The sequence below is a fragment of the Amphiprion ocellaris genome, chromosome 22, assembly GCF_022539595.1.
Source record: "Amphiprion ocellaris isolate individual 3 ecotype Okinawa chromosome 22, ASM2253959v1, whole genome shotgun sequence".
In the NCBI taxonomy this organism is placed as follows: domain Eukaryota; kingdom Metazoa; phylum Chordata; class Actinopteri; family Pomacentridae; genus Amphiprion; species Amphiprion ocellaris.
The window spans coordinates 27,636,175-27,780,353 of record NC_072787.1 but is presented as its reverse complement, the minus strand read 5'-3'; the positions used below and the strand labels follow the sequence as shown (position 1 = coordinate 27,780,353).

The 144,179-nt window shown below is 40.3% G+C and overlaps 1 protein-coding gene and 1 long non-coding RNA gene across 6 annotated transcripts; both read right to left on the bottom strand.

Moving 5' to 3' along the window:
• Window positions 1-56,915: 56,915 nt before the first annotated feature.
• On the bottom strand, window positions 56,916-124,357 carry sugct (succinyl-CoA:glutarate-CoA transferase). 4 transcript variants are annotated; one of them, XM_055007042.1, is made up of 14 exons: window positions 124,180-124,357; window positions 121,414-121,462; window positions 121,258-121,352; window positions 121,089-121,174; window positions 120,062-120,112; window positions 119,021-119,141; window positions 107,749-107,840; window positions 107,192-107,335; window positions 95,111-95,206; window positions 88,394-88,465; window positions 88,157-88,254; window positions 86,147-86,249; window positions 62,631-62,694; window positions 56,916-58,839 (listed from the first exon to the last, which is right to left on the bottom strand). In XM_055007042.1, the coding sequence occupies exons 1-14, from the start codon at window positions 124,310-124,312 to the stop codon at window positions 58,676-58,678; spliced, it is 1,368 nt and encodes a 455-aa protein (XP_054863017.1). In that variant the 5' UTR covers window positions 124,313-124,357; the 3' UTR covers window positions 56,916-58,675. The 4 variants fall into 4 exon arrangements, with proteins under 4 accessions (XP_054863017.1, XP_023155595.2, XP_054863020.1 ...); XM_023299827.3 differs by having other exon boundaries at window positions 121,258-121,331; window positions 124,180-124,355; XM_055007045.1 differs by having other exon boundaries at window positions 123,951-124,335.
• A 5,564-nt stretch (window positions 124,358-129,921) lies between these two features.
• Window positions 129,922-142,081, bottom strand: LOC118471009 (uncharacterized). 2 transcript variants are annotated; one of them, XR_008600307.1, is made up of 8 exons: window positions 141,582-142,079; window positions 140,903-141,029; window positions 140,095-140,173; window positions 139,249-139,551; window positions 131,439-134,763; window positions 130,809-130,972; window positions 130,608-130,694; window positions 129,922-130,512 (listed from the first exon to the last, which is right to left on the bottom strand). It is a non-coding gene; the product is annotated as an uncharacterized LOC118471009 (long non-coding RNA). The 2 variants fall into 2 exon arrangements; XR_008600306.1 differs by having other exon boundaries at window positions 130,809-134,763; window positions 141,582-142,081.
• Window positions 142,082-144,179: the final 2,098 nt, after the last annotated feature.

Below are 144,179 nucleotides of genomic sequence, written 5' to 3'. Positions count from 1 at the left end.
TTGAGTGAACTTCACAGTTGTTGTTTTAAACAGTATGACTATGATTTTTTAAAAAATCTACAGAAAATAAACCTTAAAAAGTCAATACTTTGCACGTTTTAAGGCTCTGCAGGTTAATCTGTGAAGGAGATCAGCGTTAAACTAATGATCAGCATTAAAAGCTGTAAACTCTGTGAAACCAGCGGCATCTCTTTAAACGTCCCTGAAGCTCAGACCTTCAGCTTCTGTCGTCATTTATACAAAGTATTGTTGTGTGTTCTTTCTGCTGATACAAACCAACGTCAGAGCAGCAGCTTGTTGAGACAAAGTTACAGAGGAGAAGTTTCCTTCATTCAGCTCGTTTTGTTCCTGCTGTACTTCCTCTGCACAGTTGTGACTCTGTGGCTGATGTTTCATGTTGTCATTTCCTGAACAGACATTCTGTAGCGTCCAGAGAAAGTCACAAAGTAACCTGATGAGGATCGAGGTCAGACGTCTGTACCAGGAAATATGACAAGTCTTGTCACTGGACCTTAACCCGGTACTGATACTACAGTTTTAGTCAACAGACTCAGGATCAGGGCAGTTCTGTTCTGTATAATACTTTAATACTTTGTCCCAGTTTATCTTTAACACCTGAGCTGTGATTAGAGGTCCTTAACCTCCACATTAGTCTTTGTCATGGTGCCCGCTGCTGCTAAACTCATCCAGGTCCTGGTGATCATAAACCGACTTCTCAGCCGACTTCTCTGGAAGACGTTTCTAGAAACGTCTTCCAGAGAAGTCCGGCTGGTTTCTGCTGAACTGTGGTGTAGAACATCAGTCTTTGTCATGGTGCCCGTTGCTGCTAAACTCCCACAATGCTCTCTGCTTTAACCTCCTCTGGTCTCTACAGGATTAAACAGGAAGAGGCTCCACCTGCTGGAACAACCAAGAACTACAGCTGATCCACAACATGTCACAGAACTGTTTTTTGCAGATGATGTGGTTCTGTTGCCTTCATCCAGTCATGACCTTCAGTGCAGATTATAGTTTGCAGCTGTGATCAGGTCCAACACCTCCGTAGTTCTGGTTTGTTGACCCAAATATTTCCTGTAAACGTTGAGTTGATGGTCTTCACTGGATCTCTGAGGGTCTAAGTGGAGGAGTCCAAACTCTACTTTGACTTCTACGTTTTACAGCAGGTTTTGCAGATATCAGGTGGTAAGCTGAAGGCATCAATCTACATTCAGGAGCAGAAACTGGGAGATCCAAGCAGCTGATCTCAGTTTTCTGTGGAGGGTTGTTGGTCGCTAGTATGAAAGGGAGACCTGGTTCTATATCTCATCTGGCCCAGGAATGCCTCGGTAGATCCCAGGAGAAAAGGGAAACTCTGAAAAGGAAAGTCTGCTGATTCTGCTGCCGGATGTTTTTTTTTAAATGTCCACAGAAGCATGAGTGTGTATTTCTACAGGAAATGACCTCTTTCAAACCTGCAGAATCAGAAAAACATCCTGAAGCTTTCCAGACCATAATGTTCTGATCGGCTAATTAGCGGTGGCTACTCAGATATGGAGGATGCGTAATCGTCGGTGCAGATAAATAAACCACGGTTCAGGTCAAATACATCACTAAGAACCACCAATCAGCAGCCACCATCTTTGACCAGCAGGGGGCGGGGCTTAACGTCTGCATGATTTCTGTTTCTTTTTTTATCTTCTCCTCACCAAACATTATGTGAATTGTTAGTCTGGTCACATAAAATATGGGATTAAATTCATCTTTTTGGCACATAACAATAACAACTACATTCTGGCCAGGGTATTTAAAAAGACAACTGTTCAAACGTCTGTTTTAATAAAATCTAAAAATTCTACACTTAACTGATGATTTTGTCTTAATTAGAAATACCGAGGAGGTCATGTTAGCTTCTTGAACAGAACATTATTTTAAATGTGACTCTTCAAAATGTCACAAAAACGTCATAGTTTAGTATGTCTCTTAGAAAACATCATAGTATAGCCTTTGGTATGAAAAAACACCATCATATACATCGTATATTGTACAAATAACAAGTCAAAGGAAAGAGACATACATTGTAGAATTGTAGTAATTGTGGGCTGACTGATTTACTGATTAGCAGTATTTTATTTTTTACTGATTTACGGTAATAAATACATTTAAAAATGGCGCTACTTTGGCTCTGAACCTTTATCTACCTGTGGTCGCTCTGTCTTCTGGAGTGATTTGATTGGTTATACGTCACGAATAAAACTCCTTTAACTTAACATCTGTAAACAAAACAAAAACGTATCAAAGTTTTCTGTTAAAGTTTGTGTTCTTCTAAGTTTAACTCCAAGATTTTAAATACTTTCATTTAGTGCAAATGAATATCTACTCCAAATGTCTCACTAATAATCATTATCAGCCTTAAAAACCCACAAAACACCCCTCTATACTGGACCACACTTAGTACAGTCCGGTTCCCCCTTCTATAAATCTGCTTGGAATCTTCCACTTCCTGTTTGTCAAAGTGGCCTTCTACCTGGACAGGTTTTGTTGGAGCTCATGCAACAAACATTTTGGGTAACTGCACTTTAATATGGATGGATGACACTGAATTAGAGTCTGTTTTAATGAGACTGAGTTAAGATGTGTAGCTCTGTCATTAAATAGGAAATTATTTCTCAGAATTCACAGAGAAAAGTCTGAAATGTTTGCTAGGTTAGCGTCCCACATGTTCTTTGGCTCAGCTAAAGCTAGCTCTGGTGGTGGGTGGTGGGGGGAGGTGGGGGAGTAGAGGGGGGAGGCCGCCACCCACCTCCCTGCCTATTCTCCGCCCTGACTCCACCCAGACTCCGCCTTGGCTCCACCCATGTGATCACTTGAGGAACTACGATGCCAAATGGACAACGGATTTATTTCTTTTTATCTGATCTGTAGCTCAGTGAGTTAAGAATTTGCCTATGAAGCTGCAGGTTGCTGGTTCAAGACCAGACCCTTCTTAAATTTTTCTCAAAATCCTGACAAAGACAAAGAAAGAAAAGTGCCAATGGCGGGTCTTGAACCTGCAACCTTCCACTTGGTAGTCTGTCTTCTTTTGCCCTGAGGTATAAGAGACTCAGATACTAATTCTTCTTTTCTGTTGCGCATTTATCATCTATTTTTTGTGCTGCCACCTGCCAGATGAAGTAGCCTTTTGAGAGGCAGCTGGCATCGTGATTGGACTGTACTTTGGTCTGTTCCAATCCAGCTTCAGCTCCAGAGACGGCAGGCGGGACGAGTCAACGGAGGCCTGGTGGACGAAGGCATGCAGCTGAGTCGAAAAAAAAAAAATCATTATGAATTTTGGCGCAAAAAAACGCCATAGTATACTGTCGAAAAATGTCATTTTTCAACATGTTGTAAAAACGTGCCAAATGATGAAATAATGTAAAGGAGGGGGTGAAAAACACTCCAGAAAGGTTTTCTTTGAAAAAAAAAATCATCATGAATTTTGCCGCAAAAAAAACGCCTTACTGTACTATGTCAAAAAAAAATGCGATTTTTCAAACGTGGTAAAAACATGCCATATAATGAAATAATGTAAAGGAGGGAGTGAAAAACACTCCAGAAAGGTTTTCTTTGAAAAAAAAATCATCATGAATTTTGGCGCAAAAAAACGCCTTACTATACTATGTCGAAAAAAAATGCGATTTTTCAAACATGTTGTCAAAACGTGCCATATGATGAAATAATGTAAAGGAGGTCGTGAAAAACACTCCAGAAAGGTTTTCTTTGAAAAAAAAAATCATGAATTTTGGCGCAAAAAAAAGCCTTACTATACTATGTCGAAGAAAAATGCGATTTTTCAAACGTTGTCAAAACGTGCCATATGATGAAATAATGTAAAGGAGGCCGTGAAAAACACTCCAGAAAGGTTTTCTTTGAAAAAAAAATCATCATGAATTTTGGCGCAAAAAAAAACGCCTTACTATACTATGTCGAAAAAAAATGCGATTTTTCAAACATGTTGTAAAAACGTGCCAAATGATGAAATAATGTAAAGGAAGGTGTGAAAAACACTCCAGAAAGGTTTTCTTTGAAAAAAAAATTCATCACGAATTTTGCCGCAAAAAAACACCATAGTATACTATGTCGAAAAATGTCATTTTTCAACATGTTGTAAAAACGTGCCATATGATGAAATAATGTAAAGCAGGGCGTGAAAAACACTCCAGAAAGGTTTTCTTTAAAAAAAACATCATCATGAATTTTGGCGCAAAAAATGCCAAAAAATGCATACTATGTCGAAAAATGTCATTTTTCAACACTAAATCTTATTGAAAAATATGTTTTACTTAAGTCCACCTGTTGCAACCATCTCTACCCCTCATTAGCTACCTCTCTAAGGTCCATTATACAACAAAAAGTCCAGCAGATGTCACTGTGTTTTGAAATAGCATGCAGAGCAAGTTAGTCTGCTCACAGGAAGTTAGCACGAGCAAAATCACTCCTCACATGAGGCCTCTGTTTGCTGTGATTTTCAAAAGTAAGGTAATACTTTTGACATATTATGGTGCCAAAGGAGTTGCTGAACACAAATATGTCATTTGAAATGTAAAAAAAAAGATTTAAAAGGGTAAAATAATTTTTCTCAAGCATTTGGTAGAGGTCAATATTTTAAAAATCGCTGGGTTTCTTCATAAAAAAAAATTGATTGTTGTTATTAGTGCCCCAAAGAGATAAGAAATATAAAGAAATAATTTTTTCATTGCCTTTTTCTTGGTGAGGATGTTAAAGGGTTAACTTAACATCTGTAAACAAAACAAAAACGTATCAACAAAGTTTTCTGTTAAAGTTTGTGTTCTTCTAAGTTTAACTCCAAGATTTTAAATACTTTCATTTACTGCAAATGAATATCTACTCCAAATGTCTCACTAATAATCATTATCAGCCTTAAAAACCCACAAAACACCCCTCTATACTGGACCACACTTAGTACAGTCCGGTTCCCCCTTCTATAAATCTGCTTGGAATCTTCCACTTCCTGTTTGTCAAAGTGGCCTTCTACCTGGACAGGTTTTGTTGGAGCTCATGCAACAAACATTTTGGGTAACTGCACTTTAATATGGATGGATGACACTGAATTAGAGTCTGTTTTAATGAGACTGAGTTAAGATGTGTAGCTCTGTCATTAAATAGGAAATTATTTCTCAGAATTCACAGAGAAAAGTCTGAAATGTTTGCTAGGTTAGCGTCCCACATGTTCTTTGGCTCAGCTAAAGCTAACTCTCTCCAACTTGTGGATCTCTTGAGTTGCTTGTTAAAATATCTTGCTAGAGGTGCTGAAGCTCAGAAAGTCTGAGGTGTTTGTTCAGAATAAGCTCATTCTCACGTCTTATCTGAACTGTCCTCTTTTGTTTGAACTTTCCCTAAACTTAGGAGTTAATGACAGAGCAGCACATCCAGACTCAGTCTCATTTATGTAGAGATTAAACTTCAGTGTCATTCATTGATGTTAAAGTGCAGTTTTTCAAATGTTTGTTGCACATGCTCCCGACCAAACCAGTCCAGGTGGAAGACGATGTGAAGAGAAAGCTCCAGAGGATGAATATCACACATTTACGTTGGAAATAAATGTCCTTTAATTAGACATTGTCTTGCAAAAGTTGGATTTCCCTTTAATGATGTTCAAATCTTTGTTGAGTGTTTTGTTGATGTTGTTTCTAAATGTTTCCTGACACTCGGCCCCAAAGATTAAAACCTTTTACAGCTCACAAGCTGCAACAATTCACACATTATCAACTATCTTTCTGACTAAAATAAATAGTGGAAAACTGTCTGATCCCTGCATCATGAATGTAAATCTTTTTGGTTTTTATGACAGTAAACTGAATATATTTGGGTTTGACATTTTATAAACCAAAACAAGAAATGAATTAGTGGAGAAAACAATCAACAGATTAATGGACAAAGAAAATGTGTTTTCCAACATATATGGCTGAATTACTCCAACATTACAAGATACATACAATTTTAATTCAATTTTATTTATATAACACCAATTACAGGTCAAATTGTCTCAAGACGCTTTATTTTTGTATTTTTTTGTTTTATTAAAAATATGACAAAGTAAGAAATTTAAAGCTCTTGACTAATCCAATTGATTATTTGGTTTTTAAGAGACTAATGGACAATTAAAATAAGTTTCTCCACTAAAACATGAGGTCAAATAGAAGGAAGAGTTTTAAATACTGCAGTCCCACGACGACAAGAATAAAGTTTGTCAACAAAAGGTAAATCTGCTGGTGGATTCCATTAAAGTCCTAATAAAGGATAATAAAGTGTGATATTAAAGATTTGTGGTGCTAAAAATGTCCAAGTAAAGATATGAAGTTGAACATGTGGATGGAGGTTGATAAAAGTTGACCTTCTTTCATTTCTCTGGAGCGACTCCATGGATTTTATGGATGGTGGTATAAGACCTGCTCTTCTAGTGGTCTTCCTTCTAGTCGCTGTAAAAAGTCAGTCCATCCTGACCGACTTCAACACCTCTTCATGACAAGTCGTTCTGCCTCCGACCTGGTGGAAACTCCAGAAACTGGGGAAAACCTGTGGAGACTCGAGGAACTCATCGAGACTCGAAGAACTCGACGGGCGGGGGAAGGTGTGGTGGGTGGTGGAGGGCGGTGGGGGAGTAGAGGGGGGAGGCCGCCACCCACCTCCCCGCCTACTCTCCGCCCTGACTCCACCTTGGCTCCACCCATGTGGTCACTTCAGGAACTACGATGTCAAAGGGACGACGAATTTATGTCTTTGTATCTGATCTGTAGCTCAGTGAGTTAAGGATTTGCCTATGGAGCTGCAGGTCGCTGGTTCAAGACCAGACACTTCTTAAATTTTCTCAAAATCCTGACAAAGACAAAGAAAGAAAACTGCCGCTGGCGGGTCTTGAACCTGCGACCCTCCACTCTGTAGTCCTCTTCTTATCCCCCTGAGCTACTCGCTCAGATACTAATTCTTCTTTTTTTTGCGCATTTGTCATCTATTTTTTGTCATTTTCGAGTTTTTTTTTAACTCGTGTCTCGACTCGACCGTTTTTCTCAGGAGGTTGGACTTCAGCCTTTGTGCTGGAGGGTGGAACCCTCCGTTCCAAGACTTTCCAAAGCCTCCACACCTCCCGAGTCCTCAGGACCTGAGCTTTCACACAGTCTGAGGGCTGAAATTTTCTAAGTCCCACAGTAGTTCTCTGTTAGATTGAACCTTCAGACAGTCCAAGGACTGATATCTTCTAAGTTCCTGAGTAGTTCTCTGATAGTTTGAACCTTCAGACAGTCTAACGGCTGAAGTTTTAAAAGTTTCTCAGTACTTCTCTGTTAGTTTGAACTTTCTGGTTAACAGAAGCCTTAAAACTTGTGACCATGAGTCTTGATTTCACATTTAGATCATCCATCTGAGTTCTTCTCAGACCTTCACCTGTGGGTTTTTTAGAAATCCTCAACAAATTTTGATTCTCTTCACTGAACAGTAAAGTTTGTGGAGATCAGAAGGTAACATTAGTTTGATCGATGCCTTCAACTACTAGTAGACTTTATCTGGAAAGCAGTTTTCTGAAATGAGTTCTTAGTAAATCTGTCCACAATCAAACCAAGAACATAGAAAGAGGAAATGTTTGAAGAAACAACTTGATGTTTTCATTTCAGACTAGAAAACGCTTGAAGACCTTTATCTGTTTTTGCTCTTTTGATCATTTTATTGTTTCTTCTGTTTAATTTGATCTTCTAAAGTTTAACTGGTGTCTTTTCAAATGTTTTGTCTTTAGTTTGATTCTTCTTAAATGTTTTGTTTTGCTCTTTTCTCACCTTTTATTCTTTTCTAATGTCTGATTTGATTTCCAAATGTTTTGTCTTTTTAATGTTTAATTGTTGTTTTTTCAAATGTTTTATCGGCTTGTTTGAAAAATTTCCTTTCTTTCCCAATGTTTAATTTTTCGATTAAATCTTTAAAGTTTTTCTTTTTAAATGTTTTGCCACCTTTTAATGTTTAATTTTCTTTTTAAATGCTTCATTGTATTTTCTGTTTAATTCCTATTTAAAGTTTTATTGTCTTTAAGATATAATTTTCTAATTAAACATTAAATTTTTTTAATTAAATGTTTCGTCTTTTTAAAGGTTTAATAAACTAATTAAATGTTTTGTATTTTTTTAAATGTTTAATATTCTACTTGTTTAATTGTATTTTTAAATATTTAATTATGTAAAATATTTCATCTTTAATGTTTAATATTTTTCTTTAAAAATTTTGTTAAATTTCATAATTACGTTTTGTATCTTCTGTTTAATTATCTAATTAAATATTTTGTCTGTTTGTTATAATTTAATTGTGTTTAATGTTTAATTTTCTTTTTAAAAGTTTTGTGTTAAATGTTTTTTTCCTTTGATTTAATTGCTTTTTAAAATCTTTTTTCTGTCAAGATTTTAACCCCAACCTTGAAAATGAAACAAACCCTTAAATCACAATGAAAATACTTCTGTTGTCACAATCATGAGTTAGTCAATTATTCACTTTATCAATTCAACTTTATTTGTTTAACACCTTTCACACAGACGATAAAACTAAACAAGCAAAGAGAAAAAACTATGATTAAAACTATGATTAAAACTGATTAAAAAGATGTAACATGGTAATAAAATGTGTTGTGTTCAGGGGATGGAGGGAGTTTATTGAAGTCTTCTTGGGCTCACATGGGAAATCATTTAACATATAAACTTGATATTCAGTCTAAGGAACCTGGAAACTGCAGAGCGACAGAAGAAGCAACAATATCTCCTGTTTTCTCCTTTAATGAGTCGACTCTTCTTGTGCTTTCAGACCAAAGAACTACAGACTCTTCACAACCTGCTCAAACTCTTGGTACAGGACCTCACCACACGGGTCAAGAAGGTTTCCATCTCATTTCTACTCTGAAGCTCACCTTCTCCTGCTCAAACTGCTGACAAATGTTTCTGCTGCTCTAAAGTCTGGTCTCCAGAACTTCCTAAAAACTCTCAAAGTCTGTTCTGCTGCAGGTTGCTTTGTAGAACTGTTCCAGAAAACCTCACTAAACCACATGGAGGGTCCTCAAGATAGTCGTCCAAATGAAACCGTACAAAAACCAAACTAGCACAACCCAAACGCTAAAGTCTCCTGCAGCCTACCAGAGAACCTCTGAGAACAGAGGATCAGGACAGGAACTCTTACCTTCTGGACAACCAACGCTGGTTCACAAACAAGAATACAGAATGTGTCTGAGCAAAAACCTCTGAAGACTCACTACAGCCAAGATAAAGACACAACTCAGCTGCACCAAATCCACTAATCACTGCACACATTAGCACCATGTGCTAACTGTGGCTAAAGAACCACATTTACCAAGACAACTATCCAGTACAAAGCCCTAAAACACACCAAGAAACACATTAAAGATGATTTTACTGCTGGAAGCTGCAAGCCAACGCCTAAAGAACAAACTACAGCAACAGAACCAAACCCGGTTCACTGGTGAAGAGAAACAGAGGAAATGTTTGTCTGCAGCCACATGAAGCAGGAAGACACTGAGCTGCTCAGGTGTTCCTGATAACACCAAGCAGCCACCTGGACAGCCAATAGGAACACAGCTTCCTTGAAGTCCAGAGGGCGGGGTTAGTCAAGGAAATTTAGTTTAAAGTTGAAGCAGAAAGTTAACAAAGAAAGTTGAAAACCACCTTCTGATACCTGAAATCTCTGAGTTTTCACACAAAGAACACCTGAACATGTCAAACTGGTTCCATAGTAGAACCATCATTGTAAAAACATCATAGTATGGTGTGTTGCTCAAAAAACATTAGGACCCGGCTGTCTAGGGTCGCAGAGGAGCAACACAAAAACTGGACAAATGCTGGTTTCCAGGGAGTTAGGAGGATATTTATTTGAAAGAGGAAGTTTACAACAACACATGTGAGGGGGTTAAAAGCAAATGGGTGTTAGTAAAATAAAAATAAATAAACAGAACTAAAAGTGAACTTCATGTTGACATTGATGGGCATTCCAACCAGGAACAAAGTAAAAGATCATCAATAGGAAAAAAACTCTTCCTGTTCACCTCTTAAAACCCCAAAACACACTGCAGTAGCATCCTAAACTCAAACTACCAATGGGTTCCCTGTTTTCCTTTGTGAACAATTCAAAGGTCCCTCTCTATCTCCCTACACATCCACCAACCACTGGAACACATCTCCAAAGTTCTGCTGGGCCAGCTCAGCTTCCCCTCAGAAGAAGTGCTGCCACCTGCCAGATGAAGGAGCCTTTTGAGAGGCAGCTGGCATCGTGATTGGACTGTACTTTGGTCTGTTCCAATCCAGCTTCAGCTCCAGAGACGGCAGGCGGGACGAGTCAACGGAGGCCGGGTGGACGAAGGCATGCAAGTGGGTAAAAACAAACAAAATAAAATCATCATGAATTTCGCCGCAAAAAAACACCATAGTATACTATGTCGAAAAATGTCATTTTTCAACATGTTGTAAAAATGTGCCATATGATGAAATAATGTAAAAGAGGGCGTGAAAAACACTCCAGAAAGGTTTTCTTTAAAAAAAAAAAACCTTCATGAATTTTGCCGCAAAAAAAAACGGCCTTACTATACTATGTCGAAAAAAAATGCGATTTTTCAAACATGTTGTCAAAACGTGCCATATGATGAAATAATGTAAAGGAGGCCGTGAAAAACACTCCAGAAAGGTTTTCTTTGAAAAAAAAAATCATCATGAATTTTGACGCAAAAAAAACACCTTACTATACTATGTCGAAAAAAATTGCAATTTTTCAAACATGATGTAAAAACGTGCCATATGATGAAATAATGTAAAGGAGGCCGTGAAAAACACTCCAGAAAGGTTTTCATTGAAAAAAAAAATCATCATGAATTTTGGCGCAAAAAAACGCCTTACTATACTATGTCGAAAAAAAATGCGATTTTTCAAACATGTTGTAAAAACATGCCATATGATGAAAAAATGTAAAGGAGGTCGTGAAAAACACTCCAGAAAGGTTTTCTTTGAAAAAAAATCATCATGAATTTTGGCGCAAAAAAACACCTTACTATACTATGTCGAAAAAAAAATGCGATTTTTCAAACATGTTGTCAAAACGTGCCATATGATGAAATAATGTAAAGGAGGGCATGAAAAACACTCCAGAAAGGTTTTCTTTGAAAAAAAAATCATCATCAATTTTGGCGCAAAAATAACGCCTTACTATACTATGTCGAAAAAAAGTGCGATTTTTCAAACATGTTGTAAAAACGTGCCGTATGATGAAATAATGTAAAGGAGGGCATGAAAAACACTCCAGAAAGGTTTTCTTTGAAAAAAAATCATCATCAATTTTGGCGCAAAAATAACGCCTTACTATACTATGTCGAAAAAAAATGCGATTTTTCAAACATGTTGTCAAAACGTGCCATATGATGAAATAATGTAAAGGAGGGCGTGAAAAACACTCCAGAAAGGTTTTCTTTGAAAAAAAAATCATCATGAATTTTGACGCAAAAAAACGCCTTACTATACTATGTCGAAAAAAGTGCGATTTTTCAAACATGTTGTCAAAACGTGCCATATGATGAAATAATGTAAAGGAGGGCATGAAAAACACTCCAGAAAGGTTTTCTTTGAAAAAAAATCATCATGAATTTTGGCGCAAAAAAAACGCCTTACTATACTATGTTTAAAAAAAAATGCGATTTTTCAAGCATGTTGTCAAAACGTGCCATATGATGAAATAATGTAAAGCAGGGCGTGAAAAACACTCCAGAAAGGTTTTCTTTGAAAAAAAAATCATCATGAATTTTGGCGCAAAAAAACGCCTTACTATACTATGTCGAAAAAAAATGCGATTTTTCAAACATATTGTCAAAACGTGCCATATGATGAAATAATGTAAAGGAGGCCGTGAAAAACACTCCAGAAAGGTTTTCTTTGAAAAAAAAATCATCATGAATTTTGGCGCAAAAAAACGCCTTACTATACTATGTCGAAAAAAAATGCGATTTTTCAAACATATTGTCAAAACGTGCCATATGATGAAATAATGTAAAGGAGGCCGTGAAAAACACTCCAGAAAGGTTTTCTTTAAAAAAAACATCATCATGAATTTTGGCGCAAAAAATGCCAAAAAATGCATACTATGTCGAAAAATGTCATTTTTCAACACTAAATCTTATTGAAAAATATGTTTTACTTAAGTCCACCTGTTGCAACCATCTCTACACCTCATTAGCTACCTCTCTAAGGTCCATTATACAACAAAAAGTCCAGTAGATGTCACTGTGTTTTGAAATAGCATGCAGAGCAAGTTAGTCTGCTCACAGGAAGTTAGCACGAGCAAAATCACTCCTCACATGAGGCCTCTGTTTGCTGTGATTTTCAAAAGTAAGGTAATACTTTTGACATATTATGGTGCCTAAGGAGTTGCTGAACACAAATATGTCATTTGAAATGTAAAAAAAAAGATTTAAAAGGGTAAAATAATTTTTCTCAAGCATTTGGTAGAGGTCAATATTTTAAAAATCGCTGGGTTTCTTCATAAAAAAAAATTGATTGCTGTTATTAGTGCCCCAAAGAGATAAGAAATATAAAGAAATAATTTTTTCATTGCCTTTTTCTTGGTGAGGATGTTAAAGGGTTAACTTAACATCTGTAAACAAAACAAAAACGTATCAACAAAGTTTTCTGTTAAAGTTTGTGTTCTTCTAAGTTTAACTCCAAGATTTTAAATACTTTCATTTACTGCAAATGAATATCTACTCCAAATGTCTCACTAATAATCATTATCAGCCTTAAAAACCCACAAAACACCCCTCTATACTGGACCACACTTAGTACAGTCCGGTTCCCCCTTCTATAAATCTGCTTGGAATCTTCCACTTCCTGTTTGTCAAAGTGGCCTTCTACCTGGACAGGTTTTGTTGGAGCTCATGCAACAAACATTTTGGGTAAGTGCACTTTAATATGGATGGATGACACTGAAGTCTGTTTTCATGAGACTGAGTTAAGATGTGTAGCTCTGTCATTAAATAGGAAATTATTTCTCAGAATTCACAGAGAAAAGTCTGAAATGTTTGCTAGGTTAGCGTCCCACATGTTCTTTGGCTCAGCTAAAGCTAACTCTCTCCAACTTGTGGATCTCTTGAGTTGCTTGTTAAAATATCTTGCTAGAGGTGCTGAAGCTCAGAAAGTCTGAGGTGTTTGTTCAGAATAAGCTCATTCTCACGTCTTATCTGAACTGTCCTCTTTTGTTTGAACTTTCCCTAAACTTAGGAGTTAATGACAGAGCAGCACATCCAGACTCGGTCTCATTTATGTAGAGATTAAACTTCAGTGTCATTCATTGATGTTAAAGTGCAGTTTTTCAAATGTTTGTTGCACATGCTCCCGACTGAACCAGTCCAGGTGGAAGACGATGTGAAGAGAAAGCTCCAGAGGATGAATATCACACATTTACGTTGGAAATAAATGTCCTTTAATTAGACATTGTCTTGCAAAAGTTGGATTTCCCTTTAATGATGTTCAAATCTTTGTTGAGTGTTTTGTTGATGTTGTTTCTAAATGTTTTCTGACACTCGGCCCCAAAGATTAAAACCTTTTACGGCTCACAAGCTGCAACAATTCACACATTATCAACTATCTTTCTGACTAAACTAAGATAAAAAGTGAAAAACTGCCTGATTCCTCCATCATGAATGTAAATCTTTTTGGTTTTTATGACAGTAAACTGAATATATTTGGGTTTGACATTTTATAAACCAAAACAAGAAATGAATTAGTGGAGAAAACAATCAACAGATTAATGGACAAAGAAAATGTGTTTTCCAACATATATGGCTGAATTACTCCAACATTACAAGATACATACAATTTTAATTCAATTTTATTTATATAACACCAATTACAGGTCAAATTGTCTCAAGACGCTTTATTTTTGTATTTTTTTGTTTTATTAAAAATATGACAAAGTAAGAAATTTAAAGCTCTTGACTAATCCAATTGATTATTTGGTTTTTAAGAGACTAATGGACAATTAAAATAAGTTTCTCCACTAAAACTTATAAACATGAGGTCAAATAGAAGGAAGAGTTTTAAATACTGCAGTCCCACGACGACAAGAATAAAGTTTGTCAACAAAAGGTAAATCTGCTGGTGGATTCCATTAAAGTCCTAATAAAGGATAATAAAGTGTGATACTAAAGGTTTGTGGTGCTAAAAATGTCCAAGTAAAGATATGAAGTTGAACATGTGGATGGAGGTTGATAAAAGTTGACCTTCTTTCATTTCTCTGGAGCGACTCCATGGATTTTATGGATGGTGGTATAAGACCTGCTCTTCTAGTGGTCTTCCTTCTAGTCGCTGTAAAAAGTCAGTCCATCCTGACCGACTTCAACACCTCTTCATGACAAGTCGTTCTGCCTCCGACCTGGTGGAAACTCCAGAAACTGGGGAAAACCTGTGGAGACTCGAGGAACTCATCGAGACTCGAAGAACTCGACGGGCGGGGGAAGGTGTGGTGGGTGGTGGAGGGCGGTGGGGGAGTAGAGGGGGGAGGCCGCCACCCACCTCCCCGCCTACTCTCCGCCCTGACTCCACCTTGGCTCCACCCATGTGGTCACTTCAGGAACTACGATGTCAAAGGGACGACGAATTTATGTCTTTGTATCTGATCTGTAGCTCAGTGAGTTAAGGATTTGCCTATGGAGCTGCAGGTCGCTGGTTCAAGACCAGACACTTCTTAAATTTTCTCAAAATCCTGACAAAGACAAAGAAAGAAAACTGCCGCTGGCGGGTCTTGAACCTGCGACCCTCCACTCTGTAGTCCTCTTCTTAACCCCCTGAGCTACTTGCTCAGATACTAATTTTTCTTTTTTTTGCGCATTTGTCATCTATTTTTTGTCATTTTCGAGTTTTTTTTTAACTCGTGTCTCGACTCGACCGTTTTTCTCAGGAGGTTGGACTTCAGCCTTTGTGCTGGAGGGTGGAACCCTCCGTTCCAAGACTTTCCAAAGCCTCCACACCTCCCGAGTCCTCAGGACCTGAGCTTTCACACAGTCTGAGGGCTGAAATTTTCTAAGTCCCACAGTAGTTCTCTGTTAGATTGAACCTTCAGACAGTCCAAGGACTGATATCTTCTAAGTTCCTGAGTAGTTCTCTGATAGTTTGAACCTTCAGACAGTCTAACGGCTGAAGTTTTAAAAGTTTCTCAGTACTTCTCTGTTAGTTTGAACTTTCTGGTTAACAGAAGCCTTAAAACTTGTGACCATGAGTCTTGATTTCACATTTAGATCATCCATCTGAGTTCTTCTCAGACCTTCACCTGTGGGTTTTTTAGAAATCCTGAACAAACTTTGATTCTCTTCACTGAACAGTAAAGTTTGTGGAGATCAGAAGGTAACATTAGTTTGATCGATGCCTTCAACTACTAGTAGACTTTATCTGGAAAGCAGTTTTCTGAAATGAGTTCTTAGTAAATCTGTCCACAATCAAACCAAGAACATAGAAAGAGGAAATGTTTGAAGAAACAACTTGATGTTTTCATTTCAGACTAGAAAACGCTTGAAGACCTTTATCTGTTTTTGCTCTTTTGATCATTTTATTGTTTCTTCTGTTTAATTTGATCTTCTAAAGTTTAACTGGTGTCTTTTCAAATGTTTTGTCTTTAGTTTGATTCTTCTTAAATGTTTAGTTTTGCTCTTTTCTCACCTTTTATTCTTTTCTAATGTCTGATTTGACTTCTAAATGTTTTGTCTTTTTAATGTTTAATTGTTGTTTTTTCAAATGTTTTATCGGCTTGTTTGAAAAATTTCCTTTCTTTCCCAATGTTTAATTTTTCGATTAAATCTTTAAAGTTTTTCTTTTTAAATGTTTTGCCACCTTTTAATGTTTAATTTTCTTTTTAAATGCTTCATTGTATTTTCTGTTTAATTCCTATTTAAAGTTTTATTGTCTTTAAGATTTAATTTTCTAATTAAACATTAAATTTGTTTAATTAAATGTTTCGTCTTTTTAAAGGTTTAATAAACTAATTAAATGTTTTGTATTTTTTTAAATGTTTAATATTCTACTTGTTTAATTGTATTTTTAAATGTTTAATTATCTAAAATATATCATCTTTAATGTTTAATATTTTTCTTTAAAAATTTTGTTAAATTTCATAATTACATGTTTTGTGTCTTCTGTTTAATTATGTAATTAAATATTTTGTCTGTTTGTTATAATTTAATTGTGTTTAATGTTTAATTTTCTTTTTAAAAGTTTTATTGTGTTAAATGTTTTTTCCTTTGATTTAATTGCTTTTTAAAATCTTTTTTCTGTCAAGATTTTAACCCCAACCTTGAAAATGAAACAAACCCTTAAATCACAATGAAAATACTTCTGTTGTCACAATCATGAGTTAGTCAATTATTCACTTTATCAATTCAACTTTATTTGTTTAACACCTTTCACACAGACGATAAAACTAAACAAGCAAAAAGAAAAAACTATGATTAAAACTATGATTAAAACTGATTAAAAAGATGTAACATGGTAATAAAATGTGTTGTGTTCAGGGGATGGAGGGAGTTTATTGAAGTCTTCTTGGGCTCACATGGGAAATCATTTAACATATAAACTTGATATTCAGTCTAAGGAACCTGGAAACTGCAGAGCGACAGAAGAAGCAACAATATCTCCCGTTTTCTCCTTTAATGAGTCGACTCTTCTTGTGCTTTCAGACCAAAGAACTACAGACTCTTCACAACCTGCTCAAACTCTTGGTACAGGACCTCACCACACGGGTCAAGAAGGTTTCCATCTCATTTCTACTCTGAAGCTCACCTTCTCCTGCTCAAACTGCTGACAAATGTTTCTGCTGCTCTAAAGTCTGGTCTCCAGAACTTCCTAAAAACTCTCAAAGTCTGTTCTGCTGCAGGTTGCTTTGTAGAACTGTTCCAGAAAACCTCACTAAACCACATGGAGGGGCCTCAAGATAGTCGTCCAAATGAAACCATACAAAAACCAAACTAGCACAACCCAAACGCTAAAGTCTCCTGCAGCCTACCAGAGAACCTCTGAGAACAGAGAATCAAGACAGAAACTCTTACCTTCTGGACAACCAACGCTGGTTCTCAAACAAGAATACAGAATGTGTCGGACCAAAAACCTCTGAAGACTCACTACAGCCAAGATAAAGACACAACTCAGCTGCACCAAATCCACTAATCACTGCACACATTAGCACCATGTGCTAACTGTGGCTAAAGAACCACATTTACCAAGACAACTATCCAGTACAAAGCCCTAAAACACACCAAGAAACACATTAAAGATGATTTTACTGCTGGAAGCTGCAAGCCAACGCCTAAAGAACAAACTACAGCAACAGAACCAAACCCAGTTCACTGGTGAAGAGAAACAGAGGAAATGTTTGTCTGCAGCTAAATAAAGCAGGAAGACAGTGAGCTGCTCAGGTGTTCCTGATAACACCAAGCAGCCACCTGGACAGCCAATAGGAACACAGCTTCCTGGAAGTCCAGAGGGCGGGGTTAGTCAAGGAAATTTAGTTTAAAGTTGAGGCAGAAAGTTAACAAAGAAAGTTGAAAACCACCTTCTGATCCCTGAAATCTCTGAGTTTTCACACAAAGAACACCTGAACATGTCAAACTGGTTCCATAGTAGAACCATCATTGTAAAAACATCATAGTATGGTGTGTTGCTCAAAAAACATTAGGACCCGGCTGTCTAGGGTCGCAGAGGAGCAACACAAAAACAGGACAAATGCTGGTTTCCAGGGGGTTAGGAGGATATTTATTTGAAAGAGGAAGTTTACAACAACACAACATGTGAGCAGAAAAATCACAGTCTGTCTGTAGTTCAGCTGAAAATATTAGTTTGTGTCTTTGTGGACCAGAATACCTGCTGAGAGGTGCAGAAGTCTCACTGACAGTTACACAAATGGTTTGATTGCAGTGATTGCCTCAAAAGGTTGTGCAATAAAATATTAAGTTAAGGGTAGCATCATTATTGTCCAGGCCTGTTTCATGAGTTTATTTTTTAAAAATAATTCTTTTGAACCACAGTTCAAAAGCAATGTCTGATTTTCATTGGTTAATTTTCATGGAATTTTCATTAATATTTTTGTCAGATTCAAATTATTTCTGTCACCATTGTGGGCTTTTCTTTCATTAACTGAGGGGTACCAACAATTTTGTCCACATATGTATACCAGTAAAACTTCACTGATTTTTCTGTGAATGGTCTTAAAGAATATTTTACAGATGAATGATGACAGATGAGGAGACATCCTGTCCTGAAGATGTCAAAAATTGGACTGAAACGTCATAGTTTAGTATGTCGTCCAAAATATGAGAAAAACGTCGTAGTTTAGTATGTCGTCCAAAATGTCACCAAAACATCATAGTTTAGTATGTCGTCCAAAATGTGTATAAAAGCATTGTTTCGCATCATTTTTGGTTATTTTGGGACTTTTTGTGATCCTGTTCCATCACTTTTCTATTAATTTGTATCTTTTGTAGTCATTTTGCATCACATTTTGGTAACACTACATCTTTTTTGGAAGAAAGTCTGTGCATCAAACTCCAAGTCTTTGGTAAAAGCCATCCTGAGCTGCAGGTGATTTCTAAAGGATCATCCTCAGAAGACAATCCCCAGATGATGATCCCCAGAAGATGATCTCCAGATGATGATCCCCAGAAGACAATCCCCAGATGATGATCCCCAGAAGATGATCCCCAGATGATGATCCCCAGAAGATGATCCTCAGAAGATGATCCTCAGATGATGATCCCCAGATGATGATCCCCAGAAGATGATCTCCAGATGATGATCCCCAGAAGATGATCCCCAGAGGATGATCCCCAGGAGATGATCCCCAGAAGATGATCCTCAGAAGATGATCCTCAGATGATGATCCCCAGAAGATGACCCTCAGAAGATGATCCTCAGATGATGATCCCCAGATGATGATCCCCAGAAGATGATCCCTGCAGTCGGGGGCTTCCAGCTCCAGGTTCGCTGGGTGTCTCCTGTCTGAGCAGCAGCTGCTCAGTGTCCGGTCGTTTCCTTTCCAGAGATTCCGGCTGTCATGGCCTCATATTTTCAGCTTCTCCTCCCTAACTAAACTAACTAAAACTCATCTGAGCGTCTTTAAATCACGTCTCCGTCCAACTAGACTGGTCCTGGGAGGAAGTAGAGGTTCAAACGGAACAAATAAACTCAGATTAAAGTGTGCATTCTGGGATGTCCTGATCACATACGTCACTTTTATTCCAAGGTTTGTTTTTGCCTCATTTTAAATCAGTAACTGTAACGACAGATAAAGTCAAAACTACGAGTTCTAAATGAATCAGATCTGAGATTAATGGTTTATTATTGTATTGTTTTATGTTGTTAAACGATAAATAAATGAATAAATAAATCCTCAGAAATATCTGTCAAATAATAATCTTTTTGCCAATTTAAATATTTTTCATTTTTTGTGTTATTTTGTGCCATTTTTGTATCTTTTTGTGTTGTTTTTGTGATTTTTGTGTCTTTTTTAACATCTTTTTGTGTCGTTTTTATGTAATTTTTGCCTGTTTTTGTCATTTTTCTGTCATTTTTGAACATTCTTTACTTTGTTTTGGTTCTATTTGTGTCTTTGCACTTTTATTTTGTCAGTTTCAGTACTTTTTGTGACATTTTTGTGTGTTTTTGTGTAATTTGTGCCTCCTAATGTGCTATTTCTGTGTCTTTGTGTTGCTCTCTGGTTCTTCTGAACTTTTTATTCCAGTTCAGATTCCCTCTGGCAGAGTTTTGATAACAGAACCGTATGAAATGCAGCCTGAAGGAATGAAGGATGACGCAGGAGGTTTTCTGCTGTCAAGGCTTCAGGACGTCACGCTGGAATCTCTGTCCTTGTGGGGACAGACTGAGCGCGCTCAGACGGACTCTGGTCCTCACTGGATGAGGAAGACGAGGAAACACACACTCGGCCTCCACGGCGACGCTGAGACTCAACACCCTGATAACCGCTGACGGCCCTGACGGAGTTCAGCCCACAAAACAACAGTCTGACAACCTTTTAAAAACACAGTTTTTAGGTGAAATAAACATGAAATAAACTGTAAACAACATCGAGATCAACAATATGCATTTTTATTAACAGTGATTTGATGATAAAAATTTAATTCTGGACATTAAGGATTAAATCTGTTATTTTACAGTTTTTTCCTTTTTGTTAAAAATAAAGACAACAAATCACAGAAAAAAGAATAATTTGCATGTTGACTGTAAAACAACAACAGAAGACAACAAATAAAACAACAAAAAACAACAAACAAAACAACAAAACTGTAGCTCACACTAATTTGTTTTTATTTCTTATGTTTCTTCTTTTTTCTATGTCATTTCTGTTGATTTTTGTGGATTTTTAGGAAACTTTTGGACAATTTTGGCTCCGTGCTCATTTTCTGTTTCATTTTTCTGGTCTTCTGGTTTGGTGGGGTTTTTCTTTGGTTTTTAGTGGGTTTTTTTTCATTTTCTGTTTAATTTTTCTTGTTGAGTTGTTTTTGTTTTTCAAATTTTTCATTTTTTTTCCAAAATTGTTTTGCTTTTCTCATTTTGTGTTTTTTGTTTTTCTTGTTAGCAGTCTCGTTTTTCTTGTTTTGTTTTTTTTCTCATTTTCCATTTCATTTTTCTAGTTTTGTGTTCTTTTAGTTTTTCCCGTTTTTCTTGTTTTTCTCATTTTTTGTTTTTCAATTTTTTTACGTTTTTCTCATTTTCTGTCATTTTTCTTGTTTTTCCAATTTTTTCCATTTTTCAATTTTTTTGCAATATTCTCATTTTTTGTTTTTCTCATTTTCTATTTTGTGTTTTTTCCCCATTTCTCTAATTTTTCGCGTTTTCCTAATTTTTCTCATTTTCAGTTTTTTTCTCATTTTCCGTTTCATTTTTCTCAATTTTATGTCTTCAAGTCATTTTGTGTGACTCTGTCAAAGTTTTGTCTCTTTGTGATCATCTTGCATTTTGTTTTTGCTGTTTTCTGTCTTGTTTGTGTCATTTTGTGTTTCTCTCCTCATCCTGTAGATGTTTTTCTGTCTCCATGTTTCCTCTCTACTCTGCTCATCCATAGAAAGATTTTCTTTATTAGAGAAATCAGCTTCTGATGACTTTTTAAGTGCAGTTTAAAGTGTTTTTAATTAAATTATCACAACTTAGGCTCAGTTCTTCCAGATGAGTAAATCTTCACTTTACTTTTCTTTCCGTCATTTAGGAGATTTTCTTTAAAGGAAATGTGACTTTAAAACCTGCCAGTGGATTCAGAGCCACACGAGTTTCATTATTAACCCTGGTGTCGTCCTGCAGGTCAAAATTGACCCGTTTTAAAGTTTGAAAATGTGGAAAAAAAAAGTTATTTTCACAGTGAAACTTCTGATGTCCACAAACACACACAAACACACACAAACATACACAAACACACAACATGCAGTAAAATAAACAACTAAAATCTATTCTGGACCTTTTCTCTCCACCAGTCGACGCCTCAGACAGGATTTTCTTGAATCACCTCCAGCTGCTATTAAATGAAACCATGTGAGCAGTTTGATGGAGCCGATAAAGACCTGAAGCCCACTGAGGTTCTCCTCTTCTACCAGACAGACCGCAGTCACAGAGTAATCAGAGTAAATGTACTCAGTTACTGAACACCGCCAATGATCAGAGACAGAAGGTTGGTGGAAGCAATTCATCATCCTGCTGCTGAAAGGACGCGCACAATAACACACACAATAACACTCACAGACACAATAACACACAATAACCCTCAAGAAATCATACAACTACAAATGTATACAAAATGACCATAACAGATGCAAAAACAACACAAAGAATGATAAACTGACCACAAAAATCAGCAAATGACAAAAAATTGATGCAAAATTACTAAAAAAGGTGCAAAACAAGAGAAACAAAAAAATAGACTCCAAACAACCACAAAATGACTAAAACAGAGGCAAAAACACAACAAAGTGATGTGAAACCAACACAAAGAACGACAAATGGACCACAACAAGACACAAAATGGCTAAAACTGGACTCAAAAGGACCACAAAAGAATCCAAAACCAACTTAAAGAGACACAAAAGTCAAAATTAAATAGAAAACAGCTTCAAAAATACACAAGACACCCAAAAATAGACACAACATGACTAAAGATTGACGTAAAATGACAAAAAAAATGCAAAACAATTAAACACGGAGGAAAAAGGGCTACAAAAATACACAAAATTAATATAGATATAAAAGCATAAAAATAAATGAAATACAATCTCTCCCAAAAACACAAAACAACTAAAAATGTACACAAAATGACTATAAATTGATAGAAAATTACAAGAAATGTGCAGAACAATGAAACATAGATGCTAAGCAGCTACAAAAAGGCCCAAAACCAACATTAAAAGACAAAAAAAGCATAAAAACAAATGAAATACAACATCAGTAAGACACAAAATGACTAAAAATTGACACAAACTGACAAAAAATTGATACAAAACAACTACAAACAGAGAAAATATTAAATATAGTGTTTGCATCGTTATGTGGTTGTCTTACAGCTTGTTTTGGTTGATTTGTTTTTGTCCTTTTACATCCATTTTTAGTCAGTTTGTGTCTTTTTTTGTGTCTCTGCGGTTGCACTTCATTCCTGTTCAGTTATTTGCATCAGTTTATGTTGATTTTGTGTCTTTTTTGTGGTCATGTTCTGTCTTTTCGGTTCCTTTGAGGTCAGTTTGTTTTACGTCTAGTTTTAGCCGTTCTTTGTCTTCTAGTTGTTTCTTGTTTCTACGTCTGAAGTCGTTTTGTCTCTTTTTGTGGTCAGTTTTCTGCTCTGTGTTGGCTTTGCAGGTCTCTTTTGTCATTTTTTTTTAGAGACTCTATGTTTCTGAAATGAATGAAAATGTTGCTGTGACCCACCGGCTGAAGGAATACTGTAATCTGAGAGGTGCTTCAGTATCGTACAAATCAGTGACAAGTTCTGTAATTTCCTCAAAGTCCTGGCTGACATCCTGCTGTCAGAGGAAGAATCAAAGCCTCGGTGAGCTCCACGTAATAATGACCACCTTTAAAGAGCTGAAGGAGGCAATCAGGAGCGTTTCAGTCCCCTCACAGTGTGCAGTAGGAATAATTACCACACAGCATTTAAATAACAATGACAGCAGCATTAACACTGTCACCTCCACTGCTTCCTGTCTTCTTCTCTACCTCACTCTGGTTCTGGCCTCAGTGGGCTTTAAAAAAGGGAAGTGATGGAACATTCAAGTCCAACTGAAAGGACTGATATTTAATGGACAAAAATGTGTGTTTGGGGGTTGAAGCCCAATGTCTGATGGTACATCAGTGGTCAGTGGAGGGTTTGATGACCTTAAACTGAGGATTTAATCAACTAAACTGGACTTTAAATGGTCTAAACTCTGCATTCCATGGTGTAAGGTGGTAACTAGATGGTTTAAATGGATGTTTAATGATCTATGTTTAAGTTTCTTTGGTCCAAGATGAAAATTTATGGGTCCAAACTGGTGTTTATTGGACTAAAATGTGTGTTTCGAGGAGTTTACCTGTCATCTAAGGTTAGTGTGGTGTTTGATGACCTGAGGGTGATTCATAGGTCTAAAGTGGACTTTATATATCTAAACTCTGCATATGATGATCTAAGGTGGAAACTGAATGGTTTAAATGGGTATTTAGTGGTCTAAACTCAGGTTACTTTGGTACAAGATGAAAATTCATGGGTCCAGACGGGTATTTATTGAACTGAAATTTGTGTTTGGTGGCCCAAGTGCACCATCTGATGGAACATCACTGGTCAGTGAAGGATTTGATGACCTTAAACTGCGGATTTGATGGACTGAACTGGACTTTAAATGGTCTAAACTCTGCATTTGATGGACTAAGGTGGTAACTGGATGGTTTAAATGGGTGCTAAATGGTCTATGTTCATGTTTCTTTGGTCCAAGATGAAAATTCATGGGTCCAAATTGGTGTTTATTGGACCCAGATGTGTGTCTGGTGGCCCAAGCCCAACATCTGATGGAACATCAGTGGCCAATGAGATATTTGATGGAAGGAGGATGTAGTGAATCTTAACTGGAGGTTCAACAAACCAAAGTGGATGTTAAATAGTCTGAATTGAATTTTATGTTGTCTAAACTCTCCATTTGATGGTCTAAGGTAGCGCAAGTGTGTGTTTCATGGTCTAAATGTAGTAGTTTTGGGGGAGTGTAGGATTAATATTTACACATCCAGACTGTTTAATGACCTAAAATGTGTATTTGGAGGTTGAAGCCCAAAATGTGATGGAATGTCAGTGGTCAGTGGAGGGTTTGATGACCTTAAACTGAGGATTTAATGGACTAAACTGGACTTTAAATGGTCTAAACTCTGCATTTGATGGACTAAGGTGGTAACTGGATGGTTTAAATGGATGTTTAATGGTCTATATTTAAGTTTCTTTGGTCCAAGATGAAAATTCATGGGTCCAAACTGGTGTTTATTGCACCCAGATGTGTGTCTGGTGGCCCAAGCCCAACATCTGATGGAACATTAGTGCCCAGTGGACAGTTTTATGACTAAACTGGGGATTTGATGGACTAAACTGGACTTTAAATGGTCTAAACTGTGCATTTGATGGTAATTGGATGGTTTAAATGGGTGTTTAATGGTCTAAACTCGGATTAGTTTTTAGAGAGTGGAAGGCTCTGCCTGGTTGGACCAAATGCCTGCAGAACCGAAGACATTCCCGTCATCTCATCCATCCTGGAGACACCTGAGGCTCCTCCAGAGGGACATCTGGAGAAGACAACAGATGGTTAGTCTCCATCGGTGTGACGTTTGGTTCATTGATGTCATCGGGTGGTTTCCAGGTAAAAGTCGGCGCTGATCTCCAGGTGGAACGTGAAGCTCTGAGCTGAGAGTGGATGAACTCAGTCACCCTCTTTGACTGGGATGTTATAAAAGAACGGTGGATCTCCGTGTTTCCTCCGTCCTCGTTGAAGCTGTCACCTCCACACTGCTCAGAGCTGATGAGTCACAGAGCGTCCCGTCATTAGCACTGAAGATGAAGATAATGATTGTTTCACACCACGAACACATTATTATTGCGGCGATGAGACAGGAAGTGGGGCTGCAGCGCTTGATTGACATGATCCCAAGATAACTAGCGATGCGTGAGTGCATATTGAACATTTTCTTGCAGGAAAACTGACGTCAAACAAGCTTCATTTAATGAGCTTCCATTGTGGTGGGTGTTTTTTGGAGTCACAGAGTTCACGTCCAGCCTTCGTTCATTCACTTTTTATCTCTCCGCTGACTGAACTCGCTCTCCTCCTGCTCTCCAACGCTTTCATTTCTGCTTTTTTGTAATTTCCGGTGTCCTCTGCTGCTCCTCTAAATTGCTCCACTGTGCTGCTCATCCGTTGACTCTGTTTATCAACCGCTTTGATTTCTATTATTTTACTGTTTCTTATCGGTCTTTGTCTGTGCTGTCATTAAATATAAAAGTACAAGTTACTGCCCTCATCATTTCCGTCCTTGTTGGGGATTCTAAACTCAGAGAACAGGACATTCCTGCAGATTTAGAATAATATTAGTGCTACTGAGTGACAATACATTTCTCAGACACAAACTCCAGGACTACACTGTAAGAAATCACTTAGAAAACAACAAAAAAAAAAAGTTGAAAATCTATCAGCAAGGATGCAGTAAAAATACGTTGGAAACAAAAAGAACACAGCAAATATTAAAACAAGAAAAGCAGTCAGAGAGCTCTGTCCTCCTCCACGGCTGCTCATTCCCCCTTATTGTCAGAAATGCAGCATTTGTTTATTAGTTATTGATGATCAGAAATCACAGCACCATAGAATGTGTCCATTTAATATAGATGTACCCACAAACAAAATGACCTTACACTGAGCACAGGCGTGTGTTCTGCATGTGTACGTTATGTACGAATACTGAATTGACATTTAACAGATCCGTGGATCCAGGCTATAAGCTGCATCACTGCCAAAATCTAACCACTTGGTCATTGTGTCATTTCTGACCTTCCCTGAAAATTTCATCCAAATCCGTTAGTCTGTTTTTGAGTAATGTTGCTAAAAGACAGACAGACAGACAGACAGACACAAACGTACGGCGATCGTCACATAACTCTGTCGCATTCCTTGGCGGAGTAAAAATATTATTTGCAGATATAAGTAAATACAGTAAAACGGTGTAATTTTACCATCAAACTTTATAAAAGAGCAAATAACGTTTTATAAAAGGTCACGTTATTTACACTTTCTGCCGTTTCTTCCCATTTTCACTCCGCCAAGGAGGCGGAGCCTCAGCGGAGTCATATGATGATCAGCATGTCTGTCTGTCTGTCTGTCTATTAGCAACATTACTCAAAAACGGACTCACGAATTTGGAGGAAACTTTCAGGGAAAGTCAGGAATGACACAATGACCAAGTGATTAGATTTTGGCAGTGATGCAGCTTATAGTCTGGATCCACTTATTGGTTAAAGATTTCTGTTTCGTTTTTGACATCTTGTGTCTTGTGTCGTTTTGTGTCTCGTTTTTGTCGTTTGTGTCTCGTTTTTGTCAACTTGTGCCTTGTTTTTGTCATTCTGGGTCTCGTTTTTTTCATTTTGTGTCTCATTTTTGTCAGCTTGTGTCTCGTTTTTGTCGTCTTGTGTCTCATTTTTTCGTTTTGTGTCTCATTTTCGTCGTTCTGGGTCTCGTTTTTTTTGTCTCGTGTCTTGTTTTTGTCATCTCGTTTTTGTCGTTATAGTCTGAATCCACGGATTTCTGTATCATTGCCAGATAGCGTACAACGTCACTGTAACCTTGACAACACTACGTCAGCTGATTGTGATCCTAATACAAATCCACCGCTGAGGACTTCTCAGGACTTATCTGTCAGAAATGATCCAAGGAACAACTGATTAAATTGTGGGGGTGTTTCTGAGTCCCATCAATTCCCACCGTGTGCTACATCTTTAGGTCACGTGATCCGGTATCCATACATAACGTACACATGCATAACACACACCTGTACTCAGAACAAGGTCATTTAGTTTGTCGGTGTCGTGATTTCTGACACAATTTTTTCAAGATTTCATCCATCAGAAATGATCCAACGACTGAGCGGCCTTGGAGGAGGACTACGCTCTCTGAAGGCTATTCTTATTAACATAGTAGTGAATATTTTTTCTGTACCACTTTTTATCTATGATCGAACAGAACAATGAACATTTTCTTTGTTTTAAACCAACAAAGGAAAAAAAAGCAAATGGGCCTATACTTAGTTTTTGTTGTTGTTTTAAACCAACAAAAACAAAAGTAAATAAATGAATGAGAAAACAATTCGTGTATGGTTCGCTCATTTGTTTTTCCGTTTCAAAATAAAATCTAAAAAACCAATGAACCACGATGTTTTTTTGTTTTTCAGTTTTTAAAACCTAAATGTAGAAATGTATTATTTAACTCATTAAAAAAACCACAGTGTTGTTTTTTTGCTCGAGCTTTTTAAACCCGAAATACAAAATACGGCTGTTGTTTTATTTTGTAGCAACACCGGAAGTCACCGAGGAAGAACAGTTTAGAGCTGGTCTGGACCGTGAACACATCTAGAATGGCTGTCCTCGAGCCCTTTTCCTATTTTATTCTGTTTTTGAGAGTGAAAAACCCACACAGAAATCATGGAGCTCCACATTGTTCTATAATGAGAGTCAGGAGGTTCTGCTGGAGAACAGTTTAAGAAGATCAATCATGTGTCTGATGCTGATTTGGAGAGAGCTGGAATTTGTTCTGTTAACCACAGATGTTACTTTCAGTTCCATACTTTATTAACTATAGAATGTTACAATTCAGCTGATGTTCTGCTGCGTGTTGTTCTGATGGGAGGCTGCTGAGGCTCTGAGTGTTTCTGAGAACAAACCAGAGTTAAACCTGAAGTTCTGCTCTGGATCTGACACCTGATGACAAAGATCTATGTGGATGAAGCGGGATGTTTATCAGACTGATTGGTGACATGATGATTCAGACTGTGGTCTCTGATTTTATTTCTGGATTCCATCGTTTCCTCTCAGCGTTCAAAAAAATACATGTTTTTTGGTTTTTTTTACCAGCACATTTCTTTTTACTGTCTACAGATGTTATTTACATGGACATAGACTTTATTAAGTAGTGATGCTGACGTTTTTCTGCAGATTTTCTTTATCTAGTATCTTTATTTCACACACAGGTGTGGTCTGGATGAATCTGAGGACGAAACATCTGGAGACAGAAAGTATCAACAATTAACCTGATTAAACTGGAACAGGTCGGAATTGCCAGAGTTCTTCACATTTTAATACTTAAAAATACTTACTTAGAATATTAAAGCAGTTTTGTTTTGAGGATTAATGGCCACCAACTGAAACACCACAGATAAAGGTCAGAAGTCACACTCACAAAAACTGTGTCCAGCTACAGTAGACCGAATTTAGGGGAGGAAAACATTTATTTTTTTGGGGGGGGGAAGCATAATAATTACATGAATAAAAAGTCCTCATGTTTATGTTTTACATTACGGTGGGTTTCCCTCCACTGCAGGGGTTCAGTGGTTCAGTCTGAGAGCAGAAAACACCGTAAATTTCACCTGAATTTCCTACAAAGATGCACAGAAGACCTTGACCCCACAAGCCCCTGGAGCCTTATAGAAGGATTAACTGGCTGAAGAAGTGTGTGTGTGTGCCTGGTGTGTTCGTACGGTGGTGCAGATGTTTTACGGCTCTTTGCGTTGACATTTAAAAGTAGGAAGACACTGAAAAACGTCTCTGCAGGACAGACGGATGAGGAACGAGGGAGGAAGAGAAGGAGGCGGCGGCGGGGAGGGAAGCGTTCCCACCGTAAATCAAAAACGCAGATGGTTCAGCTATGTTCGTCCTCCGCCGAAGGCCCGAGGCGAGCGGCAGACTGTAGAGAAACAAGATTACAAGTAAAACGAATCCTCAGAATAGATGCAGCGAGTAAAACTTAATGTGTTTCAGATGTGAAGATCAGGACAGTCCGACTGAAAACGATTCAGGGAAACTCAACGGGCCAAACCTGGAGACAGAACTGTGATCCATATGGTGATGTTGGGGTGTTATGGTGATGTTGGGGTGTTATCATGTTGGGGTGTTAGGGTGATGTTGGGGTGTTATCATGTTGGGGTGTTATGGTGATGTTGGGGTGTTATCATGTTGGGGTGTTATGGTGATGTTGGGGTGTTATCATGTTGGGGTGTTATGGTGATGTTGGGGTGTTATCATGTTGGGGTGTTAGGGTGATGTTGGGGTGTTTTCATGTTGGGGTGTTAGGGTGATGTTGGGGTGTTATGGTGATGTTGGGGTGTTATGGTGATGGGGTGTTAGGGTGATGTTGGGGTGTTATGGTGATGTTGGGGTGTTAGAGTGATGTTGGGGTGTTATGGTGATGTTGGGATGTTATGTTGGGGTGTTATGGTGATGGGGTGTTATGGTGATGTTGGGGTGTTATCATGTTGGGGTGTTATGGTGATGGGGTGTTATGGTGATGTTGGGGTGTTATGGTGATTTTGGGGTGTTATGGTGATGTTGGGGTGTTATGGTGATGTTGGGGTGTTAGGGTGATGTTGGGGTGTTAGGGTGATGTTGGGGTGTTATGGTGATGTTGGGGTGTTATCATGTTGGGGTGTTAGGGTGATGTTGGGGTGTTAGGGTGATGTTGGGGTGTTATGGTGATGTTGGGGTGTTATGGTGATGTTGGGGTGTTTTCATGTTGGGGTGTTAGGGTGATGTTGGGGTGTTATGGTGATGTTGGGGTGTTAGGGTGATGTTGGGGTGTTATGGTGATGTTGGGGTGTTAGGGTGATGTTGGGGTGTTATGGTGATGTTGGGGTGTTATGGTGATGTTGGGGTGTTATGGTGATGTTGGGGTGTTTTCATGTTGGGGTGTTATGGTGATGTTGGGGTGTTATGGTGATGGGGTGTTATGGTGATGTTGGGGTGTTATGGTGATGTTGGGGTGTTTTCATGTTGGGGTGTTATGGTGATGTTGGGGTGTTATGGTGATGTTGGGGTGTTATCATGTTGGGGTGTTATGGTGATGTTGGGGTGTTATGGTGATTGGAGTTCATTAAGTAGAACGTTAGTCTTTGTCATGGTGCCCGTTGCTGCTAAACTCCCACAATGCTCTCTGCTTTAACCTCCTCTCATCTCTACAGGATTAAACAGGAAGAGGCTCCACCTGCTGGAACAACCAGGAACTACAGCTGATCTACATTTACTGATGTGAAACTAAATAAAATTAGTTTTTTATACATTTGAAACAATCCAGAATCAACAGTTTATTCTGGGAATTATAATCAGAAATACTTAAACATGTTTTATCTTGACATCAAATATCGGTCAAATGTAGATTTGTTTGAAAAGCTACAGGTAAAAGTTCATGCTACAGTAATTTATGACAGAAGTTTTTTTTTTAAAGAAGTGCGTCAGAACTTCATTAAATTTGCTCTGAACACGAAGGAACCTGAGAGCTTCTCTACATTCAGGACAGGTCCGGATGAAGGCGTCTAACTCTAGTTGGGGTCAGACAGTTTCTCACTCATGTCAGATACCATCAGTCTGAGCGGCGACCGTCACATTTCCCATGAGGCCTTGTGGCCGGCGGTGACCCCAGACAGAGGAAAGGTAGATTATCAGCTCATGACAGCTGCAGCAGGAATTCACTGTGAGGATCGAATAGACTGAAGAGCTGATAGAAAAACATGGTCCTACACTTTACTGCTCGATTCTAAGGAAAGTCAGTCAGAAAATATTTAATAAGGACGAGTGGAATCATTCGGATACAGTTTGTCATCTGATATTTTAAACTAAGTTCATTCAGGGTTTGTTTCCCCCAAATTATGACCTGCAGGGACAATAATGAGCCAATCAGACATTTTGAAACTTAAATTATGTGACCTTGACAGGGGTTTTAATTTATTATATTTGAAGATAAAAACGTTTTCATTGCCTCAAAACTCCAAAATGCCCCAAAAGTTGCCCAGCATAACAAGAAATTGTCCAAAATGCCCATAAACTTGTTCAAAATAAGAAAAATGTGTCCAACAAGCATTAAAAAGTTGTCCAAAATAAGAAAGATCTGTCCATGCTTATTATAAGGGACCAGCATGTGATTTTCCATCACAGGTTTAAAAATTATCCAGAATTTATTTTAATAAGAAATTAAAAATGACTTGTCCAAAATGCCTCATAACCTCTTGTAAATAATGAAACATTCTCTAAAATGCCCCCAAATTTGTCCAGAATGGCCCAAAGCTTCTCTAAAATAATGAAAACCTTGTCCAAAATGCATCAATACTTCTTCAAAATGCCTCAAAACTTCACTAAAACTATGAACATGGTCCAAACGTTGTATAAAATGATAACAATTGTGTCCAAAATGCCTCAAAACTTCGTTAAGATAATGAAAACTAGTCCAAAATACGCTCAAACTTCTCTAAAATAATACAAATGTGCCCGAAATGCCCCCACACATTTTCTAAATAACACAACCTTGTCCAAATCTTCTCAAAACCTCACTAATATAATACAAAATTTGTCCAAACCATCTCAAAATCTCTCTAAAATAATGAAAATGTGTCCAAAATGCCCCCAAAATGTTTTAATAATAACAAAAATGTGTCCAAAATGCCTCAAAGCCTCTCTAAAATGATAAAAATCTGCCCAAAATGGCCGAAAACTTGTCCAAAATATCTCAAAATCTCTCTAAATAACAAAAACCTTTCCAAAATGCCCCAAAACTTCTCTAAAATAATACAAACTTGTCCAAAATACCTTAAAACTTAACTAAAACTAGGAAAATCTCGTCCAAAATGCCCCAAAACGTCTGTGAAATAATAAAAACCTCACCTAAAATGGTCCAAAAAATTCTCCAAAATAACACAAACTTGGCCGAAATGCCCCAAAACGTTTTCTAAATAACAATAGTAACAAAAACCTGTCCAAAATTTCTTTAAATTTCTCTAGAATAATGAAAATGTCTGAAAACTTGCCTGAAATGCCCTAAAAACTTTGTCTAAATGACAGAACCTCGTCCAGAATGGCCCAGACATTGTCTAAATTAATAAAAAGTTGCTCTGCTGAACAGGTTGAAAGTTCCTCTGGATGATCTGTGAGTCATTTTTTACAAGTTTCTGTATTTTTGGACAAGTTTTGCTTGTTTGGACAAATTTCAAGACATTCCTGGCAGCGTTTTGGTATTTTATACATGTTCTGGGACGTTTACAGAAAAAACACGAAGTCGTTTAAAAACTGAAAAAAAAAACAGAAAATACCTGGAATCAAGTCATTCATATTTAAAACAGGTGAAATCTGTAAAGTTAAACACACAGAAACACACACAGTGATGTCGACCCGCCCACACATCCCATCATCACGCACAAACACACAGACGGCACACACTCAGTTTGACCTGGAACACACACACACACACACACACACACACACACACACACACACACACGTGTGAGCTGTGAGTAATCGTCTGAATCACGCTGAGAAAGTCAGAGAAATTCTCTGTGATGTTTATAACTCAGTGTTCAGACTCACAAACTCCAATGAGGAGAGAAAACTGAAGTCTGTGAGCTGCTGCTGTTGTTGTTGTTGTTGTTGTTTGTCGGTCGGGCCACTACACAACCACAAAAACACCTTTTCAGAGACGTTTACATGGCGCAGAACTAAAAGAGATGCAAAACAACTACAAAGACACACAAAACAACCACAAAGAGACATAAAACGGCTCCAGAGAGGTTCTGCAGTGGGAGGTTTGGTTTTCTGCTCACCTGTCTGGCTGCTGCAGGTGTGGAGGAAGACGGTGATGAAGCCGCGGCTGCAGTGATGCATCATGGTCTGGCCACGCCTCCAGATGGGCAGAGGGGGATCCCGGTGACGCAGCAGACTCAGTCTGACTAAACAAACCCGACGTCCAATCAGAGCAGACGTGCTGCTACCTGTAGGTACAACCGGGACACACCTGTGTTCCTCTCACCTGTCCACACAACACTCCAGCTCACTCTGCTCAGGTTAAAGACGCTGCAGTGCTTATAGACCACCAGAGGGCAGAAGAAATACAGCAACACCTTCAGATGTGGAACAAAGAAGCAACAAAGACTAAAGGAACTAGACTGTATGTGTTGGCATTGTAGACCACATTACTGCAAGAAAAAGACATAAAACAACCACAAAGAGACACAAAAAAGACACACAAAACAACCACAAGAGACACAAAACTGGTAGGTTCCTGATTAGTTCCTAGATGGTTCCTGGTAGGTTCCTAGATGTTCCTTGTAAGCTCCTGGGTAGTTCCTAGATGGTTCCTGGTAGGCTCCCAGATGGTTCCTTGTAGGTTCCTCGGCAGTTCCAAGATGGTTCCTTGTAAGCTCCTGGGTAGTTCCTAGATGGTTCCTTGTAGGTTCCTGGTAGGTTCCTGGGTAGTTCCGAGATGGTTCCTTGTAGGTTCCTGGGTAGTTCCTACATGGTTCCTTGTAGGTTCCTGGGTAGTTCCTAGATGGTTCCTTGTAAGCTCCTGGGTAGTTCCTAGATGGTTCCTTGTAGGTTCCTGGGTAGTTCCTACATGGTTCCTTGTAGATACCTAGATGGTTCCTTGTAGGTTCCTGGGTAGTTCCTACATGATTCCTTGTAGGTTCCTGGGTAGTTCCTACATGGTTCCTTGTAGGTACCTAGATGGTTCCTTGTAAGCTCCTGGGTAGTTCCTAGACGGTTCCTTGTAGGTTCCTAGATGGTTCCTTGTAGGTTCCTGGGTCGTTCCTAGACGATTCCTTGTAGGTTCCTGGGTAGTTCCTAGATGGTTCCTTGTAAGCTCCTGGGTAGTTCCTAGATGGTTCCTTGTAGGTTCCTGGGTAGTTCCTACATGGTTCCTTGTAGATACCTAGATGGTTCCTTGTAGGTTCCTGGGTAGTTCCTACATGGTTCCTTGTAGGTTCCTGGGTAGTTCCTACATGGTTCCTTGTAGGTTCCTGGGTAGTTCCTAGATGGTTCCTTGTAAGCTCCTGGGTAGTTCCTAGATGGTTCCTTGTAGGTTCCTGGGTAGTTCCTACATGGTTCCTTGTAGATACCTAGATGGTTCCTTGTAGGTTCCTGGGTAGTTCCTACATGGTTCCTTGTAGGTTCCTGGGTAGTTCCTACATGGTTCCTTGTAGGTACCTAGATGGTTCCTTGTAAGCTCCTGGGTAGTTCCTAGACGGTTCCTTGTAGGTTCCTAGATGGTTCCTTGTAGGTTCCTGGGTCGTTCCTAGACGATTCCTTGTAGGTTCCTGGGTAGTTCCTAGATGGTTCCTTGTAGGTTCCTGGGTCGTTCTGGGAACTACCTTCCTTGAGGATTCATTCAAAGTTCTTGAAATTTTCCGGGCTGGCTGACCTTCGGTTCTTAAAGTAATGATGGACTGTCGGTTCTCTGAGCTGATTGGTTCTTCCATCATATGGATTCTAACAGTTGTCCAATAGGGCTGTCAGCTGTGGACCAACCTGACTTCTGATGGTCCCAACCCCATTAAGAAGGAAGAAACTCCACTAATGAACCCTGACAAGGAACACCTGTGAAGTGGAACCATTTCAGGTTCGACCTCATGAAGCTCATCCAGAATATAACAAGAGAGTTCAAAGCAGGAATCAAAGCATCTAAAATATAAAACATGTTCTGACTAATTTCACACTTTTTTGTTCTCTACATAGTTCCAGATGTGTTCATTCATCATTTTGATGCCTTCAGTGAGAACCTACAATGAAAATAAAGAAGAGCCATTAAATGAGGAGATGGGTCCAGACTAAAGACTGCTGGTGTGTTTCCTGGAAAGCTAAACGTCGGAGGGTCCTTGAATGCACCGGCCAAACACATTTCCACAACCTTGGAGAACCTGAACGTTTGGTCCTTTGAGGCCCAGAAATCAACAACCTTAGACCAATGGACGATCCTGGAGAGGGTCAGCTGACCTCTGGCTGTGATGTCATCCAACTCGATGATGTCATCACCCGGGCTGCTTTTGCTGTACAGGATTTATTTATTTCTCTTTTTCCAGTTAGAATTGAAAGTTCTGGTGCAGGTGAAACGAGGTGAGACACAGACACACAAACACACAAACACACACAGACAGACACACACACACACACACACACACACACACACACACACACACACACAGACACACACACACAGACACACACACACACACACACACACACACACACACACACACAGACATACTCTGTTTCCTGTGTTTCCTGGATGCGTCCAGCTCGGGTTCTTGTGTTTTTTCTGGTTCTGGGGGTTCCTGCTGCTGCTGATGGAAACTGTTTCCAGGATGAGCTCAGTCTGAACTGTCGGTTCTCCGGTGAGTCCAGTTAAAACTCCTCAGCTGATCAGAACATCGCCACACCTGGCTCTCCTGCTTGGAGAACCAGGTGAGGTTCTGCCAGAGAATCCAGGTTTCCACAATGTTTCCTTCAGTGCCCAGAACGTTCTTCTGGAAGATGTTCTGAAGATGTTTGGTGAGAACGCCGTTTAGGATTAGACTCAAAACTTAATGTAACATCCAGAACGTTTTATAGGTTCTATGATTCTGTGTCCTTTCTCCGAGTGTCCCTGGTCCCAGAGCTGGATGCTGGATGCTTCAGATGTGTGGCTGTGTTTTATGGTCCTTGTGTCCCACCCCCCACCTCTCTATCTCTACCCCTCTATCTGTATCCCTCTATCTCTACCTCTACCCCTCTATCTCTACCCCTCTATCTGTATCCCTCTATCTCTACCTCTACCTCTACCTCTCTACCTCTTCTGTCCCTCTCAACCCGCCCGGCCAGCAGGCAGATGGGTCCCCCCACATTAGAGCCGGGTTCTGCTCGAGGTTTTTTTTCCCTGTTAAAAGGGTGTTTTCCTTGCCACTGTCGCCTTTTGGCTTGCTCTGGGGGTCAGGCATATGGGTTCTGTAAAGCGTCTCGAGACAATTTGACTGTAATTGGCGCTATATAAATAAAATTGAATTGAATTGAATTACGATCTGTTCCCTCAGGAACATCCCCAAAACATCCTCAGAAAGCTGCAGCAGAAGGTTCCACCTTTGTTAGAACGTTCTGTCATCTGACACCAGGAGAACGTCTTGAAAATGTTTTCACATGGAGAACATGAAGAACAGTTGTCCTTAATGATGACAGTGGAGGAGTGTCACAGAAGAACGTTCTACGATGTTCCACCTTCAATACATCACGTTACAGGAACGTTCTAAAGCGTTCATCTGAGATCATCTGAGGCCTCGACAACATCTGGAAAACATTTTCTGTGTTTTTTTTGTCTCTTTGTGGTTGTTTTGTGTCTGTTTTTATTAGTTTTCTGTCTTTTTTTTAGTTTTTTCCTGTGTTTTAGTAGTTTTGTCAATTTTTGTTGTTTGTTGTGTGTTTTTAGTTGTTTTTTGTCTGTTTTTAGTAGTTTTGTGTCTATTTTAGTTGTTTTTTTCCTGCTTTTGGTTGTTTTGTGTCTGTTTTTAATAGTTTTTGTGTGTTTTTTTAGTATTTTGTGTCTATTTTCAGTGTTTTGTGTCTGTTTTTATTAATTTTGTGTCTATTTGTAGTAGTTTTGTGTCTATTTGTAGTAGCTTTGTGTCTGTTTTCAGTGGTTTTTTGCCTGTTTTCAATATTTTGCGTCTGTTCTTTGTTTTGTGTTTGTTCTTTGTTGTTTTGTGTGTGTGTTTTTAGTAGTTTTGTGTGTATTTTAGTTGTTTTTGCCTGTTTTTAGCAGTTTTGTGTCTATTTTAAGCTTTGTTACATCTGTTTGTGCTTAGTTTGTGTTTTGACAGACTGAGTTGTGTGCAGATGGAGCAGCAGTGAAAGTAAGAAGATATGTAAACTCCTCCAGTTGTATTTAGACTACAGGTGCCTGGAGAGGACAAACAGAGCTTTGCTTTAATCCGTCTCCTCAGACCGACTCAGTTTGTTAGGATTTCATTTCACTAAACCAAAGAAACTCAGAAGTACATTTAAAGACGACACACTCACGTCTCTCTGCTGCTTTTCTCTTCATTCCTAGACTTTTATTCATCCTTTAGCAGTTATTAGACGTCTTTTTGCATCTTCTTCTTAGTTTGTGTTTCTCCATTGTTTTGCATCTGTTTTCTGTTTCATGTCTCTTTGTGGTTGTTTTGTCTCTTTGTGGTTGTTTTGTGTGTCCTTGTGGTTGTTTTGTGTCTCTTTGTTACTGTTTTGTGTCTTTGTGGTTGTTTTGTGTCTTTGTGGTGGTTTTGTGTTTCTTTGTGGTTGCTTTGTGTCTCTTTGTGGTTGTTTTGTCTCTTTGTGGTTGTTTTGTGTGTCCTTGTGGTTGTTTTGTGTCTCTTTGTTACTGTTTTGTGTCTTTGTGGTTGTTTTGTGTCTTTGTGGTGGTTTTGTGTTTCTTTGTGGTTGCTTTGTGTCTCTTTGTTGTTGTTTTGTGTCTTTGTGGTTGTTTTGTGTCTTTGTGGTTGCTTTTTGTCTCTTCATGTCTCTCTGTGGTCAGTGTGTGTCTCTTTGTGGTTGTTTTGTGTCTCTTTGTGTCTCTCTGTGGTCAGTGTGTGTCTCTGTGGTTGTTTTGTGTCTCTTTGTGGTTGTTTTGTGTCTCTCTGTGGTCAGTGTGTGTCTCTGTGGTTGTTTTGTGTCTCTGTGGTTGTTTTGTGTCTCTTCATGTCTCTCTGTGGTTGTTTTGTGTCTCTTTGTGTCTCTCTGTGGTCAGTGTGTGTCTCTTTGTGGTTGTTTTGTGTTTCTTTGTCTCTCTGTGGTCAGTGTGTGTCTCTCTGTGGTCAGTGTGTCTCTCTGTGGTCAGTGTGTGTCTCTGTGGTTGTTTTGTGTCTCTTTGTGTCTCTCTGTGGTCAGTGTGTGTCTCTCTGTGGTTGTTTTGTGTCTCTTTGTGTCTCTCTGTGGTCAGTGTGTGTCTCTTTGTGGTTGTTTTGTGTCTCTTTGTGTCTCTCTGTGGTCAGTGTGTGTCTCTCTGTGGTCAGTGTGTGTCTCTCTGTGGTCAGTGTGTGTCTCTCTGTGGTCAGTGTGTGTGTCTCTGTGGTCAGTGTGTGTGTCTCTCTGTGGTCAGTGTGTGTCTCTCTGTGGTCAGTGTGTGTGTGTCTCTCTGTGGTCAGTGTGTGTGTGTCTCTCTGTGGTCAGTGTGTGTCTCTCTGTGGTCAGTGTGTGTGTCTCTCTGTGGTCAGTGTGTGTCTCTCTGTGGTCAGTGTGTGTCTCTCTGTGGTCAGTGTGTGTCTCTCTGTGGTCAGTGTGTGTGTGTCTCTCTGTGGTCAGTGTGTGTGTGTCTCTCTGTGGTCAGTGTGTGTCTCTCTGTGGTCAGTGTGTGTGTGTGTCTCTCTGTGGTCAGTGTGTGTGTGTCTCTCTGTGGTCAGTGTGTGTGTGTCTCTCTGTGGTCAGTGTGTGTGTGTCTCTCTGTGGTCAGTGTGTGTGTGTGTCTCTGTGGTCAGTGTGTGTGTGTCTCTCTGTGGTCAGTGTGTGTGTGTGTCTCTCTGTGGTCAGTGTGTGTGTGTCTCTCTGTGGTGTCCCTAGAAGCAGGACGTGGACAGAAGGCCGTCCTGGTTGTGTAGCAGGTAACACTGAGTCACTGTGGTTTCTGGCTGACTGCTGGTTGCACTGCAGCTCTGGGAAACACATCAGAACTGAGATGAGGCTGGTTCCCATCGCTGCATCCAGACCTGAACCCCAGGAAGGACAGACAGGGACGTTTGTTTCTGTCTCTTTATAGTGGTTTTGTTTGTATTTTGTGTTGTTTTTTGACTATATGTTTGAAGTTTTTTTTTTTTATCTACTTTTTGTTATCTTTTGTTGGAGTCTATTTTAAGTTGTTTTCAATCTTTTTTTAGTTGATGTGTCTCTTTTGTTGTTTTCTATTTTAGTTGATTTGTGTCTATTTTAGTTGTTTTGTGTCTATTTTGTGTTGTTTTTGATTTTTTTTACTTATCATTTTGTATGTATTTTTGTTATGTGTATATTTTTAGTTATTTTGTGAGTATTTTTAATTGTTTTGTGTTTATTTTGTTGTTTTTAATCTTTTTTAGCTGTTTTGTGTCTTTGTTTTGTGTCTGCTTTCCGATATCTTGCGTCTTCTTGTGATTGTTTTGTCTTTCGATGTTTTTTTCTCTTTGTTGTTGTTTTTTGTGTCTTTGTGATGAACAACGTGTCCCGACTACTAAACCATTATTCTAATGTCCAGTAATCATAATAATATCTGTGATTTCTGTGTCTAATCCTGTGAAATATTGTGATCTTTCCTCGTTCATCTCCTCCACTGACCTCTCCTTTCTGGCTGGACGTCTTTGTTGTGTTTTCTTGGCAGTCTTGTTGTGGGGATTCCCTCCTTGGTTCCAGAAAACATCTGTCTGACTCACATCTGGCTCCGATGATGTGCAGTAATGCCGAATATACAGCGTTTCTCTGAAGTCCTTCTCTCTGTTTACGTCCCTAAAAAACACAACTTCAGTCTTTAGTTGATTATTTCCATTTAGAGCAGTGGAGGTGAGGACACACAACCCGACACACTCCTGGTTCTCAGAAGGTTCTCAGGAGGTTCTCGGCCTTTTAGATGCTGTTCTGGGTTTTTGTTTTATGTGTCTCATAGGTGTTTCACAATTATTTTAGGTTGTTTTGTATCGTTGGGTTTGTTTTATGTTCCTTTTAGGCTGTTTTGAGTCTCTTTTAAGGAACTTTGTGTCTGATTGAAGCAGTTTTGTGTTTATTTTATGGTCTTCTGTGTCTGTGAGGCTGCTTTGAGTCTCTTTGAAGCTGTTTGTGCCTTTTTGAGGCCGTTTTGTGTCTAACATTGTTTTGTCTTTTCTCTTCTGATTGCTTGTCAAACAGGACACACAAAACAATGAAAATAAACACAAAACAACTTAAAGTTGACACAAAACAACTAAAAATCCACAAAAAACACCTAAAAGTTGACACAAAAACAACAAAAAGTAGACACAAAACAACTAAGACGAACACAAAACAAAAAATAGACACAAAGCAACTAAAAATACAAACAAAACAGCTAAAAATACACAAAACAACTATAAATACACACAAAACAACAAAAAGTAGACACAAAACAACACAAAATAGACACAAAGCAACTAAAAATACTCACAAAACAACTAAAAATACACACAAAAGAAGTAAAAATACACACAAAGCAACTAAAAATACACACAAAACAACCAAAAACAATAGCTTTCCAACAAAGACATTCCTCCTGTGGATGTTGTGATGCTGCCTCCTCGTCACCCAGTCGACCAATCAGAATCCAGGCGTTGCCCGGCGACCGTCTGTCCTGAAGGAGACCCCGGAGAGAGGACAACAAAGTGAGGACAAGCTGGAGGACCACACCCTGGACGGACATCCTGCTCATCCACAGCTGCCGACCCAGCCCAGAGGTTCCCATGGAGGAAAAGGACACACCCAACAGACACGCAACACACACACACACACACACACACACACACACACACACACACACACAGCTGAGGCGGGTCCAGACGCTGCTTCCTGAACAGAGCCTCCTGGGAGGCTTTCTGAGCGTGTGCAGTGTGACCTGGAAGGACCAGGAGGACCGCTAGTCGTTAGCATCCAGCTAACAGACACACAACTCCAATGACTCACACTGGCCCAGATGTGCATCACAACAGCCTCTTCATGACCACACAACCCAGAGCCTCACGGCATTGTGGAACACTGTGGTCATGTTGTGTGTGTCTTTGTCATCTTTCTGAGCCCGTTTCACGTCTCTTTGTGGTTGTTTTGTGTTTTTGTTGTTGTTTTGTGTCTCTGTGTGGTTGTTTTGTGTTTTTGTTGTTGTTTTGTGTCTCTTTTTACATGATTTGTGTCTCTTTGTGGTTGTTTTGTGTCTCTCTTTATTTGTTTTGTGTCTCTTGGTCGTATTGTTGTGTTTCTTTCCTGTCATAACTGCCAGTGATAGTTGTGTGTACGTTAGTGACACACTGCAGTCTCTCCATAAAGTGACAGCAGATTTTATGACTGAGCTGGAGTCAGGAGTTAAATCGTGGAATGAAGACCTCTGAGACGCTGAGAGTCGTGTGAACTCAGTCGACTCTGGGAAAGGAAACAATGGAGGCTATAAGGTTTAATATTTAGCAGCTGTGAGTCAGATGGAGCAGCCTGTCAGACCATGCTGAGGGCAGCAGAGAACGGCATCGGCAGCCTGTTAGACCATGCTGAGGGCAGCTGAGGGCAGCAGAGAACGGCATCGGCAGCCTGTCAGACCATGCTGAGGGCAGCAGAGAACGGCATCGGCAGCCTGTCAGACCATGCTGAGGGCAGCAGAGAACGGCATCGGCAGCCTGTCAGACCATGCTCAGGGCAGCAGAGAATGGCTTCGGCAGCCTGTCAGACCATGCTGAGGGCAGCAGAGAATGGCATCGGCAGCCTGTCAGACCACGCTGAGGGCGGCAGAGACCGCCTGGACCAGATCCACTAGAAGACCAGTTCCTGGTCCAGACCCACAGTGCTGTCAATACCTGAACAGCAGGGCTGTGTCTCTTTGTGTTATTGTTGTGATGTGATCACATAGAGGTCACCTGGAGGTCACCTGGAGGTCACCAGGAGAACACCTGGAGAACACCAGGAGAACACCTGGACAACACCTGGAGGTCACCTGGAGGTCACCAGGAGAACACCTGGAGAACACCAGGAGAACACCTGGACAACACCTGGAGGTCACCTGGAGGTCACCAGGAGAACACCTGGAGAACACCAGGAGAACACCTGGACAACACCTGGAGGTCACCAGGAGAACACCTGGAGAACACCTGAAGAACACCTGGACAACACCTGGAGGTCACCAGGAGAACACCTGGAGAACACCAGGAGAACACCTGGACAACACCTGGAGGTCACCTGGAGGTCACCTGGAGAACACCTGGAGAACACCAGGAGAACACCTGGAGGTCACCAGGAGAACACCTGGAGAACACCAGGAGAACACCTGGACAACACCTGGAGGTCACCAGGAGAACACCTGGAGAACACCTGGAGAACACCTGAAGAACACCTGGACAACACCTGGAGGTCACCAGGAGAACACCTGGACAACACCAGGAGAACACCTGGACAACACCTGGAGGTCACCAGGAGAACACCTGGAGAACACCTGGAGAACACCTGAAGAACACCTGGAGGTCACCTGGAGGTCACCTGGAGGTCACCAGGAGAACACCTGGAGAACACCAGGAGAACACCTGGAGGTCACCAGGAGAACACCTGGAGAACACCAGGAGAACACCTGGACAACACCTGGAGGTCACCTGGAGGTCACCAGGAGAACACCTGGACAACACCAGGAGAACACCTGGACAACACCTGGAGGTCACCTGGAGGTCACCAGGAGAACACCTGGACAACACCAGGAGAACACCTGGACAACACCTGGAGGTCACCAGGAGAACACCTGGAGAACACCTGGAGAACACCAGGAGAACACCTGGACAACACCTGGAGGTGGCTGCCTGGCTCCAGGACTCCTCCCTGACAGAGAAGAGAATAATTTGCCAGAGAAGGTCAGGAGACGGTAAAATAAAATCCAGAGCTGCTTTAAAGTGTAATTTCTCCAGAGAGAGCTCCACCCTGCACTCACACAGACACACACAGACACACACTCTCACAATCACTCAGCTGTTTGGATTCTCTCTGATCAGAACTTCAGCTGGAGAAGAAACTTTTCACCTTCAGTCAGAAGACCAACAGAGAAAACCTCCTCTCTGACTGTAGCTGTGTGGTGGTTTTCTGTCTGTGTGGTTGTTTTGTGTCTCTTTGTGGTTGTTTTGTGTCTCTTTGCTGTCATTTTGTGTGTCTTTGTTGTCATTTTGTGTGTCTTTGTTGTCATTTTGTGTGTCTTTGTTGTCATTTTGTGTGTCTTTGTTCTTGAAACTCAGACTAACTGAACAGGTGAATTTTCAGCATCATCAGCATTAAAGCGTCTTCAAAGCAATTCTGAACCATCAAACAGCCGATGATGAGCCACAATGTCACAAAAGACACATGCACGCACACACACACACACACACACACACACACACACACACACACACGCACGCACGCACACACACACACACACACACACACACACACACCAGTGCAGCCGTCTATAAAAGCAGTGGAAATGGAGCAGGACAGTTTCCATCCGACTCATGCTGACCTCTGGCCTCACAGCTGGATGTCTGTGTGTGTGTGTGTGTGTGTGTGTGTGTGTGTGTGTGTGTCTGCTGCAGCTGCACAGCTCACACCCGGCACACATGGACTCCATTTACACACAGACACACACAGACACACACAGCAGGGCAGATGGAGGACATTTGCACACTGTGTAAGTGATATTGTAAATACCTTGATCATGTTACGTTATATAAGAGAACATGTTCCCCTCAGGTCACTGCTGGTGTGTGTGTGTGTGTGTGTGTGTGCGTGTGTGTGTGTGCACTTGATATGTTTGTGTACATGTTTACACTCAGCAGAGGATGCTGGTGTAGTAAAAGTACTGCAAATACACAACTTCAGCACAAATATAATCAGGAAGCAAGAAAATCAGTCGTTCCTCCTCAGAACATCTGATTCTTCATCTGCAGTAACTTTATCAGTGATCGGAGTTCTACCTTCATACTGGGAATATTTCCAGAGTTCCAGGTCCTTAAAGTCCATAGAGGACAACTCTAAAAAATGAGACACAAAATGGCAAAAATGAGAGAAAAAATGACAAAAATAAGACAAAAATGAGAAAAAATTGAAAGAAACAACAAAAAATACACAAAAAAACAACAAAAAATTTGAGAAACCATAAAAATGAGACAAAAAAATGACAGAAATGAGACACAAAACGATAAAAGCAAGGCAAAAAAAAATTAGACAAAAAAATGTCACACAAACAAGATAAAAATAGGTGAATATATCTCAAAAAGAGATGCAAAACCAGCACCAAAAAAAGCAAAATTTCCACAAAAAGACACCAAATTACCACAAAAAGAATCAAAATTACCCCAAAGAACCATCTGCTTCTTCATCTACATGAACTTTACTCAAGATCAGAGTTCTACCTTCAGACTGAGAATATTTCCAGAGTTCCAGGTCCTTGAAGTCCTGGTTCTGGACTTCTGCAGGGTTCAGGTGGTTCCTGGTTCTGGACTTCTGCAGGGTTCAGGTGGTTCCTGGTTCTGGACCGCTGCAGGGTAAACACCAGCACACAGAAGATCCGACCCAACCGAGACCCGGCGGAGCTTTAATGAACCTCCGGCCGAGTCAGACGTTAAATCTGAGGAGTGTTTACTGTCAACGCCACAGAGCTCCTCTGCTGCTAGACATTCCTGAAAGCTCTGCATCGTTCCTCTGATGGACCCACGTTCTCCAGGACGATGTGGTCAGGACCGGGTTCTTCACTGTGGATCTGTTTTTCTTCACTGTGGACTCATTCTCTCTGGGAGCCACGAGAAGCTAAAAGCAGCTAACAGGAGCTAAATGGAAAAAAAAGGCACCAGGAGCCAAAAGGAGCTAATGGTAGGGATAAGGAGCTAGCATAAGCTAAAAGGCGCTAACAAGAGCCATGAAGAGCTAGCAGGAGCTACCTGTAGCTTACAGGAGCAACCAGGAGCTAGCAGTAGCCACTAGGAGATAACTGGAGCCACCAGCAGCTAAGTGTAGCTACCTGTAGCTAACAGGAGCCACCAGGAGCTAGCACGAGCCATGCAGAGCTTTCTGTAGTTAACGGGAGCCATGTGGAGCTAAATAGAGCTAATAGGAGTTACTTGTAGCCACGAGGAGCTAGCTGTAACTACCTGTAGCTAACAGGATTTACCTGTAGCTACCTGTAGCTAACAGAATCTACCTGTAGCAAACAGTAGCTCTCTGTAGCTAACAGTAGCTAACTGTAGCTAACAGTAGCTACCTGTAGCTAACAGAATCTACCTGTAGCTAACAGAAGCTCTCTGTAGCTAACAGTAGCTAGCTGTAGGTAACAGTAGCTAGCTGTAGCTACCAGTAGCTAGCTGAAGCTAACAGTAGCTAGCTGAAGCTACCAGTAGCTAACATTAGCTAACAGTAGCTAGCTGAAGCTACCAGTAGCTAACATTAGCTAACAGTAGCTAGCTGAAGCTACCAGTAGCTAACATTAGCTAACAGTAGCTAGCAGGATGATCTTTTATAACCAGTAGAAATAATTTTACAGACTTTGAACAGAGACGTTTGGATCAGCTGATCTCTGGTCAGATGTCTGACCCACTGAATGAGGACAGCAGAGTCCCAGTTTGGTCCCAGTTTGGTCTCAGTGTGAGCTGGTGGAGGACGGGCAGAAACGTGACCGTCCTGGTCTCTGAGGTCAGTGGTCCTCTTTGTCCTCTGGTCCAGCAGGAGGTCAGAACCGGGTCGGGGGGTTCGGGTTTCTAATTGGACGGTTCTGAAAGAGCTGCAGGACTTGATGTGAACTGAACCCGAACCGTGAGGAGAACACAGAGGAAGAACAGATCAGCGCACAAAAAGCAACTAACTCTAGTTCACAACTCTACCGGGAAAAAGTAAAAAATGCTGATCTGAAAGCAACAGATATAAGTTTTAGAGTTTTAGTTTCAGCTGAGGCTGAAAAATGCTTAAAAATCACATAAACTGGAACATTAGAAAACGTTTAAAAAAACTAAACATGAAATAAAAGCAAACTTCTGTAAAAGACATTTAATCTGATTTAAATTCAGTGAATCTATAGAATTAGAATTAAACCAAACATGGTGACAGAACACATGGCTGCTTGTTCAAATACTGATTTATGATGAGACATTAAAGTAAAGCATTTATTATTTATAGTCAACATGTACATTTATATGGGGCTGCACAGTGGTGTAGTGGTTAGCACCGTCGCCTTGCAGCTAGAAGATCCCTGGTTCGCGTCCCGGCTTTCCCGGGATCTTTCTGCATGGAGTTTGCATGTTCTCCCTGTGCATGCGTGGGTTTTCTCCGGGTACTCCGGCTTCCTCCCACAGTCCAAAAATATGCTGAGGTTAATTGATTACTCTAAAATTGCCCGTAGGTGTGAATGTGTGAGTGATTGTTTGTCTATATATGTAGCCCTGCGACAGACTGGCGACCTGTCCAGGGTGTCCCCTGCCTTCGCCCGAGTCAGCTGGGATAGACTCCAGCCCCCCCCATGACCCTAGTGAGGAATAAGCGGTGTATAGATAATGGATGGATGGATAGATAATGGATGGATGGATGGATGTACATTTATATATATTTATTTCTGTGATTTTGACTACATATTACTGTAATTTAACAAAACAGGGAAAATCTGTCAAATAAAATCTACAACAGTTAAAATAATAAATAATGACGGAGAAATAAAATGTAAATTAATATTTTTTTAACCGATTTAAAGAAAATAAAAACTATGAAATTACATTCAAATGCCTGTTTTTCTTTTCTTTATTCCAATCAGCATGTAATTTTTTCTTTTTTCTTTTAATCAACGTTAACTGGATTTTAACAAATCATAGGAAATAAAACAATAAAAATAAATATAAATAATAAAACAACGGCCCTTTTAAAAGTGATCCAGAAATATAGTTTCTGTTTGCAACAGATTCTGTTAGAACCTAAAACCTTTAAAATTAGTCAAATGCAGCAAAAAATGTACTTGACATGAGCTGAAAATTGCCCAAAATGATTTAGAATTTGTCAAAAATAACTCAAATGGATTTGATATGAGCTAAATGTCCAACATTTGTTAAAATTTGTCCAAAATAACTCAAATTTGTCTGATATGAGCTAAAAATGGTCCAAAATAATTTCAAATTTGTTCAAAATGACTCAAAAGTTTTCCAAAAATAATTTAAAGAAATTGTACAAAAATGTATCTGATATGAGCTGAAAATTGTCCAAAAATGATTTAAAATGTTTGTGGAGGTGTTTCTGAGTCCCATCAATTCCCGCTGCCTGCTGTATATTTAGGTCACGTGATTCGGTATCCGTACATAGCATACACATGCAGAACACACACCTGTGCTCAGAACAAGGTCATCTAGTTTGTGGGTTCATCTGTACTAAATGTTGCTGGGATTTCTGCCAAGAATTTTTTCAAGATTTCATCTGTCTGAAATGATACAACGGCTGAGCGGCCTTGGAGGAGGACTGAGTACTCTTGGAGGGGGACTGGGTAGTCTTGGGGGAGGACTGAGTAGTCTTGGAGGAGGACTGAGCAGTCTTGGAGGAGGACTGAGTACTCTTGGAGGGGGACTGGGTAGTCTTGGAGGAAGACTGAGCAGTCTTGGAGGAGGACTGGGCAGTCTTGGGGGAGGACTGAGTAGTCTTGGAGGAGGACTGAGCAGTCTTGGAGGAGGACTGGGCAGTCTTGGAGGAAGACTGAATAGTCTTGGAGGAGGACTGAGTAGTCTTGGAGGAAGACTGAGCAGTCATGGAGGAGGACTGAGCAGTCTTGGAGGAGGACTGAGTAGTCTTGGAGGAGGACTGAATAGTCTTGGAGGAGGACTGAATAGTCTTGGAGGAGGACTGAATAGTCTTGGAGGAGGACTGAGCGGCATTGGAAAAGGACTGAGGGGCCTTGGAGGAGGACTGATTGTGACCCGCCCACCAAGCAGCGTTATTCAGATGCGTTTCCATGCAAGAAGACACGTCCCTGTGGACACGTAGCTTTAGCTCTGGTGCTAACAGCTACATGTTTAGCTTTGAGGTGAGGCTTTTATCCAAGCTGTCGTCTGGACGATTTTTAAAAGAAAATTTTCCTCCCAACGAGCTCAACGTGTCTCTTCTTCTAAACTTTCTGACGTCACTCAGTGCATCCTGTGCATCTTCTTCACGGCTGGAAAACAGACTTTAGGTCCATTAGTGCCCCCTACTGGGCTGGAGTGTTCATCAGGGCAACTGGTGGGACAGAAATTAGGGAACCGAGAGAGGTGCAAATAAATGAGCTATTTTTTTAATGTGTTATTTTTTTCTGTAATTAATTAATTGAAATTAACATAGCATAAACTTTTGGCCATTCTGGAACTTTTCATGGTTGTTTTGCAATTTTTGCATCCCATTTTGGTCATTTTATAGATTTTGTGGTTGTTTTGCAACTGTTTTTTTGAGGTTTCCATATTTTGGTGTTCATTTTTCATCACTTTATGGCTGTTTGTGGCATCGTTTTGCATCTTTTTTTGCTCAGTCGCAATTTTTTTTTGGTCATTTTGCAGTTTTTTTTTATCATTTTGCAACTTTTTGTACAAATTTTGTGCCACTTTTTGGCTGTTTTGGAACTTTCGTGTGGCTGTCTTCCAAATTTTTGTGGTCATTTTCTCACTTTTTGTGCTCATTGTGTGCAAACTTTTGGCCATTTTGGAACTTGTCATGGTTGTTTTGCAGCTTTCTGCATTTATTCTGTGTCACATTTCAGTCATTTTATGCTTTTTGTGTTTGCTTTTCCTCACAGTTTGGTCACTTTGTAGCGTTTTGTCGCCACGTTGAATCTTTTTCTGGTTATTTTGCTTATTTTGGTGGTGGTCTTACAACGCTGTTCCTTTATTTTCCACGTAAATTAATGCGTTAATGTCCCAGCTCTAGTTTTCATCTTCCTGGCTGATAAATGGTGTCAGGTTGTCTTTTAAACCTCCTCGATCAGGGTCCACCATCTTCATCCGTCCACCTCCTGCAGAGCGACTCGGACCTGAAGCCGAGTCCTCAGTCTGTCCTGGAAAGCTACAGAGTGTGTGAGGTGTTTACGGTGGAAACACACACACACACACACACACACACACACACACACACACACACACACACACACACACACACACACACATGCAGAAAACACAGATGTGCACACGCTCGGGTTTCCCTTGTATGACGTCCGGAGGGAGCTTCCCTGGAAACCACTTCCTGATGAGAGCCGGATGGAAACAGAGATGAAGATGGAGGCGTGATGGAGGCAGCTGCAGCAGCTGGAATGAACATTAAAGCAGCCGACACACACACACACACACACACACACACACACACACACACACACACACACACACACACACACACACACACACACACACACACACACACAGTAACACACACACACACACACACACACAGTAACACACACACACACACACACACACACACACACACACACACACACACACATAGTAACACACACACCTGTCTCCTCCAGTCTGGACAGGATGTGTACTCCCGGTTGCCATGGCAGCGCCGCCTGTTTCCTCTTCCTCTCGTTCCATCGTCGTTTGGAGGAAACGATCCAGCAGAAACTTCAACCCGACAAAATAATTTATCTTCTAAGTCTCTCCAGAATGAAACTCGTAAAAACACCCAAAAAATGTTTCTTCCCGACGGTCCTTGAACTAACCATCTGTAAGGGAGAAACACGTCTGAGCTTAAAGACTTCATGTTCAGGAAATAATCTCCAGAATAAAGCATTTACAGCTCATGAGGAGCTAAAAAGTGTTTCTTCCTGGTTCCAAATGGTTCTCCACTGGTGTTCTCCAACAGAGAACATCCAGAGAGTTTCAGGTTGAACTGCAGTAAGTGTTTCCTCAGAGAGACTGAAATAAATGCAAAAGTTGTTTGAGATCCATCCAGCATGGTGAAACATCTTGTACAGATGATGAGCAGAGTAGAGAGGAAACATGGAGATAGAAAAACATCTACAGGATGAGGAGATGGCAGGAGCTCCAGGAGAAACCAACTCTGACCCAGCTGGGTTCTCCTGGAGCTCCTACGACTACCAGGACCTGGATGACTGAGAACCTCCACAGAAGTGTGAGGAGACAACATTAGTTCAGAGTTAAACACCTGAGGAGACATGGAGATAGAAGAACGTCTACAGGATGAAGAGATAAAACCACCACAAAGACACAAAATGACACAAAATGATGCAAATCAAGCACAAAGCAACAGAACCAAGACACAAGTTGGACACAAATCAACAAAAATGAGGAATAAAGAAACTGAAATGAGACACAAAACAACAGAAAGAAGACAAAACTGTCCAAAGACACACAACCCGACACAAAAGACACAAGATGACACAAATGATACACAAAACTACAAAAACGAGACATAAAATTACAAAAACAAGACAAAACAAAACAAAGGAGATGCAAAACAACAGAAAAGAGACACAAATGAGACACTGAATGACAAAACCGAGATACAAAACTACAAAAACAAGACGTAAAACTACAAAACCGAAACACAAAATGACCAAAACAAGACAAAACACAACAAGAGACACAAATCAGACACAAAACTACAAAAAAAACGAGACAAAATTACAAAAATGAGACATAAAACTACAGAAATGTGACACAAAATGAGACAAAACAACACCAAAGGAGACACAAAACTACAGAGAGGAGACACAAATGAGACACTGATGACAAAAACAACACACAAAATAACCACAAAGAGACAAAACTGTCCCAAAGACACAAAAAATGAAGACACTTTCCATCAAACAGAGATTATTTTATCAACTTGTCCAATATTCCAGACTCAGAATCAATGACATGATGAGAAATAACAGTTAACAAAGAAAGAAACATTGTACATGACTCCGAAATTTCCAAAATGACTCATAAATTGTCCCCAATGACTCCAAATATGTCCAAAAGTCCTCAAAATCTGTCCAAAATGTCAAAAAAGTGTCCCCAGTAACCCAAAACATGTTTAAAAAAATGTTTAAAATGACAATACTGTAAGGCAAAACACAGTCCAAAAGGCTCAAAATGACTTAAAAATTGTCCACAAAGACTCAAAAAAATGTCCCCAATGACTTCAAATATGTCCCAAAGAAATTACCACACATTAACACAACAAAATTGTCAACAATGACTCAGAATGTGTCTGAAATAATTCAAAAGTTGTCCCCAATGACCCAAAATTTGTCTAAAATAACTCCAAATGTGTCCCAAAGGACTCAACATGTCTAGAATGGCACAAAATTTGTCCAAAATGGCTCAAAATTTGTCCATGATGACTTAGAAATTGTCCAGAACAACTCAAACATTGTCCTCAATGACTCCAAATGTGTCCAAAATGTCAAAAAGTGTCCCCAATAATCCAAAATGTGTAAAAATGTTTAAAATGACAATACAGTAAGGCAAAAAAAAGTCTAAAAGGGTAAAACATGACTTAAAATGGTCTCCAATGTCCCAAAAAAATTGTCCCATATTTTTGAACATTGTCCCCAGTGTCCCAAAATTTATACTTTTGGACATATAGTCCAAAAGGACTAAACTTATGTCAAAGATGGCTCTTAATTTGCCCAAAATGTCAAAAAGTGTCCCCAATAACCCAAAATGTGTGAAAATGTTTAAAATGACAATACAGTAAGGCAAAAAATAGTCCAAAAGGATCAACACGTGTCCAAAATGACTAAAAAATTGTCCACAAAGTCTCAATAAATTGTCCCCAATGGCTCCAAATATGTCCTAAAGGACTCAACACGTGTCCAAAATGGCTCAAAATTTGTGCAAAATGATTCAACTTGTATAAAATTGCACAAAATTGTCAACAATGACTCAGAATGTGTCTAAAAAATTCAAAATTTGTCCCCTACTGAACTAAAGTGTGTCTGAAAGAACTCCAAATATGTTCAAAAGGACTCAACATGTCTAAAATGATAAAAAAGGTCTAAAATAACTCAAAATCTGTCAAAAAATGTCCCCAATAACCCAAAACATATCAAAATGTTTAAAATGACAAAATAAGACAAAAAAAATAGTCCAAAAGGCTCACCATGTGTCCAAAATGATTAAAAAATTGTCCACAAAGACTAAAAATGAGTCCAAAATGTCAGAAATAGTCCAGAAAGACTCATAAATTGTCTCCAATGACTCCAAATATGTCCAAAATTACTCAACAATCATCCACAGTGAGTCACAGCGACTCAGAAATTTTAATTTCTGGAACCATACTGTTGGATGACGGAATGGAGACATTAAATCTCCTTAAATCCCATCAACCAAAACACACTTTCATGGATTTCATGCACATTTGGTCGCTGTGGCTCCCCGAGGCGGCTCCGTGTAACGCGACCCTTCAAAATAAAAGTCCCAAAGACATGAGGCAGGACGGTGACCTCAGTGTTACCAAACATTAGACGACGGTCTCCTGGAAGGGTGTCTGCAATCGACATTAGGCTGGACCCAATCCTCCGAGCTTCCTGCATGCACACACACACACACACACACACACACACACACACACACACACACACACACACACACACACACACACACACACACACACACACACACACACACACACACACACACACACACACACACACACTCCAGATGTTGGGGAATAAGAGACACTTAAAGAGTTGGTGAGTTACGTACATCCGAATTTCTCTCTCACACTCTGAGTTCAGCATGAAGGCAGCCAGGACAGAGCGAGACGGAGGGAAGACGCCTCATTGGTGAGAAACACAACAACCAAACACCCAAACAAACGTCTGAATGTCTGAGGACGTCCTCCCCGAGTCTCAGCCTTCCAGCTCGGACACGTTTTATTCATCTTCCCACCAGACTCCACTTCCCTCTGAATTAGCGCGAAATCTGACAACATACAGAAACAACCGCCTGCTAGAAATATCAGCACCTGAAGAAGACACTGGGTTCTAACAGGACCAAACAAAGGAGACACAAAACTACAGAAACAAGACAAAACAAATGAGACACAAAACAACAGAAAGGAGACAAAAATGAGATGCAAAACAACAAAACGAGACGTAAACTACAAAAACAAGACACAAAAGTACAAAAACAAGACAAAACTACAAAACCAAGATATGAAACTACAAAACGAGACAAACTACAAAAATGAGACAAAAAACTACAAAAAAATTTGACATAAAACTACAAAAAAATTTGACATAAAACTACAAAAACAGGGCACAAAATGAGACAAAAAAAACCATGAAACACAAAAGTAGAGAAACAAGACATAAAACTATGAAAACGAGACACAAAACTACAAAAATAAGACATAACGATGAAAATGAGACACAAAACTACAAAAAAGGGGCACTAAACTACAAAAACGAGACACAAAAGCACAAAAACGAGATAAAACTACAAAACCAAGACACCAAACTACAAAACGAGACATGAAACTACAAAAATGAGACAAAACTACAAACAAATTTGACATAAAACTACAAAAAAAATTTGATACAAAACTACAAAAACAGCACAAAATGAGACAAAGCAAAACACAAGACACAAAAGTACAGAAACAAGACACAAAACTATGAAAATGAGACAAAACTACAAAAAATGAAACACAAAACTACAAAAACAAGACAAAAAAATGAAGAAAATGACATAAAACTACAAAACCAAGAAACAAAACCAAGACACAAAACTACAAAAATGAGATAAAAAAATACAAAAACGAGGCATAAAACTACACAAGATTGAAACACAAAACTACAAAAAACGAGACATAAAATTACAATAATCAGACAATACTACCAAAAAATGAGACACAAAACTACAAACACATGGGTGAGAAACACAACAACCAAACGTCTAAAGGACAAAAATTGTTCTCAATGACTCAAAAATTGTCCACAGTGACTCAAAGAAAGACGGTTGCACCAGACTCCACTTATTTGTTGTCAAATTTCAGTGTCAGAAAATGATCAACAATGGCCCAAAATGAGTCCAAAATGACTTGACACGTGTAAAATGGCTCAGCATGTTTAAGATGTCAGAAATTATCAACAATGACTCACAATGTGTCAAAATGACTCAAAGGTTGTATAAAATGGTAAGAATGGTAGAAAATAACTCTAAATTGTCTAGAATGACTCAAAATGTATCCCAAATGACTCAAAAATGAGTCCAAAATGACTCAACACATGTCTAAAATGGCTACTAGGCTTTAACAAAACTGTTTGTTTTTTGACAAATTTTAGTGCTAAGAATAGTCTAAAAAGGCTCAACATATGTTTAAAATGGCAAAAACAAAACACAATGACCCCAAATTTGTCCAAAATGACTATAAATTGTCCAGAATGACTCACACTGTGTGCAGTGCTTTGTTGTTTAGTTTCAGACTTTATGTAAATTCTCCCAACATGAAGGTTAAATGTTGCGTCACTCATCTGGATAGTTTTCCCAAATATCTCAAGCTGTCCTAAATGATACAAATCAATCTAAAACCAGTCAAAAAAAGTCCAAAATGTCTAAAAATTGTCCAGAGTTATTGTGAATGATCAGGAAGGTGTAGACTTTTTAAGAACAAGGCCAAACGTTAAAGAAGAACCTTACCTGGAGTTTCCAGGTGGACAAAGATCCACAGAGAAATAAGTCCACAGGTGAAGAAACAAAAACCATGATAAGATGGAAGGATTTTAAAACTGAACTCACCAACCATAACATGACGAAGAAACAGCAGGCAATCAAATCAGGTGAATCAGGTGATGAAAAGAGGAAGTGAAACATCTAGAGACACACAAGGACACTGGTCCTTTCAAAGTTAAACAGGAAATTACCCAAGAACAGAAAGAACAACACGACTCAAATTTAGTCAAACTCATGCTGAAATGGTCCAAAGCTACAAAAACCTGTCAAAAATGACACAAACAATGTCTGCAACAACTCATGATGTGTCCAGAATGACTCAGAAATCGTTTTCAGTGACTCACAAAAACAGGGCTGCACCAAACTCACCTTTTCTTTGTCCAATTTTAGTGGTAAGAATGGACCAAAATTGCCCAACACATCTCTAAAAATGGCAAAAATGATCAACAATGGCTGAAAATGTGTCCAAAATGACTAGAAATTGTCCAGAATGACTCAAAAGGTGTCCAAAATGACTCAAAAAACATGTTTGCACATACCCCACTTGTTTGTTGTCAAATCTGAATGGTAAGAATGGTCCAAAATGACTCAGCATGTCTAAAATGGCAAAAATGTCCAACAATGACCTGAAATGTGTCCAAGATGATTCAAAAATTGGTGAAAGTTACCTAAAACTTGTCCAGAGTGATTCACAAAGACAAGGTTGCACCAAACTCTCTTTGTTCTTTGTCAACTTTTAGTGGTAAAAATGGTCTAAAATGACTCAAAAATTGTCAAAAATGGCTGAAATGGTGAACGGTGACTCAAAATTTGTACAATATGACTATAAAATGTCCAGAATGACTCAAACATTGGTGAAAATGACATAAATGGTCAATAATGACTCAAAATTTGGACAAAATGACTAAAAATGGTCCAAAAATTGTCTAAAATGGTAAGAATGGTTCAAAGTTACTCAAAAATGGTCCTCAATGACTCCAGAAAACAGGGTTGCACCAAACTCCATTTGTTTTTGTCAGTTTTTAGTGGTAAGTTCCAATATGGCTCAACACGTCTAAAATGGCAAAAAATGATCAACAATGACAGAAAATGTGTCCAAAATTACTAGAAAATGTCTAAAATATTTTAAAAAGCAGAGTTGCACCAAACTCTACATGCTTTTAGTCAGATTTTTGTACTAAGAATGGTCCAAAATGGTTCAACACACGTCTAAAATGGCAAAAAAGGTCAACAATGACACAAAATGTGTACAAAATGACTCACAATTTATCTGAAATGGCAAAAATGGTCCAAAATGACTCAAGAATTGTTCTGAATGGCTCAAAAATAGCCCAAAATAACTCAAAAATTGCCCTCAATGTCTCAAAAATCATCCATAATGACTCACAAAAACATGGTTATACTAAACTCATCTTGTTTTTTTGTCAAATTTTAGGAGCAAGAATGGTCCAAAATGGCTCAACACATGCTTAAAATGAAAAGAAATGGTCAACAATCACTCAAAATGACTCAAAAATTGTCTAAAATGGTAAGAATGGTCCAAACTGATTATGAATGTTTCAAAATTACTGAAAAAATGTCCTCAATAACTCAAAAAACAGGGTTGCACCAAACTCTAACTTGCTTTTTGTCTCATTTTAGTTGTAGCAATGGTCCAAAAATGATTCAATGCATGTCTAAAATGGCAAGAAAAAAAATCAACAATGACTCAAAATGACTCAAAAATCATCCTCAAGGACTCAAAAATCCACCAAACTCACCTTGTTTTTAGTGCTATAAAGCTGTTCTCCAAACTCCACTCCAAAGATCTTCTCTCCATTCCTGAATCTGCTGATGTGAAGTTCAGGCTTTTCTTCGGTTTCTTAGTAAATATGTGAAAATAAAAAAAAAAGTTTTTGAACATCAAAGCCAGTACACAGATTCTAATAGACCCCAAAATAAAACCATCAACCTGAAAAAGTTCACAGCATCAGTTTTTTTAAAAGTCAGATTCAATTACTTTCAAACAACAAAGGACTGAGAAAAGAACGCTGGGGAACTCCAGAAGTAATTCTTCCTGCTGTTGGTGAGATCGTCTAGTTCTGAATATGCTGATATACTGACAGAACTGTCCTGTGACTTCACATTTTACTGCCCTGCAGCCGGAACTGATTAAATTCTGACAGTAGAGACGTTTGTCATCAGCAAACATCTTTATCTTGCTGCTATATTAGTAAAGTTTTCATCCATTTTTAACCGTCATGGGCTTCAAAGACTAACCTCAGGTTATTACAGCTCAAAAATCCCTCCTTTTCCCAGTCAACCAGCAGGTTTTAAATGGATTTACTGATAGATAATCAATATCAGCTGATATCTGGATGCCTGCATGTTTCCCACCAGGTCTGAGCTGCTGGTGAGGTGACCGTGTTGCGTTCAGGGACACTCGGACGAAGCTGCAAAGTGATCAAAGTCAGGAAATCAAACCCAGGAGACAAAACCAAAGACGTGGATATCTGACATCGATGCTCACAAGATTCCAGTGTTTTATTTTCATGACAAAGTGCTGATCTGGAGTGTAATTTACAGTTTAACCTGAGAGGAGCGTTTCAAGCATTGTTTAGCTTCATTTCAGCTGCAGATCAACAAACGTCTTCATCGTTTCAGTCATTCAGAGCCTGAAATGCACATTTTTCAGTCCTTTCTTCTTCTGCCTGAGTTCAGAGGAGTGAAACTTTCTGACACAGTGAAGAACGAGAGCGTGTCGGAAAGTTCCAGGACTGGACAAATTCTGCATCAGTTACACAAGTTTTACATGATTCTGGGCAAATTTTGAGTTATTTTGGACAATGTTAAGTCATTTTGATGATTTTTTGTTTCATTTTGGACAAACTGTTATTTTGGACGAATTCTGATTGAGTGTGGACAAATGTTGGATCATTCTGGATAATGTTTGAGTCTTCTGAAACATAATGAGTCAGTTTAGACCAGTTTTTGTTATTTTGAAAAATTTTTAAGTCAAAGATTTTCTTTCCTATTTTTGGACAAATGTTGAATCATTTGGCAGATGTAGACTCATTTACAACAAGTTTTTGGGTTTTTTTTTTTGACAAATGTTAAGTCATTTTGGACAATTTTAAGTCATTTCTGATATTTTTTTTCATTTTGGACAAACTTTGTTGTTTCGGACAAATTCTGATTCAGTGCAGGCAAATTTTGAATCACTCTGAACAAATTTTAAATAATTTTGGACATTTCTTGAGGCATTTTGGACACATTTTGAGTAATTTTGGACAATTTTAAGTTATTTTTGCAGATTTCTTTTTCATTTTGGACAAGTTTTGTTTTAGACTTTTTTTATGTCATTTTGGACAATTCTTAGTTATTTTTCATAATTTAAAAAAAAATATTTTGGACAAACGTTGCATCAGATGTAAATGCATTTAGAACAAGTTTTTGTTATTTTGGACAAATTTTGATTCAGTTTGGGTAAATTTTGAGTCATTTTCGACAAATTTGAAGTCATGTTGAATGTTTAAAATGTATTTTATTTTGGACATATGTTGAATCAGATGTAGACGTATTTAGCACAAGTTTTTGTTATTTTGGACAAATTGTGAGACATTTTCTGGTGATGTTTTTCCCCAATTTTTGGACAAATGTTGACTGATTTGGCAGATGTAGAGTCATTTAGAACAAGTTTTTCTTATTTTGGACAATCTGAAGTTATTTTTGATGAGTTTTTTCATTCAGCGTCTTGAGACAATTTGACTGTAACTGGCGCTATATAAATAAAATTGAATTGAATTGAATTGAATTGAATTGAATTGAATTGAATTGAATTGAATTGAATTGAATTGAATTTGGACAAATGATGAAGCAGATGTAGACACATTTAGAAGATGTCTGAGTGGATGATTATGAGGCAGTTTAAATGGGTTTTGGTATTTTGGTGAGTTTTCAGTCCCTTTCGATGTCTTTTTTCAGCTTCATGTATCTTCAGATGGAGTGTTGCAGGAGCTGTGGGAGCAGAGCAGCGCTGCACTGGAGAACATTCATCATGGATGGAGAGTTTCAGAACTTTCTGGTAAACCTTCATGACTTTCTCAACGTGAATAAAATCACATCTCTAACACTAATAATCCAGCACTGATTCAAACAGCTGTGTTTGGCCTTCAGTCTCCATTAACCAAACTGATCGATCAGCTCCGTCTTTGATTATCAGTTCAGCTGCATTGATTCGTCAGCTGGAATCAACCAGTCTCCCTCCATTCTCTCCTGAAAGCCAATCAGATCGCTTCGTTCTGGGCCACTGCCCCCGACTCCAGCAGCGCTTTGATGACATCATCACTGTAGGACAAGGTGTCTCGCAGCACCTGCACGGTGTGCTGGCCAATCAGAGGAGGAGGAGTCGGACCACTGGGAGAGAAGCTGCTGAAGCGAACCGCCGGCCCTGAAAACAAACAAACAAACAAACACACAGACAGACAGACACACAGACAGACAAAGAGTGGGTTAGATCTTTCTGATTCACTCTCTGGGCTCCATTTAGTTACAGCTGGTTACTTACTGGTAGACGTGGTTAGTTAGTTACTGGTAGTTACTGGTAGACCTGGTTAGTTAGTTACTGGTAGTACTGGTTAGTTAGTTACTGGTAGTTACTGGTAGACCTGGTTAGTTAGTTACTGGTAGTACTGGTTAGTTAGTTACTGGTAGTTACTGGTAGACCTGGTTAGTTAGTTACTGGTAGTACTGGTTAGTTAGTTACTGGTAGTTACTGGTAGACCTGGTTAGTTAGTTACTGGTAGTACTGGTTAGTTAGTTACTGGTAGTTACTGGTAGACCTGGTTAGTTAGTTAGTTAGTTAGTTAGTTAGTTAGTTAGTTAGTTACTGGTAGTCCTGGTTAGTTAGTTACTGTTAGTTACTGTTAGTTACTGGTAGACCTGGTTAGTTAGTTACTGGTAGTACTGGTTAGTTAGTTACTGGTAGTTACTGGTAGACCTGGTTAGTTAGTTACTGGTAGTACTGGTTAGTTAGTTACTGGTAGTCCTGGTTAGTTAGTTAGTTATTCTTAGTTACTGTTAGACCTGGTTAGTTAGTTACTGGTAGTCCTGGTTAGTTACTGTTAGTTACTGGTAGTCCTGGTTAGTTACTGGTAGTACTGGTTAGTTAGTTACTGGTAGTTGAGGTTAGTTAGTTACTGGTAGTTGGGTACTGGGTTAGATCTTTCCGATTCACTCTCTGGGCTCCATTTAGTTACAGCTGGTTAGTTAGTTACTGGTAGACCTGGTTAGTTAGTTACTGTTAGTTACTGGTAGACCTGCTTAGTTATTTACTGGTAGACCTGGTTGGTTAGTTAGTTAGTTAGTTAGTTAGTTAGTTAGTTAGTTAGTTAGTTAGTTAGTTAGTTAGTTAGTTAGTTAGTTAGTTAGTTAGTTAGTTAGTTAGTTAGTTAGTTAGTTAGTTAGTTAGTTAGTTAGTTGTAGACCTGGTTAGTTAGTTAGTAGGTTAGTGGTAGTTGTGGTTAGTTAGTTACTGGTAGTTGTGGTTGTGTTTTGCGCCCCCTACAGGACAAAGTGTTTCTGTTCAGCTGCTTTCATTCAAAGCCTTCATCACGTTTTAGTTATTTTAATTATGTAACGTCAGCAGTGGCCTCTATTAATGGACACACTGTCTACTGTTTGTTCTCAGTTATTTTCTGGCTCTGACACACACACACACACACACACACACACACACACACACACACACACACACACACACACACACACACACACACACACACACACACACACACACACACACACACACACACACACACACACACACACAGAGGAATGCCATCAACAGGTCAGCCAATGAATGTTCTGAGCTGCACGTTTTCACACTCAATTAACCTCCGAGGTACAAACAGCACACACACACATGAAACATGCACACACACACACACACACACACACACACACACACACACACACACACGCACACACACACACACGTATGAGTGTGTCTGTGTGTGTGTGTGTGTACTTGTGCTACTGTTGTGTGTCCACAGTCAACTTGTGTAAACCTGCTGCTGCACACCTGTCCATGGTTAGGACAGTCTTTTATTTTTGTCCTTTTGTGTCTCTTGTGTTGTTTTTCTGTTTTTGTTGTCTTCTGTCTTGTTTGTGTCCCCGTTTAGCTGTTTTGTTGTTTTGTCATTTTATATCTTGTTTTTGTTGTTTTGTGTCTTATTTGTGTTGTTATGTGTCTCTTTGGGACAGTTTGTCTTCTTTCTAGTGTTTTGTGTCTCATTTTAGTTGTTTAATGTTTGTACTCTGTCGGAGTTTTGTGTCATGATTGTGTTGCTTTAAGGCTCATTTTCGGTGTTTTGTGTCTTATTTATTTGGATTTGTGTCTGTTGGGGACAATTTTGTCACTTTGTGGTCATTTTGTGTCTCATTTTTTTTGTTCTGTGTATATTTGGGACAGTTTTTTGACTCATTTTTGTCATTTTGTGTCTTGTTTTTTGCTTCCTGTCGTGTTTGGCATTTTGTGTCTTTCTTTTGTAGTTTTGTGTCTTGTTTTTTGCATCCTTCTGTGTCTCATTTTTGTTATTTTGTGTCTCATTTTTGATGTTTTGTGTCTTTTTTCGGCATGTTGTGTCTCGTTTTTGTTGTTCTGTGTGTCTTTAGGACAGATTTCTGTCTCTGTTGTTGTTTTGTGTCTTGTTTTGTTGTTTTTTGGGTCCTTCTGTGTCTTATTTTTGCTGCTTTGTATCTAGTTTGGTTGGTTTTTGAGTCCTGTGTCTTATTTTTGGTGTTCTGTCTTGTTTTAGTTGCTCTATGTGTCTTTGGGACAATTTTGTATCTCTGTTGTCATTTTGTGTCTTTTTTGTTTCCTCTCATTTTGATGTTTTTTTTGACATTTTGTGTCCTTATTTTGACATTTTGTGTCCTTCTTTTGACATTTTGTGTTCTTTTGGCATTTTGTGTCTCTTTTTTGTTGTTCTGTGTGTCTTTGGGACAGTTTTGTGTCTCTGTTTTGTAGCTTTGTGTCTTGTTTTGTTGTTTTTGTGTCCTTTGTGTCTTATTATTGCTGTTTTGTGTGTCATTTTAGTTGTTTTATGTGTCATTTTTGTCGTTTTGTGTCTGATTTTTGTCATTTTGTGTCTCATTTTTGTCATTTTATGTGTCATTTTTGTCGTTAAGTGTCTTGTTTTATTGTTTATTGTCGTGTTGGTGTCATTTTGGGCATTTTGTGTTTTGTTTGCGTTATTTTAGGAATATTTGGGACAGTTTTGTGTCTCTGTTTTGTAGCTTTGTGTCTTGTTTTGTTGGTTTTTGCGTCCTTTGTGTCTTATTATTGCTGTTTTGTGTCTCATTTTAGTTGTTTTATGTGTCCTTGGGACAGTTTTGCGTCTGATTTTTGTCATTTTGTGTCTGATTTTTGACGTTTTGTGTCATTTTTGTCGTTTTGTGTCTTGTTTTGTTGTTTATTGTCGTGTTGGTGTCACTTTGGGCATTTTGCTTTTTGTTTGAGTTATTTTAAGTGTGTTTGGGAAAGTTTTGTGACTCTGTTGTCATGTTGTGTCTTGTTTGGTTCGTTTTTGCATCCTTTTGTGTCTTGTTTTAGTTGTTTTGTGTGTCTTTGAGTTTTATGTCTCTCTGTTGTCGTTTTGTGTCTCATCTTGTTGGTTTTTGTGTCCTTTTATGTCTCATTTTAGTTATTTTATGAGTCTTTGTGACAGTTTTGTGTCTCTGTTGCCGTTTTGTGTCTCGTTTTGATGGTTTTCGCGTCCCTCTGGCTCTCATTTTTGCGATTTTGTGTCTCGTATTGTTGGTTTTTTCCTGCTGGAGTTGTTTCCGTGCGACGCTGCTTCTCTCCAGTTATTTTACCGTTGGGTTCGGTGTGAACGGACACACTCTGCACAGCGACACACAGCGACCTGCCTCTGCTGGTTATGAATGTCTTCCTGCCGGCCGCGGACACACACTCAGGTTAGAAGACAGATTACTGGAAAAACGGCTTCCGCTCGGTGGAAACTCGCTGAGATCCATCAAACCAACCGAGCGGAGATTCCCAGGAGCAGCTCAGGATCTGCTGCTGTTAATGACTGAGATTTGTTTGTGAATCTGCAGGGAAATCCACAAAAGGAGTGTGTGTTGGTGTGTGTAGGTGTGTGTTGGTGTGTGTAGGTGTGTGTTACTGTGTGTAGGTGTGTGTTACTGTGTGTAGTCGTGTGTCCATGAGGCAGAGACCTGGGACAGCGATGAGTCCGGCTGCTGGATGCTGCATCTCCTGGATGAGGCCATTGTGTTTCACCTGCAAACACACAAACCGTCGTTAAACTCCACGACTCCAGATCTGTCCTAAAAGACTGTAGACTGAAAATAAAGAACGAAAACTGGTCCAAGACGACAGAAACTGGTTCAGTATGACTCAATGTCCGTCCAAAATGACTTCAGATCCGAACTAAATGTCTCAAAATGACCCAAACTCGTCCAATGTGACTCCAAAAAGTGTCCAGAACAACAGAGGATTTATCCGGCATGTATTAAAATCTGCTGAAAAACATCCAAAAAGTCCAAATTGTCTCATAGTTGGTCCAAAATTACTAAACATCTGTCCAAAATGGCTGAAAATCTGTCCTGAATGACTTAAAATGTCCAAAATGTCTGAATATTTGTCCAAAATTACTGGTAGTTTGCACAAAATGAGTATGTCCAGAATGATTCAATATACAATAAATGTCCAAAACAACAGAGGATTTGCCCAAAATGTCTGAAAAAATGTTCTTAATTCAAATCTGTCCAAAATGACCAGAATTTGTCCCGAAATGTCTCAGAATCTGTTCAAAATGACTTAAAATGTCTAAAATGTCTGAACATTTGTTCAAAAATAACAGAAAATTTGTCCCTATTACTTCAAAATATGTCTAAAATTACCAGAATTTGTCCCTAAATGTCTCAGAATCTCTTCAAAATGATTCACAATGTCCAAACTGCCTGAATATTTGTTCACAATGACAGAAAAGTTGTCCATATTAACTCAAAATCTGTCTAAAATTACTGGAAATTTGTCCAAAATGACTTCAAATGCCTGAATATTTGTCCAGAATAACCAAAAAATGTGTCCAGAGGGATTTACTATGCAATAAATGTCCAAAACAACAGAGGACTTGTCCAAAATGTCTGAAAAATGTCCTAAATGTATTAAAATCTGTCCAAAATGACCAGATTATGTCCCTGAATGTCTCAATATGTGAAGTGAATTGAAGTGAACATTTGTCCAAAATGTCTCCAAACTTGTCCCAAACCAGACCAAACATGTCCAGAAAGACGTCAGCCTGGTCCCTCCATCTGAGCTGGGCGACAGAAAGTGTCCAAACGATGGATGGTTCAGATCACTGGAAGGACTCCACCTCTGGATGAGCTCAGGTCTGTTCAGAATAAATGAGACGATGATGACTGAAGCCGGAGGAAGAGACAGAGGAGCGTCTCTGATTTACTGCTGCAGGTCGACCTGACCGTCCAGGACTCACAGACCTGAAGCTGCTCACAAACCCGTCATCACGCTGCTTAGAAAAAACAGGAAGTGACACCGCAGATAAATGATCCTGGATCTGATTCAGCTTCTTACTTTTACAGCGCTGTGAGCTGAACATCTGCTCAACCGTCCAAAATCCACTCTCCATTCCATCCAGAACCATCCAAAATGGACAAAAATCTGTAAGAAATGACTCATAAAAGACAAAAATCTTTAGAAAATGACTCATAAAAGACAAAAATCTTCAGAAAATGACTAAAAAAAGACAAAAATCTTTAGAAAATGACTCAAAAAAGACAAAAATCTTTAGAAAATGACTAAAAAAAGACAAAAATATTTAGACAATGACTAAAAAAGACAAAAATCTGCACAAAATGACTAAAAAAGACAAAAATCTGTAGTAAATGACTCAAAAAAGACAAAAATCTTTAGAAAATGACTCACAAAAGACAATAATCTTTAGAAAATGACTAAAAAAAGACAAAAATCTTTAGAAAATGACAAAAAAGACAAAAAATCTTTAGAAAATGACTCAAAAAAGACAGAAATCTGTAGTAAATGAAAAAACCTGCACAAATGACTCACAATTGACAAGAATCTCTACAAAATGACTCATAAAAGACAAAAATCTGTACAAAATATGATGTAGCTAACGTAGCAGCTAACAGATCTTAGACTAATGCTGTGGCTAACGCTATCTAAAAAAATGAACTATTATTTCTTAATCTTCTGAGAACTTTTTGGAAGAGTTCCGTGTGAGGAATGACACGTTTCAGACAGATCAGTGGACAGAGTGTCAGTGTGGCGCTGACGATCACGTATGTTCTAAACATGATCCCACCAACATGAACAGACGCCCTAAAACTAGAGCATTTATAAAAAAATAAAAAAACGCAGAGCAGTGAAGCCAAATGAAAATGATAAAACACACACACACACACACACACACACACACACACACACACACACACACACACACACACACACACACACACACACACACACACACACACACACACACACACACACACACACACACACCCTCCATCTCCAGGGGGGAAACTTTAATAAAAGCCAAACTCTGATCGATGGCTTTAATTTAAACATCAAACTATGCAGAAAGTCAACCACTGTTAAACCAATTACCCTGTGTGTGTGTGTGTGTGTGTGTGTGTGTGTGTGTGTGTGTGTGTGTGTGTGTGTGTGTGTGTGCGTGCGTGGATATAAAACGGTTATTTCTGGTCATGTTGAAGACCCAGCAGCAGTTGACTGGATGGGAGGTGATTCTGTATCTGAAGAATCATTGGTAGGGATTCGTTGGGTTTCAGGGTCACCGTGTCACGATCACGTGTTCAGCAGCCGCTTCCCGCCACACGGCTGTTCAACACGCCTCACAGCTGCTCAGTCAGCAGAGATCAGGACGAAACGAAGCCGGACCACAACAGTCTGCTGACCAGAGATTGAGGAAGACCTTCAATGAACCACGGTCAGCTCAGAAAGACTGTTCTGACAAGAATCCACAAAAAACACTCTTTAGTGTCAAAGTGAATACAGATTTCTACACAGAATCTCAATTAAATAAAAACATGAAGTAAGGCACTGCAAAGCTCACCCCTTTAAAGTGATTCTAATGGAACTCACAGCAGCCACTTGGTTCTAGAAGACCCCAGTTAATGGATGATCTGAGGTCAGCGATTGGAGGATAAAGATTCCTGGATCTGGAAGGTCCAGTCTCTGGTGGATCAGAACTCCTGGATAGAACTACACCATGAAGACTGAAGAACCAAGAAACTCTGAGGAAAGGTTGTTGAAAAGTATCAGTCAGGACGATACAAGAACAATTAAAGTTCCTGAAGATCTCCTGGAGTCCAGTTAAATCCATCATTAAGAAATGGAAGGAAGATGGAACATGAATAAATCTGACTAGAGCAGGACGTCCTCAAGACCTGAGAGACTAGAGAGGGAGGCCACCAAGACTCCTATGACTCCTCTGAAGGAGAAAGAGACTAGAGAGGGAGGCCACCAAGACTCCTATGACTCCTCTGAAGGAGAAAGAGACTAGAGAGGGAGGCCACCAAGACTCCTATGACTCCTCTGAAGGAGAAAGAGACTAGAGAGGGAGGCCACCAAGACTCCTATGACTCCTCTGAAGGAGTTCCATCTTCAGACTGTTCATCCAACAACTGCTGTCTGTTCTTCACAAGTCAAAGCTTTATGGAGACAAAGAGAAAGACTCTGATGGGAAAAAGCTCCAATTAAATCTGGACTAAAGTTCACCAAAAGACATGTGGAGACTCTGAAGACACCTGGAAGAAGGTTCTTCGCTTTATGTCCATCAGACTAGATGATATGTTTGATGGACACCAAACACTGAACATCATCACAAACACACCATCCCCACTGAAAAGCATGGTGGAGGCAGCATCATGATGTGAAGCACGGTGGTGGCAGTATCATGATGTGAAGCATGGTGGTGGCAGTATCATGATGTGAAGCATGGTGGAGGCAGCATCATGATGTGAAGCATGGTGGAGGCAGCATCATGATGTGAAACATGGTGGTGGCAGCATCATGATGTGAAGCATGGTGGAGGCAGCATCATGATGTGAAGCATGGTGGTGGCAGCATCATGATGTGAAGCATGGTGGTGGCAGCATCATGATGTGAAGCATGGTGGTGGCAGTATCATGATGTGAAGCATGGTGGTGGCAGTATCATGATGTGAAGCACAGTGGTGGCAGCATCATGATGTGAAGCATGGTGGAGGCAGCATCATGACGTGAAGCATGGTGGTGGCAGTATCATGATGTGAAGAACGGTGGTGGCAGCATCATAATATGAAGCATGGAGGTGGCAGCATTGTAATGTGAAGCACGGTGGAGGCAGCATCATGGTGTTTCTCAGCAGCAGGTCCCGGACTTCCTTAAAGGCTGAGGGTAAATGAATCTTGGCTAGGCTAATATAACGGCTAATGTTATGTCATTTAGATTAACATTGCTGGTTATATTATCTTGCTCAGGTTAATGTGATGCTTACGTAGCAGCTAAAATTAGCAGCAGAGACCAACTATGAACATTTCTAAAAAGCTAAGGTAATGGAACATTATCGCTCCAGTCGGCTAACGTTCATGCTGCTGTCAGTTCAGGGTTAATGATGCCACTGTCTCCGTGGTAACACCGACAGCTAACAAGATTTTACAGAACCGCTGAGGACATCATCTTCTGACTTAGACAACAGCTAGCTACAATGCTAATGCTAATGCTAAAGCTTGCTGAACATCATCTGGAGTTTTGAAAAGTCTGGGGATAATGAACGGCTCCAAGAGTCAGATATACAGTGTGTGTGTGTGTGTGTGTGTGTGTGTGTGTAACAGTATGATTGCATGCATGTGTGTGTGTGTGTGTGTGTAACACTATCTGCTTGGTATGCGGGGTATCATTACATCCATATGCTCATTTCTCTCTCTCACACCATCATTTTATTTTCCACTTCTTCTTTTGTTTGTTGTGTTTTTCTCACAAACAATAAAACAGAAACTAAATTAATCTGACAAATCACTGGAGGAAAAAGCAGTAAAAACAAACGGCGGAGGATCAAACAGGAATGACTGATGTCGTCCTGCCGTCATTCATCCGGAATAACTGTCAACATGAGCTGTGGTTTGGAAACGCTCCAACTAGCTTAGCACAAACACTGGGAGCAGAAGGAAACAGTTAGCCTAGCGCCACTAAATACACTCATCAGATACACAACAAATCAACTCTTCCATTGATATTTTCTTCACTATCAGTTGCTCATTTCCACATTTTAGCCACACCAGGTCTATTTATTGACATCTTTCTTCAACTGTAATTAAATCCAAAGTTTATACTCAGGTCTTCATATCAACATACACAGCTGAACACAAAGCTAAGAGAAGACGCTGTAACAATAACAACATTCAGAGTTTCCACTGAATTCACTTTTTCTGTTACCTCAGTAAACGTTTTCCTGATTTATTAGCTCTAAGTCTCCTTCAGGACAACATGACGAACACTTCACAAACTTTGGTTCCAATCAGAAGAAAGTTGACAATAATTCCGGGTGTGTTTTAGGGCGGGGCTACTTTATGATTGACAGGTGGTGACGTAGCTATCACCATGGCTACGTCCAACTTTAACATACCATCTGGAACTTTTAGGCTTAGTCTTGGACAACTATTGGTCTGGTTTCTGGCATAGTTTAAGCTTTGTTTTGGAATAGTAATGGACTGGTTTGGAACCTACTTTTAGAATGGTTTGGTCTGGCATTGGACTGATTTTGGACAAGTTTAGGGCTTCTCTTTGACTTGGTTGAGGAGAGGTTTGGGCTTGGTTTTGGACTGGTAATGTACTGGGCAGATTTTGAACCGATATTTTGACTGGTTTAGAACTGTCATTGGACAACTGTTGAACTGGTTTGGAGACGTTATTAAACAGCTTTAGTATTTAGGCTTGGACTGGCATTGGACCAGTTTTTAACTTTGTTTGGGGTTTGGGACTTGTTTTAGACTTTGTTTCGTTTGAACCTAGGGTTGGACATCGATTTGGACTAGTTTGGGGGTTGAATTTGGGTTGGTAATTAACTTGGTTTTAGCTACTTTTAGATTTGGCATTCCACAATTGTACATTTTCATTTAGCAACTTTTATCAACAGTTACGTACATTTGAGAGTAGGAGGTGCTAGGACTAGTTTTAGACTAGGTGATGGAGCTAGTTTTAGACTTGGTGATGGAGCTAGTTTTAGACTAGGTGATGGAGCTAGTTTTAGACTAGGTGATGGAGCTAGTTTTAGACTTGGTGATGGAGCTAGTTTTAGACTAGGTGATGGAGCTAGTTTTAGACTAGGTGATGGAGCTAGTTTTAGACTTGGTGATGGAGCTAGTTTTAGACTTGGTGATGGAGCTAGTTTTAGACTTGGTGATGGAGCTAGTTTTAGACTAGGCGATGGAGCTAGTTTTAGACTTGGTGATGGAGCTAGTTTTAGACTAGGTGATGGAGCTAGTTTTAGACTAGGTGATGGAGCTAGTTTTAGACTTGGTGATGGAGCTAGTTTTAGACTTGGTGATGGAGCTAGTTTTAGACTAGGTGATGGAGCTAGTTTTAGACTTGGTGATGGAGCTAGTTTTAGACGGTGATGGAGCTAGTTTTAGACTTGGTGATGGAGCTAGTTTTAGACTAGGTGATGGAGCTAGTTTTAGACTTGGTGATGGAGCTAGTTTTAGACTTGGTGATGGAGCTAGTTTTAGACTAGGCGATGGAGCTAGTTTTAGACTTGGCGATGGAGCTAGTTTTAGACAGTGATGGAGCTAGTTTTAGACTTGGTGATGGAGCTAGTTTTAGACTAGGTGATGGAGCTAGTTTTAGACTTGGTGATGGAGCTAGTTTTAGACTAGGTGATGGAGCTAGTTTTAGACTAGGTGATGGAGCTAGTTTTAGACTTGGTGATGGAGCTAGTTTTAGACTTGGTGATGGAGCTAGTTTTAGACTAGGTGATGGAGCTAGTTTTAGACTTGGTGATGGAGCTAGTTTTAGACGGTGATGGAGCTAGTTTTAGACTTGGTGATGGAGCTAGTTTTAGACTAGGTGATGGAGCTAGTTTTAGACTTGGTGATGGAGCTAGTTTTAGACTAGGTGATGGAGCTAGTTTTAGACTAGGTGATGGAGCTAGTTTTAGACTAGGTGATGGAGCTAGTTTTAGACTTGGTGATGGAGCTAGTTTTAGACTTGGTGATGGAGCTAGTTTTAGACTAGGTGATGGAGCTAGTTTTAGACTTGGTGATGGAGCTAGTTTTAGACTTGGTGATGGAGCTAGTTTTAGACGGTGATGGAGCTAGTTTTAGACTTGGTGATGGAGCTAGTTTTAGACTAGGTGATGGAGCTAGTTTTAGACTTGGTGATGGAGCTAGTTTTAGACTAGGTGATGGAGCTAGTTTTAGACTAGGTGATGGAGCTAGTTTTAGACTAGGTGATGGAGCTAGTTTTAGACTTGGTGATGGAGCTAGTTTTAGACTTGGTGATGGAGCTAGTTTTAGACTAGGTGATGGAGCTAGTTTTAGACTTGGTGATGAGCTAGTTTTAGACTAGGTGATGGAGCTAGTTTTAGACTTGGTGATGGAGCTAGTTTTAGACTAGGTGATGGAGCTAGTTTTAGACTTGGTGATGGAGCTAGTTTTAGACTAGGTGATGGAGCTAGTTTTAGACTTGGTGATGGAGCTAGTTTTAGACTAGGTGATGGAGCTAGTTTTAGACTAGGTGATGGAGCTAGTTTTAGACTTGGTGATGGAGCTAGTTTTAGACTTGGTGATGGAGCTAGTTTTAGACTAGGTGATGGAGCTAGTTTTAGACTAGGTGATGGAGCTAGTTTTAGACTTGGTGATGGAGCTAGTTTTAGACTAGGTGATGGAGCTAGTTTTAGACTAGGTGATGGAGCTAGTTTTAGACTTGGTGATGGAGCTAGTTTTAGACTATGTGATGGAGCTAGTTTTAGACTTGGTGATGGAGCTAGTTTTAGACTAGGTGTAGGATCTAGTCTTAGACTAGGTGTTGCTAGTGATCCAGACTCGGTTCCAGGGCTCCGGTGGGATCAGGTTTCAGTTGGTTCCTGCTGTGGGAACCATGTGTTCTCCTCCAGCAGCAGCAGAACCAGAGTCTGCAGGCAGTTAACTGATCAAAGAGGGTCTGATCACAGAACAGCTCTGTGGTTTCAGCCACGCACCTCCTCTTCCTCCTCCTCCTCTTCCTCCTCCTCTTCTTCCTCCTCCTCTTCCTCCTCCTCTTTTACCTCCTCCTCCTCTTCCTCCTCCTCCTCTTCCTCTTCCTCATCCTTCTCCTCCTCCTCTTCCTCCTCTTCCTCTTCCTCTTCCTCCTCCTCCTCTTCCTCCTCCTCCTCTTCCTCCTCCTCCTCCTCCTCATCCTCCTCCTCTTCCTTCTCCTCGTCCTCCTCTTCCGCCTCCTCCTCTTCCTCTTCCTCCTCCTCCTCTTCCCCCTCCTCCTCCTCTTCCTCCTCTTCCTCCTCCTCTTCCTCCTCCTCCTCCTCCTCCTCCTCTTCCTTCTCCTCTTCCTCCTCTTCCTCCTCCTTGTCCTCCTCCTCCTCCTCTTCCTCCTCCTCCTCTTCCTCCTCCTCCTCTTCCTTCTCCTCTTCCTCCTCCTCCTCCTCTTCCTCCTCATCCTCCTCTTCCTCTCCTTCTGTGTGGTACTATTCTGGTGCAACAATGTATCGCCTACAGCAGATAGCAGCCTGTGGATGTAACTTTAAGTTTAGCTCGTCAGAAATACAGCAGCGGAGGTTTGTTTGCCCTCAGAAACGCTGAAGCTGCCTCCTTTAAGGCTACACATGATCTGGTTTTAGGGCCTGTTTGAAGAAGAACTCCTGACTCCTCCAGAGCGACACGTCGCTGCTTGACTTTTCAAGGTTGGAAATAAATATTTCTCCGTCTTAAACGCGCTCATTGACAGACCATGATGAAGAGCATTATTCATGTCATGAGCTGGAATCATGAAACAGCGAGCCACTGGGGGCCTTTGGCATCCGGCTTTACGTAACACATCTGAAGGTCCGATGCGGCAGAAGAAAGCAGCGCCGACACTTCACAGGAATGGAAACGCCGCCGTGTTCTTTGATAGCAGAGGTCAAACCCAGAGCAGCAGGTTTAGATCTTCGCCCACATCCACGGCGTCCACACGCGTCCCGCTGCCCTTGATGTTGTTAACGTGATATAAGAGCGGCCGGACGGGTCCCACGGGTGCTACTTAGCCCACTCCACGGACGCCACGGCACCTTCAAAGACGGCAGAGTGGGGAGCGGTGGAGGCGTTCAGAGGAGGTGAAGAAGTCATCATCTGCCTGATAGAGGACAGGTTTCATCTTCATCATGCTGCTGGAAGCCACAAATCACAACAGTTCCCTGAGTTCTGTTTCCACAGAGCTGCAGAACATCATCTGCAGAGGAAAATGAGTCCGCAGTGGGGTAAAATGAGCCCACAGTGGGGTAAAATGAGTCCAGAGTGGGGTAAAATGAGTCCACAGTAGGGTAAAATGAGTCCACAGTGGGGTAAAATGAGTCCACAGTGGGGTAAAATGAGTCCACAGTGGGTAAAATGAGTCCACAGTGGGGTAAAATGAGTCCAGAGTGGGGTAAAATGAGTCCACAGTGGGGTAAAATGAGCCCACAGTGGGTAAAATGAGTCCACAGTGGGGTAAAATGAGTCCAGAGTGGGGTAAAATGAGTCCACAGTGGGGTAAAATGAGTCCACAGTGGGGTAAAATGAGCCCACATTGGGGTAAAATGAGTCCACAGTGCGGTAAAATGAGTCCACAGTGGGGTAAAATGAGTCCACAGTGGGTAAAATGAGTCCACAGTGGGTAAAATGAGTCCACAGTGGGGTAAAATGAGTCCATAGTGGGGTTACTGAAATACTTCCCTACCATTAGTCATTTTTGTACTTTTTTCTCTCGTTTTGTGTCTTTTTCTGTGATTTTTCTTGGTTGTTTTTGAGTTATTTTTTTTACCTCCCGTGTGTGGGTTTTGTGTCATTTTTGTCATTTTTGGAATCATTTGTGGTTGTTTTGCCTGTTTTTGTGTCATTTTTGTGGTATTTTTGTACATGTTTTGTGTCTTTCTGAGTCACTTTTGTGTCTTTTTTTTACAGCTTTTGTGTATTCTTGTGTCAGTTTCACATCTTTGGTGCCATTTTAGTCATTTTAGCCTGTTTTCGTGGCTTTTGTGTAATTTTTGTGTCTTAAGTCAATTTTATACCTTTTGTGTCATTTTTGCCTGTTTTGTTGCTTTTGTGTAATTTTTGTGTCTTAAGTCAATTTTATACCTTTTGGGTCATTTTTGCCTGTTTTGTTGCTTTTGTGTAATTTTTGTGTCTATTTTGTACATTTTATGTGTTTTTGGTGTCTTTTTGAGACACTTTGGTGTCATTTTTCATCTTCTTTTATCATTTCAACTAGTCTTTCTGTCATTTTTGTGTAATTCTTGTGGTATTTTTGTGTCTTGAGTCGTTGCCTTTTTTTTTACAGCTTTTGTATCGGTTTTGTGTCTTGTTGAGTCATTTTATGTCTTGTCATTTTTTGCCTGTCTTTGTTGTTTTTGTTGCATTTTTGTACATTTTTGTGTCTTTTTCAATCACTCATTTTTTATCTTTTTGTCATGTCAACCAGTTTTATGTCATTTTTTGTTAATTTTGTGTCTTTTGTTAACAGCTTTTATGCCATTTTTGTGTCTTTCATATTTTTGGTGTAATTTTTATCTTTTCATGTCATTTTTGCGAGTTTTTCTGTCATTTTTGTGTCATTTTGTGTCTGTTTTGTGTCAGTTTTGTGATGTTTTGTGTCTTTTTGTGTCAGTTTTATGTCTTTGTAATTGTTTGCCAGTTTTCCTGTCGTTTTTCTGTCTTTTTTAAACATCTTTTGTGTCAGTTTTTTGTTGTTTTTGTCATTTTCACATGTTTGGTGTCATACTTGTGTTTTTAAGTGTGACTTTTATCTCTTTTTGTGTCAGTTTTTTGTCTCTTTGTGTGCTATCTTTGCCTCGTTCTGTCACTCTGACACAGATATCTCTGATTTCGCTCCTCCTTCGTTCAGTTTCCATAAACTGATATTTGAACGAAGTGGAACTCCGACATGTGGAATGTGTGTTTTGGACGGAGAACAGTGATGACGGTGGATTAGTGTTGCCGTGGTGAGCAGCTGTGTTCCAGGTGTGACTCTCTCCTACATTTCCCAGAATGCCCTTCAGCAGCAGCCGTTACACACAGCAGTGGTTTTTGTGACCCTTTTACATATTTTCTGTCTTTTTGAGTCTTTTGTTGCATATCTTATGTCATTTTTGCATCATCTTGTGTAATTTGGGTGTATTGTTTACATGATTTTTGTTATTTTTGTGTCACTTTTGTGTATTTTTTACATCATTTGTGCGATTTCTGTGTCCTAGTGTGTTTTTACATATTTTTTCAATCAGTTTTGCATCGTTTTTTGTCATATTGGTGTATTTTGCATAATTTTGGTGAATTTTTCCACATCATTTGTGTGATTTTTGTGTCTGTGTCTTTTTTACATCTTCTGTATCAGTTTTGCATCTTTTTGTGTTACTTTTATGTGTTTTGTGTCATTATTCTGTCTTTTTGTGTCATTTTTGTGTGTTTTTAAAAAATTTTTTGGTCAGTTTTGCATCTTTTTGTGTCTGTTTTGTGTAATTTTGGTGTATTTTTCACATAATTTGTGCAATTTTTGTGTCTTTCTGTGTCTTTTTTACATCTTCTGTATCAGTTTTTCATCTTTGTGTCTTTTTTTCACATATTTCCTGTCAGTTTAGTATCTTTTGTGAAATTTGGTGTAATTTTTTTTATATATTTTGTGTGCTTTTGGTGTATTGCTGTGTCTTTTATGGTGATTTTGTGTCCTTTTGCGATGACTTTGTGTCTTTTTTTTGTGGTGTTTTTGCGTCTTTTCCTGGTGATTTTGTGTATTTTCAAGGTGGTTTTGTGTCTTTTTGTGGTGATTTTGCAGCATTTTGTGGTTATTTTGTGTCTTTCTGCAGTGTTGCTTGAGAGGTTTAATGTCTTTTTGTCATTACATCTCTGTGTGGTGGTTTAGCATCTTTTTATGGTGGTTTTTTTTATGTTTTTACAGTGTTTTTTAAATGTTTTTATGGTGGTTTTGCATCTTTTTATGGTGGTTTTGCATCTTTTTAAGTTGACGTTGCATCTTTATATTGTGGTGTTGTATCTTTTTACGGAGGTTTAGCATCTTTTTAAGCTGATTTTGCATCTTTTTAAGTTGATTTAACATCTTTTTATGGTGGTTTAGCATCTTTTTATGGTAGTTTTGCGTCTTTTTAAGTTGATTTTGCATCTTTCCATGCTGTGTCGTGTCACTTCCTGTTGTGTCGTGCCACTTCCTGTCGCTGTATGGATGTGTTTGTGGACAGACTACAGAGCAGAGTCTGATTCTCCTTAGAATGTTGGTATTTTAGCTCATTAGCTGCTGCTTCATCCACAGTTACATAAAACATGTTTGGCCAAAAATAACAGGCAGCAGCAGCAGCAGCAGCAGCAGCAGCACGTTTTCCCTCTTTCTTCCTCCTGCTTTTGTTCGACTGCGCTGCGTCCGTCCCTGATGATTATCCGTCTGTTTGTCTGAGTGTCACCGTTTAATTGGACGGCCTCTCCTCCTCCTGCGGCCTCATGGGAAAGTATGCAGACACATTTTGATTTGATTATGGCTCACAAACCAAACTATGATGCGTCGCATTCCAGCTCCAACAGACGCATGGGGAGCTGGTGGAGGGTTCCAATCCTGCTTTTTAAGGGCATTTTAGGGACTTTATAAGGGGATTTGGGGTATGTTAAGGTGATTTGGGGAATTTTTAAGGTGATTTCGGCTCTTTTTAAGGGAATATGGGTCTTTTAAAGGTGATTTTGGGTCTATTTAAGGGGATTTTGGGTCTTTTAAAGGGCATCTGGGCTCTTATTAGGCTCATTTGGGGTATTTTAAGGTTATTTGGATTCTTTTATGGTTTTTTTTTTTTTTTTAAAGGAATCTGGCCTCTTTTCAAAGTGATTTGGGGTCTTTATGGTGATTTGGGGTCTTTTTAAGGGAATTTGGCCTCTTTTTAAGGTGATTTGGGATCTTTTACAGGTAATTTGGGGTTTCTCTAAGGTGGTTTGGGGTGTTTTTAAGGGGATTTGAGGTCTTTTTAGGTGATTTGGGCTCTTTTAAAGGTGATTTAGGCTCTTTTTAAGGAATATGGATCTTTTAAAGGTGATTTGGGGTCAATTTAAGGGGATTTTGGGTGTTCTAAGGCATCTGAGCTCCTTTTAAACTCATTTGAGGTCTTTCAAAGGTGATTTAGGCTCTTTGTAAGAACATTTTGGGTCTTCTAAAGGACATGTGGGGTCTTTTTTAAGGGGATTTGGGTATTTTTTTAAAGAGATTTTGTGTCTTTTAAGGTGATTTGTGCTCTTTGTAAGGGGTTCTTCTGTATTTTTTTAGGTAATTTGTTTTTTTTAAGGTGATTTGGGCTCTTTGTAAGGGTTTCTGCACTATTTTAAAGGGGATTTGGGTTTTTGTAAAGGTGATTTGCGCTCTTTGAAAGGGGATTTAGGCTCTTTCTAAGGGGATGTAGGGTCTTTTTAAGGGGATTTCAGGTCTTTTAGGGTGATTTGGGCTCATTTTAAGGGGATCTGAGGTCTTTTAAAGTGGTTTGGGGTCTGTTAAAGGTAATTTGGGCTGTTTTTGAGGGAATTTGGGCTCTTTCTAAGCCATTCTGGGATGTTTAAGGTGATTTGGGTCTTCTTAAGGTGATTTGAAGTCTTTCTAAGGGAATGCAGGGTCATTTTAAGGGGATTTGGATCTTTCTAAGGTAATTTGGGCTTTTTTAGTGGTGATTTAGGTTCTTTGTAAGGAGATTTGAGGTCTTTTAAGGGGATTTGGGCTCTTGTAAAGGGGATGTGGGGGTTTCTTGAGGTGATTTTGGTGTTTTTTAAGGGGATTCACGGTGAAATCGCAGCTGTAAGAGGTCAAAGCCAGCGTAGCAGGAGCTCTGGGAGCAGAGTGAGGCTGCACACGATGACTAACAGGACGGCGTTTAGATCAGGAGTGTTTCTACTTGTTGTTGTGTTTCTGGAGATTCTCTCGGGTTTTACTGTCTGGTACCGGAGCGTCTCTGGAACACCAAACATTCTTTACTTTCACTTTGAATCCTACGGTTTGTTCTGTAACCATGAGATCAGAGGCTGACTCACATTCTGGTTGTTTTGGCAGCTGAACCAGAGGAAAACTCCGGTTCTCTGCAAACACGTTCTCCTTCCAACAGCCGTTTAGTTTCTCAGAGAAAATAAGCTCAGAGTTCTTCACCCCAGATGTTCTCACTGAGTTGACGTTGGTTTCTGTCTGCTACATCAGCTTTGATTTTCTGTTTTTAAATGACGTCAGGTTGGTGATCTTTAAAAGAAAGTGAAAGTAAAGAAAGTTCTTGTGTTCCAGAGGCTTCTAGTGCTCAAAAACAACACTGTTTTGGACAATTTTAGACTTTTTTTGCTTCATTTCATCAACTTATACTCATTTTCGATGTTTTTTGAGTCATTGTGAACAAGTTTTGAGTCATTTTGATCAAATTTTAAGTAATTTTTAACAAACTTTAAATCATTTTGGACATTTTTTCAGTCAATCTGAACCAAATTTGAGTCATTTTGAACCCATTTTGTGGTTGTTTTGTGTCTGTTTGTGGTTGTTTTTTGTTTTTGTGGTCGCTTTGTGTCTTTTTTTAGTTGTTTTGTATCTCTTTGTTTAACTTTCCTGATGGAACCTCCAGTGGTTCAGGGTAACGGTGGTGTTTCGGGTCTCAGACCACCAATCAGGACGTTCTGCAGTTGAACAAACTCTTTCTGAAGGAGACTCGGTCCTAAAAGCGGTTGGTGATCCCTGAATGAAACTGTTTCCTGCTGCTGATTTGCAGCAACCTCGTGGACGTTAGTTGTGGACAGATGCGTCCCTGAAGACATGTCTGACGTCCGACCGGGAGGTTTTAAAGGATCTCCATCAGGCCTGGCGGTGAAATACGAGTCCATTCGTTCTGCCGTTTGTCACGTCGGGCTCTCAGCATTCATCATCCAACGACGGCTGTTTAGGTTTGAAAGCAGGTCAGAGCTGGAGAACGTCCTGGAAACACGTGGAACACTTCCTCAATGCTGCTTTCCAGGAACGAAAACATCATTAGAACGCTCCCTCAATGACATCCTCTACTGACAGAACCCTCAATAACATCCTCTACTGATAGAACCTTCAATAACATCCTCTAGTGATAGAACCCTCAATACAACCCTGTGGGTCGGTGGATGTTTGGATCTTCCAGAGTCCAGGATGGTGATGACCCGGTCAGAGATCAGAGGTCAGAGGAAACAGCTGCTTGTTAAAACTTTATTTATCCCTAGAGAGCTGATAGAACATCCACGTTCGCCCTGGGAGAACCCCAGTACAACCAATCTGCTGCTAACGCTAGCATGCTGCTAATGCTAGCTCACTGCTAATGCTAACATACTGCTAATACTAACATTAATGCAGTGCTAATGCTAACACACTGCTAATGCTAATGCTCTGCTAATGCTAACACACTGCTAACGTTAAACACACTGCTAATGCTAATGCACTGCTAATGCTACCACACTGATAAAGCTAACACACTGCTAATGCGAAGCACACTGCTAATGCTAACATACTGTTAATGCTAAACACACTGCTAACGTGTCAGAACAATGAAGGAACATCGACATCCACATTGCTGTTGGACTTCAGTGAACTGAATGAAACTCTGCAGACTTCATGAGAACCGACTTGGAGGTGTTCTACAGTCGATGTTCCACCAGAAGGTACTTCGAGTTAAAAGTGTCTCCAGAAATAAAAGGCTCATCGCTCTGTCAGAGGATCTCAGTTACAGTGAAGAGGAACAGACAGAACGATCTGAACGAGGCTCAGAGTTCTAAAGCTTCGTCTCTCTGAAATGGAACGTGGCGGAAAAACTAGAAGCTGTTTATGTTTGTGTCTCTTTAGTCTGCATCTTTTGTTGTTGTTTTGTGTCTTTTTGTGGTTGTTTTGTGCATCTTTGTAGCTGTTTTCTCTCTTTGTGTCAGTTTTGCCACAGATATTTCATGTATATTGTGATATTTCTGACTTGTTCTCCGTCATCGGGTTAATCTCAGCTCTGAGTTCATTTCTAACGGTTTTGTGTCCGTCCTCTGATCTACGGCTGTCTGAGCATCGCTTCGGTTTCCTCACAGATGTGTTTCAGGAAGTCGGTTTGTTCGCTTCCTGTTTGAGCTTCAGTTCGCTGTAATAGAGTCACAATCAAAGCTTCTCTTTCCAAAGCACCAGGAGGTCTTCACAGGCAGTCAGAGGCAGCGATAAATCCATCGCCGTGTCCTGCAGACGATTAGAGCTATTAGTCGCAGGAGACGTGGAGCAGCTCCTCTTCTGATTGACTTCCAGAGACAGAAATGTGCTCCGTCATCATTCTCCTGGAGGCAGGAAACCACAGCCAGTCAGGAGCCCTCAGCAGAAAACCTCCAGCTTCAGCAGCTTCAGGTGGGACGTTACTTATCCCTCTCGGATGAATTATTCATTATTACCTCCTTCATCGTCTCACATTCCTGGTCCGTTCCCAGGAAGTCTGTCCAGATCCTCCTGATTCCTGAGAAAAACACCTCAACCAGTCCAGGAATCCAACATGAGCTCATCTGTTTTCTGTCCTTTAACTGAAGCTCCAGCAGCCGAGAGGTTCCACAAACGCACCCAGAACAGGTTGATGTTGGAGGACACAGCGCCACCAGCTGGTCAGGAGCAGCTACAGGCTTTCATTGGTCCAGACCAGTCACCTGGTCTCAGGTAGATCTCACATCAGGCATTAGAGGAACCTCAGTAAACTACAGCGCCCTATGAGAGGTGTTTAAGGAACATCAGTAAACTACAGCGCCCTATGAGAGGTGTTTAAGGAACATCAGTAAACTACAGCGCCTATGAGAGGTGTTTAAGGAACATCAGTAAACTACAGCGCCTATGAGAGGTGTTTAAGGAACATCAGTAAACTACAGCGCCCATGAGAGGTGTTTAAGGAACATCAGTAAACTACAGCGCCCATGAGAGGTGTTTAAGGAACATCAGTAAACTACAGCGCCCATGAGAGGTGTTTAAGGAACATCAGTAAACTACAGCGCCCATGAGAGGTGTTTAAGGAACATCAGTAAACTACAGCGCCCATGAGAGGTGTTTAAGGAACATCAGTAAACTACAGCGCCTATGAGAGGTGTTTAAGGAACATCAGTAAACTGCAGCACCCATGAGAGGTGTTTAAGGAACATCAGTAAACTACAGCGCCCATGAGAGGTGTTTAAGGAACATCAGTAAACTACAGCGCCCATGAGAGGTGTTTAAGGAACATCAGTAAACTACAGCGCCCATGAGAGGTGTTTAAGGAACATCAGTAAACTACAGCGCCCATGAGAGGTGTTTAAGGAACATCAGTAAACTACAGCGCCCATGAGAGGTGTTTAAGGAACATCTGGAAACTGCAGCATCTCCTGATGGGTGTGAGGCATTTCATGAACATCAGTAAAGCGTAGGATACATACATGTGAGGCATTCAGGGAACATTGGCAAATTGTGTGTCAAGGATGCCTGTTAGGTGTTCAGGGAACATCAGTAAATTATAGAGCCTGCCAAGACGTGTGATTCATTTCGGGAACATCTGGAATCTGCAGCATTTCCTGATGAGTGTGAGGTGTTTAAGGAATGTCAGTAAACTATAGCGCCTCTGTGAGGTGTTTAAGGAATAAAACAAATGTTAAACAACGTGACAAAAACAAGACTCAGATGACAAAAATGAGACAAACTGACAAGAGAATAAACAAAATGAAAAAGTAAGACACAAAAGAATAAAAACGAGATTCAAAATCACACAAAAAAGAAACATAAAACAGCAAAACCAGGACACAATACTTTGAAAACAAAAGACCAGACAACAAAATGAGACACAAAACAACAAAAGTTACACACAAAATGACAAATCTCGTTTTTGTCATTTTGGGTCTTATTTTGTCGTTTTGTGTCTCGTTTCTGCCATTTTGTGTCTTGTTTTTGTTGTTGTGTGTCTTATTTTGTTGTTTTGTGTCTTATTTTGTCGTTTTGTGTCTCGTTTTGTCATATTGTGTCTCGTTTTTGTCATTTTGTGTCTTGTTTTTGTCATTTTGTGTCTTGTTTTTGTCATTTTGTGTCTCGTTTTTGTCATTTTGTGTCTTGTTTTTGTAATTTTGTGTCTTGTTTTTGTTGTTGTGTGTCTTATATTGTTGTTGTGTGTCCTGTGTTTGTCGTTTTGTGCCTTATTTTGTCATTTTGTGTCTTGTTTTTGTTGTTTTGTGTCTCATTTTATCATTTTGTGTCTTGTTGTTGTTGTTTTGTATCTTGTTTTTGTTGTTTTGTGTCTTATTTTGTCGTTTTGTGTCTTGTTTTTGTCGTTTTTGTCTCAGGTTCCAGCTTTACTTCAGACAGCCTGGAGCTCAGGAACATCTGTGGATCTCCATCAGTGTGGGGTGTAAATGTGGTTTTGTCAAACGGTGGAAACCTGCTTGTGGACTTTTCGCTGCTCATCACTCCTCCACACACCTCCACATCCACCGGGCCAGAGTTATGTTTACCCGGAGCGGCGCTGAGCGTCAGCCTGCGGTTCTCCGGGTTATCTGGGAACAGCCGGGGTTAGGTCTACATGACCTGGAGGGAGCCTCCAGTCTGTCAGCAGGACTTTAAATCCAGCGTATCCTCAAACAAACCCCGACATTACTCACAGAGACTTTCCTCCTGGTCTGGAACCGTTCAGCGGCTTCAAACTGAACCACAGAGGAGTAAATCCATCCCATCATCAGCACAGTTACCCGTTACTTCACACCACGATGCTGCCTGAACATTATAGTCTTGAGTTTGGACCAAATTTCTGCATGAGTCTTGATGAATTTCATGAAATTGGCTTGCTGATGTCATTTTCCTGAGTTTTGACTCCAGGATTAGAAGCTTCCTCCAGACTGCTAAATAAAAACACTTCTGATTTATTATTATTAGATGTATTAAAGGTCTTCGGTTTATTTTCGACTCCTCTGGACACTATACTTACCATCAAGCATGGAGGTGGTGGTATCATTACACTATCCATTTAACTGACTCAAGTCTGAGGCAGAAAGACGACAAAGATAGTTCTATCTTTGTCATCTTTCTGACTTATTTCTTCAGGTTCCTGATGGGTCTAAGGCAGGAATTTGGGGAGACCAGTCTAGAACCTTCATTCCAGCCTGATGGAACCAACTCTGTACCACGTCTGATGTGTGTTTGGGCTCATTGTCTTGTTTAAACATCCAACTGTGGCCAAGATCAACCTTCTGCTGATAGTTTTAGGTTTTCCTGAAGAACATGGAGGTGATCCTCCTTCCTCATTATTCCATTTACTTTGTGGAAAGCTTCAGTTCCACAGAGAATGATACTGCCACCGCCATGCTTGATGGTAGGTTTGGTGTTCTTGGGGTTAAAAAAAAAGTCCAAAACCTGCCCAAGACCGTCTGAAACCAGTCCTCATCCAGGACCAGATCCAGAGTAAAATTAATCCTAAACCAACTTCAAATCACATCCAAAACCAGGAGAACCAAGACTGGAACCAAACATAAACCAGTCCCAAGAAAGTCCAGAACCAGTCCAACATCCAGTCTGAAACCAGTCCAGAAGCACTTCTAGAAAGCCCAAGAGCATGATACTGCCACCTCCATGCTTGATGGTAGGTTTGGTGTTCTTGGGGTTAAAGGCCTCACCTTCAGTTTTTGTTCCATCTGACCACAGAACTTTCCTCCAGAAGGTTTTTTCTTTGTCCATGTGATGAGTGGAGCTTTAAGGTTCTGCTTCTAGAGGAAGAACTTCCTTCTCCATGGATCCTCTCAGCTCATGTTAATTTTAAATGTGTTTTTAGTCATTTTGGAGAATTGTTGAGTGAATTTATGTCCATGTAGACGTCTCTTCAGTCAGTTTGGCAGGTTGGGGCTTTAGCTTCCTGAGTTCCTCTGGAGGCCACCAAGACTGGCAGCTTCACCATCAAAATCAAATTGAATTTTGTGTTGAGATGCAGGCAGAGAGGTGAGGCCTACAGGCTGGAGGCTAAGTTCTCTGAGGCTAACAGCAGAGGAAGGCCCTGGAGCTGCCAGAGGTGGGTGGTTTCATCCTGAAGAGGGGCTGATTTATCTGCTCCTACATGTTAGGGATCCACTTCAGAGGCTGTTTAGGTTTCAGCTGGGATAAATCAAAAGCACCTCAAGTAGTCAGGATATTAAAGCCATATTTAGCTGGATATTCTCTGGCTGCTGCCCAGACGGCATGACAGATACATAGACGGACGGTCTGCAGTCGTAAAAACAAGGTTAGCGCCCAACTCTGGGGGAACAGGAAGCAGCCGGAAGGTAGAAAAGAACCGTAAGAACTGGTGAAGGTGTGAAAAAGGTACAGGACAGAGACACAACATGGGAGACATAAAAAAACACAAAAAACCACCACAAAGAGACACTAAACAACTACAAAGAGACACAAAACAACTACAAAGAGACACAAAACAACCACAATGAGACACAAAACACACAAAACAACCACAGAGACAAAAAACCTCCACAAAGAGACACAAAATGACCACAAAGACACACAAAACCACCACAAAGAGACACAAAATGACCACAAAGAGACACAAAACAACCACAAAATAAAGCAGCAAAACAACTTGTTCCAAATCCACCAGAATGTAAAATTTATCACAAATCGACGACACAAAGATCCAGAATAAATAAAACTGATGCAAGACGACAACAAAAATGACAACACGACATTGAGGCTGAACGCAACCACAAAACTGCAAAACAACCGCAAGCTATTCCACAACCAGTTTTTCATTTTTGTTGCTTCATGCCTCGTTTTTGTCGTTTTATGTCCAGTTTGTGTCTCATTTGTCGTTTTGTCTCATTTTTGTCATTTTAGGTCTTGTTTTTGTTGTCTTGTGTCTCAATTTTGTCATCTTGTGTCTCATTTCTGTCATTTTGTCTCGTCATCTTGTGTCTTGTTTTTGTTGTTTTGTCTTTATTGTCTAACTTTTGTCATTTGTCTCGTTTTTGTCGTTTGTGTTTAATTTTTGTCTCACTTTTTTGTCTTATTTCTGTTGTGTTGTGTTTCAATTCATTCGTTGTTTTGAGTGTTGTTTTTGTCGTTTTGTGCTTTTTTGTTGCTTTGTAACTTTTTGTCTCTTTTTTGTTTTTAAAATAACAGCAAATAATTTACCATTTCTAATTATTTTTCATGAATTTTTTTCATGTAAATCCTTCTTCTCTGTGATTTTTCTAGACATTTTCTGTAATTTAACCAAACAGACAAACGGTGTGTTGTTCCACGTTCGTTCTTTACATGAAGGAGGCGTTCAGGGACCAGGAGAAAACCTTTAAAAACATGCCAACCCCAGAACAAAACCACCAAGGAAAAATAAAGCAGCTTCCTCGATGCTAGGCCGGTGAGCTAACGAATGCATGGCCAGCCGTTATTTCCCAGCATGCTCGTTGGAAAGGAAACCCCGTCTGCTGAGCTGAAGCAGACCTCCAGCAGCAGCTCGGGTTTACGCTCACGGAGGATTTTTTTTCCCCGTTAATTGCAGCCATCATGTGGGAAACATTTACTGCAGCAGAGATGCAGGCGGTTGTGGCAGCAGAATAAATAGAGAGAAGAGCTGCTGTCAGCACCGTGGAGACGAGGAATCATCTCCGTCCACCTCATCAGAGGGTTGCTCAGGTGCTTCAAAAGTCACTCCACACAGTTTAGAGAGGAAATCTGGGTCAAGACAAGGAAGCGAAACACAGAAAACACGAGTCCTCACAAACAAAACAAAACCATGAATGAAAATATTAAATACACTTAATCGAGACAACATGAACTGAATGGAAAAAAACACTGAACAGTTCCTGTTTTCTTCACTGTGGTTCATTTTTAATCTAAAGTCCTGCAGCTCTGTGGAACCAGAATGAAGGAGAGAGAACCCAGAGATGACTTCTGTCAGTAGGACTCAGTTGGAACGACAAACATGACACAAAAAGTATGAAAATTGACACTAAAGATGCTAAAATAACTCAAAAAAGTATGAAAACTGACACTAAAGATGCTAAAATGACACAAACAGTATGAAACTGACAGTAAAGATGCTAAAACAACACAAAATGACACAAAATATTCTAAAATGACACAAAAATCTGCTATAGTAACATGAAAAAGACCCCGAACTGACAAAATGACAATGAAGACGTTAAAATAACACAAAAATGACACAGAAAGTGCTAAAATGACATGAAAAAGACCCCAAACGGACACTAGAGATGTTAAAATAACACAAATAACTTGAAGGTTGTTGATTATTCTATTTATTTGGAAAAAGAATCTCCACGTTCTGTAGATACCCAGTTCTATACAGTTTCTTCATTTCCACACTTCCTGCACATCGACTCCAAAAAGGTTTCAAAATGACAATAAGAAGACACAAAACCACCACAAAATGTTGTGAAGCGACCAAAATGTGAAGCGGAAAGACCTCAGAAAGACATAAAACAAGCAAAATCTGACAGTAAACGACAACAAAAAGACGCAGAACAACTTGAAAAGTAAAGCTGGATGTTTAAAATGTGACGCAGAATGACCACAGAATGACCAAACTGCAACACAACATCACAAAAGCTGCAAGCTTTACCAGAAAGTGGTAAAATGATGTATGTAAAGTATAAAAAAAAAGCAAAAACTCAAAAAGATATAAAACAATGTAAAATGACCACAAAAGATACAAAACGACCACAAAATGTTCCAATTTGTGATTGAACATCACAAAAGCTGCAAGAAAACCACAGAAAGTAGCAAAACGGCCACAAATTGAAAACTACAAAAAAAGGAACAACCACAGAAGATATAAAAAACCCATAAAATGATGTAAAACAACCTTAAGATGACCAGAAAGGGAGCATAAAATGATGTAAAACAACTTTAAAATGACTAGAAAACGATGTAAAATGACTACAAAATGTTATAAAACTACCATAAAAGTATGTAAAATTACATAAAACAACCATAAAATGATTAAAACGGCCTTAAAACGATGCTAAACGATCACAAAATGATGCAAAACGGCCTTAAAACGATTTTAAACGATCACAAAATGATGCAAAACAGCCATAAAATGATGCAAAATGACTATAAAATTACGTAAAATGATATAAAACGACCAGAAAACGATGATAAATGATCATAAAAAGATGGAAAACAGCCATAAAATTATGTAAAATGATCATAAAATGACCATAAAATGTTATAAAATTACCACAAAATAATATAAAATGACCATAAAATGATGTAAATGACCATAAAATGATGTAAAACGACCATAAAACGATGTAAAACAACTACAAAATTACGTGAAACGACCATAAAATGATATAAAATGACCATAAAATGATATAAAATGACCATAAAATTTTATAAAATAATCATAAAATGATGTAAAACCAGGTGAGAAGCTTCTCGTCTCTTCAGCATTTAGTTTTTGCTGAAGTGTCTTCAATGTTTAAATCAAAACTTCCAGACGTTTACTTCCTGTTTGACAGGAAGTAACTGACCTGCGGCTCTGCGAACACTTCCTGGATGCTGTTGATTGGTCCAACCGGAACACCTGACCCCTGGAACCTCCTCAGCCAATCAGCCGTGTTCTCCTGCAGCAGCCTGAAATCAATCAGATGGATTTATGATTTCATCTACATTTAACTGTCAACACGTCGAGTTTCTGAGTCTCTGTGATACTATAAATATAATAAATTTTAATAAACTGAACCATTAAAGCAGGATTCAGATTTAAACTGAAAAAAGTCGGTTCAGTCAGAACCAACGTCACCCAAGACATCATTCAGACACATTTAGGAGACATATATATATATATATATATATATATATATATATATATATATATATATATATATATATATATATATAAAATAAAAAAAAACCTAACCCTATATATATAAATATTAGTGGCAGGACGCGATTTAAAAAAGTTAATCTAATTAATTACAGGCTTTGTAATTAATTAATCACAATTAATTGCAGTTTTGTCAAACAGCAATATTTGACACAATAAGTGAAGTTTTTCAATTCAATAAAATTGTGGTTGACAGTTGAATCAATGAATAGACATATACGTGTTTATAATTTAAAATTTATTTAAAAAAGGAAAATGGGACATATAGAAAAAGTGATTTTGATGACTTAAAGCCTGAGTTTAGTTGTTTTTTCCACTGTATGGCATAAAATCAGCATAAGTAGTTCAAGGAGCTTCAGAAAGTTGAAAATCCAGAGATTCATTATGTTTCCATCTTTTCTGGGTCTGATAAATGGTGGAATTTTGATGGTTCTTTTTATAGGAATATCAATTTTTATTTATGTAATTTTTGTATAAACATAAAGCTTATAATGAAGTTATTAAAAGAGATATTTTTGTTGTTTAGGTTATTCCTCCTCCAAGGAGGCAGAGCCTCGACGGAGTAAAAACTTCAACCACAAAAATGCTTCATTTCTATTTATCTGCATTTTTCATCTGTCTGCTACATTCACAGATTACTGCTAATCTAAGTGCAATTATAGCGATTTTATTCAACATTTTAAGACTTTCTGTAAACTCAAACACTGTCTAGAAAAGTGGTCTATTATGGGATGGCTACACCGTTAGCCGTTAGCATGACTCGTAGCTAACGTTAGCTCTGGTGCTAACAGCAACATGTTTTACATTGAGGTGATACCGTCGGCTTGAAGTGACGCAGTGATCAGAAAACTCTTTGTTGTACAATTTACACACAACCAGGCTTTTATCCAAGCTGCCATCAGGAAGATTTTTAAAAGGAAACTTTCTGTCCAACAAGCTCAATCTGGTCTTCCTTCACTGTTCACCAGTGCCTGACTTCACTCAGTACTTCCTGTGCTTCTTCTTCATGACTACAAACAGACTTTAGGTTCATTACCGCCACCTACTGGGCTGGAGAGTTCATCAGAGTTACTGGTGTACCAGAAATGAGGGAACTGAGGAGGGTGCAATTAATCGCGTTATTTTTAATGTGTTATTTTCCGCTGTAATTAATTAATCGAAATTAACGCGTTACAGTCCCAGCCCTAATAAATATATATATATATATATTTTTCTATATATAAAAATATATATAATATATATAAACCCTATATATATATATATATATAAATATATATATATATATATATATATATATATATATATATAGGGTTAGGGTTTTTTATATATATATATATATATATATATATATATATATATATATATATATAGAGAGAGAGAGAGAGAGAGAGAGAGAGAGAGAGAGAGAGAGAGAGAGAGAGAGAGAGAGAGAGAGAACATAATATTCATGAATCTGGAAGCAGCTTTCAGTCATTTTAAACATTTTACACAACAGCGCGCCAACGCTAGCAGACATCTTTACAACAGTGAGCTAATGCTAGCAGACATCTTTACAACAGTGAGCTAATGCTAGCAGTGCCCAGCGGACTGATGAGGATGTATTTCTAGTCCAGTCGATGCTTCTCTCTGGTCAGTAAATCAAGGATCTTCGTACCTCTCAGACAGCGTCTGCAGCAGCTGCTGGCGGTTTTGGACTCTCAGGTTGTTGGTTTTGTATTTTGGCTCCTCGGTGAGCTCCACCATCTGCAGAACCTGCGCACAGACAGAGACACAAAACCACCACAAAAAGACACAAAACAAGAACAGAGATGCAAAATTACCACAAAGAGACACAAAACAACCACAAAATGTAAAGAGAACAGAGCAAACAGGTAAAGGAGGCGAACATCACCTGACACATTCTGACAAACTGCTTGTCATTTCCGGCTGCAACAATGATGTATCCGTCTTTGGTCCTGAAGCCCTGAAACAGAAAGAAAATGTCAAACACAACCCTAGATCTGGATCACAACCCTAGACTGGACCACAACCCTAGATCTGGATCACAACTCTAGACCTTTTGTGTCCTTTTAGCGTCTTCAGTGTCAGTTTTGGGTCTTTTTCATGTCATTATAGCATATTTTTGTGTCATTTTTGTGTAGTTTTAGCATCTTTAGTGTCAGATTTCGTACTGTTTGCGTCAGTTCTGTGTTATTTTAAGATCGCTATTATCAATTTTGGTAATTTTCATGTCATTTTAGCATTTTTTTGTATCATTTTTGTGTTGTTTTAGCATATTTGCTTGTCATTTTAAGGATCTTTAGTGTCAGTTTTCATACTTTGCGTGTCATTTTTGTCTTTGTGTCATTCTGAGACCTACTGACAGAAGACATCTCTGACTTCTCTGTCCTTCATATGGTTCTATTTGGATTGAAAAATGAAGCATGGTGAAGAAAAACGAGGCAGCAGAACCCCATTTAGAAGCTGCTGCTTGGAGAACGTCTCCTGCTTTTCATCTCTCTGACATTTTGTGGACATTTGTGGAGAAGTGGACCTCCTTTTGGATGGAATCTGACTGGGTCTGACTTTTAGAAGTCCTGTCAGGAAGTGGAGAGGCCGACTTTGTTGACTTTGGGGACTGGATGATTAAGTTGATCCTCCCCAGCAGGTAGATATGAAATTTACTCTAATTAAATCAGAGTCCCACATGAGCTTTAAAGCATGTTTAATAACCTGAAACCCGAGGACGTCGTCTCTTCTCCTTCAGCATCGTTCTACTCCTGCTCTCTTGCTATCGGCTGTAATAAAAACTCTGCGCCACATGAAAGGCCGGCTGTCGTCGTCCCAGAGCGGAGCCTCGGCAGCGACCACATCCAGACCACTAACCCTTCAGTCACACTGCTGCCACCGCCGCCTTGCTTTCATCCCCCGCCTCAGGGACTTGTGGGTAACGCAGTCCACCCGGGGACTAGGACAGGACGTTCAGCGGTTCTGGGGCGGTCGGGTCACAGTGGGGCGGCGTCTGCCCCCTGCTGGCCGTAAATCACAGCCGACCTCCACATTTCTCAGATAAAGACGTTCACTGACAGGTTTCCTCAACAGGAAAAACCGTGTCCATGTGCAACTCTAATCTGAGTCCTACAGCAGTAAAGAGACAGAGGACGGAAACAAACACATCAAATATTTACCAAAAACACACAACATAGGCACAGAAGACACAAAACAACAACGAAAAGATTAAAATGATCTAAAGAAACACAGAACGACCAGAAAAATATACATAAAGAGCACAAACAGACAGAAAACGGACAATAGAAGACACAAAATCATCAAATAAAGGTAGAAAGTATCAAAGTAATCCCAAAAAGACAGAAAATGTCCACAAAGCAACACTAAACAACCACAAAAAGAGAACAAAGAGACATAAACCAGCCATAAAAACACAGAAAATCACCACAAAAAACAGAACTAACCACAAAAACCCGCAAAACAACCATAACAAAAACCACACAATCACAACCAGAAGACTGAAAATGACCACAAAAATACAAATAAAGAGCACATAGAGATGGAAAACGGACATTAGAATACACAAAATCACCAAATAAATGAAGAAATTATCAAAGCAATCCCAAAAAGACAGAAAATGTCCACAAAAACACACAAAATCACCGCTAAAAAGACAGAAACTGACTGCAAAAACACATAAAACAACCACAAAATCACCAAATAAAACACACAAAATCACCTCACAGATACAAAACCACTGAAAGTCAGAAACAACCACAAAAACACACAAAATCACCACAAAAAGACATAAAATCACCACATTAACAGATGATCCATCCATGATGGGTCAGAGGCAAAATGTCTTCAATGACCTCCAGAAGTCCAGTTGATTTTCACTGATGCCTCCAGAATAAACAGAGATGGGAATGTTGTGTTTTTGTTGACGATGTTTGACTGGCAACTTAAAAAAGAAGAACATGTTCTATCTACACTACAGGCCAAAAGTTTGGAACCAAGATCCCAATTTCATTGGGGCAACAAGATAAAGCAGCTCATCAGAACAGATTTTACTGTCATTATCAGGTGTTCCCATCTGGTTTCTAGAAGTCTTCTGTTGAGATTCGTTGGGACTTCTGTCTGTAAACTCTCAAAGATCTGAAGTGAATACTGCAGACTGTGATGAGATGTTTCCACTCTTGTGAATCTTGTGAACCCTAAAACTAAACCTTCCTTCTCCTCTGTTAACATTTATCCATCCTGTCTGGTAAGTCCAGCATCTACCTGAAGGTCAACTGAGGGAAACCCTTCATTTCAACGATCCTGCAGTAAAAACATCCCAGATTCCAGCCTGGCTTTTAGGAAAGACATCGTCAACAGAAACCTGAAGCTGCTTCCCAACGTGTGGTCTGTAGTGTAGACTATACCAGCGTCAAGAAAACTGGAATAAAGATCAAGTAAAAAGTAAAATAAATCCACGAGACTGTTTTCTATCCGTGGAGTCGTTCATTCTCCTCAGGTTTGTGTTCAGACATCATGTTCTACCTGATAAAGGGTTCTTCTACCGGCTGGGCATTCTTTAGGGGATCTGGAAACACCACGTTGGGTTTTGGAACGTTTGGCGTCTTATGTTTTCTACCGTCGCTGAACTTCAGCTGGTTCACATGAAGTAAAACTAACTTATCTGCGATGCAGTCGCTCTGAGGGAACATTCATCACAAGCATCGTTTTCGGTTGCTTTGTTTTTTTCTATATCAGGGCCACAGCCCATCAGTTTCTCTGATGTCTTCATCTCAACATCAGCGTCAGGAATTTACGGTCTGGGAACCGGACAAATCACAGAGCTCGGGTTTCATCTGCAGCAGAACCTTCCGCCTACCGTTCAGACAGCGTTGATCGCACCGAGCCATTTATCCGGTATGATGGCGGTACAGAGGAACAACATAGCTGCTGCTGAGGTGGAACCCTCTCTAGAACCGGCTCTGTCAGATTTAAGCTACGTTATCTTCACTGTCATTCTAAACCACCAGCTACCCACGCTGTCAGTGTCTATTCACACCTACCATCAGCCGACACCACTGTTCTCAGCCCTGATATGAAGGGGAAAAGACTTATGAAGTGTTTATCTTTTTAGAGTCACAAAACAACCAGGAAAAGTTCCACAACAACCAAAATGTGACGTAAAATTGGCAGAAAAAGGTACAAAATGACAGCAAAAGTTGCACAACAACCCCTGAAAAGTAGAAGACAACTACAAAAAGAGGTAAAATAACTAAACAATGAGGCAAAAAAAATCCACAAAAAGATGCAAAACAATCACAAAATGCTGTAAAAAGACCGCAACAAGTTACAAAAACATCCAGGAAAAGTTCCAACACAACCAAAACTAGCAAAACAACCACGAGTTCGAAACAACAGCTAAAAGACTGAGTATGATCCCATAAAAAGTTCAGAGACAACACCAAGAAGTCCCAAAACAACCAAAATGTCACACAAAAGATACAAAACCACCACAAAATGTTGAAAATCAAAAGAAAAAGTGAAAATGACCAGAGAAAGATGTAAAATGACAACAAAAAGTTAGAAAACAACAGCTAAAAGACTGAGCACGATCATAAAAAGTTCAGAGACAACAAGGAAAAGTTCCAAAACAACCAAAATGTGATGTAAAAGATCAAAAAGTTGCATAACAACCACTAAAAGTAGAACATGACCACAAAAAGATGCAAAACAACTGAAATGTTATGCAAAATTACCACAAAAGCTAGCAAAACAATCACAAATTCTTGAAAAACAACAAATACTAGCAAATGATGACAAAAAGACATACAACAACCAAAATGTGATGCAAAACTGGCAGAAAACGATGCGAAATGATCACAGAAAGATGTAAAATGACAACAAAAAGTTAGAAAACAACAGCTATAAGATTGAACATGATCACAAAAAGTACCTAGACAACCAGGAAAAGTTCCAACACAACCAAAATGTGACGTAAAAGATGCAAGAAGACAGCAGAAGTTGAATAACAACCACGAAAAGTAGAACACGACCATAAAAGGATGCAAAACAACTAAAATGTTGTGTAAAATTACCATAAAAACCAGCAAAACAACCACAAAATGTTGAAAACCAACAGAAGTGGTAAATGATCACAGAAAGATGCAAACCAAGCACAAAAAATTGAAAACAACAACTAAAAGATTGAACATGATCACAAAAAGTCACAATATAACCAGGAAAAGTTCCAACACAACCAAAATGTGATGTAAAACTAACACAAAAAGATACAAAACGACAACAAAAGTTGCATAGCAACCACTAAAAGCAGAAAATTACCACAAAAGATGTAAAACAACTAAAATGTTATGGAAAATTACCACAAAAACTAAAAACACAACCACAAAAAGATGTAAAACAACCACAAAATGTTGAAAACTAACAGAAAAAGTGACACATGACCAAATAAAGCTGTAAAACAACCACAAAGTTAGAAAACAGCAGCTAAAAGATTGAACATGATCACAAAAAGTTCAGAGACAACCAGGGAAAGTTCCAAAGCAATTAAAATGTGATGTAAAACTGGCCCAAAAAGGTACAAAATGACAACAAAAGTTACACAACAACAGCTGAAAGTAGAACACAACCACATAAAGTTGTAATGACCACATAACCGAGTGCCTGGAACGGGCTATATGGTTGTGGCTGCAGCAGCTGTGGATCGCTTCTTATCTACAGATGCATCCATCCTGCAGACAGACTTACTCTTCCTCTTCAACTCTTCCTCCCGGCCTGCCCTCATGTCTCTTCTTTGACTCGCTGGATGTCTCAGTTTGAGTTGCTGTCTCGTAATCAGATGTGAACTTGAAAAGCGGCGGGCGGACGACTTCTTCAGCTCTAATGTCTTCCTCGCGAAGCCGCAACCGCGACACCAATAATTCTGTTGTTTCGACTGCCATGATCTTCAGCGAACCCGTCCCTTGGCTTTCATGTCCGGGGGGAGGAGGCGTCGCGGTTAGGACGTTCACACGGGGATTAGATCCGAACGTCGCACAATAAAGGCGAGGCTGGTGGGAGACGACGACCGCAAGAACCCAGCGGAAGGACAGCAACACCAGTTTATCTGCCGTTTGATGCTTTAATGGGAGTCATGAACCTCCAGAAGAACAGAAACTTCTCCCCGAGGCTCAGTAATGTGAAGCAGACGCACAACCGTCAGCGCTGGTGTCACTTCTCCGTATCACACCGCTCATCTTAAAGCCTTAAAAAGGTGGCAGAAAGCGAGAGAAATGTATTAAAACTAGCTTCAACTCTGAATATTTCATCTAAATCACTTTATTCTACAAAAATGCTCCAAATATCTTTAAAAACAAACAGTTCTTCCCCCTAGTTCTGATTCTCCAGGACTGTGACAGCATCATGATGTGAAGCATGGTGGTGGCATCATGATGTGAAGCATGGTGGTGACAGCATAATGATGTGAAACATGGTGGAGGCAGCATCAGGATGTGAAGCATGGTGGTGGCATCATGATGTGAAGCATGGTGGTGGCAGCATAATGATGTGAAACATGGTGGAGGCAGCATCAGGATGTGAAGCATGGTGGTGGCATCATGATGTGAAGCATGTTGGTGGCAGCATAATGATGTGAAACATGGTGGTGGCAGCATCATGATGTGAAGCACGGTGGAGGCAGCATCATGATGAAGCATGGTGGAGGCAGCATCATGATATGAAGCACGGTGGTGGCAGCATCATGATGAAGCATGGTGGAGGCAGTATCATGATGTGAAGCATGGTGGAGGCAGCATCATGATGTGAAGCATGGTGGTGGCAGCATCATGATGAAGCATAGTGGAGGCAGCATCATGATATGAAGCACGGTGGTGGCAGCATCATGATGTGAAACATGGTGGAGGCAGCATCATGATGTGAAACATGGTGGAGGCAGCATCATGATGTGAAACATGGTGGAGGCAGCATCATGATGAAGCATGGTGGTGGCAGCATCATGATGTGAAGCACGGTGGTGGCAGCACCATGATGAAACATGGTGGTGGCAGCATCATGATGTGAAGCACGGTGGTGGCAGCATCATGATGAAACATGGTGGTGGCAGCATCATGATGTGAAGCATGGTGGTGGCAGCATCATGATGTGAAGCATGGCGGTGGCAGCATCATGATGTGAAACATGGTGGAGGCAGCATCATGATGTGAAGCACGGTGGTGGCAGCATCATGATGAAGCATGGTGGTGGCAGCATAATAATGTGAAGCACGGTGGTGGCAGTATTATGACGTGAAGCATGGTGGTGGCAGCATCATGTGCATCTTTAGTGTCAGTTTTCATACTTTTTGTGTTATAACATCATTGTCATTTTGGCATGCTGTTGTCTTTTTTATGTCATTTTAGCATAATTAGTGTCAGTTTTCATACTGTTTTATGTCATTTTTTATTTTTTTGTGTCATTTTTTGGTCTCATTGTGTCATTTGTGCATCAATCCGTGTCATTTTTGCCTCTTTGTTTCATTCTGAGTCCTGCTGACAGAAGACATTTCTGAGTTTTCTCTCCTTCATTCTGTTTGTGTTTAGATTGAGAAGTGTAAGATGGAAGGTGTTACCTGGTAAGGTACGATGCTCTCATGGGCCGTCCCCCAACGCCTCGCCTCCTTCCCGGCGTTCAGGTAGTTGGCAGCGATATGGCTGAGGCAGGAAACCTGAGAGAGGAGAGAGTGGAAGTTAAATCTGAGCTGCCATCGGCCTCCTTCCTCCCCGCTGCTACATGAAGGGTTTCCTTCTGACCCGGATCACCTGAGCCCCACAGTCGGATGAAACACTCAAACCGTTGAGACTGGATGGTAGCAACACCGCTCAGCATCAGAGTGAGTCCAGCTGCCTGCAGACAGCCGCTCAGGGCAGCAAATACCCACTGAGTGCCGCTAATACTGAACTGACTGCAGCTAATATCCACTGACTGCAGCAAATACCCACTGACTGCAGCTAATACCCACTGACTGCAGCAAATACCCACTGACTGCAGCTAATACCCACTGACTGCAGCAAATACCCACTGAGTGCAGCTAATACCCACTGACTGCAGCTAATACCCACTGACTGCAGGTAATACCCACTGACTGCAGCTAATACCCACTGACTGCAGCTAATACCCACTGACTGCAGCTAATACCCACTGACTGCAGCAAATACCCACTGACTGCAGCTAATACCCACTGACTGCAGCTAATACCCACTGACTGCAGCAAATACTGACCTGACTGCAGCTAATACCCACTGACTGACTGCAGCAAATACCCACTGACTGCAGCTAATACCCACTGACTGCAGCTAATACCCACTGACTGCAGCAAATACCCACTGACTGCAGCTAATACCCACTGACTGCAGCTAATACCCACTGACTGCAGCAAATACTGACCTGACTGCAGCTAATATCCACTGACTGAGTGCAGCAAATACCCACTGACTGCAGCTAATACCCAGTGAGTGCAGCTAATACCCAGTGAGTGCAGCTAATACCCACTGACTGCAGTTTGGTGTCACAGTTTGGCTGTTTCACAGTCGTTTAGTGAACATCTCACATCTGTCACAGATGTTTGCTGGAATTTAAACAGTTTTTACAGTTTTTGAAACATCATCTCTAGTGTCAGTTTGTGCTCTTTTTCATGCAATTTTAGCATTTTTTGTCATTTTGTGTAATTTTTTGTCATTCTTGAGTCGTTTTAGCATCTTTAGTGTCAGTTTTCATATTTTTTGTGTCATTTTATCATATTTTTGTGTCATTTTAGCATCTTTAGTGTTAGTTTTCATAATTTTCTGTGTCAGTTTTGCGTTATTTTAACATCTCTCGTGTCAGTTTGGGCTCTTTCATGCCATTTTAGTACATTTTTGTGTCATTTTTGTGTCATTTTACAGCTTTAGTGTCAGTCTTCATTCTTTTTGTGTCATATTTATGTCTCATTGTGTGATTTGTGCATCTTTCCATGTCATTTTTGTCTCTTTGTTTCTGTTTTTACAGTTTAGAAACGTGAGACTGTTTCGTCTGTTTTAAACATTTCTCTGGCAGGTACTCGCAGCTTTTTACTGGATTTTCTGAGCAGGACTTTAAGATGTTACGATCCCCTCATGTGACATCCGAACAGACTGAAGCTGACATTTGATCCTTCAGAACCAGACTCTTTTTGACCGTTTCGTGCTGTTGTCTAAAAGCTCTTTGATTTCACGTCGCTGCTATATTTCCATGGCTGCGCTGGAGGCAGGAACCCAGAGGGAGCTGGAGAAGGAGAAAGGCCTGATTGGAAGGGACAGGAGGAGCAGCAGAAGGCTGTAGAGGATGCTGACATGACGGAGCACTCTGATGGGTGGTTCTGTCAGTCAGCGCCGTGTTTAGAAACTGATATGTTCTCCATTTAAACTGGAGAACCCACAGCGGCCGCTCTAACTACAGGCTGCTTGGGGCTGCAGGACGGCGACGCCACGTCAAACAACTCCACTCTGGATCTCCAGCGCAGAGGAAACATCAGTCAGCAGCGTGAAATTGCCTTCGACAGGCGACAAGCAGCAACTTCACATCCAACCAGAGGCTCCAGGACGGAAACGACAGCAGAACGGTGGAAGTTCTCTCAATGAAGAAGCAAAGGGAGGCTGAGGAACAAACCAGGGGTGAAAACCATGAATGTTTTCTGGACCAAACTCAGTCTGAAGCTCCAAACCGAAACCGTTTTACTGTCGATACGCAGTAAAGACTCAATATAGACAAGAAAAGCAACCAAGAGTAGCTGCTGGACGACTGAAGGTGTCTAAAGAAACTAAATCTGCCCCCAGTCAGTTCCTTCATGTTCTGTAGGTGGAACCTTCTAGTAAAAGTCCATTAGAACCCTGTCTAGATGTAGTACTGGAGGGTAAATGTAGCGTTAGAGGGTAAATGTAGCGTTAGAGGGTAAATGTAGCATTAGAGGGTAAATGTAGCGTTAGAGGGTAAATGTAACATTAGAGGGTAAATGTAGCGTTAGAGGGTAAATGTAGCGTTAGAGGGTAAATGTAGCTTTAGAGGGTAAATGTAGCGTTAGAGGGTAAATGTAGCGTTAGAGGGTAAATGTAGCATTAGAGGGTAAATGTACCATTAGACGGTAAATGTAGCATTAGAGGGTAAATGTGGTATTACAGGATAAATGTAGTACTAGAAGGTAAATGTGTGTTATTTGTGTCTGGTTTTGTCGCTTTGAGTCTCGTTTTTGTTGCTTTTCTGGTCTTTTCATGCTAAAGCAGAGAGCATTGTGGGAGTTTAGCAGCAACGGGCACCATGACAAAGACTTCTGTTCTACTTAATGACCTCTGACCAGAGCTCAGGTGTTGAAGACAAACTGGGACCAATCAGGACATAGTTAATATTGTCCAGTGACGTCTTGCTGTCAACCACATAAACAGCAGTAGAGGATAAACGTTCATCACATCCAGCTTGCAGCACTTGATTATTGATTACGAATAACATCCAAAATAAGCATCCCGGCTGTCCTGCCATACAGTAAACAGACTTTTGGGTTCATGTAAAAACTGTTTTCTAATACAGGATCTTCATTAAATACTCTGAAGTTATTAAACAAATAAAACAGCTCATTCCTGCTGTCTCTACTACAGATTTACCAGGATCCCATCAGTCCGTTTCACATCCATCTACTGGTCCGTTCATCCCCGTTTCATCCTAAATCCAACACCCCGAGTCCCTAAACACTGCCTCGTGTTCCTCCCTTCCTCTGAGTCCTGTGTGGACGTGAACTCGACTTGCTTGTGGTTTGTGTTTTATGGTAACATAAGAAAAGACATTCCTGACAAATAAAAACAAGGCTCCGACATCTCCACTGCGAAACCAGACCGAGTCACATGGTGCCACAGCGAGGAGCTCCAAGAGGTTGCAGAAATGTGAGATTTACATTCTGCTTTAATGTTTCAGGCTCGGAGGATGAGAACCATGTTCTCGTTGGACCGACAGCGTCTCCGGGGAAACGCTCCCCGAGGACCAGTCTGCTGAAGGCTTTCTTATCTTCACAAAGTATTTTTCTGCATGACTGACTCATTTCCCTGACACACCACAAACGCTTCAAGCTGAACTTAAAACTTATGACTTCTCAGCCTTTGGTGTGGAGCTTCCAGCTTTTCCAGCTTGTAAAGACGATCCGCGACGATTAGATTTCCCCAAACTAAAGTGGCCCAGTGTGCGCTCATTGTTCCCCCTGTGGGCGGCGTGCCTGTGGTCGCAGCACTTCATACAGGAATGCATTGTGGGACGTGGGGAGGGAGGAGAGGTGGATTGTGGGTATTTTATGTGTAGCAACCTCAGGAGTCGACCACAGGGATCGAGACCTCGCAGCCTCGGAAACCAATCACAGCTTGCAGTTCACGATTTTGTGTTAAAGTCATATTTTATCTGAAGGATTCAACAGAAGTGAGAACACGCCTGTGAAAAACAACTTCAATGTTAATCGGCTCCCAATTACTGAAGTTAAACTGCAGATAAACGGTCAGAAACAAATCCTTCACAGAGACTTTATAGGAAATCGAGGCCCAAAGCAGAAACTCAGAGAACCAAAGTGAGTCCAGCTGTGATTCCAGCTAACTGATGAACATGGTTCTAACATGAACCTTCTCAGTCCTGGACCTATGGACTGGGTCTATCTATGTCTGCATCATGGCTCCACATGGAAAAGAACTGAACAGAGGTAGAGAAACATCTGAGGAGTCAATCTGTGGATGTTCTCAGTCATCCAGGTCATGATAAGTCTCAAGCAAGCATAAGTTATGGCAACTGGACTAACCTCGTGTGAGTCGAAAACGTTTCACCTCTCATCCAAGAGGCTTCTTCAGTTCTGAAAGCCTGGTGGGGAGTACCAGATATTTATCCACCAGGAGGGTGGTGGCAAAAACAAGTGGACAAAGACCCGAAACCAACAGACTCGTTAGGTGTTAATGTGAGTCGTTAGCCTTTGATGGGCGGTCGTTACCCCTCCCAGCCCTCTAGGAGGGTGGTTGGGGGTCACCTGGCTGCAAGTGGGACAGATGGCTGCACCTCCTTGGGAGGGCTCTAAGAACGGCGTTGTAAGTGGGAGACAAGTGGTGTCTGAGGCCCCCTCCTCTGTTCAAAGATGGCCGTTCTAGTTTGACATGAATGGCTTCTTTTACCCCTCTCTCAAACCATCTGTCCTCTCTGGCTAGAATGCGCACCTTGTGGTCATCAAAGGAGTGCCCCTTCTCCTTGAGGTGGAGGTGGACTGCTGAGTCCTGGCCTGTGGTCGTGGCCCTCCTGTGTTGTGCCATGCGCTTGTGTAATGGCTGCTTAGTCTCTCCAATGTACAGGTCAGAGCATTCCTCATTGCACTGCACTGCGTACACCACATTGCTCTGTTTCTCCCTTGGAATTTTGTCCTTGGGATGGACCAGCTTTTGCCTCAGAGTGTTGCTGGGCTTGAAGTGTACTGGGATCTGGTGGGTGTTAAAGATCCTCCTGAGTTTCTCTGAAATTCCTGCCACATAGGGGATGACAATGTTGTTTCTCTTTTTGTGGTCCTCGTCTTTCTTATCCTCCCTGCGCTTTTTTGCTGTTTTGATAAAAGCCCAGTTTGGATAGCCACAAGTTTGAAGAGCAGAGTGAATATGTTTGTGTTCCCTTCTTTTTCCATCCGCTTCTGATGGGATGTTCTGTGCTCTGTGCTTTAAGGTACGGATCACCCCCAACTTGTGTTCTAGTGGGTGGTGTGAATCAAACAGGAGGTACTGGTCTGTGTGAGTGGGTTTTCTGTAGACCTCAATGTTGAGTTCCCCATTGGTTTCAATGCGTACCACGCAATCTAGAAAGGCCAGACAGTTGTCTTGGACATCCTCTCTTGTGAACTTGATGTTTTTATCCACCGAGTTGAGGTGTTCTGTGAAAGGTTCGACCTCACCCTTCCTGATGGTGACCCATGTGTCATCCACATATCTGAACCAGTGCCTCGGGGAGTGGCCACTGAATGTTCTCAGTGCCACAATCTCCATTTCTTCCATGTACAGGTTAGCTACAATGGGGGATACAGGGGATCCCATGGCACAGCCGTGTTTTTGCCTGTAGAAACCATTGTTGTACTGGAAATAAGTGGTGCTGAGGCAAAGGTTAAGGAGGTCACACACCTGTTCGGGGGAGAGGTTGGTCCTCTCAGACAGAGAGTTGTCAAGCAACAGTTTTCTCTTTACTGTCTGTATTGCATCTCCAGTGGGAATGCAAGTAAAAAGCGAAGTCACGTCATATGAAACCATAGTTTCCTCAGGGTCTAAGCTGATTTTTCTGACCTTGTTTGTAAAGTCCATCGAGTTCCTTATGTGGTGGGGGGTGTCCCCCACCAATGGGGAAAGGATGGTGGCAAGATACTTAGCAATGTTGTATGTCACAGAGTTGATGCTGCTTACAATTGGTCTCAGAGGGGCGCCCTCTTTGTGAATTTTTGGCAGCCCGTATATGCAAGGGATAGCATCGCCTGGATAGAGTTTGTAGTACAGGGCCCGGTCGATGATCTGACTTTTCTCCAGTTTTTGCAGGCAGTTAACCACTTTGAGTTTGTAGGTGTTGGTGGGGTCTCGTTTTAGGGTCTCATAAGTTGCTGAGTCACATAGGAGGCTGCTGACCTTTGAGTGATAGTCAGCTGTGTTAAGGATAACAGTACATCTCCCCTTATCTGCAGGTAGGATTGTGATGTTGGGATCCTTCTGCAGAGTTATCAGTGCCCGTTTCTCCTGTGCGGAGATGTTGGACGGGGGTAACTTGGCACTGGAGAGTGCTGCCGACACCTTAAGCCTGATCTGTTCCGCCTCTGTCTCTGACAACCTATTGTTCCTAATGGCCGATTCTGTGGCCGTCACCAAGTCCACCACCGGTAACTCATCTGGTGTGACTGCAAAGTTCAGTCCTTTGGCAAGGACCCCCCGCTCACTCCAGCCGAGCGGGGGGTCCTTGCCAAAGGACTGAACTTTGCAGTCACACCAGATGAGTTACCGGTGGTGGACTTGGTGACGGCCACAGAATCGGCCATTAGGAACAATAGGTTGTCAGAGACAGAGGCGGAACAGATCAGGCTTAAGGTGTCGGCAGCACTCTCCAGTGCCAAGTTACCCCCGTCCAACATCTCCGCACAGGAGAAACGGGCACTGATAACTCTGCAGAAGGATCCCAACATCACAATCCTACCTGCAGATAAGGGGAGATGTACTGTTATCCTTAACACAGCTGACTATCACTCAAAGGTCAGCAGCCTCCTATGTGACTCAGCAACTTATGAGACCCTAAAACGAGACCCCACCAACACCTACAAACTCAAAGTGGTTAACTGCCTGCAAAAACTGGAGAAAAGTCAGATCATCGACCGGGCCCTGTACTACAAACTCTATCCAGGCGATGCTATCCCTTGCATATACGGGCTGCCAAAAATTCACAAAGAGGGCGCCCCTCTGAGACCAATTGTAAGCAGCATCAACTCTGTGACATACAACATTGCTAAGTATCTTGCCACCATCCTTTCCCCATTGGTGGGGGACACCCCCCACCACATAAGGAACTCGATGGACTTTACAAACAAGGTCAGAAAAATCAGCTTAGACCCTGAGGAAACTATGGTTTCATATGACGTGACTTCGCTTTTTACTTGCATTCCCACTGGAGATGCAATACAGACAGTAAAGAGAAAACTGTTGCTTGACAACTCTCTGTCTGAGAGGACCAACCTCTCCCCCGAACAGGTGTGTGACCTCCTTAACCTTTGCCTCAGCACCACTTATTTCCAGTACAACAATGGTTTCTACAGGCAAAAACACGGCTGTGCCATGGGATCCCCTGTATCCCCCATTGTAGCTAACCTGTACATGGAAGAAATGGAGATTGTGGCACTGAGAACATTCAGTGGCCACTCCCCGAGGCACTGGTTCAGATATGTGGATGACACATGGGTCACCATCAGGAAGGGTGAGGTCGAACCTTTCACAGAACACCTCAACTCGGTGGATAAAAACATCAAGTTCACAAGAGAGGATGTCCAAGACAACTGTCTGGCCTTTCTAGATTGCGTGGTACGCATTGAAACCAATGGGGAACTCAACATTGAGGTCTACAGAAAACCCACTCACACAGACCAGTACCTCCTGTTTGATTCACACCACCCACTAGAACACAAGTTGGGGGTGATCCGTACCTTAAAGCACAGAGCACAGAACATCCCATCAGAAGCGGATGGAAAAAGAAGGGAACACAAACATATTCACTCTGCTCTTCAAACTTGTGGCTATCCAAACTGGGCTTTTATCAAAACAGCAAAAAAGCGCAGGGAGGATAAGAAAGACGAGGACCACAAAAAGAGAAACAACATTGTCATCCCCTATGTGGCAGGAATTTCAGAGAAACTCAGGAGGATCTTTAACACCCACCAGATCCCAGTACACTTCAAGCCCAGCAACACTCTGAGGCAAAAGCTGGTCCATCCCAAGGACAAAATTCCAAGGGAGAAACAGAGCAATGTGGTGTACGCAGTGCAGTGCAATGAGGAATGCTCTGACCTGTACATTGGAGAGACTAAGCAGCCATTACACAAGCGCATGGCACAACACAGGAGGGCCACGACCACAGGCCAGGACTCAGCAGTCCACCTCCACCTCAAGGAGAAGGGGCACTCCTTTGATGACCACAAGGTGCGCATTCTAGCCAGAGAGGACAGATGGTTTGAGAGAGGGGTAAAAGAAGCCATTCATGTCAAACTAGAACGGCCATCTTTGAACAGAGGAGGGGGCCTCAGACACCACTTGTCTCCCACTTACAACGCCGTTCTTAGAGCCCTCCCAAGGAGGTGCAGCCATCTGTCCCACTTGCAGCCAGGTGACCCCCAACCACCCTCCTAGAGGGCTGGGAGGGGTAACGACCGCCCATCAAAGGCTAACGACTCACATTAACACCTAACGAGTCTGTTGGTTTCGGGTCTTTGTCCACTTGTTTTTGCCACCACCCTCCTGGTGGATAAATATCTGGTACTCCCCACCAGGCTTTCAGAACTGAAGAAGCCTCTTGGATGAGAGGTGAAACGTTTTCGACTCACACGAGGTTAGTCCAGTTGCCATAACTTATGCTTGCTTGAGATCTGAGGAGTCATAGTACCACTAATCAGGAGGTATAGAAGGAGTCATAGTACCACTAATCAGGAGGTCTAGAAGGAGTCAGTACCACTAATCAGGAGGTCTAGAAGGTCATAGTACCACTAATCAGGAGGTATAGAAAGAGTCATAGTACCACTAATCAGGAGGTCTAGAAGGAGTCAGTACCACTAATCAGGAGGTCTAGAAGGCCATAGTTCCACTAATCAGGAGGTCTAGAAGGAGTCATAGTTCCATTAATCAGGTCTAGAAGGAGTCAGTGCCACTAATCAGGAGGTCTAGAAGGTCATAGTTCCACTAATCAGGAGGTCTAGAAGGAGTCATAGTACCACTAATCAGGAGGTCTAGAAGGAGTCATAGTTCCACTAATCAGGAGGTGTAGAAGGAGTCATAGTACCACTAATCAGGAGGTCTAGAAGGAGTCATAGTACCACTAATCAGGAGGTCTAGAAGGAGTCATAGTACCACTAATTAGGAGGTCTAGAAGGAGTCATAGTTCCATTAATCAGGTCTAGAAGGAGTCAGTGCCACTAATCAGGAGGTCTAGAAGGTCATAGTTCCACTAATCAGGAGGTCTAGAAGGAGTCATAGTACCACTAATCAGGAGGTCTAGAAGGAGTCATAGTTCCACTAATCAGGAGGTGTAGAAGGAGTCATAGTACCACTAATCAGGAGGTCTAGAAGGAGTCATTGTTCCACTAATCAGGATGTCTAGAAGGAGTCATAGTACCACTAATCAGGAGGTCTAGAAGGAGTCATAGTACCACTAATCAGGAGGTCTAGAAGGAGTCATAGTTCCACTAATCAGTAGATCTAGCAGGAGTCATAGTTCCACTAATCAGGAGGTCTAGAAGGAGTCATAGTACCAATAATCAGGAGGTCTAGAAGGAGTCATAGTACCACTAGTCAGGAGGTCTAGAAGGAGTCATAGTTCCACTAATCAGGAGGTCTAGAAGGAGTCATAGTACCACTAATTAGGAGGTCTAGAAGGAGTCATAGTTCCACTAATCAGGAGGTCTAGAAGGAGTCATAGTACCACTAATCAGGAGGTCTAGAAGGAGTCATAGTTCCACTAATCAGGAGGTATAGAAGGAGTCATAGTAGCACTAATCAGGAGGTCTAGAAGGAGTCATAGTACCACTAATCAGGAGGTCTAGAAGGAGTCATAGTACCACTAATCAGGAGGTCTAGAAGGAGTCATAGTTCCACTAATCAGGAGGTCTAGAAGGAGTCATAGTACCACTAATCAGGAGGTCTAGAATGAGTCATAGTTCCACTAATCAGGAGGTCTAGAAGGAGTCATAGTTCCACTAATCAGGAGGTCTAGAAGGAGTCATAGTAGCACTAATCAGGAGCTCTAGAAGGAGTCATAGTTCCACTAATCAGTAGATGTAGAAGGAGTCATAGTTCCACTAATCAGGAGGTCTAGAAGGAGTCATTGTTCCACTAATCAGGAGGTCTAGAAGGAGTCATAGTACCACTAATCAGGAGGTCTAAAAGGAGTCATTGTTCCACTAATCAGGAGGTCTAGAAGGAGTCATAGTACCACTAGTCAGGAGGCCTAGAAGGAGTCATAGTTCCACTAATCAGGAGGTCTAGAAGGAGTCATAGTACCACTAATCAGGAGGTCTAAAAGGAGTCATAGTTCCACAAACAGGAGGTCTAGAAGGAGTCATAGTACCACTAATCAGGAGGTCTAGAAGGAGTCATAGTACCACTAATCAGGAGGTCTAGAAGGAGTCATAGTACCACTAATCAGGAGGTCTAGAAGGAGTCATAGTACCACTAATCAGGAGGTCTAGAAGGAGTCAAAGTACCACTAATCAGGAGGTCTAGAAGGAGTCATAGTTCCACTAATCAGGAGGTCTAGAAGGAGTCATAGTTCCACTAATCAGGAGGTCTAGAAGGAGTCATAGTTCCACTAATCAGAGCTCCTAAAATGACTCCACAGACAGTGAACTACTTCCTCCATCCAGCTGTAAAAACAGATGGCAGCTGCTTCAGACTTGGCTCAGGGGTTCTCCATGGAAACCAGAGTTAGTGTGAAGCTCAGACAGTGTGAAGGAACCTTCAGAACATCAACCTCTATGGACGGAGGACCAGAACTAAACCTGGTTGCTGCTCAGAACTAAACTTCCAGATGAAAGTTTGCTGAAGAACATGAGAAGAAGCCTGATTGATGCTGGAGAACATTCTTTGGTCAGATGAAGATCAATGAGTTGGGCTCAGATGGAGTCCAGATGTTTGGTGAGAACCTGACCAGGACTACCACAGTGGATGCAGAGTCCTGACAGTGAAGCACGGAGGTGGGAGTGTGATGATCTGGGGCTGCATGAGGTCAGAAGGTGTTGAAGACATTTCTAGAAGCAGCATGAAGGTCTGAGAAGGAACCAGAATCCTGCCTGACCAGATGAAGAAGAGGAACATTCCAGCAGGAGAACATCCAGAGAACAACATCACACCAGAGCTTCTCCACTAGAACCAAGTGGAACCAGGACCTGGACAGTGTGAGTCCTGAAGCCAGCAGAACCTTTGAGGTGTTCTCCAGAGAAAGGTAGAGCAACAGAACCCCTCCAGCAAAGAGCCGCTGAAGAACACAGAGAAGAAATGAGTGGACTCTGGTTTCCTCCATGCTGAGGAGGACTGAAGGAGGAACCAAAGAACCTCACTTTAGTTCCACTGAGTTCCTGCTGTGGAGCCTGAATTTAACCTGTAGTTAGTAATCTGATACCAGAGACAGAAGTAATCTGATTACTGTGGGGGATGCTTCACTCCACTCTTTCAGCAGGAAACAGGATTTTCTATGTGTTTTGATTCTAAACTTCGTCTGCAAACTGAATTTCACCCCAGAGAACCATAAAGTTCTGAAATGAACAGAACCCGTTCGCGTTGCAGCGTCTCTCCCAGCCAGCGTAGTAAAGGATGGGAATACAGAAAACATAAAACACATTTTTAAAAGCAGCACTGTCTCAGCAGCAGCGTGTCCTGACGCTGCAAATCAAATGCACCCCGGCCGTCTCCAACGCTTCGGAGTGCAGAGTGACGCGAGGTCCCATCCGTCTCCGAGTCCCAGACGGCTTTAGGATTACGGATGGTTGGGTTTGTTTAAACAGTGACATCGCTGGGAGAAATAGCGGCGACTGTGTTTAAACCGCTCCGACTTTTCAGGATAAATCAGAGGCTTGTTTGAAGACCTGCAGGTTTTCAGGACAACACACAGCTGCTGGGACGCTTCTGCTGATCCGCCCTGTCAAAAACACCCCATTGATCTGGATGGAATGTCCCTCAGCCTCAGTGCTGTCATTTACCAGCCAACCCTGAACACAACACCGTGAACCCGCAGTAACGGGAATGTGTCCACTGGAGGCGACGACATGTTGGTGGAACTTCTCACTGAGCTGGGCCTTCAGGCTCCTAGTCGAGGTCAGTTTCTGTCTGAAAAATGTCTTCATCCCCTGATGGAGGCAGGACTCTGAAGATGGACCTGACAGGAAGCTAACGGTGGACTGGACAGATGCAGGACTCACCTGTGAGGACAGCAGGTTGCAGTCGATGTGAACTCCTCTCCCAGTGTTGTGTCGCTGCAGCAGGGCGGCCATGACGGCTCCGTGGGCGTAAAGTCCCGTCGCCATGTCAGTCATAGCGACGCCCGGACGTACCGGCTCACCGTCCTAGAGACAGGAAGAAGACGTCACAGAGGAGAAGGTGAGAAGAAACCTCTGGTCTACAGTATTAAACAGGAAGAAACTAAACATTTACCCTCTAACGCTACATTTACCCTCTAATATCACATTTATCCTCTAACACTACATTTACCCTCTAGTACTACATTTACCCTCTAGTACGACATTTACCCTCTAGTACTTTTAAACAGGAACAAACAGGAACAAACAGGTACTACAGCTGATCTATATTTACTGACATCACGACCTTCTTCTTCTTCCTCATTGGTTAATACATCCTTTAATAGTTTCTAATCAGACAGATTAATGTCCCACATTTGAAGAAACATGTACATGTGGGTAAAATGCAGTGAAGGTCACGGAGTCTCTAAAATGTGAGTGAAGGCTGAGGAGAGTCTGACCTGCGGCCCGGTGATGTGCATCATCCCCGACACTGCCGAGATGATGGAGTCGTATCCTGGACTCTGAGCCTGAGGACCGGTCTGCCCGTAACCTGGACACACAAACACACCATGACCTGACAGGAAGCCCGGCGGGGAATCGAACCATCGGCCCTTCAGGGAAAACCACACTCCAGCGGCCGGATGGAGTTCCTGAAGAGTCCAGGCTTGCCTCACGTCAACAGAAACACAAACCATGAAGGATCCATACAACGCATGTTGAAAAAACACAACATCAACACAGCAGTAAAACTACATACAAAACTCCAGCAGCTATTAGTCCATCCAAAAGACAAAATCGAACCGGACAATACATGCAACATCATATACGAAATTCCGTGCAATTCTTGGGATAAAACATACGTTAGAGAAACAGGCAGATCATTCATCACAAGAAGAAGGGAATCCCAGACAGAATGTGAAAAGGAAACATTTGGAAGAAACACAAGAACACAAAGAAAAAGCCGATCAAGAAAACAAGACATCAGCCATCAGGGGCCACTGGACGGTGGGGGGCGTGGCCTATCTGATAGACTCTGACAGATCCGTCAGATCGGTCATGTGATAAAAAAGGACACGTCAACAACACGTCATCACATGTCATCAACACATCATCAACACGCTATCAACACCTCATCACACGTCATCAACACTAGATGCGTTTTTCCTGTCGCATCTAAAAATCATCTGCATGATGGGCGGTCACTAGCGGCTACTAGGAGGTCACATGACCACGCTTTCAGCTTGACAGTCCAGTAGATTCAACGGACCAACATGGCGGTTCTGTCTCAAACTTTCTCTTTTATTTCAAAAACACTTCAGCCAAACGTACAGGGTGTTGACATTGTTTCATCACCTAGTAATGGAGCTTATCTAAACGAGAATCTGCCAGAAGGACGGACTGGATGTGCTAACAATGGAGACAACGTGCTAATGAAATGGCCTCCACGCTCACCTGACCCAACATTTCTTTTTGTGGGGTTAAAGGACTGGTTCACATCCCACCACTTCCCACAGAGGAACTCAAGAACAGAACCAGTGAGGCTCTGGAGAACGTTAGCCATCACATGCTGCAGTAAGTGCAGCAGGAACTTCACTACCGACTCGATGTGTGCTTCGTCACAAGCAGCACACGTTGAACGTCTGTTTGGAGCATTAGAAAATTAGCATCACCCAGAATTCTTCATTTGGAATTTGAAGAAGAAATCATTTTATGTCCAAAATAAACCCTATTAAGAATCACTTCTCCTGACCATGTAGTCACTCCGATATGACATCTCAAATGATGTCAGACACCCTGTATTTCTGACAGGAAATCTGAGGTGAGAAATAATCTGTGCAGCAGCTGAATCTGTCCTGGTTTTAGTTTACCAGTGGCTAGTTTAGATGTTGGACCAAAGTTTCATGATGCGTTGCAACTCCACACGCTGCATCAAATTAGCATAAAGTTGAAGTCCTGCCTACTTTATGCAAATGAGCTGCTGCCACTCCGGGTATACACACCGCAATCAGACCGGCATGCAGCATGTGGTGCATTTACATATGGGAAAAATGCATCTAGTGGACATCCAGCTTTAGAAGGACAACTGCTGGAGACGTTTCTCTGCATCCAAACTGTCCACCGTCAGCTTCATTATTCTGCCATGACTGACTGCATGGTGGATCAGTGGTTAGCACTGTTGCCTCTATGTGTAGCCCTGTGATAGACTGTTACCTGTCCAGGTGTGATAGACTGTTACCTGTCCAGGTGAACCTGTGATACCTGTCCAGGTGAACCTGTGATAGACTGTTACCTGTCCAGGTGTGATAGACTGTTACCTGTCCAGGTGTGATAGACTGTTACCTGTCCAGGTGAACCTGTGATACCTGTCCAGGTGAACCTGTGATAGACTGTTACCTGTCCAGGTGTGATAGACTGTTACCTGTCCAGGTGAACCTGTGATACCTGTCCAGGTGAACCTGTGATAGACTGTTACCTGTCCAGGTGTGATAGACTGTTACCTGTCCAGGTGAACCTGTGATACCTGTCCAGGTGAACCTGTGATAGACTGTTACCTGTCCAGGTGTGATAGACTGTTACCTGTCCAGGTGAACCTGTGATACCTGTCCAGGTGAACCTGTGATAGACTGTTACCTGTCCAGGTGTGATAGACTGTTACCTGTCCAGGTGAACCTGTGATAGGCTGTTACCTGTTCAGGAGAACCTGTGATAGACTGTTACCTGTCCAGGTGAACCTGTGATAGGCTGTAATGAGGTCTAGGTGGTGTGTAGATGATGGATGTTGTTGTTTCTGATCATAATGAAGTGAAGAGTTCTGCTCTGATGCTGCCTCTCAGTGGTCTGTTCACAGCTCTGTCTGATTGGTCGGTAACAGCCAATCAGTGAAAGCTTGTGTTTACAGGTGAACCAGGTGGGAACTTTCTCTGATTCGGCTGATTTCACACTGAATGACTCATTCTCATGGAACCACGGAATGACGTGAAGCCGATTAAACGGTTTTCACAGAGATGAGATGATTCCCGTCATGCTAAGACTCTGCTCACCATGCTAAGACTTGACTCTACACGCTAAGACTCTGTTCTACACGCCAAGACTCGGCACTACACGCTAAAACTCGACTCCACATGCTAAGACTCTGCTCTACATGCTAAGACTCTGCTCTACACGCTAAGAGTCTGCTCTACACGCTAAGACTCTGCTCTACACGCTAAGACTCTGCTCTACACGCTAAGACTCTGCTCTACACGCTAAGACTCTGCTCTACACGCTAAGACTCTGCTCTACACGCTAAGACTCTGCTCTACACGCTAAGACTCTGCTCTACACACTAAGACTCTGCTCTACACGCTAAGACTCGGCTCCACATGCTAAGAATCAACTCTACATGCTAAGACTCAACTCCACATGCTAAGACTTGGCTCTACATGCTAAGACTTGGCTCCACATGCTAAGACTCGACTCTGCACACCAAGACGTGGAGGACATGCTTTCTTTAAACACGTATGAAAAACAACTTCTACGTCTCCGGTTATTCAGTTCAGGTAACATATTTAATGAAAACAGTCTAATCTGTGTGACTGAACATGTTCTGGTTCCTCCTCTGTGATGGAGACCAAACTCCTAGAAGATAAAATCCAGAAACAGTGAAACAACAACGGTAATCCTGCTTCTCCTCCATCAGGGAACCAACAGCTGAACATCTCCAGGTCAAACTCAGCTGAGGCCACCTGAAGCCAGCTCCTAGTCCACTAAAAACTGTGTTCTGGGGAGCTCCAGTGTTTGGAGGCAGATCAGGACATCAATCTGAGGCGTCCTGCTCGGCCTCAGACAGCTCAGGATGAAACCAGACCGTAAATCTGCCCGCTGCCTCCAGCTGCTGCAGCCTAATGAGGCCTCCTGGGTAATGGAGTTTCTTTTCTCCTGAAGGACAGAAGGAGGAAGGGACGGCAGAAACGTGGGAGCGATAAAAGTGGAACGCTGAGAGAAAAATGGGGACAAAAGACAAAAGAAAAAGAAAAGAAGAAAAAAGACGATCCAAATAAAAGTTCTCCCCAAACCTCCTCAGAATCAGCTTTAATAGATTACATAAAACAGTTTTAGCTTCATTCTATGTTCAGAACTGACGGGATTAGAAACTGATTCTCCTCAGAGTGAATCCTGCTTTCTTCTTCCATTGTCTATAAATGTTCTGACCAACCACCTACCACACATAAAAGTTAACCCACAATGACCTTTTTAAAGTTCTCTCCAATTTTAGACAGAATTAATCCAACATTTTTGAAAATGACATAAAAAAGTTGCCGATAGTCACACGGAAAAATGTCCAAAATCACTAAAAAAATTAAAAACAGTTTAAAATTACTCCCTATTATTCAAAATATCTTTTAAATCATCCAAACTTACTTGAAAATTGCTTATTCACTCAAAAACTGTCCAAAATTACTGGAAAATTTCTTCAAAATGACATAATTATCATCTAAATGTGTCCAAAATCAGTAAAACTTTCTCCAAATGGACTCAACATTTGTTCAAAATCAGATGAAAATCCGTCCGAAACCAAAGAAAAAGTTTTCTCGGTCTTCATATCATCATACCGCCACCTCCATGCTTCACTGTCAGGACTACGCATCCACTGTGGTAGTCCTGGTCAGAAGAGACACAAAAATACTAAAAAAACAACTATAAACCAACATAAAATGACCACAGAGACACAAAACCAGCCTTAAAGTTTATCCAGAATGAGCTTTGTTAAGTTTTCTCCAGCTGTAGATAGAATTAATCCAAAAATTTTGAAAAAAATTGTCCAAAATCACTAAAATCTTTTAAAAACGGTTACAAATACATCTAAAATGACTCATTATTGTTCTAAATGTTGTTTAAATCGTCCAAACTTACTTGAGAATTGCTTATTAACTCAAAAACTGTCCAAAATTACTGAAAAATGTCTACAAAATTTGACCAAACAGGTTTAAAAACAACTATTTCTGGTAAATTGTTCGAATGATGAAACATCCTCTACAGTTACGGTAGTTTGAGACTAACGGACGGATGGAAAACTGATTTATTTGGTCGTTTGTGTTGGTTTGTGTTGGTTTGTGTTCGTCTTTGTCATTTCGTTGTCTCCCCTCTCTCATCTCGTATCAGTTCTGTGCTGTTTTCTGTGTTTTTTCCTCCTTTTTGTCTTTTTCTGCTTAGCGTCTCGTTTTCCTTGCTTGGTGTCAGTTTGTGTCTCATTTTTGTCGTCTATTGTGATGTTTTGTGTGTCTCTGGGACACTTTCGACACTTAGCTCATCTGCTTAAATTGCAGTAAAACTGTCATTTCATGGTCAAACATTCTGGAGGAACGTTTTTAGAAAAATACTGATTTCTGACACACTTTTTGTTTTGGTTTTTTATAAAATTGTGGGAAGTTGTTGTTTTTTTCCCATTTAACAGATAAATAATGCTTTATATTTGCAAATGCGCATTCTGTTCTTTGTAGTTGACCAAAAAATACAAAAATAAGTAATAATAAATTATAATAAATGGTGTAGCTTTCAAATAACAGCAAATATCTGGAAAATACAGACTTGTTCTTATTCATTATTCCTTATTATTACGTATTTTTCCTTATTATTTGCCTTGTTATTCTCTTATAATTGGACTTATTATTCCTTATTTTTACCTATTATATATTGTTTGACTTCTTATTCCTTCTTATTCTTCATTTTTCCTTACTATTCTTTACTCTTATTTTGCCTTCTTATTCCTTACAATTGTCCTTCTTATTCCTCATAATTTTCCTTATTTCTCCTAATAATTTGACTTATTTTTCTTTACTATTTTTTATTATTCTCTTATTTCTTATAATTTGACTTGTTTGTGGGAGTTAAACGTGAACTTCTGTCTTTACGGTGGAGTCTGGTGGCACCTGGTGGTTCAGTCAGGGAACAGCAGGAGAACCAGCCAGTCGGACAGTTTTGTCTCGTCTTTGCCATGTTTTGTCTCATTGTCGTCATTTTGTGTCTCATGTTGGTCATTTTATGCGTCTTTAGGACAGTTTGTCTCTTTGTTTTTCACTCTGTTCCTTGATTTTGTTGTTTTCTTTCTCATTTTTGTTGTTTCATGCCTAAGTTTGGTGTTTTTTTTGTGCCTTGTTTCTCAGATTTTTTGTAGTTTTCTTTGTCGTATTGTCTCATTTTTGCTGCTTTCTGTCTTTTTGTGGTCGTTTTGTCTCATTGTCGTCATTTTGTGTCTCATGTTGGTCATTTTATGAGTCTTTAGGACAGTTTTGTCTTTTTGTTTATCACTTTGTGTCTTGATTTTGTTGTTTTCTTTCTCATTTTTGTCGTGTTGTGTCTTATTTTGTTGGGGTTTTTTGTCTAGTTTTGCTCATTTTTTGCAGTTTTCTTTTATTTTTGTGGTTATTTTGTATCTCATGTTGGTCCTTTGTGTCTCATTGGTGGTTTTTTGTGTCTCATTTTGGCTCTTTTCTATCTTTTTGTGGTTGCTTTGTCTCGTCTGTGTCATGTTTTGTCTATGTTCTGTCATTTCTTGTCTCATGTTGGTTATTTCATGAGTCTTTAGGACAGTTTTGTCTCGTTGTTTTTGTCGCTTTGTGTCTAATTTTGTTGTTGTTTTGTCTCGTTTTTCTCATTTTCTGTAGTTTTCTTTAACTTTTTTGGCCATTTTGTCTCATTTTGGTCGTTTTATGCGTCTTTGGGACAGTTTTGTTGTTTTGTGTCTTGTTTTGATGATTTTGTCTCGTTTTTGTGATTTTGTGTCTCGTTTTTGTGATTTTGTGTCTCGTTTTTGTGATTTTAAGTCTCATTTTTGTGATTTTAAGTCTCGTTTTTGTGATTTTAAGTCTCGTGTTTGTGATTTTGTTTCTTGTTTTTGTGATTTTGTCTGATTTTGATGATTTTGTGTCTCATGTGATTTAAGGAAAAAGATTGTGCATATCGTCATAGATCAGCTGTAGTTCCTGGTTGTTCCAGCAGGTGGAACTGTTTAATCCTGTAGAGACCAGAGGAGGCGTCACTCAGACTACAGTTAAAGCAGAGAGCATTGTAGGAGTTTAGCCGCAACGGGCACCATGACAAAGACTTCTGTTCTACTTAATGACCTCTGAGCTCATGTATAAATGTAAGTGTCAACTTCACAGCCCGTTGCATCTGACCACAAACTAGTCCACGACATCAGTACAAAGATATAAGAGTATGGAAATGATCTGCACACCGCTTAATCCTCATCAAGGTTGCAGGGGGCGGAGCCTATCCCATTCACCTGGACAGGTAACGGCCTATCACAGGGCTACACAGAGACAAACATCCACACCTACAGTTTAGAATCACCAGTTATTAACCTCAGCAGGTCTCTGGACTGTGGGAGGAAGCTGGAAAACCTGGAGAACCCAGCAGGAGAACATGGAGACAAATCTTCCTTGTCAGTGTTCCTCTGATGTTCCTGCTCTGTTTGCTGTGAACGTGGAACCTACAGCTCCACAAACTGTCTTTAAATGAGGTTCAAAACAAATCAAAGAATCCAAGAAGCCTCAGATCAGAGGACATGATGTTTTACTGCAGATACTAGAGGAACCCTCCACTTTGATCTAAAGAACCACCCGTTTGGTGTTTGGTTTCAAATAGAACAACTTGAGAGACATGAATCTTTATCTCCCAGATGTTTCCATACAGCTGGATCCTGAACAGACACTGGTTTGGGTTTGGTGTCAAAACTAACATGTTCTGACAAAAGAACTTCCACTTCATCAGCAGCTTCTGGTCCTAGAACCTTCATACATATCAGAGATGCGAGCCAACACAATGATGTTCTGATGATCTGCTAGAACATGATCCCTGTTGGTTCCATGTTCTGTATGTTCTGATGTGACTCTAGTAGAACCACAGTGTTCCAGCGTGAGTCAGCGTTAACACACTGCTGCAGGAAAATCTCCTTCATTCAAACGGATCATTTGAAGGAGCTGATAAAGAACATTAGTCCAACTCCACCTCATTCAGAGATGTTGGTTCTAACATTCAGACGTTCCACTAATGAGGTTCTACCGTATTTAGAAGGTCCACAGATGTTTTCTGCTTCCAGATGGAATTCTAAGGTGTCAGAAATGAACCATATGTTTGATGCGCAGCAGCTCCGTTCTACCACAAGGTGGCGTCTGGGTGGAGTTTGACTTGCTGTAACTGATTCAGTGTTGGTTCTATAAGAGAACCAAACAGACCGACGGTTCTATAAGAGGACAGAACAGACTGACGGTTCTAAAAGAGGACAGAACAGACCAACGGTTCTATAAGAGGACCGAACCAACTGACGGTTCTATAAGAGGACCGAACCAACCGAAGGTTCTAAAAGAGGACCGAGCAGATTGACGGTTCTAAAAGAAGACAGAACAGACCAATGGTTCTAAAAGAGGACAGAACAGACCAACGGTTCTATAAGCGGACCGAACTGACTGACGGTTCTATAAGAGGACCGAGCAGATTGATGGTTCTAAAATAGGAAACACATCCCTGTTGGTCTGAACAACCCGTTCTGAGGACGTGGAGTGAACTAGGTCATTTCTACTTTTTTGTTTATTGTAATTTGGTTAATGCTAATTTCTATTAGCCTGCCTATGGCAACGTCCATTATACGTTAGCTTTTAGCTAGCGTACTAATCGTTTTCTACATCTGGTTACAGTTCCATCGGCTGTTAGAGTTTTAGGGCCTTAAATTGTCCTGTGACTGAAGACGTGGCATTTAATGACCTCTAGTGTGTTCTTACAGCTCTATGGTGCTTTTATTTGGCTTCAGGCTGCGTCTAGAAATCTCTGTCTCTCGTTTAAAGAACCAAACTAAACACAGAATAATGGTAATATCATAAAAACTGGAATGAAACGATGTTCCAAAAGATCCAATAATGCAACGCCGGTGTCTTCCTACTTTAAAAACATGTTGGATTACTGCATGGCTAATGTACTGGAAAAAATGCCCCTCTCAAAACAAGAAACAAAAACTTATTTCAAGGAACTTTTACCTCGAAATAAGTGAAAAAATCTGCCAATAGAACAAGTGAAAAATGGCTTGGTAAGATTTCTTGAAATAAGATATGATATTTAGAATACTGAGATCTTAAAATTAGCTGGGAAAACTTATTTTAAGCTCTATTTTACCAGGATTGTCAAGCTTAGGTGTCTTAAAATAAGCCAGACATGCTAAAAAATAGTAGTTTTTCACTCAGAAATAGATTTTTGCTTTCATGTAACCTCCTACTTTAGATGTATTAACCCTCCTGTTGTCTTCATTTACAGGCACCAAAAAATATTGTTTCCTTGTCTGAAAAAATACCCGCAAATCAGCAAAAAATCCCCCAAATTTCTGAAAATTTGCAAAACCTTCAGGAAGAAAGTTCCAATAGTTCCTTAAAAGTTTCCCTTAAAAGTTTTATTTTTTAAAAAATCCCCCAAATTTGGCAAGAAAATTCTTGTAAATATTTTCTAAAAATTTGTAAAAATCTTCAAAAAAAATCCTAAAATTATCTAAAGTGATTACATACAGTGGGGATCGGAAGTTTGGGCATCCCAGGTAAAAATTTGTATTAATGTGCATAAAGAAGCCAAGGAAAGATGGAAAATTCTCCAAAAGGCATCAAAAATTACAGATAAGACATTCTTATAATATGTCAAAAAAAAGTTAGATTTTATTTCCATCATTTACACTTTCAAAATAACAGAAAACACAATAATGGCGTCTGCAAAAGTTTGGGCACCCTGCAGAGTTAATACCTTGTACTGCCCCCTTTGGCAAATATCACAGCTTGTAAACCATTTTTGTAGCCAGTTAAAAGCTTTCAATTCTTGTTTGAGGTATCTTCGCCCATTCTTCTTTACAAAAGTCTTCCAGTTTTTTGAGATTTCTGGGCTGTCTGTCACACACTGCTCTTTTAAGGTCTATCCATAGATTTTCAATGATGTTGAGGTCAGGAGACTGTGAAGGCCATGGCAAAACCTTCAGTTTACGCCTCTTGATGTGATCCACTGTGGATTTTGAGGTGTGTTTAGGATCACTGTCCATTTGTAGAAGCCATCCTCTCTATAACTTCAGCTTTTTCACAGATGGCATCAAGTTAGCATCCAAAATTTGCTGAAATTTTATTGAATCAATTTTTCCTTCTACTCATGAAACGTTCCCTGTGCCACTGGCTGCAATACAACCCCAAAGCATGATTGATCCACCCCCATGCTTAACAGTTGGACAGAGGTTCTTTTCATTAAATTCTGTGCCCTTTCTTCTCCAAACGTTCCTTTACTTATTCTGGCCTAAAAGTTCTATTTTAACCTCATCGGTCCACAGAACTTGTTTCCAAAATGCATCAGGCTTGTCTATATGTTCATTTGCAAACTTCAAACGCTGATTTTTGTGGTGAGGACGTAGAAGAGGTTTTCTTCTGATGACTCTTCCATGAAGACCATATTTGTACAAGTATCTCTTTATAGTGGAATAGTGTACCACAACTCCAGTGTCTGCCAGATCTTTCTGGAGGGATCATGCAGTCAAACGTGGGTTTTGACTTGCTTTTCTCACAATCCTGTGAACTGTTCTGGCAAATATTTTTCTTGGTCTTCCAGATCTTGCTTTAACTTCCACTGTTCCTGATGACTGCCATTTCTTAATTACATTCCAAACAGAGGATATTGGCATCTGAAAACGCTTTTCTATCTTCTTATAGACTTCTCCTGCTTTGTGAGCGTCAACTATTTTCAGTTTCAGTGTTCTAGACAACTGCTTAGAAGAACCCATGGTGCTGATTGTTGGGGTAAGGTCAGATGAATCTGGGCATTTAAAACCTTTGAGATTGACATCACCTGGTCTTTCCAGACGATGACTGTGAACAATCCATGACACTGTCAGGTCTCAGCTTTCCAAAGGGGGCAATGCATGCTATAAACTCTGCAGGGTGCCCAAACTTTTGCAGACGCCATTATTGTGTTTTCTGTTATTTTGAAAGTGTAAATGATGGAAATAAAATCTAACTTTTTTTGACATATTATAAGAATGTATCATCTGTAATTTGATGCCTTTTGGAGATTTTTCCATCTTTCCTTTGCTTCTTTATGCACATTAATACAAATTTTTACGTGGGGTGGCCAAACTTTCGATCCCCACTGTATATATCAGTAAAATTTCTAATATTTTCTTTAAGAACATTCAGAAAAAAATCAACCAAAATCCAGCTAAATTCACTGGATTTTGGTTGATTTTTTGTGAATGTTTTTAAAGAAATATTTTTAACAGATGACACGAGGGTTAAACTTATTTTGATTTTTCTTGTAAAATTCAACTCAAAACAAGATAATTTCAAGATTGTTTGACTTAACAAGATATTTAAGATGCATTGTCTTAAAACACGTCCCCCCCATCTGCTGAAATGTCTCTTGTTAAGTGAATTTATCTTAAATCAAGTGGGATGAGATGTCTAAAAATAAGACAAATAGACTTGGTAGGATTTTGAGTTTTTGCAGTGTGTTGTTTCTTTCAGTAACTTTATGGCTCAGTTGTTGCGTTCCTGACAGTTTGACAGATCTTTCGGTTTTCTGCGTCTCCATCACAGAACACCAGAACAGTTTACTTTTTGTACGAAACAATAAAAAACCCCAGCATGGTGTTTCTGAGCTAATGTGCTGTATTTACATCCCTGCTCCTGGTTCCACCACTGGGTCCCATGGAGGCGTCGGGCTGCTGGGGTGAGTCGGTACCTGATATGGAGCAGTAGATGAGCCGTGGGTTCCCTCTGCTCAGCTGCTCGTATCCTAAACCCATCTGACGAAGCTTCCCTGGAAGGTAGTTCTCCACCAGCACATCGCACACTCCTGCAAGCTGACACACAAAGCGTTCGTTCACCAGACTGGAGGATCACATCCAGCTTTCCTCAAAGCTTCAGTAAAAAAAAACTGAAACCTGGAGCCTGGTGCAGGTTTCTGAGCAGAATCAGAACTTACAGCGAGCTATTCAAGCTCAGGTCGGATTGATCTATTTAGACTGAACTTTTCTGTCACCAATGAGGAGATGATAAATGAATGATGATGACAAATATTAATTACAGACATCCCAGTCCAGGCCACTGAGCAATTTTTTATTGCTCAGTCGTCATCTAGTTTCAAATCTTTGTTTACAGCTGTTGTCACACAGAAACACAAAACAAGCTGTAAAAATGGTCATTAAATGTTCCACTTATATGTAGAATGACTTCCTGCTAGATCTGGATCAAACATGTGGTCGCTGGTTGGAGGTCATTAAGTAGAACAGAAGTCTTTGTCATGGTGCCTGTTGCTGCTAAACTCCCATAATGCTCTCTGCTTTAACTGTAGTCTGAGTGACGCCTCCTCTGGTCTCTACAGGATTAAACAGGAAGAGGCTCCACCTGCTGGAACTACGAAGAACTACAGCTGGTCTATGATACATTTTATGACATGCGCCACTTTCTTCTTCTGATGTATCAGTTAATATATTCTGTAATACTTCAAGTATTATCGAGTGAAATGGTTTAGAATATTTCTAGATATTAAATATTGAAACTCAGATGACATCAGGACATCTCTAACTTTTAGTATTTATTCTAATTCTTAATAAAAATGCCATGTTCAGTCCTGACTGAAATGTAAGTCCGTTATCTGATCAGATGAGTTTAAATTGCTTCTAATTTGAGTTTCTGTCCGACTGATAAATGGTTGCTTGTGTTTTCTATGAACATTCAGGTGGAACAGACTGAAATCAGGCTCATGGTTGGTGCTTCCTACCTCCTGGATGACCTCCACTCCTCTGGGATGTTTCATGTCCACAGCAACACTCTGAAATCAGACAGTTCACCATCAGACTACAACCAACCGCTCACGTTTTCTGCACATGAAAACTGAGCTAACTGGGAGCTTTCACGTCTTTTACTTCTCTAACTCTGGATCACTTCTGTTTGGGTTTTGACCTGTTTCTTTCCAGGCAGCCACTCGTTTCTCCTTGTTTCTATTAACTCTCTGAACTTCAAGCATTTATCGAGCGTCTTTTTGCATTTTTTCAAACTGTTGGTTCATTTTGATCTAAAGTCCTGCAGCTCTGTGGAACCAGAACATCACGAAGAAGGAGAGAACTCAGAGATGACTTCTGTCAGTAGGACTCAGAAAGATGGAAACCAGCAAAGCAGAAAAAAGAAATATTTCTTTACATATTAATTTTACAAAAGTTGGAAAAAGAACTTGGAAGTATCCCCAGGTGTTATACATGTCATTATTCTACACCACAAATAGGAGCAAACCAGCTTCAACCATAAAAGGCAACCATAAAAAGTAGGAAAATGATGACAAAGAGGCGCAAAACAACCACATCATGTTGCAAAACAAACACAAAAATTACAGAAAAATACACAAAAAGTTCCAAAAGCTGCACCAACATGATGCAAAAGAATTTCTGAAAGCTGTAAAATGAAAACATAAGTAGTATTTTGGGTGGAACAGACTTTTAAAATTACAGGTACTTTGACATGAAGTAGTACTTTCTGTGGAATACTCCTTGAATAAACCTTTAGAATAACAGGTACTTGAGTATGAAGTAGTACTTTCTGTGGAATACTCCTTGAATAAACCTTGAAAATTGCAGGTACTTGGACATGAAGTAGTACTTTCTGTGGAATACTTTTTGAATAAAACTTTAAAAATTACAGGCACTTGGACATGAAGTAGTACTTTCTAACCCTAACCCTCCATACAGGAAGTGAAGTCACATTCCGGCGTGCTGACGAGATGTTCTTCCGGCTTCAACTCAACTCAGACTTACCTTCTTGTTTCGGTTGACGCTGAGGAAGTAGGCGCTCTCAGAGCTGACGAACGGAGGACCCCAGGCTCTGGTGTCATCGCCTGCACCTGCTCCACAAACACACCAACAGCATTACCTACAATCCTTCACTGGTCCTCAGGCAGAACCCGGCTGGGACGGAACCACTCACCGGGTCGCTCCACTTTGACCACCTCGGCTCCCAGATCTCCCAGGATCATGGTGGCGAAGGGTCCGGCCAGAACTCTGCAAACACACCATGGAAATCTACTTTAAGTGAGATCCTGTGGAGCTACCTGGAGGCTGAGTGATGCTGCACATTTCTCACCTGGTCAGGTCTAAAACTCTGACGCCCTCCAGTGGCCTAAGAGCTCCTCCTGCAGAAGTTACATTCAGACAGTGAAGCACCAACAGTGACGTGACTCAGTTTAGATCTTCTGACAGTCGAGGTCAAGACAACAGAGTTCAAATGATCATTTTATAACCAATCAAATCTGTGGGCAGAACGGACACGAAAAGACGTAGAGGACCAGAAGATGTGTCAGGACACAATCACAAAGAGTCTCAGAATGCATTAACCAGCTCCTCAAGGAATTTGTGATGTTGTGATCACAACAATTCATGCAAATTCAACCAATCTCTGTGAATTCTGCGCGACTTTGCAATTTTGTCCAATCACCGCATCTTTTCCGCAATTTTGGACATCCTCCCATGAGTTCCACCAATCATAGCAGTCCCAAACATAATGCATGTACATCACCGAATTCACTTCCTTGTCTCTCATTTACCAACAAACATTAGTGCTGAAGACCGTGAGAAACAGTTCCCTGATGTTCTTCACTGTAAGCTGTTTCGCACCCGTGCAATACTGTGGTGGAATACAAATGAAAATCATCGACTGACAAACACTTTTCTACCACCAAACATATCAGGAGAATGTCTGAAAGGAGTGGACCACAGACCACACAAATCACCGTGATGGAAGCTGTTGATCCAGACCTGTTTGAGCTCTGAAAGAATGAAGGTGAGTTAGATTAATTACTCCACCAAGGAAAGCGGCGGAGTTATGTGACGATCGGCGTACCTGAATCCGCCTGTTAGCAACATTACTCAAAAATGGACAAACGGATTTGGATGAAACTTTCAGGGAAGGTCAGAAATGACACAATGACCAAGTGACTAGATTTTGACAGTGATGCAGCTTATAGTCTGGATCCATGGTTTGTTAAAGATTTCCCCATTGAGACAGCGGCACGGTAACCACGACAACAAGTGAAGGCTACCTCAGCTGCCTGCTGATGATCACATGACTGTGATCCTAATACAAATCCACCGCTGAGGACTTATCAGGACTTATCCGTCAGAAATGATACAAGGAACGACTGATTAAATTGTGGGGGTGTTTCTGAGTCCCATCAATTCCCACCGCCCGCTACATATTTAGGTCACATGATTCGGTATTGAGGTGGAAACTAAGCCCTGAATCAGGGCCAGAGTTTAAGCCTTGACCGGATTCAAATGTCTAAAAAGATTCTTGAAAGATCTTCAATAAATCACCAGGAGAAGTCAGCATTCAGATGCAGCAGGATTTAGTGTCAACAGAAAATCCAGGAGTAGTTCTTAGTAGTGATTAACACCCCAAGAAGAACCAGAAATACTAAGCTGTGCTTCGTCTTTATGCTATCAGAGTTGGTCATTTGTCCACACCTATAGGGTGTATTATTGGATGGACAGCTCTGTCATTGTTATTCTTTTCAAATCTATTGGTCAAATCTCGACATCAGGTCATCATATTTCATCACTACATCACTCCCCACAGAGGGCATCAGCTTATCATTCATGTTTTACAGAGAACTTTATTCTTCAGTTTAATAGCATTTGCCATGATTATATCATCTTTTAGTATATTGCACCCAAAAATATCACACTACAGGATCCAAATATAACGTTACACATGCATAACACACGTGTTAAACGTAAGGTCATTTAGTTTATGGGTACATCGATATTGCATGGACACATTCTATGTTGCTGTGATTTCTGATCATCAATGACTAATAAACAAATGCTGCATTTCTGACAATGCCATATGGGGGAATGAGCAGCCGTGGAGGAGGACTGAGTTCTCTGAGGGCTTTTATAGTTCTTCTGTTGTACTGAATTGCTTTTTTTCTTTTGTCAATGAATGAAATAAAACTAACAAACGAGCTAGCTAACTAAAACTAATTAAGTAGCTAACTAGCTAATTAACTAAAACTAATTAAAAAACTAAACCAACCAACTAACGAGCTAACAAAAATATTAACTAGCTAACTAAAACTACTTAAAACTAGATAACTAACAAAATACTAACTAGTTAACTAAAACTAACAAAAACTAACTAGCTAACCAAAATTAACTAAAGCTAACTAGCTAACCAACTAGCTAACTAAAACTAACGAACCAACTACTTAAAACTAGGTAACTAAAACTAGCTAACTAAAATGAACTGACTAACTAAAGGTAACTAGCTAACTTACTACCTAGGTGACTAACTAAAACTAGCTAGCGAGCTAACTAAAACTGACTAACTAAAGCTAACTTACTAACTAGCTAACTAACAGTTCAGTCACAATGCCAGCTGCAGTGACTTTATGGTAAAATGACATTAAATGAGTTGAACTGGTCCTTTAGAACTAATTAAACTGGTAAGCAAATGGCTAAACTGGTTCACGTTGAACCCAAAGGAGCTAAAACTCTGCAGACATGAGGATGGTTGTTTTTCTGGACTAAAAGCAGCTTTTAGCAGAGGATCGTTGTTTTTCTGGACTAAAAGCAGCTTTTAGCAGAGGACCGTTGTTTTTCTGGACTAAAAGCAGCTTTTACCAGAGGATCACTGCTGAGCAACACCGGAAGTGACGGCGGACTGGCACGTCTCCGTCAGCTTGACGCCACTGGACTGAACCGGCTCGGACCGGACCGGCGGGTCGGACCTCCTGCCGCCGGTTCGTGTGAGCGGCGGATCCGATGATCGCGGCGACTCGTTCGGGAAAACATTCCGCCGGAAACCGCCGCCAGCTTTCGATCAGCTAGCAGGACATGCTAGCTCCAGTACCTGTCAGTGTGCCGGAAATCCACCGTCCGCCTGCCGGACTCCTCCCCGGATGGGTCCCCGGCAGCAGCGACGTGAAAGCGGCCGGCCGGAGAGCTCCGACACGGTTCCTGAACAGTCCGAGAGGAGCCGACATTTTGCACCTGTTAGCGCCAAACGACAAGAACGGAAACAGCCCTGCAGCGTTTCACAATAAAAGCTCATCACCTCAGTGTTTTCTTTAAAAAAAAAAAAAGAAAAAAGAAAACGAACTATATTAATCTACGTGTTACCTGCAAAACAACTTTCAATCATGGAGTAATAAATAATGTCATGTAAAATCCGTGTTTTTATAAACGGTCATTTGTTCTTTTATAATGAAATTACACTGTTTTAGTGCATTTAATTCAGAAAAAAACATGATTATTTTCCAGATATGTTAAATTATTTGATTAAAAAATACAAATATTAAGGGCTTAACCGTGGTAAACAATGTTTGTAACCGTTATTTTACAGATTTTCCCTGTTTAGTTAAATTGCAAATACCGAGTGAATTCGTGTAAGAAAAATAAATGTGTTGTTTACATGTTGACTGTAAAAAACAATAAGAGGCAGAAACTGTCAATAACGTCCCATCAGGAGCCTGTATTTCTAGAATGATTAATCTGTTCTTTAACAGTGCTTCCAGGATGTTGGGTAGAATATACCATCAGATAAACCTTTTAGGTCTACATTGGAAGATTTTAGAGTAGAATATTACTCCAAACCATCCTTTAGGTCTACATTTAAGGTGGAATACTCCTTTACACCAAGATTTTTTTGGTCTACATTGAAGGACTTTAGGTGGAATATTCCTTTGAACGAACTTTTTAAGTTTATGTTGAAGGATGTTGGGTGGAATATACCATCAGACCAACCTCCAAGGTCTACAGTAGTGAATTTTAGGTGGAATATACCATTAAACTCACCTTTTAGGTCTACATTGGAGGATTTTAGGTGGAATTTTCATCCAAACCATCTTTTAGTCTACATTTAAGGATGTTTAGGATGGTATATTCTTCCAAACCAACTTCTCAGGTCTACATTTCAGGTGGAATATTCCTCCATACTAACTTTTTTGGTCTACATTGAAGGATTTTTTCTAAACCACCCTTTCGGGTCTATATTTGAGGTCTTAGGTGGAATATTCCTTTTAACCAGCCCGTCAGGTCTCTTTGAGGATTTTGGATGGAATACTCGGTTAAACCAACATTTTAGGTGCATGTCCAAGAATTTTTGGTGGAATGTTCCTTTAAGGCGGATGTTTGAGGACCTTGTAGGTGGAATACTTCCTGAAACCAACCTTTTAGGTCAACATTCAAAGATTTAAGGTGGAATATTCCTTTAAACCAACCTAAATTTCATGTTTTGATCATTATCAAGTGAGAAACCTCAATCCAGACTCCTCATAATGACGTTTGACATTTATGCTGCTGTTATTTGTTTAGTCCAGACTAAATGACAGAAATCCACAACTGTAATTTTATTTCAGGACTCGGTTAATAAATGTCAAAACAATCCATGTGACTCTAAAAACTCAACAGTTTTACAAACTCTAAGATTAAACTCTCCACAAGGATCCAAAATAAGTTGGACTTCTACATGAGAGCTTTAATTATTCTTCATCTACTTCCTGAAAAGTTTGGTCAAAAAAAAAGACAAAAACTAATATTTTCAGCTGAACTAAAGACAGACTTTGTGATTTTTCTGCTCACATGTTGTGTTGTTGTAAACTTCCTCTTTCAAATAAATATCCTCCTAACCCCCTGGAAACCAGCGTTTGTCCTGTTTTTGTGTTGCTCCTCTGCAACCCTAGACAGCCGGGTCGTAATGTTTTTTGAGCAACACACCATACTATGACGTTTTTACAATGATGGTTCTACTATGGAACCAGTTTGACATGTTCAGGCGTTCTTTGTGTGAAAACTAAGAGATTTCAGTGATCAGAAGGTGGTTTTCAACTTTCTTTGTTAACTTTCTGCTTCAACTTTAAACTAAATTTCCTTGACTAAGCCAGCCCTCTGGACTTCCAGGAAGCTGTGTTCCTATTGGCTGTCCAGGTGGCTGCTTGGTGTTATCAGGAACACCTGAGCAGCTCAGTGTCTTCCTGCTTTATTTAGCTGCAGACAAACATTTCCTCTGTTTCTCTTCACCACTGAACTGGGTTTGGTTCTGTTGCTTTAGTTTGTTATTTAGGCGTTGGCTTGCAGCTTCCAGCAGTAAAATAGTCTTTAATGTGTTTCTTGGTGTTATTTAGGGCTTTGTACCGGATAGTTGTCTTGGTAAATGAGGTTCTTTAGTCACAGTTAGCACATGGTGTTAATGTGTGCAGTGATTAGTGGATTTGGTGCAGCTGAGTTGTGTCTTTATCTTGGCTGTAGTGAGTCTTCAGAGGTTTTTGGTCAGACACATTCTGTATTCTTGTTTGAGAACCAACGTTGGTTGTCCAGAAGGTAAGAGTTCCTGTCCTGATTCTCTGTTCTCAGAGGTTCTCTGGTAGGCTGCAGGAGACTTTAGCTTTTGGGTTGTACTAGTTTGGTTTTTGTATGGTTTCATTTGGACGACTATCTTGAGGCTCCTCCATGTGCTTTAGTGAGGTTTTCTGGAACAGTTCTACAAAGCAACTTACAGCAGAAGAGACTTTGAGAGTTTTTAGGAAGTTGTGGAGACCAGACTTTAGAGCAGCAGAAACATTTGTCAGCAGTTTGAGCAGGAGAAGGTGAGCTTCAGAGTAGAAATGAGATGGAAACCTTCTTGACCCGTGTGGTGAGGTCCTGTACCAAGAGTTTGAGCAGGTTGTGAAGAGTCTGTAGTTCTTTGGTCTGAAAGCACAAGAAGAGTCGACTCATTAAAGGAGAAAACAGGAGATATTGTTGGTTCTTCTGTCGCTCTGCAGTTTCCTTAGACTGAATATCAAGTTTATATTTTAAATGATTTCCCATGTGAGCCCAAGAAGACTTCAATAAACTCCCTCCATCCCCTGGACACAACATATTTTATTACCATGTTGAATCTTTATTTTTTTAAAAGGTTTTTGAGATTTAATCATAGTTTAAGCAGTTTTTCTCTTTGCTTGTTTAGTCATCTGTGTGAAAACTGCAAAACAAATAAAGTTGAATTGATAAACTGAATAATTGACTAACTCATGATTGTGCCAACATAAGTATTTTCTTTGTGATTTAAGGGTTTGTTTCGTTTTTAAGGCTGGGGTTAAAATCTTGACAGAAATAAAGATTAAAGAAATAAACTACATTTAAAAAAAACAATTAAATCAAAGGGGAAAAAACATTTAATACAATTAAACTTTTAAAAAGAAAATTAAACATTAAATACAATTAAATTATATTAAACAGACAAAATATTTAATTGGATAATTAAACAGAAGATACAAAACATGTAATTATGAAATTTAACAAAATTTTTAAAGAAAAATATTAAACATTAAAGATAAAATATTTTAGATAATTAAACATTTAAAAATACAATTAAACAAGAAGAATATTAAACATTTAAAAAAATACAAAACATTTAATTAGATTATTAAACTTTTAAAAAGACAAAACATTTAATTAAAAAATTTAATTTTTAATTAGAAAATTAAATCTGAAAGACAATAAAACTTTAAATAGGAATTAAACAGAAAATACAATGAAGCATTTAAAAAGAAAATTAAACATTAAAAGGTGGCAAAACATTTAAAAAGAAAAACTTTAAAGATTTAATTGAAAAATTAAACATTGGGAAAGACAGGAAATTTTTCAAACAAGCCGATAAAACATTTGAAAAAACAACAATTAAACATTAAAAAGACAAAACATTTGGAAGTCAAATCAGACATTAGAAAAGAATAAAAGGTGAGAAAAGAGCAAAACAAAACATTTAAGAAGAATCAAACTAAAGACAAAACATTTGAAAAGACACCAGTTAAACTTTAGAAGATCAAATTAAACAGAAGAAACAATAAAATGATCAAAAGAGCAAAAACAGATAAAGGTCTTCAAGCGTTTTCTAGTCTGAAATGAAAACATCAAGTTGTTTCTTCAAACATTTCCTCTTTCTATGTTCTTGGTTTGATTGTGGACAGATTTACTAAGAACTCATTTCAGAAAACTGCTTTCCAGATAAAGTCTACTAGTAGTTGAAGGCATCGATCAAACTAATGTTACCTTCTGATCTCCACAAACTTTACTGTTCAGTGAAGAGAATCAAAGTTTGTTCAGGATTTCTAAAAAACCCACAGGTGAAGGTCTGAGAAGAACTCAGATGGATGGTCTAAATGTGAAATCAAGACTCATGGTCACAAGTTTTAAGGCTTCTGTTAACCAGAAAGTTCAAACTAACAGAGAAGTACTGAGAAACTTTTAAAACTTCAGCCGTCAGACTGTCTGAAGGTTCACACTAACAGAGAACTACTCAAGAACTTAGAAGATGTCAGTCCTTGGACTGTCTGAAGGTTCAAATTAACAGAGAACTACTCAGGAACCTAGAAGATTTCAGTCCTCAGACTGTCTGAAGGTTCAAACTAACAGAGAAGTACTGAGAAACTTTTAAGATTTCAGCCCTCAGACTGTCTGAAGGTTCAAACTAACAGAGAACTACTCAGGAACTTAGAAGATATCAGTCCTTGGACTGTCTGAAGGTTCAATCTAACAGAGAACTACTGTGGGACTTAGAAAATTTCAGCCCTCAGACTGTGTGAAAGCTCAGGTCCTGAGGACTTGGGAGGTGTGGAGGCTTTGGAAAGTCTTGAAACTGAGGGTTCCACCCTCCAGCACAAAGGCTGAAGTCCAACCTCCTGAGAAAAACGGTCGAGTCGAGACACGAGTTAAAAAAAACTTGAAAATGACAAAAAATAGATGATAAATGCGCAAAAAAAAGAAGAATTAGTATCTGAGCAAGTAGCTCAGGGGGATAAGAAGAGGACTACAGAGTGGAAGGTCACAGGTTCAAGACCAGCCACCGGCAGTTTTCTTTCTTTGTCTTTGCCAGGATTTTGAGAAAAATTTAAGAAGGGTCTGGTCTTGAACCAGCGACCTGCAGCTCCACAGGCAAATCCTTAACTCACTGAGCTAAAGCTGGGGAACAATTGTCCGTATAAGATGGGGAAGAAGGGGGAAGAGGGGGAAGAGGGGGAAGAAAAAAAAGGGAAAAAAACAACCGTGGCGTGAGTTCGAATCCCGCTCAGAACCATATGGGTAATAATTGCAATTTGTGTTTAGGTGTTAAATTCCAAGTTCTCTCAATGACTTAAAACTTTAAACACTCATAACTTACTTATTCTTACAACTACAACAAAAAATGTAGAACTATAATAAAGAATGTAGGTGATTTAATTGTTGTAATGTACCTAAAGTCATCTACAGTCTATCTGTATTATGGAGTCGGATTTACATTTGTTGTTGGCATTATGACATTTAATGCCATTAAAGTTTCAACACAGAAGAGAGATGACACACCAGTGTATACAATTACATGTATTTGAAACTAGATGTCACTGAAATTTCACATAACTGGACATATTTTACAACTATTTTACAATAAGTAAAACAACAACAACAACAAAATGTTACAAAAACTTACAATAATGACACATTCCGGTAAATAAAACTGCTAGCACTCAAAGAAACATTAACATATGCACAATATTAAAGGAATAAAAGGAAGAAAACTTCAGGATTTGTGAAAGTTTACCTAACTATTCCTTTACAAATCCTGAAGTTTTCTTCCTTTCCTTCACAGCAACAATCCTCAGAGGCAAACAACAACAGAATGATTACAGGTTCACTGGCTTTATTTTCTGCCTCATCATGTTCAGCCACTGTTCCTTGCTTACAGTTTCAGTATTTGGGCAATATATTTTGCCCTTATACTGACTGTGGCCAGTCTCTTGTGTGCGAAACTGTCCGCACTTCCCACAAGTATTGGATGTGACAGTCCGATTATATTTACGTTTTGCACCTGCGTCACCATCAGGTTGGTCAACAGTAGTGCTTGAGGCACTTGGACCAGGGAGAGGACTGGGCTGTGTCACAAAATGGACGTAACTGGGAGAACAAAACAGCTGTGGCTGTGGTGCTGCTGGTTGTGGGCAAATAGGTCTGAGGCTTGATTTAGCCCCTGACAGACCAGAGGTACCTGGAAGCTGCACTAAAAATAATCAAAAACACACTCAGCACACACAATTCTCTGCTGGTCAGTAAAATCTTTTGTCATGATTGGTGAAACTAGCAGCTGGTGTTATCTCAGTTTTCTACGACAATATAATACTGCATAAGTAGACTGCACGACTGTGGAGTCATCTTAATGAATCGACCGTGCCTAAAAAAACAGGAAAAAACATATAAAGTTGCTTGTGGTTTTCAGTGAAGAAAGTCAACAGTTTGGAAACAGCTTTTAGACGTAAATCCTATTACCTTCTGGGTATGAAATCCACACGAGCATCCCTGTGGCTCTGTCACGAGGGTCCTCTGGCCCCTCAGTTGCAGAGGACACTTTTTGATCTGTAACCATAAAGAATATGTCCTGTTGGTATGCATATACTTGCTCTCTGACTATGCCTTGACAAAAGTATGTAAAGAGTTGTTGTGTCAGGGATCTGTGGTCTCTCATCTTACCTTATGATAGAGGTCGTGCCATTTTTTTTGCCTTGGGGCAGGCCTGTTCCCAGCACTTGATGGCCAGACTCCTGTGGTGGAAAATGACCTCAGCCGAGATAGCCACACTCCGTCATCCATCGCCTTGTGTGTCTTTTTTGAAGCCATTTTCTGAAATAACAGTGCTACAAGGCAAAATATCAAGCAATCAAAAATGTGTGATATGAAGCAATGGCCAAATTAGGCTAATGTATTACCTCTGCAGCCTACAGTTTCATAAGAAAACAAGAGTTAATATGCTACAGCAATCAAGCAAAGCTGTTTATATCTCAAATCGGCAATCCATGACAGCACCGAATTAAAGTATGGCGACATCAGAGAGAAAGGGTAATTGAAAGTATATTTCAGGGATCAGTAAGTGTGTAAGTTAGCATGCATAACACATATAACTGAAGACACATTAGCATAATTGTCCGAATTATCCGGACAGTGGGTCAAACTAGCAAAACTTAGATTTGCCGTTATGTTTAGAAAAGCAGTTAATGCCACAGACCTAACGTCAGCATTCCTTTACTGACATTTACTGACAGGCGGCCACCAAAATGCATATTTTCTGTGAATACAGACAATGACATACTGGGTTTACCTTACCTCCTGAAGGCAGAAATAGCTGAGAGTTTTTTTCCCGGTTTCACCCGGGCCGGCTTGTATTTTTCCGGTAGTTTATCCGAACGTAAACACAGAGAGCGGTCGGCGGCGCGCTGGGGATTTGAACGCCAACGCGTGATTGGTCGATGTGTTCGGCGTATCAGAGGGGGGCAAAATATGAATCCGGGCATCAGATTAGAGCAGAGGGGTGGAAGATGATCTGGCGGTTCTGATTTGTCCCGAAAAGAATGAGCAGGCGATATGAGTGGTTTTGAAAAGAAAGGCCGGGTGACGTGAGTGGTCGGGGAAAGATGATTCGGGCGACGCGACTGGCCTCCCCCGTACGGACGAGCGGCTTCCAGGTACCGCCACAGATCAGATACAAAGACATAAATTCGTCGTCCCTTTGACATCGTAGTTCCTGAAGTGACCACATGGGTGGAGCCAAGGTGGAGTCAGGGCGGAGAGTAGGCGGGGAGGTGGGGGGCGGCCTCCCCCCCTCTACTCCCCCACCGCCCTCCACCACCCACCACACCTTCCCCCGCCAAAAATTAATCAGTGTAATTCTGAAATGGTAACATCCAGTCACAACACTATTCAGGTTAAATGGAACGTATGGCTTCTGGCACCACGCCGCTGCCCAAAGAGATGACAGGCAAATACCGTGCCCAGATGGCAGCGTCACAGGAGTGAGAGGCTGAGGAGGACAGCAGACTTTTGTAGATATACTGGACACCAATCAAATCACTCCAGAAGACAGAGCGACCACAGGTAGATAAAGGTTCAGAGGCAAAGTAGCACCATTTTTAAATTGATTTATTACTGTAAATCAGTAAAAAATAAAATACTGCTAATCAGTAAATCAGTCAGCCCACAATTACTACAATTCTACAATGTATGTCTCTTTCCTTTGACTTGTTATTTGTACAATATACGATGTATATGATGGCGTTTTTTTCAAATCAAAGGCTCTACTATGATGTTTTCTAAGAGACACACCATGCTACTCTGGTTGTTCTGGCTTTGGGCTGCTGCACTCCTCCTCTGTTGTTTTCTGGATTGTACTCAGCTGCATGTCTTCGTCCACCCGGCCTCCGTTGACTCGTCCCGCCTGCCGTCTCTGGAGCTGAAGCTGGATTGGAACAGACCAAAGTACAGTCCAATCACGATGCCAGCTGCCTCTCAAAAGGCTCCTTCATCTGGCAGGTGGCAGCACTTCTTCTGAGGGGAAGCTGAGCTGGTCCAGCAGAACTTTGGAGATGTGTTCCAGTGGTTGGTGGATGTGTGGGGAGATAGAGAGGGACCTTTGAATTGTTCACAAAGGAAAACAGGGAACCCATTGGTAGTTTGAGTTTAGGATGCTACTGCGGTGTGTTTTGGGGTTTAAAGAGGTGAACAGGAAGAGTGTTTTTTTGTATTGATTATCTTTTACTTTGTTCCTGGTTGGAATGCCCATCAATGTCAACATGAAGTTCACTTTTAGTTCTGTTTATTTATTTTTATTTTACTAACACCCATTTGCTTTTAACCCCCTCACATGTTGTGTTGTTGTAAACTTACTCTTTCAAATAAATACTCGTCTAACCCTCTGGAAACCAGCGTTTGGACTGTTTTTGTGTTGCTCCTCACCGACTTCAGACAGCCGGGACACAACAACGTTTTGTGGACTAAAGGCTAAACTATGAGGTTTTTTCCACATTTTGGACGACATACTAAACTACGACGTTTTTCTCATATTTTGGACGACATACTGAACTATGACGTTTCAGTCCAATTTTTGACATCTTCAGGACAGGATGTCTCCTCATCTGTCATCATTCATCTGTAAAATATTCTTTAAGACCATTCACATAAAAATCAGTGAAGTTTTACTGGTATACACATGTGGACAAAATTGTTGGTACCCCTCAGTTAATGAAAGAAAAGCCCACAATGGTGACAGAAATAATTTGAATCTGACAAAAATATTAATAAAAATTCCATGAAAATTAACCAATGAAAATCAGACATTGCTTTTGAACTGTGGTTCAACAGAATTATTTTAAAAAATAAACTCATGAAACAGGCCTGGATAAAAATGATGGTACCCTTAACTTAATATTTTATTGCACAACCTTTTGAGGCAATCACTGCAATCAAACCATTTCTGTAACTGTAAGAAAAGAAAAGAAAAAAGACAAAAACTAATATTTTCAGCTGAACTATAGACAGACTTTGTGATTTTTCTGCTCACATGTTGTGTTGTTGTAAACTTCCTCTTTCAAATAAATAGCCTCCCAACCCCCTGGAAACCAGCGTTTGTCCTGTTTTTGTGTTGCTCCTCTGCAACCCTAGACAGCCGGGTCCTAATGTTTTTTGAGCAAGACACCATACTATGACGTTTTTACAATGATGGTTCTACTATGGAACCAGTTTGACATGTTCAGGTGTTCTTTGTGTGAAAACTCAGAGATTTCAGGGATCGGAAGGTGGTTTTCAACTTTCTTTGTTAACTTTCTGCCTCAACTTTAAATTTCCTTCACTAAGCCAGCCCTCTGGGCTTCCAGGAAGCTGTGTTCCTATTGGCTGTCCAGGTGGCTGCTTGGTGTTATCAGGAACACCTGAGCAGCTCAGTGTCTTCCTGCTTCATGTGGCTGCAGACAAACATTTCCTCTGTTTCTCTTCACCACAGAACTGGGTTTGGTTCCATTGCTTTAGTTTGTTCTTTAGGCGTTGGCTTGCAGCTTCCAGCAGTAAAATCATCTGTTTCTTGGTGTGTTTTAGGGCTTTGTACTGGATAGTTGTCTTGGTAAATGTGGCTCTTTAGCCACAGTTAGCACATGGTGCTAATGTGTGCAGTGATTAGTGGATTTGGTGCAGCTGAGTTGTGTCTTTGTCTTGGCTGTAGTGAGTCTTCAGAGGTTTCTGGTCAGACACATTCTGTATTCTTGTTTGAGAACCAGCGTTGGTTGTCCAGAAGGTAAGAGTTCCTGTCCTGATTCTCTGTTCTCAGAGGTTCTCTGGTAGGCTGCAGGAGACTTTAGCGTTTGGGTTGTACTAGTTTGGTTATTGTATGGTTTCATTTGGACGACTATCTTGAGGCCCCTCCATGTGGTTTAGTGAGGTTTTCTGGAACAGTTCTACAAAGCAACCTGCAGCAGAAGAGACTTTGAGAGTTTTTAGGAAGTTCTGGAGACCAGACTTTAGAGCAGCACAAACATTTGTCAGCAGTTTGAACAGGAGAAGGTGAGCTTCAGAGTAGAAATGAGATGGAAACCTTCTTGACCCGTGTGGTGAGGTCCTGTACCAAGAGTTTGAGCAGGTTGTGAAGAGTCTGTAGTTCTTTGGTCTGAAAGCACAAGAAGAGTCGACTCATTAAAGGAGAAAACAGGAGATATTGTTGCTTCTTCTGTCGCTCTGCAGTTTCCTTAGACTGAATATCAAGTTTATATGTTAAATGATTTACCATGTGAGGCCAAGAAGACTTCAATAAACTCCCTCCATCCCCTGAACACAACACATTTTATTACCGTTACATCTTTTTTTTTAAATGTTTTTGAGATTTAATCATAGTTTTAGTAGGTTTTTCTCTTTGCTTGTTTAGTTTTGTCATCTGTGTGAAAGGTGCTAAACAAATAAAGTTGAATTGATAAAGTGAATAATTGACTAACTCATGATTGTGACAACAGAAGTATTTTCATTGTGATTTAAGGATTTGTTTCATTTTGAAGGTTGGGGTTAAAATATTGACAGACAAAAGATTAAAGAAAAAACTACATTAAAAAAAGCAATTATATCAAAGGAAAAAAGCATTTAATACAATAAAACTTTTCAAAAGAAAATTAACTGTTAAATACAATTAAATTATATTAAACAGACAAAATATTTAATTAAATGATTAAACAGAAGATACAAAACATGTAATTATGAAATTTAACAAAATTTTTGAAAGAAAAATATTAAACATTAAAGATGAAATATTTTAGATAATTAAACATTTAAAAATACAATTAAACAAGTAGAATATTAAACATTTAAAAAATACAAAACATTTAATTAGATTATTAAACTTTTAAAAAGACAAAACATTTAATTAAAAAATTTAATTTTTAATTAGAAAATTAAATCTGAAAGACAATAAAACTTTAAATAGGAATTAAACAGAAAATACAATGAAGCATTTAAAAAGAAAATTAAACATTAAAAGGTGGTAAAACATTTAAAAAGAAAAACCTTAAAGATTTAATCGAAAAATTAAACACTGGGAAAGAAAAGGAAATTTTTCAAAGAAGCCGATAAAACTTTTGAAAAAACAACAATTAAACATTAAAAAGACAAAACATTTGGAAATCAAATCAGACATTAGAAAAGAATAAAAGGTGAGAAAAGAGCAAAACTAAACATTTAAGAAGAATCAAACTAAAGACAAAACATTTGAAAAGACACCAGTTAAACTTTAGAAGATCAAATTAAACAGAAGAAACAATAAAAGGATCAAAAAGAGGAAAAACAGATAAAAGTCTTAAAGCGTTTTCTAGTCTGAAATGAAAACATCAAGTTATTTCTTCAAACATTTCCTCTTTCTATGTTCTTGGTTTGATTGTGGACAGATTTACTAAGAACTCATTTCAGAAAACTGCTTTCCAGATAAAGTCTCCTAGTACTTGAAGGCATGGATCAAACTAATGTTACCTTCTGATCTCCACAAACTTTACTGTTCAGTGAAGAGAATCAAAGTTTGTTCAGGATTTCTAAAAAACCTACAGGTGAAGGTCTGAGAAGAACTCAGATGGATGATCTAAATGTGAAATCAAGACTCATGGTCACAAGTTTTAAGGCTTCTGTTCACCAGAAAGTTCAAACTAACAGAGAAGTACTGAGAAACTTGTAAGATTTCAGTCCTCAGACTGTCTGAAGGTTCAAACTAACAGAGAAGTACTGAGAAACTTTTAAAACTTCGGCCGTCAGACTGTCTGAAGGTTCAAACTAACAGAGAACTACTCAGGAACCTAGAAGATATCAGTCCTTGGACTGTCTGAAAGTTCAATCTAACAGAGAACTACTGTGGGACTTAGAAAATTTCAGCCCTCAGACTGTGTGAAAGCTCAGGTCCTGAGGACTTGGGAGGTGTGGAGGCTTTGGAAAGTCTTGAAACTGAGGGTTCCACCCTCCAGCACAAAGGCTGAAGTCCAACCTCCTGAGAAAAACAGTCGAGTCGAGACTCGGGTAAAAAAAAAACTCGAAAATGACAAAAAATAGATGATAAATGCGCAAAAAACAGAAGAATTTGTATCTGAGCGAGTAGCTCAGGGGGATAAGAAGAGGACTACAGAGTGGAGGGTCGCAGGTTCAAGACCCGCCAGTGGCAGTTTTCTTTCTTTGTCTTTGTCAGGATTTTCAGAAAATTTAAGACTTGTCTGGTCTTGAACCAGCGACCTGCAGCTCCATAGGCAAATCCTTAACTCACTGAGCTACAGATCAGATACAAAGAAATAAATTCGTCGTCCCTTTGGCATCGTAGTTCCTCAAGTGACCACATGGGTGGAGCCAAGGCGGAGTCTGGGTGGAGTCAGGGCGGAGAGTAGGCGGGGAGGTGGGTGGCGGCCTCCCCCCTCTACTCCCCCACCTCCCCACACCACCCACCACACCTTCCCCCGCCCGACGAGTTCTTCGAGTCTCCACGAGTTCTTCCAGTCTCCACGAGTTCTTCCAGTCTCCACAGGTTTTCCCCAGTTTCTGGAGTTTCCACCAGGTCGGAGGCAGAACAACTTGTCATGAGGAGGTGTTGAAGTCGGTCAGGATGGACTGACTTTTTACAGCGACTAGAAGGAAGACCACTAGAAGAGCAGGTCTTTAACCACCATCCATAAAATCCATGGAGTCGCTCCAGAGAAATGAAAGAAGGTCAACTTTTATCAACCTCCATCCACATGTTCAACTTCATATCTTTACTTGGACATTTTTAGCACCACAAACCTTTAGTATCACACTTTATTGTCATTTATTAGGACTTTAATGGAATCCACCAGCAGATTTACTTTTTGTTGACAAACTTTATTCTTGTCGTCGTGGGACTGCAGTATTTAAAACTCTTCCTTCTATTTGACCTCATGTTTATTAGTTTTAGTGGAGAAAATTATTTTAATTGTCCATTAGTCTCTTAAAAACCAAATAATAAATTGGATTAGTCAAGAGCTTTAAATTTCTTACTTTGTCATATTTTAAATATGACAAAAAAATATAAAAATAAAGCGTCTTGAGACAATTTGACCTGTAATTGGCTTTATATAAATAAAATTGAATTCAAATTGTATGTATCTTGTAATGTTGGAGTAATTCAGCCATATATGTTGGAAAACACATTTTCTTTGTCCATTAATCTGTTGATTGTTTTCTCCACTAATTCATTTCTTGTTTTGCTTTATAAAATGTCAAACCCAAATATATTCAGTTTACTGTCATAAAAACCAAAAAGATTTACATTCATGATGCAGGAATCAGGCAGTTTTTCCACTTTTTATCTTAGTTTAGTCAGAAAGATAGTTGATAATGTGTGAATTGTTGCAGCTTGTGAGCCGTAAAAGGTTTTAATCTTTGGGGCCAAGTGTCAAAAAACACTTAGAAACCAACATCAACAAAACACTCAACAAAGACTTAAACATCATTAAAGGGAAATCCAACTTTTGCATGACAATGTCTAATTAAAGTACATTTATTTCCAACGTAAATGTGTGATATTCATCCTCTGGAGCTTTCTCTTCACATCGTCTTCCACCTGGACTGGTTTGGTCAGGAGCATGTGCAACAAACATTTGAAAAACTGCACTTTAACATCAATGAATGACACTGAAGTTTAATCTCTACATAAATGAGACTGAGTCTCGATGTGCTGCTCTGTCATTAACTCCTAAGTTTAGGGAAAGTTCAAACAAAAGAGGACAGTTCAGATCAGACTTGAGAATGAGCTTATTCTGAACAAACATCTCAGACTTTCTGAGCTTCAGCACCTCTAGCAAGATATTTTAACAACAAGCAACTCAAGAGATCCACAAGTTGGAGAGAGTTAGCTTTAGCTGAGCCAAAGAACATGTGGGACGCTAACCTAGCAAACATTTCAGACTTTTCTCTGTGAATTCTGAGAAATAATTTCCTATTTAATGACAGAGCTACACATCTTAACTCAGTCTCATTAAAACAGACTCTAATTCAGTGTCATCCATCCATATTAAAGTGCAGTTACCCAAAATGTTTGTTGCATGAGCTCCAACAAAACCTGTCCAGGTAGAAGGCCACTTTGACAAACAGGAAATGGAAGATTCCAAGCAGATTTATAGAAGGGGGAACCGGACTGTACTAAGTGTGGTCGAGTATAGAGGGGTGTTTTGTGGGTTTTTAAGGCTGATAATGATTATTAGTGAGACATTTGGAGTAGATATTCATTTGCAGTAAATGAAAGTATTTAAAATCTTGGAGTTAAACTTAGAAGAACACAAACTCTAACAGAAAACTTTGATACGTTTTTGTTTTGTTTACAGATGTTAAGTTAAAGGAGTTTTATTCGTGACGTATAACCAATCAAATCACTCCAGAAGACAGAGCGACCACAGGTAGATAAAGGTTCAGAGCCAAAGTAGCGCCATTTTTAAATGTATTTATTACCGTAAATCAGTAAAAAATAAAATACCGATAATCAGTAAATCAGTCAGCCCACAATTACTACAATTCTACAATGTATGTCTCTTTCATTTGACTCGTTATTTGTACAATATACGATGTATATGATGGTGTTTTTTCATACCAAAGGCTAAACTATGATGTTTTCTAAGAGACATACCATGCTACTCTGGTTGTTCTGGCTCTGGGCCGCTGCACTCCTCCTCTGTTGTTTTCTGGATTGTACTCAGCTGCATGCCTTCGTCCATCCGGCCTCCGTTGACTCGTCCCGCCTGCCGTCTCTGGAGCTGAAGCTGGATTGGAACAGACCAAAGTACAGTCCAATCACGATGCCAGCTGCCTCTCAAAAGGCTCCTTCATCTGGCAGGTGGCAGCACTTCTTCTGAGGGGAAGCTGAGCTGGCAGCAGAACTTTGGAGATGTGTTCCAGTGGTTGGTGGATGTGTGGGGAGATAGAGAGGGACCTTTGAATTGTTCACAAAGGAAAACAGGGAACCCATTGGTAGTTTTAGTTTAGGCTTCTACTGCAGTGTGTTTTTGGGTTTTAAGAGGTGAACAGGAAGAGTTTTTTTCGTACTGATTATCTTTTACTTTGTTCCTGGTTTGAATGCCCATCAATGTCAACATGAAGTTCACTTTTAGTTCTGTTTATTTATTTTTATTTTACTAACACCCATTTGCTTTTAACCCCCTCACAGGTTGTGTTGTTGTCAACTTACTCTTTCAAATAAATACTCGTCTAACCCTCTGGAAACCAGCGTTTGGACTGTTTTTGTGTTGCTCCTCACCTACTTCAGACAGCCGGGACACAACAACGTTTTGTGGACTGAAGGCTAAACTATGACGTTTTTTGGACCAAAGCGTTTTTTGAGCAACATGCTATATTATGACTTTTTAGACCAAAGGCTATACTATGACAATTGTTGTGCGACATGCGAATTTAAAAAAAAAAAAAAAAAGACACAGCAAAGCAGGGCAGTGGACTGACACAGTCAGTTAAGGTTCACCTCTCATCTCTTCATGGACAGATGACTGGAGGCTGGAAACTCCTCCTCACAATCACTCATCTTGTGGACTTCAGTCAGTCTGAGAGGAAAACCAGCAACACTGACTGAGAGTTCAGGAAATAATAAAAGTCAAAAGAACACACAAGTTCATGTTTGTCTTCATTCAGGTTCTTTGTCCACAGAAGTGAACTCTGAAAAAATCCTCAGAGAGAAAACTGACTCAGTGATTGAGACTCTCACCTGCCTCCACAACCAGGTTTCTTCCTCCTACTGAGTCTGAACTGGCGACAGCTGTAGTGTTTCCTTCCTGTTCTCACAGTTCTTCCTGTGCTGATGCTCCACCTCATCCCACTGCAGGATCCATTTAACCTCCACAGGAAGACTTTAACTGCTTCTATTTACTGCACATACTAACTTTATTAATGACATTGTGTTTCCTGACTCATTATATTTGACCCCTTGCTAACAAATCCAAATGTTTACGACGTCTACAGTCCATCTCTGACACGTTAAACTCTTCATTTGTGTTGGAAAACTGTCGCACAAACCACTCTTCATCACTCAGTCTGAGAGTTAAACTAGCAACACTGAGTGACACACAAGAAGAACCAAAACAAACAAGTCTGTTCCAGAATCATTTCAAACTTTCAGATAAGAAAATAAAACACAGAGTCCAGAGAGGAACAAAACCAGTCAACAGTCCACCTGGTAAATGAATACATCCTGATTTTCTGTTACAGTCCACAGACAGACAGCTGACTGAGAGACTCTGACAGGACAAAAATAAGAATATTGGACCAACACTCACCTTATTGTCCTCCTCTGTCCACTGTAAAATGGAGTCTGAACTGTTCACTTCTCTTTCTCTTTCTGTTCTCAGAGCTGTTCTTCTTCTGATTCCTGGAAATCACATGACTCCAGCTAAAAATAGGATCCTGGGATGGAAACAAGCATCTGCATCATTTTATCTGATGACACGCATTAGAGATGATTGATCCAAACTGATGCTGTTTACTGCTGTGGAGACGTCAAATCAGCAGAAAAGCAGCACATTCATTCACGGGAAATATTCACTATTTGATGGACACAAAAATCTCACTGTCATATTATTTTTCACATGGTTCAGCCCTCGCTAACAGCTGCATGAAGCTAATTAGACCACTGAGTTTAGTTAGCAGACAACCAGCTTCATGTCACTGTGCCACTCTTTATTACTAATATTCAAGTCCACTCACTGGTTACAGATTAAAGGAATTAATAAATCACACATGTGGATTTACTAAACAAGTTTAAGTACTAAGGCTAAGATTTTACAGTCGTGTGTAAAATATAAATTTATCAGATTAAAGTAAATATTATGAAAAAGAATTAAAAATCAAATCAACAAAACATACTGGCTGAATAATAGTAGCAAAACTACTAATATGTTAAATTGTGGAATGTTTGCTATTAACTGAATGGTGTCAGAGTAAAGTCTAACTTCTTACCTTCCAACTGAATATGGTTTGAACCATTTACTTTACATGGATTTTAATCAGGGTCAATAAAATCAACTGTCACTGTGATTCAGCAGCACAAAGTTTGTCCTGAGTCTTCCTGGCTGTAAACCTGCTAACTAACAGCTAACTAGGTCAAGCTGACTAAGTAGACAGTAGCTCGGTTAGCTAGCAGCTAGAATGACTCTCACACGTGTTGACTCTGTTTGTGTCCTAAAATCCAGCTGTCAGCAGCACAAACAGCCGCTGTGGCCGCAGTCTGACTGAAGAGACGTTAGCTAACGGATGCTAACCTAGCTAACGGAGCTAACGCTTATTTCCGTCCGTTAGCTAGCTAACTCGTCATAAAGCCTCCTGAATGAGTCCAGTTTGTCTCAGTCAAACTTTACCGATCCTCCCTGGAATAAAACACCATCTTCCTCACCTCAGCTGTGATATACTTATTTGTTATAAGCACCAGGAAATATAGCAGAGACGGTGGTAGCTAACGAACAATAACAATACGGCTAGCGACAAGGGACATAAATGGCAAGGCCGGATTGGATTAAACGGAGCCGACTCGTGTTTTTGATCCATCATGTGATTGTGGAGCTTTAATGTGTGATCAGGATGACAGATGGATGGATGTTGGGATATTTCTCTTCTTGTCCAGTAAAACCCTGACAGACTCGGGGCTGTATCCTGGGACGTCCCACACAGAACATGGACTGAAGACTTTAGGAGTTTCTTAAAATCATCTCTTCAGACACACTGTGGCAGCATTTCCAGATGACTGAAGGAGCTTCACCTTTTAAAGTCGTTTTTCATCATTTATTTCTCTGAATTTCTGCATTCTGTTACAAGAGTCTCTTTCGTCCAATGAAACCATCAAACTTCGTGTCCTCAGTTGTCCTCAGACGACACTTCATGGAGCTCATTTTAGCAGCTTCCTGATCAGAATAAAGCTTCAGATTTTCGTTCTGTTCTTCATGATGAACTAAAACTGTTCAGGTAGTGCAGTAATACTCAACACTGTGCAGTACTCGAGTAAAAGTACTCAGTTACTCCCTGAAGCTGATACCTGTGGAAACATGGTGTCAGAGTGCCATCTGCTGGTGGTCTGTTGGTACTGCAGCTTCTTTCATATCCAGAGCATCAGATGCTTTGTTGGAGATGAAACATTCTGAAGGAGCTCTGAAGAAAGTCCACATTTATAAAAGTACAAGTTCAGCTCAGAACTACAAGTGAAAAAGTCTCGAATGTAAATCTGTTTTGGTTCCAGTCACTCTTCACAAGTTTCACTATTTCCTGACATTTTATAAAGCAACCAGTCAGCAGACTGATCACCGTCCATCCATTTCCTCCTCTTCTGGTGCCTGCAGTGTTTTTCAGCTCCTCCTGGAGAATCCCAGGTCAGACGAGATACAGTGCTGTGAAAAAGTATTTGCCCCCTGCTCAAATTCTAATTTTTTGCATATTTTCCCCACTTTAATGTTCAAGATCATCAAACAAATGTAAATATCAGACAAAGATAACCCAAGTAAACACAAAATGCAGTTTTTAAATGATGATTTTATTTATTAAGGAAAAAAACCTATTCAAATCTCCCTGGCCTTGTGTGAAAAAATAATTGCCCTCTAAAGCTAATAACTGGTTGGGCTGCCGTCAGCAGCAAGAACTGAAATCAAACATTTTCTATAACTGGCAATGAGTCTTTCTCATCTCTGTGGAGATGTTCTGGTCCACTCTTCATTGCAGAATTGTTTTTATTTCAGCAGCACTGGAGGGTTTTCCAGCTTGAACGGCCTTTTTCAAAGTCATCCCACAGCATTTCAATCAGATTCAAGTCCAGACTTTGACTCGGCCATTCCAGAACCTTCATTTAGTTTCTTTAATCTGTTCAGAAGCCGACTTCCTCGTGTGTTTTGGATCGTTGTTCTGCTGCAGAACCCAAGTGAGCTTCAGCTGGAGGTTAGGAACTGATGGCCAAACGTTCTCCTTCTAGATTTTCTGCTAGAGATCAGAATTCATGGTTCCATCGATCACAGCGAGTTGTCCAGGTCCTCAGACCATCACACCACCACCACCATGCTGGACTGATGCTTTGATGTTCTTTTTCTGAAATGCAGATGTAACAAGACACACTCCTTCCAAAAAGTTCAATTTTGGTCTCGTCAGTCCGTAGAATATCCTCCCTAAGGTCTTGGGATCATTCAGATGTTTGTTTCCTTCATGTTCTTGTTGGTCAGCAGTGGTTTTCTCCTTGGAACTCTGCCATGGATCCATCTTTGCCCAATCTCTTCCTTACTGTTGACTCATGAATACTGACCTTAGCTGAGGCCTGCAGGTCTTTAGATGTTCTCCTGGGTTCCTTTGTGACTCCTGGATGAGTCTTCGCTGTGCTCTTGGGGTAGTTTTGGTCGCTGATCCACTCCTGGGAAGGTTCTCCACAGTTCCATGTTTTCTCCATATGTGGATAATGTCTCTCACCGTGGTTCTCTGGCGTCCTAAAGCTTTAGAAATGTCTTTGGAACCCTTTCCAGACTGATAGATGTCAGTTTCTTTATTTCTCATCTGTTCTTGAATTTCTTTGGATCATTTTGTTGCAGC

Coding starts and splice junctions, on each gene's coding strand:
- sugct (XM_055007042.1), bottom strand. CDS start 124,312: ATGTCGGCTCCTCTCGGACTGTTCAGGAACCGTGTCGGAGCTCTCCGG. Junction 121,463..124,179: donor GATTTCCGGCACACTGACAG/GTACTGGAGCTA, acceptor TAACTTCTGCAG/GAGGAGCTCTTAGGCCACTG. Junction 119,142..120,061: donor GAGTGGAGGTCATCCAGGAG/GTAGGAAGCACC, acceptor TTTGTGTGTCAG/CTTGCAGGAGTGTGCGATGT.